Source organism: Epinephelus lanceolatus, chromosome 17 (assembly GCF_041903045.1).
Source record: "Epinephelus lanceolatus isolate andai-2023 chromosome 17, ASM4190304v1, whole genome shotgun sequence".
Taxonomy (NCBI): domain Eukaryota; kingdom Metazoa; phylum Chordata; class Actinopteri; order Perciformes; family Serranidae; genus Epinephelus; species Epinephelus lanceolatus.
Window position 1 is genome coordinate 80372 of NC_135750.1, and position 114629 is coordinate 195000.

At 44.5% G+C, this 114629-nt stretch overlaps 6 protein-coding genes across 11 annotated transcripts in view; all 6 read right to left on the minus strand.

Annotated features, from left to right (window-relative positions):
- Positions 1-3329: 3329 nt before the first annotated feature.
- On the minus strand, positions 3330-16675 carry tspan14 (tetraspanin 14). The gene is made up of 10 exons (XM_033612378.2): positions 16585-16675; positions 16422-16508; positions 15812-15892; positions 15000-15050; positions 14647-14793; positions 12956-13126; positions 8974-9099; positions 8799-8849; positions 8275-8388; positions 3330-4249 (listed from the first exon to the last, which is right to left on the minus strand). The coding sequence occupies exons 3-10, from the start codon at positions 15890-15892 to the stop codon at positions 4184-4186; spliced, it is 807 nt and encodes a 268-aa protein (XP_033468269.1). The 5' UTR covers positions 16422-16508; positions 16585-16675; the 3' UTR covers positions 3330-4183.
- Positions 16676-22379: 5704 nt separating this feature from the next.
- On the minus strand, positions 22380-31334 carry LOC117248755 (cytochrome c oxidase subunit 7A2-like, mitochondrial). The gene is made up of 3 exons (XM_033614004.2): positions 31146-31334; positions 24203-24337; positions 22380-22706 (listed from the first exon to the last, which is right to left on the minus strand). The coding sequence occupies exons 1-3, from the start codon at positions 31212-31214 to the stop codon at positions 22566-22568; spliced, it is 345 nt and encodes a 114-aa protein (XP_033469895.1). The 5' UTR covers positions 31215-31334; the 3' UTR covers positions 22380-22565.
- Positions 31335-31564: 230 nt separating this feature from the next.
- LOC144458369 (uncharacterized) lies at positions 31565-35876 on the minus strand. The gene has a single exon (XM_078160695.1). It carries the CDS (start codon positions 34565-34567, stop codon positions 32924-32926), a length of 1644 nt encoding a protein of 547 aa, XP_078016821.1. The 5' UTR covers positions 34568-35876; the 3' UTR covers positions 31565-32923.
- A 2302-nt stretch (positions 35877-38178) lies between these two features.
- Positions 38179-43722, minus strand: LOC117248707 (voltage-gated potassium channel regulatory subunit KCNG3-like). Of its 3 annotated transcripts, none has more exons than XM_033613927.2 (3): positions 43468-43722; positions 42477-43245; positions 38179-40680 (listed from the first exon to the last, which is right to left on the minus strand). In XM_033613927.2, the coding sequence occupies exons 2-3, from the start codon at positions 43049-43051 to the stop codon at positions 40035-40037; spliced, it is 1221 nt and encodes a 406-aa protein (XP_033469818.1). In that variant the 5' UTR covers positions 43052-43245; positions 43468-43722; the 3' UTR covers positions 38179-40034. The 3 variants fall into 3 exon arrangements, with proteins under 3 accessions (XP_033469818.1, XP_033469817.1, XP_078016822.1); XM_033613926.2 differs by having other exon boundaries at positions 43347-43722; XM_078160696.1 differs by having other exon boundaries at positions 42477-43722.
- A 9370-nt stretch (positions 43723-53092) lies between these two features.
- Positions 53093-93980, minus strand: qkib (QKI, KH domain containing, RNA binding b). Of its 3 annotated transcripts, none has more exons than XM_033612567.2 (6): positions 93566-93980; positions 71134-71270; positions 70903-71019; positions 70158-70301; positions 64143-64230; positions 53093-58915 (listed from the first exon to the last, which is right to left on the minus strand). In XM_033612567.2, exons 1-6 carry the CDS (start codon positions 93693-93695, stop codon positions 58533-58535), a joined length of 999 nt encoding a protein of 332 aa, XP_033468458.1. In that variant the 5' UTR covers positions 93696-93980; the 3' UTR covers positions 53093-58532. The 3 variants fall into 3 exon arrangements, with proteins under 3 accessions (XP_033468458.1, XP_078032391.1, XP_078032390.1); XM_078176265.1 differs by lacking the exon at positions 93566-93980 and adding an exon at positions 91859-92026; XM_078176264.1 differs by lacking the exon at positions 93566-93980 and adding an exon at positions 78663-78775.
- A 16953-nt stretch (positions 93981-110933) lies between these two features.
- Positions 110934-114629, minus strand: part of LOC117248695 (uncharacterized) — a 7117-nt gene continuing 3421 nt past the window's right edge. For both annotated transcript variants that reach the window (XM_033613915.2, XM_078176267.1), the window contains exons 2-5: positions 114069-114234; positions 113601-113962; positions 113220-113448; positions 110934-113145 (exon numbers count right to left, since the gene is read on the minus strand). In XM_033613915.2, the coding sequence (XP_033469806.2) occupies positions 113024-113145; positions 113220-113448; positions 113601-113962; positions 114069-114234 (879 nt within the window). In that variant the 3' untranslated portion in view covers positions 110934-113023. The remainder of the gene's footprint in view (positions 113146-113219; positions 113449-113600; positions 113963-114068; positions 114235-114629) is intronic.

A 114629-nucleotide genomic window follows, 5' to 3' on the forward strand; every position in this document is an offset into this window, starting at 1 on the left:
AGATTCGATCACCGGCGTTCGGCGCACAATGCATGCCGGTTAGTTTTGTGTTCATCCCGACTTGCTCTGCCTTGCTTGGCCACAGTTTTTAGAGCCAGGCGCTGCAGCTGCTCTCCACCGACTGCACCGCCTGGCTCTCACCTGATCTAACAGCTGATTGGTTCAGATATCAACTCAACAAGATGCTCGTTTTAGATACAGAGTCTACTGTATATTAACACTGGACTGTTTTAATTATTGAAGTATTTAGCAACACAGAGACTGGTGGTCAGTGGGATGTGAGGATTCTTAAACTAACATCAGATGTGAAGCCCTGACTGTATCTGACTGAGCCTTAATGAAAGCTGTTTTCTTGTTTTTTTTTCCTCTGAAAATAGTATGAACCTTATAGCTAAGCACAGTGTATTCAGCCTGTGTAGTTGAGGGGACAAACTGATATGCTGATTTACAGGAGAGTTCATGTCAAATGGAGGATAAACTATGAACATAAACTACAGATCACCTGTAAAGCATTTTAATAAATTAATCTATCATAATTAAAACAACTGGAGACTGAGAACAAACTGATATATGGGTCTGATCACTTTTTTTTAATGAATTGACATCATTCCAGACAGCATGTTAGTGTGTCTGTGACTTCCTGTACGGACTGAAGGCTGCTGGAAACTGTCAGGAAACTGTCCGACTTCACTGCTTCTTTTTGTCACCGCCCCCGCTGTGGCCGCCTGCTCTCCTCTACTTTTCAGGCGAGGCGCAGTTCATCTCAAACAAGCTTTGTATCTGTGCGTCATCAGCCAGGGTGGAGATGATGATCAGGGACGGTTTCCAGAAGCCTTTAGTCTGAACAGGAAGTGACAGAAACACTGACTTCCTGTCAGATCTGAGCCTGTTATCACTCATAAATTAGTTTGTATTAATTAGGCCTATGGCAAATGCCGTCAGATACAGTCAGCGACAATCAGATACAGCCAGGTACAGTCAGATACAGTCAGCGGCAATCAGATACAGTCAGGGACAATCAGATACAGTCAGGTACAGTCAGATACAGTCAGCTACAATCAGATACAGCCAGGTACAGTCAGATACAGTCAGCGGCAATCAGATACAGTCAGGGACAATCAGATACAGCCAGGTACAGTCAGATACAGTCAGCGGCAATCAGATACAGTCAGGGACAATCAGATACAGTTAGGTACAGTCAGATACAGTCAGCGGCAATCAGATACAGTCAGGGACAATCAGATACAGTCAGGTACAGTCAGATACAGTCAGCGACAATCAGATACAGCCAGGTACAGTCAGATACAGTCAGCGGCAATCAGATACAGTCAGGGACAATCAGATACAGCCAGGTACAGGCAGATACAGTCAGCGGCAATCAGATACAGTCAGGGACAATCAGATACAGTCAGGTACAGTCAGATACAGTCAGCTACATTCAGACAGTCAGATACAGTCAGCGACAATCAGATACAGTCAGGTACAGTCAGATACAATCAGATACAGCCAGGTACAGTCAGATACAGTCAGCGGCAATCATATACAGTCAGGTACAGTCAGATACAATCAGATACAGCCAGGTACAGTCAGCTACAAGCAGATACAATCAGGTACAGTCAGACACAGTCAGATACAGTCAGCGACAATCAGATACAGTCAGGTACTGTTGGGTACAGTCAGATACAGTCATACAGTCAGGTACAGTCAGACACAGTCATACAGTCAGGTACAATCTGGTAAAGTCAGATACAGTCAGGTACCGTCAGGTACAGTCATACAGTCAGATCCAGTCAGACACAGTCAGATCCAGTCAGGTACAGTCAGTTACAGTCATACAGTCAGGTACAATCTGGTAAAGTCAGATACAGTCAGATACAGTCAGGTACAATCAATTACAGTCAGATACAGTCAGATACAGTCAGGTACAGTCAGATACAGTCAGGTACAATCAATTACAGTCAGATACAGTTCGATACAGTCAGGTACAGTCATACAGTTAGGTACCGTTGGGTACAGTCAGGTACAATCTGGTAAAGTCAGATACAGTCAGGTATGGTCAGTCAGTCAGTCAGGTACAGTCAGACACAGTCAGACATAGACAGGTACAGTCAGATACAGTCAGATACAGTCAGGTACAGTCAGACACAGTCATACAGTCAGGTACAGTGAGGTACAGTCAGATGCAGTCAGATGCAGTCAGGCACAGTCAGACACAGTCATACAGTCAGGTACAGTCGGGTACAATCAGTTACAGTCAGATACTGGCGGGTACAGTCATACAGTCAGATACTGTCGGGTACAGTCAGGTACAATCTGGTAAAGTCAGATACAGTCAGGTATGGTCAGACACAGACAGGTACAGTCAGATACAGTCAGACACAGTCAGACACATACAGGTACAGTCAGATTCAGACAGGTACAGTCAGATACAGTCAGATACAGTCAGTCGCGTACAGTCAGACACAGTAAGATACAGTCAGCTACAATCAGATAGTCAGGTACAGTCAGATGTAATCAGGTACAGTCAGATATAATCAGGTACAGTCAGATATAATCAGGTACAGTCACGTAAAGTCAGACACAGTAAGATACAGTCAGCTACAATCAGATAGTCAGGTACAGTCAGATATAATCAGGTATAGTCAGACACAGTCAGGGCTTCACATCTGTACAGATGTTAGTTTAAGATTGATATTTAATATTTAAATAATGAGCACACGAATGTCCATCAGACTGTTTAGTTTATGATGAATAGATTCAGTCTGTGATCAGTGACGTTTCAACAGAATAAAACTTAAATCAAATTTAAATCTCTGAAATTCAATTAAAATAAAAAATAAATATAAAACAACATCTGAACCAATCACTTGTCAGATCAGGTGACAGCCAGGCATTTCCCATCATGCTCTGGGTCCAAAAACTGCGGGATGAAGTCGGACACAAGAGTACCCAGCATGCATTGTGAGGTAATTGAATCTGTGCAGGTCTGTGTCGTATCCAACGAGCCTATTGACTGGTGATGACATCACTCACTCAGCTGTCGTCATGGTGACCAGTTGACGATAAAGAACAATGATGATGATGCTGTTAAATGATGAAGCTCTTCTGACACGTCAACATCATCAAATCATTTATGTCACTGATGATTGTTAAGTCAAATAAAAATAATAAAATCCAAAGATGTGACATGACAGCGTTCTTTTATATTTCACACTGACAGGAAGTCAAATCTAAACTTAAACTCAGAGAAGAAACTCGATGTCATTACTGTTTATAGACTGTAATCAATCAGACTAATCAGATCAATGATCAAACATTTACATACAAACTGTTTCAGACCAAACTTTATTTAGACCAATATAAAAAAACAAATATTCACTTTATAAAACAACAATCAGTTCCTTCAAAATAAAACTGATCAATAATCAGGGATCAAGGATCAATAACCAATAATCAATGATGGATAACTGATGAACAGAGAAGAAGAAACACTGACAGTTTGTTCTGATTGGCTCAAACATCCTGAAAACTTTATTCATACAAAACATTTTAACAAAAGAAACATTATTCATTCAGAGCTCGTTAACATGAATCCAGTGTCAATAAAATTTAAACGTGATCATATGACCTGAAGCAGAAAGTGTTCAAAGGAACAGTCCACCATTTTATTTCATAAACGCTGATTCTGACTGTCGTTGGCCCTGCCCCCTTCCACTGATTCATCTGAAACTACGTCAACGATTGGACGATCAGTTATTGATCACATTTTAATGATCAACTGATCAGTTCAGTCATTGATTAACTCCTCCTGTAAACGGAGCAGAAACCTGAGCATGATGATGATGATGATGACGATGATTTTAATGACAATGATGGTGATGATGAAGGAGGCACTGGACATTGAGCAGGTCAAAGGTCACTCTGGTCTGATGAACAGTAGAAAAGGCAATTTGGTGTAGAAGCTCGTTGGTCTCATGACCTGTGACATAATCAACAGAACGTTCTCAAAGGTCCAACACAACGTCACAAGGTTAGCCAAAGGCGGCTGAAGGCAGACACAGAGAAAGAAGAAGAAGAAGAAGAAGAAGAGGAAGGCACGTCTGATGGACGGAACTTGGTCCAGTAACACCTTGCAGAGGCCACGCCCCCGGTTTCAGGGGACTGCACCCCCGTAATCGTCGTTTCAGTAGCTGAATTTGACCTTCTCGATGTCGGAGATCAGCGTCCGGGCCAGGTAGATCCCCACCATCTGTTCACAAGTAAACACATGGGTCAGGTTCACAACAAACCACCACAGACCAGAACAGACCACTACAGGCCTGTACAGAGCACTACAGACCGGACCAGTACAGACTAGTACACTCCACCACAGACCAGTACAGACCACTACAGGCCTGTACAGAGCACTACAGACCAGACCAGACCAGACCACTACAGACCAGCACAGAGTGGTACAGACCACTACAGACTAGTACACACCACCACAGACCAGTACAGACCAGTACAGAGTGGTACAGACCAGTGCAGACCACTACAGACCACTAGAGATTGGTACAGACTAGGGCTGGACAATTATGGCAAAAATAATAATCACGATTATTTTGATATTGAAGTCACGATTAATAAACACGATTATTTATTGATTTCAAAACTTGAGTATTTATGGAACCACCAAAACTCAACTTTAAATATAACTTAAAGCCATAGTTGGTAATCCTGTTCAAACACTTCTTGTTATACTGGGTGAAATGGTCCTTCATCCTGAGAGGAGTCAATACATAATGTGTTCAGAAAAAGGAATGAAAAAAATCAGACCTCTGTGGCAGCTGCAGGCCTGTAAAAACTTCATGTCTCATCCTGCCCAAGCCCCCCTCTGTCCCTCCCTCCCTCCTTCCTGCATGCACTCATCACGTGTCACCATTGCCGGAAATATTCAGCACACTCCTCAGCAGAAATACTGAGTTAGCAGGAGTTTGCTGCACAATGGCAGAGAAAATGCAGCCAAAAGTACCACTTCCAGCGTTACTTTTAACGGCTCGCCCCGCTAAACAGGCTGAGAAAAGAAAGTCGGAGGCAGAAAAGGCTGCGACGAAAAAGGCTTTGGATAAAGTGAGAGGACAAACCAGACATCAACATCGGTGCAGCTTTTGAACGGTGGAGACAACTGAGAGAGCTGAAGGGCCTGAAAAGTGATGCAGAGGTTGCTGTCTTTCTGGTGGACAGGTAATTATTTGTTTGCTTCGGGGGGATTTGTTATTTTACTCGGCTCTCCTCTGCTCTGCTGACTCATGATGCGCGTTCAGGCATGTCTGGGCTCGTGGCTTTGGACGGAGCACTGACGGGAGGGGGAGGAGGGGGTGGAGCTTAGAGGAGGTGCCGCTTTCAAATCTTGCTAGCTCTCCAACATTACCAACTATGGCTTTAAAAGAACAGCCAGAAATAAATTAGTAACAAGTAAAAGAAAAAGAAAAATAATAATAGTAAATTAAAATAATAATAGCAATAAAAACAATAAATAAAAATAAATACCTAATCTACTTGCACTCCTGCACAACTTGCAAAATTTACAACATGCAAAAAACACTAATAACACGGCCAAACAAACAAGTGTCTTGAATCCTGGGTTGCTTACGGTACTGATGGGGCACATGTACTTCGCTAACATAAATGTCACAGCCTCCGTTATCTCTTGATGTCTGCGGGAGGTGGTGGGATATGGGACGGCATTGTAAAGAGTGTTGTTAATGGTGGACTGTGTTGCAGTGGCGCTGGCTGACAAGCTTAAACTTTTTTGCTCCTTTATCACCTGGTCATAGCCCACTTTATGGTGGAACTTTAAATGATTGAATAAGTTGGTCGTGTTGCCTTGGGGGGTAGACACGACGGCGTGACAAACTTTGCAAACAATTCACTTTTGCTCGACGTCTGTCAACTTGAAGCAAAAATGTTTCCAGATGACTGAAGTTGTCCTACCTTTCTTCTCAACCAAAGGCTACCTTTCTGCCATGTTCTCAATCACTCGCTCCACATGTTATTGATCCATACACGTCACACGCTTGCTGCTGCTGCACATAACACAGGTGCATTCACGGTGCTTTTCCAGCACAGGAACTTACATACACGCCGTGCCATGCGGCGCATTAATCGTTTTTTAGAGATGCACCGAAATGAAAATTTGTGGCCGAAGCCAAATAATATTAAACGCTTGGCCGGAAACTGAGTACCGAATACCGAATATCGTTGTTTAGTTTTTCATTAGTTTTTGCAGATGAACCCCCTCCAGATTAGTGTTGTCACGGTACCAAAATTGGGACCCACTGTACGATACCAGTGAAAATATCATGGTTCTGAGTAATATCACGATACCACAGCGAAAATGAGGCAGATGTGCATTTTGTCATTTATAAAAAGATAAATCACTTTTCTATAATACATCAATGATATTTCAATGGAATAAATTACTTATTGAGTTATTCATACTTCAAAAACAGCATCAATAAATGATTAACAAAATAAAATAAATAAATAAAATAAATAAATATATAAATATATAAAAATAAATAAATAAAATAAAAATCAACCAGCCACCCTCCTCCCCTGACAAGTAAAGAACAGTCCCTAAAGTGCGGTGAGGATTGTGGACCGTTACCTGCCACAAAGAGAGAAATGTGAACGGCTCATTTCTCCTCTGACACGTCACATACCTGTGTTTGGCTGGCTCGGTTGTTCAGGTACTTTTGGGCAGTCATGACGCCAAGAAGAGGATATTATTGGAGCCGACTTCTCCGTCACCGGTAAGCCGATGGCTGCCGTATTTGACAGGAATACATTACTGTCTGTGTCTGTGACCCCCGTTCAACCCACAACCAGTGGGATTCGCCTTTCGTTTCTGCTGCTGGTTGAAATCTGTAGGCTGCCCGCACAGCGTGCTGAATGATTTAAGCCTATTTTGCTCGCTCAAAACTATTTTTAGTCGCAAATGCGAGTGCCGTGACGGGCGGAATGCCACACTGCCAACATTTTACTCTGCCCGTCACGGCACGCTGTTTGATTGCGTTATCAAAACACGCCGCTATTATTTGGCCTTGCTTTTAACTTATTCCACCGAATACCGAATGTGTGTTTTTTTGCAATATTCAGCCGAATATATTCGGTTACCGAATTTTTGGTGCATCCCTATTGTTTTTCTTCGATTATAATGTTTTTATGATCGTGAGAAGCCAAAATCAAAATCATGATTAAAATTCGATTAATCGTCCAGCCCTAGTACAGACCAGTACAGACAACTACAGACCAACAATAACTGAAACAGTCCTCAGTACTTTTACAGAGACAGTACTGTTGCAGTACCTATTCTGAGTACTGAGGGAGCTGAGTACTGAGGGAGCTGAGTACTGAGGGAGCTGTGTATTGAGGGAGCTGTGTACTGAGGGAGCTGAGTACTGAGGGAGCTGAGTACTGAGGGAGCTGTGTACTGAGGGAGCTGAGTACTGAGGGAGCTGAGTACTGAGGGAGCTGTGTATTGAGGGAGCTGTGTACTGAGGGAGCTGTGTATTGAGGGAGCTGTGTATGGAGGGAGCTGAGTACTGAGGGAGCTGTGTATTGAGGGAGCTGTGTATTGAGGGAGCTGAGTACTGAGGGAGCTGAGTACTGAGGGAGCTGTGTATTGAGGGAGCTGAGTACTGAGAGAGCTGTGTACTGAGGGAGCTGTGTACTGAGGGAGCTGAGTACTGAGGGAGCTGTGTATTGAGGGAGCTGTGTATTGAGGGAGCTGTGTATTGAGGGAGCTGAGTACTGAGGGAGCTGAGTACTGAGGGAGCTGTGTATTGAGGGAGCTGTGTACTGAGGGAGCTGTGTATTGAGGGAGCTGTGTACTGAGGGAGCTGAGTACTGAGGGAGCTGAGTACTGAGGGAGCTGTGTACTGAGGGAGCTGTGTACTGAGGGAGCTGTGTACTGAGGGAGCTGAGTACTGAGGGAGCTGAGTACTGAGGGAGCTGTGTACTGAGGGAGCTGTGTACTGAGGGAGCTGTGTACTGAGGGAGCTGTGTATTGAGGGAGCTGTGTATTGAGGGAGCTGAGTACTGAGGGAGCTGAGTACTGAGGGAGCTGTGTACTGAGGGAGCTGAGTACTGAGGGAGCTGAGTACTGAGGGAGCTGTGTATTGAGGGAGCTGAGTACTGAGGGAGCTGAGTACTGAGGGAGCTGTGTACTGAGGGAGCTGTGTACTGAGGGAGCTGTGTACTGAGGGAGCTGTGTATTGAGGGTTATTGTACCTGCAGCAGAGAGATGACGATGAACACGATGGCCACGGTGTAAAGGTTCCCTGGTAACCAGTCCTCCAACGCAATGATGCAACCTTTAGTGTAGATATGATCGCTCCACTCTCTCTGTACAAGAACCAGGAGAACTTCAAGTTAAAATGTTGACAACATTCATGTTCTCATAAACAGTTTAATGACATGTTTTCATTAGAACATTAAAAAACATTGATCATGTACTTGTTAAAAGGCTGGTGACATATTTCTGTTACCAACACTCATCAGATATGTTAAAGAACAGTCAGGCTACATCAGGTCATCTTCACTCTAACTCCTCCTTGTCTCTGTGATGTCATCATGATGTCACTGTGTTGTCACATTGAGAACACGTGTTCCATACCTCTGCAGTGTTTAATGATGAACCTTTAAAAACTACACTTCCTGGAATAGAACTCACTGTCTTACCTGTACCTGTAGAAACACACCCATACCAACATGCTGACAGGAAGTTACATTTAAAGAACAGGAAGTGACCTCACCTTCGGTCTGTTTCTGACATCGTAGCCACACTGAGTGTTCACCACCGAGTCCTGGAACAAACACAAACCGTTCTTTAGTGGAACACAAATAATGTCAATAAAACTTACTATGTTGTTATGTTGGTGCAGTAACCAATGATGTTTATTGATGAATATTGATCAGTGATAAACTCACAGCAGGATCAGTATTGCAGCAGGAGAATGGAACGCCACACTTCTCTCTGCTGCGATGGGTTCCATTACAGCTGAAGTAATTATTTAGATCCCAGTCATCCGGATCCTGAGCTCCACAGCAGTGGTTCTGTTAAAGAACAGGACACTAAAGGGTTAAGTAAGGGTTCTTCTGTTCTACAGCAGTGGTTCTGTTAAAGAACAGGATACTAAAGGGTTAACTAAAGGTTCTTCTGTTCTACAACAGTGATTCTGTTAAAGAACAGAGTACTTAAGGCTTAACTAAGGGTTCTGGTAAAGAACAAGATAGTTAAGGGATAAAGAAGGTTTCTTTGTTCCACATCAGTGGTTCTGTTAATGAACAAGACACTAAAGGGTTAACTAAGGGTTCTGTTAAAGAACAAGATACTAAAGGGTTAACTAAGGGTTCTTCTGTTCCACAGAAGTGATTCTGTTAAATAACAGGATACTTAAGGGTTAACTAAGTGTTCTTCTGTTCCACAACAGTGGTTCTGTTAAATAACAGGATACTAAAGGGTTAACTAAGCGTTGTGTTAAAGAACAAGATACTAAAGTGGTAACTAAGGGTTCTTCTTTTCCACAGCAGTGGTTCTGTTAAAGAACAGGATACTAAAGGGTTAACTAAGGGTTCTGGTAAAGAACAAGATAGTTAAGGGATAACTAAGGGTTCTTTGTTCCACATCAATGGTTCTGTTAAAGAACAAGACACTAAAGGGTTAACTAAGGGTTCTGTTAAAGAACAAGATACTTAAGGGTTAACTAAGGGTTGTTCTGTTCCACAGCAGTGGTTCTGTTAAAGAACAGGATACTAAAGAGTTAACTAAGGGTTCTGGTAAAGAACAAGATAGTTAAGGGAAAACTAAGGGTTCTTTGTTCCACATCAATGGTTCTGTTAAAGAACAGGATACTAAAGTGTTAACTAAGGGTTCTGTTAAAGAACAAGATACTTAAGGGTTAACTAAGGGTTATTTGTTCCACATCAGTGGTTCTGTTAATGAACAAGACACTAAAGGGTTAACTGTTCCACAGAAGTGGTTCTGTTAAATAACAGGATACTTAAGGGTTAACTAAGTGTTCTTCTGTTCAACAGCAGTGGTTCTGTTAAAGAACAGGATACTAAAGCGGTTACTAAAGGGTTAACTAAGGGTTCTGTGAAAGAACAAGATACCTAAGGGTTAACTAAGGGTTATTTGTTCCACATCAGTGGTTCTGTTAATGAACAAGACACTAAAGGGTTAACTGTTCCACAGAAGTGGTTCTGTTAAATAACAGGATACTTAAGGGTTAACTAAGTGTTCTTCTGTTCAACAGCAGTGGTTCTGTTAAAGAACAGGATACTAAAGCGGTTACTAAAGGGTTAACTAAGGGTTCTGTGAAAGAACAAGATACCTAAGGGTTAACTAAGGGTTCATCTGTTCCACTGCAGTGGTTCTGTTAAAGAACGGGATACTAAAGGGTTAACTAAGGGTTCTGGTAAAGAACAAGATAGTTATGGGATAACTAAGGGTTCTTTGTTCCACATCAGTGGTTCTGTTAATGAACAAGACACTAAGGCCCAATCCCAATTCCTATCTTAACCCTCAATCTTAACCCTCAGTCTCAAAAATCTGCGCTCCCGCAAAGTGCTAGTGCTGTCCCGATTCTCAGAGTGTTGAGTTGAGGGTCAAGAATATGGGCTGTATGGCCCTCACTTTTAAGATTTTCCAGGACCACCCTTGGCAATAAGTACTATCCCAGACTCCTTTGCGTATCATCCGCCGAGCTCAGCCGAACCCAGCCAAGTACAGACGATTCAGTCAATGCAAGATGGTGGCGACAAGCGTAAGGAAGCGGAGTTATCAATGTGAGTATTTTCCTCGTTAATAGTTGTTTTAAAAGTATGATAACCATTGCATTATCTTAGTTTAACGTCATTTTATGGACTATAGACCTCTTTGTAGCGTAACGCACATATTTTTGGTCGCGGGCGACGGCTTGCCTGCCCCACCGCACGTAACCCCGGTTCTCTGATAACCGAGTATGCTGTCATTCAGTTACAAGAAGTCATTTTTCTCAGTCACAATGTAGCTGTTAAGTTGTTTTAATATATGTGAAATGTTTGCATCAACATTTTTGTAAAATGACCGGACGGTGTCATCTCCTGTAGCCGTAGAGTCTGCAGCTGGTAACGTTACAGCTGCACGTTAGTGATCATATTATGTGGTGACTTTCCGCTGAATAAGTTACGTCGGTTGTTGTGGTACAGGTTATTTGGTTGAATATCAACTTATAACCCAAAGAGTGAAACGTTAACGTAGATGAAAGTCACAAGGTAACACTTGTGTGACTGTGTAAACAGCCTCACCAGTTCTGCTGGATGTTGACTACAGTATTCATTGTGATAATACTTGCAATACTACATGAAACTAAACTAATAACTTAACGAATATCTGACAGGTAGCCCAAAAAAGTAAAAAATAAAAGAAAGTAATTTTGTTATCTCCGTTTCATTTCAGGGCCACCAGACAAAACACAAGCCCTGATTCATTTCAGGGCCACCAATGAAGACAAGTTTACAAAAAGCAAACAGGCTCCAAAAAACCTATGGGAGTGAGTAATGTGTAACTTGTGAACTGTTCATATTCATAACATAATTCTCAGTCACAACGGCAGCTGTTCCCCTTGTGATCAAGCATTCTGTTTCAATATGAAATCAGCACAGTTGCAGACGGCATTGTTGAAGATTGTTGTTTGGTAACTGTACATTTGTTTTGCTGCCTCTATACTGTCACTTTTTGGGAAGATTTTGTCGAGTATATTCGTTGCAACATGTATGTTCTATTTTCACTACTGTACAAAGATGTGCTGTTTGGATTTTATGATGTCAGCATTTCAAAACAAAAACAATTCTATATCATTAATCTATCTATTATCTTAGCGAAATTCCATATTCATAAGAGAAAATTTTGTAACAGAAAACCCTTGTAAACAATTTAATTGTTTGAGCTGCTGAACTTTTTTATTTATTTGTTTGTTTATTTTATTTCTTTTTCTTTTCTCTTAACCCTGGCATATTTGTTCTGTTCATGTCTGTCACTGCTTGTTTTGTACAAGAATTGAAATAAAGTGTTGGGGAAAAAAAAACTCATCACGTCTTTTTATCGACGACTACTGATGACATATATTTCTTCTTCTTTGAACTGACAGACTGGACGGAGTTTTGGCATATTGCTGCCCCCGACAGTCTTAAGACGTATTTGCCTTTGAGGGGTGTCCCATTTTAAAGTCACAAGATAGCCCTTAACACTTGGTTTTGAGGACTAGTGAGATTGAGGGTTGAGCTTGAGAATTAAGACTGAGGGTTAAGATAGGAATTGTGATTGGGCCCAAAGGGTTAACTAAGAGTTCTGTTAAAGAACAAGATACTTAAGGATTAACTAAGGGTTGTTCTGTTCCACAGCAGTGGTTCTGTTAAAGAACAGGATACTAAAGGGTTAACTAAGAGTTCTGTTAAAGAACAAGCTACTTAATGGTTAACTAAGGGTTGTTCTGTTCCACAGCAGTGGTTCTGTTAAAGAACAGGATACTAAAGGGTTAACTAAGAATTCTGTTAAAGAACAAGATACTTAAGGGTTAACTAAGGGTTGTTCTGTTCCACAGAAGTGGTTCTGTTAAATAACAAGATACTGAAGCGTTAACCAAGGGTTCTGTTGAAGAACAAGACACTTAAGGGTTAACTAAGAATTCTGTCAAAGAACAAGATACTTCAGGGTTAACTAAAAGTTCTTTGTTCCACAGCAGTGGTTCTGTTAAAGAACCCGTAGTTAAAAACCTGTAGTTGAAGAACCTATAGTTAAAGAACTAATAGTTGAAGAACCCGTAATTGAAGAACCTGTAGTTAAAGAACCCGGAGATAAAGAACCCGTAGTTGAAGAACCCGTAATTGAAGAACCTGTAGTTAGCACACACAGACAGTGATGACGTACCATCCTCTGCAGAGAGTCGATGAGGTTCTGCAGGTCGATGTCGTCTCGGTAAGCTCTGACGTTTGCCAGGAAGAACTCGTTGATCCACTCTCTGACCTGACTCTGAAAAACCACCGCCAGAACTGCTGCCGTCAGCTCCAGGAAGAAGATGAATCCAATCACTCCGGAGAACTGAAGAGAAACCACAAGAACCAATTTAATGTGGAACAAAACAGAACAAGATTTGTTTTAAACGTACAAACTCCAGCAGACATATTGGTAACATAAAAACTTCAGCAGAGCGATGTTTTAACGTACAAACGTTGGTGTTTTTAACGTACAAACACCAGCAAATGTGTTTTTAATGCATAAACGTTGGTGTTTTTAATGTACATACTTCAGCAGATAGATATTTTTAACATGCAAACTTTTGTGTTTTTAACGTACAAACTTTAGCAGACATGTTCTTAACGTACAAAATTTAGCAGACATGTTTTTATCATACAAACTACAGTAGACATATTTTTAACATACAAACTACAGCAGACATGTTTTTAACATGCAAACTTTTGTGTTTTTAACATACAAACGTCAGCAGACACGTTTTTTTAACGAACAAACTACAGCAGACATGTTTTAAACATGCAAACTTTTGTGTTTTTAACGTACAAACTACAGCAGACATGTTTTTAACATACAAACTACAGCAGACATGTTTTTAACATACAAACTTCAGCAGACATGTTCTCAACGTACAAACTTTAGCAAACATGTTCTTAAAGGCGCTGTATATAAGAATGTGGCTAAAACAGTTACTGCACTCAAATTCAAATTACTGCTGTGAGTCGTGTCCGCCCCCCCTCCCCTACAGATTCGAAGTTGCTGGGCAGCAGCACGCTGGAGACTGATTTGTTTGCCCACGGGCATCGCCGCGTCCTTGATCTTCGGTTTTCCAGCGGACCATTCGAGCAAGTCCAGCTTCTCTGCTGCTAACGCTGCTGCCGGGATACAGCTGAGGAGGAGCCGGCTGCTAATGCTATGTACTGGGACACTGCTAATGCTGCTTGCCGTGCTGCTGTAGCTCAGTCGTAACTGTAACTGATGCTGAGACTCTACTGACTGTGTGACTGGTAGACGGCGGTGGGTGGCGCAACAGGCCAAAACACAAATTCAAAACATAAACATGATTTGCAGACTGCAAAAATGTTTTTCAAATGTGAATATTCTGGCTGTACTATTGTTGTCGGTGAAATCAGTATGTTATATGAACATTATTCCTTAAGGCCAAAACACACCGGCGGCATCATATGATGGCGGCGTCATTGACGCGCGTCAAGTGCCACCCCAACACACACAAAAAGCGTCGCGCTGCAGGGCGTCAACCGGATTTCTATTGCACACTCCACTCCGCGAGAGCTGGGAAGTACAAAATAGTGCTTTTTCAAGGGCGCCGACGCTGGAAAAATAGGACAATAGCGTAAAGTGCTGTCGAGCCGCCGCCGGTGTGGGTTTGTAAATAGAAAATAATGGAGGCGGCTGTTTTGACGCGCGTCATACGGCGCCGGTGTGTTTTGGCCTTTAGTCTCTGTGACATATTAGGATGATTTTACGGCTATTTGCTTTAGATTTCTTACATATAGCTCCACGGATGTTTTTAACATACAAACTTCTGTTTTTATGTACAAACTTCAGCAGACATGTTTTTAACTTACAAACTTCAGCAGGCAGATGTTTTCTCTCAGAGCTCCCACACAGCCAGCGAAGCCCAGGATGAAGGTGACTCCACCCACCACCAGGACCAACCAGACCGGGTCGAAGCCATGCAGCCGAGTCACCTGGGTCAGATCCAACAGGACTCCCTGTAAACCACATCAGACCAGTTCAAACCAGTTCAGGAGGTGGAACTTCTACATATGAACATCATGTGATAATAAATATCATGTATAACATTTAAACAGTTCAGACTCTAATTATTTCTTATTATATATTATTATAGTTATTAAATATAAATATTAGTTTCATTGACGTGATGGTCACATGACTTTGTCTGAGTGTGTTCAGTCACCTTTTCGCTCCATGCCCAGAAACCAACGGCAATAAAGGCAACTCCAGCCAGCTGAACAGGAAGACACACACACCAGCGATTAGACTGATCCAGAGACCAGCATTCACTTCAATTCATGAACACAAAGACACACACCAGCGATCGGACCAATCCAACAGAGACCAGCATTCACACACATTCATGAACACAAGGCTGTGTTTCATTGGTGCTCAAACACACCCTTATTGACTTCCCTTTGGGGAAATCCCCGCCGCCGCCATCAGAGTCGTTGTGTGAAATATTAAATTAACTTTGTGAGATGGACCATTGGAGATCTGTATTTACCACAATGCACTGCAGTTATGTATTCCATACATCAACAGCGGGGACGGTGACATTAAACTCCAGTGAAGAATGAGAAGATCTAAATTATAAAATAAAGTTTGTAAACATGCCGTTTGTGTGACATCATCACAATGAGTCCGTTCTGAAACAGACGACATCACAAATTGGAGTAGGTAATGGCCATGTTGTAGTTCTGATGATTTATAAAGAGCAGTAACTGAAAGGTCCATCATGACAAGTACGGCCGCTCCCCAGCCCGCTGTCCCCAGCCCGCTGTCCCAGTGTGACTCATACTGTTACAAAACATCGAGGGTAGAAAGGGAGTGGAACTACTGATGAAACACAGCAGAAGACGGACTGTTGAGAAAGACTTTATATTTCCTGCTCATCCACCACACAGGATGCCACTGACATCACTTCCTGTTAACTGACAGGCAGACAGGAAACAGCTGCGAGGCTCAGTGAACATGTGAACAGGTGTGACTCACCCAGAAGATGATGTTGTAGCTGAACATCAGGTATTTGTAGCAGCAGCTGACCTCACCGCTGTCATAGCGATAGTAGTACATCTGTCAGGGAGCAGTTATACACCGTAAATATACATACATTGTCAAATATTTCATATAACACACTCTAGTTATACAGTTCATATTTATGCTGTCAAATATTTTATACAACACACTGTAGTTATACTGTCATATATTTTATATAACACACTGTAGTTATATACTGTTAATATATATATACTGTCATATATTTTATATAACGTACTGTTGTCATATAAAACTATAAACAGAAACAAGTAAACAATAATACATGAAGATTTAACCAGATATTTGAAGCTCAGATCAGGCGAACGTTAGCTTAGCTGATGCTAATCAGTCTGCAACTCCGGAAGTAAGTTTGTTCGGGAATTTTCGGTTTCCTTCAGAAGTCCCGGATGAGTTCTCCTGACCCACTGGACCGGACGGTCCCGTTAATACCGGCCATTACCGGACCGTTTATGAAGAGTTTCGGTTTGTTCAGAGCTATCAGAAAACGGCTAATGCTAACTGTAAACTGAGCGGAGGAGATAACGGTAAAGGGAGTCAGCCTTACCTCGGGGCTCAGAGCAGACGGTAACGTTACCGTTAATGAAACCGGTAATGAAGAGTGTCCTCAGATGTCAGGTCTCAGATCAGTTACCTTGGGATCAGATGGTTTTTATTTAATGTTTTTATTAAGTTTATTAAAGTTTAATCAAACAAATAAACAAACACACCCTGCTGCTACGACACTTCTTCTTCTTCTTCTTCTTCTTCTTCTTCTTCTACTACTACTACTACTTCCGCCTTTACTGCTGCCTCTGTTTCCACCAGAAAAAAACAAACAAAACACAGCTGCTTCTTCTTCTGTCTCAGTTACTGCTGGTGCACAGCTTTATTACCGCCACCTGCTGGAGAGTAGAGGAACTGCAGGGACAACACTACAGACTTAAATCTACAGACAGACACACCTGTGGTTCTACCTGTTCTCATTTAAATAGACACACCTGTGGTTCTACTATCTAACTATCATCATGTAATTTAATGCTGCAGAACATAAATAATTAAAGCCACAGTGTGCAGGAATTTCTCCCATCTAACGTTGAAATCATATATTGTATTCAAACAGATGGCGCACTCTAGCGTCTCACTGTTTCAAACACGTATTGCAACAACTGTAGCCGCTGTGTACCAAAAAGCTATGATAACACTGATGAAACCATGTCATCCGATACTACATGGAGTATTCATTCAGGCTCCTACACAGACACACACAACGCGAGTTGACAAACCCCCTCCTCACCATGCTGGCTGTGTTTACAACATAGGACTGTTGGGGCGGATGTAAATTGAAACAAACCGATCACGTCTTGTCCTTTGACAACTGACAAGTGGCTCAACCTCACACACCTCATCCCTCTCCTCGCATTACTGCGCCGCTAACAGCTGTTAGTGGCCAGCGGCACTACTGCCGCATAACAAAGTCCCACTCTTTGAGCATAATGTAGGATCATGTATTATGCAGCATCACGGGAGACGGAATCCTCTTCACCAAGAAAGCGCAAAAGGGAATCAAAAAGGCAGCGTGACCGGCGAATTAAAAAAACAAGGGTCAGTATTGGGGTTGCCTTTCCCAGGTGGAGAGAGCTACTGAAGGAGAAGGGTAATACAATCACAGGCCAGCACTAACAGCGGCTAACAGTGGCTAACAGCGGCGCAGTGGTGCGAGGAGAGGGATGAGGCTGTTAGCAACCGGCGAATTAAAAAAATGAAGGCCCACATCAGGGTAGCCTTTCCCAGGTAGAGAGAGCTGCTGAGGGAGAATGGTAATGCAATCACAGGCCAGCGCCGCTGTTGGCTGTTAGCCGCTGTTAGCGGCCAGTCGCTAACAGCCTCATCCCTCTCCTCGCATCACTGCGCCGCTGTTAGCCGCTGTTAGCGCTGGCCTGTGATTGCATTACCATTCTCCCTCAGCAGCTCTCTCTACCTGGGAAAGGCTACCCCGATGTGGGCCTTCGTTTTTTTAATTCGCCGGTCACGCTGCCTTTTCTATTCCCTTTTGCGCTTTCTTGGTGACAAGGATTCCGTCTCCCATGATGCTGCATATGCATGATCCTGCATTATGCTCAAAGAGTGGGACTTTGTTTCAAATTTGCCAGGGTAGTAGCGAAGCGCCTCTTGCTCCTCTCCTTCGGCTCCTCAGTCACGCAGTGCTGGCCTGGCTCTCAACGAAAATGCCGAAGGCGGTGCTGTATGTCCCTTGCTGGCGGGTGTATTCTCAAGATGGCGAAACGTAATGGAAGCCCACAGACGACTTACCTGCACAATGTACAAACAAATCCGAAATTCTTCTTTTACGAGAATAAGTCAGATTATTGGTGGAGGTAATAGTACACCAGTGATGACATATTTATGAATGCAGACATCAATTTTTGCCAATAAACAACTGAAAATGTTACACAATGTCCCTTTAAGCCATTTGGAGAGTTTATTTTGTGTTTGGAGTCTGTAAAGATTCTGTTTCTTGTTTCACACTGTAAACATGGAGCAGTTTGATGAGAGCGAGGAAATGTTCTCGTTTGTCGAGGAGGGTATGTTTTCTCAAATTTTTTTATCTCTGTGCTCAGACTTGTTTACTCTGTTTACCTTTTTGTTTGTTTGTTTGAGAGGTTTAGGGTGAAACTTTGTTTTGTTGTCTTTGATAAAATCTTTGAACCTTGCCTGAATGACGGTGTTCCCCTGAGCAGATAAAGTATTTTTACACTGTGGTACCTCAGTGACAGACGTGGTCCACCTGTAGTCCATCTGTTGTCCACCTGTAGTCCACCTGTGGCCCACCTGTAGTCCACCTGTGGCCCACCTGTGGTGCACCTGTGGTCCACCTATAGTCCACCTATAGTCCACCTGTTGTCCACCTGTGGTCCACCTATAGTCCACCTGTTGTCCACCTGTGGTCCACCTGCACACCTGCAGCACACCTGTATAGGTGAGCGTCATTAGTTCCTGTTTGTCAGTGTTGACGAACACTGACATAATAATCCACCAGCTGACTGATGATGTCACTGACAGTCATTATGTTGATGAGCGGATTGACTCATGATCAATGGTTATTAATGATCGTCTCCTGATATAAACAGAAAGTCTGACGACCAATCAGAACGGCTGTAGCTCATTAATATGCAGACTAATGTGAGGAGACGACGGCAGTTCGTCCTTCAGTGAAGTATCCGTGACGACCGGCTGCCTGCATGTTAACGATGTGAGGAGCTTGTGAAGGTAACACTGCCACTCTTAACGAGGACGCTCTGGCCGAACACACTTCCTGTGAGACTGCTGAGGTCACAGGGTCACATGGTCCCGTTAAGAGAGACACGTGTGACTCAGACTGATGATTATCACCTCGACACAGGCGCTTGGTAACAGAGAAAATAAATGAGTTCTGATTAGAAGCGTTGACACAAACGGGATCAAACTTGTCATCAGTCTGTATGTGGCCAGAAGTATGTGGACGCCTGTTGGTTCTGATGATGAGTAAACGTGTCGCAGCAAAGAGTCAGAAACTGAATCACATCACACTCTGCAGCCTGAATCCTGCTGTTACCATGGAGACTGTGACCTGATTCTCTGTCACCATGGTGACGGAACAGACAAATTTCTGGGTCACTCTGATGTTTAGCTGCAGTTTGTCAAAGCAACGCAAAACTAACAAACAGGATGTTTACGGATCATTTCACACTTCTCTACCACCACACACACACACACACACACACACACTACGAGCATGTCTGTTGGACCCTGATCACCGTCACATCTGATCCTCCATTCATTCATCGTCTTCACTTCCTGTCATGAACTGACCTTAAGGAGGTCTTTCCTTTAGTTAACACTCATATATTAGATATGATCAATATATCCTTATTAACAGGCTATGTACCACAGTCTTTTAAGGTAGCTGTAATTAAACCTCTCCTAAAAAAGCCCACCCTGGATCCAGAGGTGTTAGCCAACTATAGACCAATATCTAATCTTCCCTTTATGTCAAAGATCCTTGAGAAAGTAGTCGCAGACCAGCTGTGTGATTTTCTCCATGATAATAATTTATTTGAGGAATTTCAGTCAGGATTTAAAGTGCATCATAGCACTGAGACAGCACTAGTTAAAATTACAAATGACCTTCTGATTGCTTCAGACAAAGGACTTGTCTCTGTACTTGTTTTATTAGATCTTAGTGTGGCGTTTGACACTATTGACCATCAAATTCTACTGCAGAGACTGGATCACTTAATTGGCCTAAAAGGTTCTGCACTAAGCTGGTTTAAATTTTATTTATCTGATCGTTTTCAGTTTGTTGATGTTCATAATGAATCATCCTTACGTACCAAAGTTTGTTTTGCAGTTCCACAAGGTTCTGTGCTCAGACCAATCCTATTTACTCTATATATGCTTCCTTTAGGTAACACCATTAGAAATCACTCTGTAAATTTCCATTGTTATGCGGATCATACACAGTTGTATTTATCTATGAAGCCAGAAGAAACTAATCAATTAACTAAACTTCGTAACTTTGCCTTAAAGACATAAAAACTTGGATGAGCACCAATTTCCTGATGTTAAATTCAGACAAAACTTAAGTTATTGTTCTTGGCCCCAAACAACTCAGAGACTCTATCTGATGACATAGTTTCTCTAGATGGCATTGCTCTGGCCTAATATTGCGAAACTTAGGCCCATCCTGACCCAAAAACATGCAGAAAATTTGGTCCATGCTTTTGTTACCTCTAAGACTAAGACTAGACTTAAGACTTTCCCCTTTGATAAAGCTTATAGTTAGGGCTGGCTCAGGCTTGCTGTACCAGCCCCTAGTTAGGCTGACTTAGGCCTAGTCTGCCGAAGGACCCCCCTATAATACACAGGGCATCTTCTCTCCTTCTTTCTCTCTCTCGTGTCCTGTTACTGCATCTTGCTAACTCGGCCATACCGCATGTCACTAACTCGGCTTCTTCTCTGGAGCCTTTGTGCTCCACTGTCTCTCAGATTAACTCATATCACAGCGGTGCCTGGACAGCATGACGTGTGTGGTTGTGCTGCTGCCGTGGTCCTGCCAGATGCCTCCTGCTGCTGCTGCCATCATTAGTCATTAGTCATACTTCTACTGTTATTATACACATATGATTATTGTCACATATGTACACTATCAGATATTAATACATACTTTCAACATATTGTACCACAACAGCCAGAATTATAAATATTATTACTTTCATTAATGTTGTTGTAAGCTACTGTCATTACCGTCTGTCCTGCATCTCTCTCTCTCTCTGTCTCATTGTGTCATACGGATTACTGTTAATTTATCATGTTGATCTGTTCTGTATGACATCTATTGCACGTCTGTCCGTCCTGGAAGAGGGATCCCTCCTCAGTTGCTCTTCCTGAGGTTTCTACCGTTGTTTTCCCCCATTAAAGGATTTTTTTGGAGGGAGTTTTTCCTTACCCGCTATGAGGGTCCCAAGGACAGAGGGATGTCATATGCTGTGAAGCCCTGTGAGGCAAACTGTGAATTGTGATATTGGGCTTTATAAATAAAATTGATTGATTGATGTCCAGGTTCAGTCTGAACTTTAACCTGTGACAGGCTCTGTAATGTTCAGCCAATCAGAGACGGCAGAGGTGCAAGGCAAAGGTCAGGTGACCAACGGACGCAGACAGAGTCAGAACGCTGGTTTACTTATTTGGACTGAAGAAAGTTACTCAGCAAAGAAAAACTGTGAGGCTGATAATTCAGAGGAAGTGTCAGACCCTCTGTGTTCCTTCATCATTTCCTGATCAATACAAACATTTAACTGATGGATCAGCCGACGAAAGAAAACAAGATAACGACCTTCACGTGACAAATAAAACTGAGCTGTCAGCCGTCAGTGGCACTTAACGTTCAGAACTTTATAAATATTAAAGGACTGTCACAGCCTGAGGTGTTCCTAATAAACTGAACATTGTTGACTGAGTGTCAGTGTGAACGTGTCTGTAAAACTGTGTGTGATGTGATCTGTTACTGTGACGCCCCCCCCCTCAAGCATACCATCACCGTCTCCATGGCAACAGGGCTGGCAGTATGACAGGTTACATAATGTTTGGAGTGTTTTGAGTCAGAGCTGAGACACTTTTCCTTTTTGTCCTCAGACAGATGAAACATGTTTACTTCAAACAAAACAAACAGACAAACAAACAAACAGAGAAGATGATCTGAGGTCTGCTGCCTAACAGATAATCCTCTTTAATCCCATTAAGACCAGATGATGAGAGGAGGATCAACAAACCAACGACAGATTCACATTAAAGAAACATTCATAGATCTTTTCTGATGTGACGTGCTCTGGTTCCTCTGCAGAACCTGATTGTTCTCTGATTCCTCTGCAGAACCTGAACGTTCTCTGGTTCCTCTGCAGAACAGAGACCCTAACCTGCAGCAGACAGCTGCTGACCTCACCTGTCCGCAGGTACATCAGTGAAAACAGACAGATGGACAGACAGATTCTTTTACAACAAAATAGATTTTATTTTTAAAATTTTCTGTACAAAGTGTTCGTGTTCTGCAGAAACTGTCCGTCAACACTTCGACAAAACCCCCAACTGTCCCTGAACGCCTCGTCATCTGTCTGTCACACTGAAGGTCACACAGAAACCTCTTGTCCAATCACTGCACAGCAGCTCTGCGGCATCAGTCTTTGCTGGGCTGGGCCGCGAAGTAGAGCGCCATCAAGCAGTAGAGCGCCCCGCCCACCGTCAGCCCCATGGTGGACCGGTACAGCAGCCGGTCCATCAGCCCCTTCTTCAGGTGGATCGGCACGCCGTCTGACCTCTGACCACGAGAGAGACAGAGAGACACAGGTTAACCTATGACATCATCACACAGGTCACCTTATGACCTCATCACATGGGTCACCTTATGACATCATCACACAGGTCACATGACACTGAATAACACACCTGACTAGAGCTCAGTCCACAGCTGAACCAGCATTCTAAATATGAAACTACAGGGAACCAAAGAAACTCACTCAAGATACTCTAGAACATCTTCAAGGACACCTAGAACATGTTTGAATACCCCCAGAACATCTTGAAGGAGTTCTAGAAAATCTTCCAGGACATCTAGAACATCTTAAAGTACCCCTAAAACATCTTGAGGGAGTTCTAGAACATCTTTAAGTACCCCTAGAACATCTTGAAGGAGTTCCAGGAAATATTCAAGGACATCTAGAACATCTTAGTACCCCTAGAACATCTTGAAGGAGTTCCAGGAAATCTTCAAGGACATCTAGAACATCTTTGAGTACCCCTAGAACATCTTCAAGGAGTTCTAGACAATCTTCAAGGACATCTATAATATCTTTAGGGGAATTCTAGGACATCTCAAAAAATTTCTAGAACATCTTTGATTACCCCAAAACATCTTCAGGGAATTCTAGAATATACTAAAAGAACAAAAAAACATCTTCAAGAAACAATGGAACATCTTTAAGGACCCGTTTTTCCTGCACAGAGCAATTTTCGTCACTCTTCACCAGTGTCAGAATGACGAGAACCGAAAATATATACAGTTCAGATCCCGTCTGAATGTTTTTTTATAGTGACTGATCAGATAAAGCAGAATGTAAAGATCCAGTGGTCGGTTCTCTTCTCATCCACAGCCGTTATATTTCACGCATGGCGCTGGATGAGTCAGCTGAGCAGCGTTGTTTTGATGGGGCCTGCACGTTCCGCTGTGAAGTTGGCATCAGTAAACCGTCTCATTAAATAAACACTGAATAACTGAACCGTGGAACATTACATTCTGCCTCCTGTTCCTCTCGTCTGAACCAGAATAACAGAGTTCTACAGGAATTATGCTTATTCTGAGGTCAGCGTTGCTCTGGTTCCCTCGTCACAAAGGACCAATCAGATTGTTCCGTTGGATTTTTGATTTTTTACAGAAAATCAACAAACGTTTCTGATTCTTCAGGTTCAGCCAGATCATCTTCACTAATGACGGTCACATGACTGAACATCACGACAGCGAGGCTTTAAAGTCGTGCTCTGATGACATTCTGATGACATTCTGTCGTCTCAAATGTTAGAAAGGTTCAAAGGTCACTGATGGAGAATAGAAGGTCAGAGTCTCTTCAACTCGTGTTAACACAGACCTCATTTCAGACAGGAAGTGCTAACATGCTAACTCGCTAACATGCTAACTCATTCCTGCAGAAATCAGGTGAGAACTCATCTATGTTCTGATCCCCCTTCACAGGTGACATCACCCTGAAGGTGTACTGCAGCTTCCTGTCACCTGAGAGCTGCTGATGACATCACAGTTACCTGGAAGAGTTTCTGCAGGTCAGGGACTTTGTTGGCTCCCAGGTACTCCACCTGACTTCCTGTTTCAGATGCCAGTTTGGTCGGAGAGGCAAAGATGACTGGAGGACTGACAGATGGGACACCTGGACGCAGACCCTGAGGGGACGGACAGAGACATCATGGTGTTAATTGTGTTTGCTCGGGTTCGGCCCACTTGACATGCTGCTGGGGCCTATTCAAGTGCTGGAATTTCTTATTTACATGACAACGCCTAAACGCAACACAGGCTCCACTCCATTAGCGCCGTGCTCGGTTATAATTGTCTCAGACTTGGGTCGACTTCGGTCAGGGAGCCCGAGCCATGCTCTAGTGTGTTCACGTGTGTGTGTGTGTGGGTTTTATAAATAAAATTGATTGATTCATTGATTGATTATCATAATAATAATAATAATACATTTTATTTGTTAGGGCGCCTTTCAAGCCACTCAAGGTCGATTTATAGCAAAGATAAAAAAGCATACATCAAACAAGAAACACAGCATACAAAACATCATACAAATACATTAAAATAGAGGGGAAGACAGTAAGACAGCCTAAGAACATAGTGCATTTGATCAGGTGGAACGGGCAAGTCTGAACAGATGAGTTTTGAGTTTGGATTTGAACAGATTGACAGATGTGATATTGCGGAGGTCAGGGGGGAGTGAATTCCAGGGCTGGGGAGCAGAGTGGCTGAATGCTGTGCTCCCCATGGTAGCCAGGTGGGCGGGGGGAACGGAGAGGTGGATGGAGGAAGAGGATCTGAGTGTGCGAGCAGGTGTGGCAATGTGGAGGAGGTCAGACAGGTATGGAGGGGCGAGGTTGTGAATGGCCTTGAAGGTGAGCAGTAAAATCTTGTATTGGATACGGTGTGTGATGGGGAGCCAGTGGAGCTGCTGCAGGACGGGTGTGATGTGGTGAGTGGATGGGGTCCTTGTGATGATACGAGCTGCTGAATTCTATAGCAGTTGTAGTTTATGGAGAGTTTTTTGTGGAAGACCGAACAGGAGGGAGTTGCAGTAGTCAAGCCAGGAGGTGACGAGACTGTGGACCAGAATAGCAGCTGTGTGAGGTGTGAGAGAGGGGTGGAGGCGGTTGATGTTGCGGAGATGGAAGTAAGCTGACCGGGTTATGTGGTTGATATGAGAAGTGTAGGAAAGTGTGCTGTCGAGGATGACACCCAGACTCTTGACCTGTGGGGAAGGAGAAATGGAAGAGTTGTCAATAGATAATGTGAAACTGGGGGATTTGGATAGAGTGGTTTTAGTGCCAATGAGTATAATTTCTGTTTTGTCGCTGTTTAATTTGAGGATTTTATTTCAAGGAGGCAGTCAGTGAGGGAGGAAGGTGGGAGGGTGGAGTCGGGTTTGGTGGAAATATGGAGCTGGGTGTCATCAGCATAGCAGTGAAAGTGGATGTGATGTTTCCGGAAGATGTAGCCAAGGGGGAGTAAGTAAATGATGAATAGCAGGAGCCCCAGGACAGAGCCCTGGGGCACACCTGCGGTGACTGGGAGTGGTTGTGATGTAAATGATTTGAGTTGGATGAACTGAGAGCGGCCGGAGAGGTAGGATTTGAACCAGTTGAGGGTGTGTGTGTGATGCCAATAGGGAGGAGTCCGTCCAGGAGGGTGGTGTGTGAGATGGTGCTGAAGGCCGCACTCAGGTCAACAAGGATGAGGATGTATAGGAGACCGGAATCGGCTGCCAGGAGGAGATCGTTGGTGATTTTGAGTAGTGCCGTTTCAATACTGTGGAGTGGGCGGAAACCTGACTGGAATTGATCAAAAAGATTATTGCGGGAAAGGTAGGAATGGAGCTGAGAGGCAACAGTTTTTTCAAGTATCTTTGAGAGAAATGGAAGATTGGAGATGGGACGGAAGTTATTGTGGTTATTGGGATCTGCGCCAGGTTTCTTGAGTATTGGGGTGACAGCAGCTGTTTTGAGGGGTGAGGGAACAATTCAAGTGGTGAGAGAAGAATGGATTATGTGCGTGATGAGAGGGGCCATAGAGGCAACGGTGGCTTTAACAAGAACAGCTGAAAGGGGATCTAACTGGCAGGTTGATGATTTGGATTTTTTGATAAGACCAGTGGTTTCGAAAACGGAAGGTAGAGCAAATGCTGAGAGTGACTGGGAAGGGGACACAGGAAGATGAATTGTGAGAGGAGCTGGGAGCATGTTGCTGATGGATGTTATGAATTTTAGCAGTAAAAAAGGATAGAAGGGTATTACAAAAGGCAGTAGAGTACATCTGTGGAGGAAGTGAGACCGGAGGTTGAGTAATGTTGCTGAGAAGTTAAAACAGGGCCCTTGAGTTACCGTCCTTTGAGTTGATGAAACCGGAGTAATAGGAGGATTTAGCCTGTGAGATGCAGTCCTTATAGTGGAGAATGTGGTTGTGATATATTTCCTTGTGCACAGTGAGACCAGTCTTATTGTAGAGGCGTTCCAGTCGGCGTCCTTTGGATTTAAGTTGTCTGACAGCGGGAGCGAACCACGGTGAGGAGCGGGTATAAGTGACAGATCTGGTTTTGAGTGGGACAACATTGTCCAGGAGATTATGAAGACTATTGTTGTAATGGAGTAGCAGTTCATCAGGGGGTGGAAAAGCTGTCTGTGTTGGGGAGGGAGTTAATGCCAGAGGAAAGAATGTCCAAATTAATGTCCTTAACGGAAAGAAATAGTGCGTGGGATATTGATTTTGGAAAGTGCAAGGTTGGCGTTGAAGGAAACTAACGTGATCAGAAAAGGGGAGGGGAATTGCCTTACAGTCGACAGGAGAGAGACCAGAGCAGCATATTAAATCGAGAGTATGTCCTTTTGAGTGTGTTGGGAAATTGATGAGTTCCTGGAGTCCAAAACTGTCAATGCAAGATGTAAAATTTCTGGTGAGAGCATTGCTGATATTGTCCATGTGGATATTAAAGTCACCCAGGAGTAATATGTTTGGAGAGAGTGTGGAAAGATGTGTCAGGAATTGAGCAAAGTCATTTAAAAACTCCTTATTTGGTTTAGGGGGACGGTACACGGTGGCAACGATGGTGGGGATAGGGCCAGATAACTGTGAGGTGATGGATTCAAATGTGTGGTAGGCATGGGTAGAAACCAGCAGGACTTTCCACTTCTCACAGTAGAACATCGTGAGACCTCCTCCCCTGCCAGAGTCACGCGGTAGACAGCTATAAATAAATCCGGGGGGAGTGGATTCATTAAGTGGAGTAAAATCATTAGGCAGTTGCCACGTGTCTGTTAAACAGAGAAAATCAAGCTTATGGTCCGTATTAAGATCCTGTATGAGCTGACCCTTGCTGCAGCAGAGGGGTGTACTGACAGCAGGGGCCTGTAGGGGGAGTAAACGGAGACAGTGGTGCACTGAGAAGGCACAGTAGAAGAAGAGGGAGGGAGCTGTGTGTGTGAGTTGGTGAGGTGAGTAAACAGTCAGTCACGTGGGTATGACTGGACAGCGTGCTGCAGGTTGGCTTTTAACATGTAGCTGCCGAGTCTGTTTGGATGGATACCGTCGGGTTTTAACAAGGATTGGTGATTCCAGAAGTTGAAATTATCTATGAAGCCTACACTGAGTGCCCTGCAGACAGACTGGAGACAGATGTGGAGCTGGAGGACTCTGCTGAACTTTTCTATCCCATGATAATGATCATTATCATTATTACTATTATTATTATTATACTATTATTATCACTATCGTTATTATTATCACTATCATTATTATTATTATCACTATTATTATTATAATCATCATTATCATCATCATCACCATTATTATATAATCATTATCATTTTTATTATTATTATTATTATCATCATAATTATTATATCATCATCATCATCATCATTATTATTATATAATTATTATCATTATTACATTATCATTATTATTATCATGATTTTTAGTCAGAATTAAGAGAATGAAAACAGAAGAGTGTTGGTTGAGCAAATGTTTAATTAATATATTTAAAAGTATTTTATTAATGAAGTTTGTGTAAAAAGTTTCCTCTTAGAAAATAACTCAGATAATAAAGACGAGAATTGTATTTGTATTATTATTTGTCCACTGGTTATGTTTAATTTTTTAATATCATAGATTATTAAATGAATGAATGATACCATCACAGTAAACATTAAAACCAAAACTTCACTGCAGCCTGAGGTCCATTTACTATCTCAACACAAACAGACTTTAGACATGAATATAAATATTACCCATAATTCATCACTGTATATGTGACAGATCTGTCACAGAGAGTCACACATGAATCTTTTTTGTATTTATAGATTTTATACCTTATATAAAAACCAGCAGGTCATGTAGTTTAAAATAGAAACTGACTGCAGCCTGCAGTAAAACGCTACACTCTCACATTAATATTATTAGTTTATTTTTATCATGTATCTACGTCTGAATCACCTGTCGGGCCCAGCCCTCTCTGGGGGCCCCTCCCACACCAGGGGCCCCGGTATTTTCAGTCTGTCTGTATTTACGTCCCTGCTACAACAGGGGACACACGATGACAGCAGCACATCACCTGTATCAACTGATCCATCAGAATCAGACAACATGATTTTTATTATCAAATACAGTGACTGAACATTATTATATTATTATATTATAAATATTATTATATCAGCGTGACCTCACTCTGACACCACGTGACTCATTAACAATAATAAAGGTCTCTGATTATAAAAACTTTGTTTCTGTCACAGCTCAAATTTTATATTTTCATCTTCATTAAATTCAGAGTTGAAACTTCAGGACGACTGACGGTTTTTACTTCCTGTTGCCCTGAACGTCAGCCATGACTCGGCTCGACTTGACTGGTCAGAGTTCAGTAGCGTGAACTCATCTGCGTGTGTGTGTGTGTGTGTGTGTGTGCCAGCGTTCAGAGGAGTATTCCAGAAGGCGGGCTTAGTGAAAACTCTGAGTGTGTTAACCCTGAGATGAGGGAAACTCTGGGTTTTCAGCTCCAGACAGAGAGATAAGTCAAACTCTGAGTCAATCACCATGGCAGCTGACTCTGTGAACCTAACCTGCTCGCTGGCAGGTTTTCTATAAGAAACCCTGAGTTCACCCTGTCTCCTCCCTACTGCTGAGCCTGAAGCAAGCTGGCAGACACACATGGGCTGTTCGTATGTAGGCAGAATTAACTCACAATGCTTTACGCTGGGAGAGGATCTTCAGATCTTCTTCTTCGGCCACACATATCAAATCTGACACACCACAGATGTGCGCTCTCATCAGAGCAAATGTTTTTTGCCAATGGTAGCTTTTTATATGATATTGGTGGCCTACAGTACATAATGACATAGCCACTGAATGACAGGTTATTGAAGCTACTTTGTTTAATAAATCAAATATGAATCAAACTAAAGGAAGGTACAGTCATGGCCAAGTCAAATATGTCTTACCTGTTTGAATGATGTTTTTATCTTTCATTTTTCATTTCATTTTAAGCTGCTACCACTTTCTCACCTGTAATCTACGATTTTAATTAAGTGTGGTTAAATGTAAATTAATGGCAGGGCTCTCAGGTTTTGATCTCAGTTCAGAGTGAGATTATTGCTGGGTTGTGAAAGGGGGGGGTTCTTGGTTATGATAGTTTTTAAAGGATTCAAATTTCAAGTAAGTCATCAACCATCTATATGTGCTTAAAATAGCTGCTGAAATGAGCAAGGATTCTTTTTAAAAAAAAATTTGGGGGGGTATTTTGCCTTAAACTGACAGGACAGCTAAGCGTGAAAGGGGAGAGAGACAGAGGGAGTGACATGCAGCAAGGTGCCACAGGCCGGAGTCAAACCTGGGCCGCTGCGGCAAAAGCCATATGGCACGCCTGCTCTATCCACTGAGCCACCAACATCCCATCAAAGCTGATCCTGCTTGCTAAATTTCCCATGATGCCTCTCTCTCCTTGGCAGCTTTAGTGCTGTTACTTTGTTATGAAATATATGCTCATATTCACTGTAGGCATTCATGAGCACCTCCAATTCCACAGTGTAAAATAAGTTGATCACTTTTTCTCTCCAGTTGCCATGGTGACTCGAGGTATCGGGGCTCCACTGATGATGGGTTTTTATTGTGGTTGTGCACGTGCTTAACTCAAGGTGTACCTACTCAGAGTTGACTGAACAAATTCATATCAGCTGTTCTGGAACCAGATACTCAGAGTTTCCCAGCTCAGAGTAAGTCAAGTCAGAGTTTGTTGAGCCTCCAACCTGGAATAGCCCTCAGGTCGTCAGTTGGAAACTCATCCTGACGATCAATAAACACAGTCGACTGACAGTTTGGCGCCTCAGGCAAAGCTTCAGGTCAGAGTAAACGTTTGAGTGAAGAACAAACACAACGTCTGACTGGTCTGACTCAAACAGGTACTCACTAATCAGAAGAATCATTGATAGATGTTCTGTTGTAGAGTTATTGATTATCGGTCTGTGTGAACTGATCTCAGTAAAATAAACATTTGATCTGTTTGTTTACTCTCAGTGTTTACACAGTTTGTTTACTCTGAGTAAACATTTTAAAACAAACAACAACATTTTCACAAACTGTCAGAAAAAATAAAAATGATCATTTACAGATAATCACTAAGCGCATTGGTCCTCATCAGACAGAGACATGTTCTCTGTTTTTAGACTCATTGTCAAGGTTTTGATCAGCTTTAAATTATCGATTACTTACATGAGACGATGATCAGCTGATTGATCAGTAACAATAATGATTTCAGACCTGACTTCACCAAAAAATGAATTACCTCAGCTGACAGAGGTGATCGATCACTGATCATCAATAACACAGACAGCTGACAGAGGTGATAGATCACTGATCTCACTTATTGATTAACCGCAGGTTGTGTCTGTTAGCATTAGCATCAGGTGCTAACAAGGTCACGCGCAGTTCCGGACTCACCTGCGGGCTGTAGGCGGCGGCGGGAGCTCCGGTAAGGCGCTGCGTCACTCCGTTCAGTTTGTAGTACATGTCTGACTGCGGTCACACACCTGGACTCACCTGAGCACGAGACGGTCTGACCTGTTCACACCGGAGACACGAACTCACCTGCTGCTGCGCTGCTGACGGCACTGTACTGCGTGGTGACGTCAGAGAGGCACAGAAGGACCCGACGCAGAAGGAAGTACGTCATCTGCCTGATCGAAAAAAAGAAACCATACACCTTATCGATACACAGAGTGATCGATCATTTCATGTGTTCATACTGGTGTTATTGATCATTTCATGTGTTCATTTCAGAGTTATTGATCATTCTATGTGTTCATATCAGAGTTATTGAGAATTTAATGTGTTCATATTGCAGTTATTGATCATTTAATAAGATAAGATACACCTTTATTGATCCCATAATTGAGAAATTCCAGTGATACAGCAGTCAAGGAGAAAGAGTCAGATTAAAGATTTCAAAAATTCAAAAATGAATGTGTTCATATTGAAGTTATTGATCATTTAATGTGTTCATACTGGTGTTATTGATCATTTTATGCATTCATATTCGTGTTTTTGATTATTTAATGTGTTCATATTGCTTTTATTGATCATTTAAAGTGATCATATTGGAGTATTGATAATTTCATGTGTTCATACTGGTGCTATTGATCATTTTATGTGTTCATATTGGTGTCATTGATCATTCCATGTGTTCATAGCTGTGTGTGTGTGTGTGTGTGTGTGTGTCTGTGTCTGTGAATTAATGCATGAATGAATGAATGTATGAATGGTGTGACCGGTTAAAGGCTCAGATCAGATTTTTTTTTTCCATCTCTGCCTCACAAACAGGAAGGAAGTATTTTTTTTTGTGGTTGAAAACAAAAGAATGAACACTTGAACCAAACAACTGGATACAAAAACAGTTCAGGCGTCGATCAATAATAAAAAGTACGAGTCGTCTGATCGATACTCGTCAGGTTAAAGGGTCTGTGGAGCTTTGGTTTGAGCTCTGCAGTGTTTCACACCATAGAAAAAGAAAAAGTGTCATCAGTGAGATAATTTACACTTCAAATGTCTCCAACACTTCCAGTTCCTGTCTCAGAGTCTGCTGTTGCCATGGAAACTGTGGACAGTGTCCAGCCTGTCCCAGCAGACCCAGTAACATCACAGCCTGCTGGTTTAACCCCTGACAGTCCAGTTCATGTCAGACGCTGGTCCTGAAGGGGGCGCTACAGGAAACAGCAACATGTGAGGAACAGGAAGTCGATCAGCTGATGTCCAAAGGGAAGCGTCCTGAAGGAGACGAGGCGTTGACGTGTTCACAGAGAACATCTGACAACCACTTGTCTGTTTCACAGATCAGTTCTTTAAAGGAACCGTGATGTTCCCGCAGAACTCAAAGTTAAATAAATAAATAATCATAACATTAAATAAGTAATAATATCACATGAATAATAATTAAACAATTAATAATTACATAAACAATAATCAAAGGAGTAATAAGTCATAATTTAATAATTAAAGGAAAGTTCGATTGAAGATTTGAATCTTAAAATGAACTGAATCTTTTTTCTGAGAAGAAAACAAAGACTGTCTGTGTGTGTATGTGTGTGTGTGTTATGACACACACACACACACACACATATATATATATATATATATATATATGTGTGTGTATGTGTGTGTGTGTGTACAGAGTCGTGCAGAAGTTTGGGCCGCGCTGGTCACAGTGTCGTTTACTGTGAGTCTCACATGAGCTGATCTCCAGCAAACATGAAGTTAAACATGTTAAACATGTGTCTGAAGATTTTAATCAAGATATTAATTACAGCTGAGCAGTGAGACAGCTGAGCAGTGAGACAGCTAAGCAGTGGGACAGCTGAGCAGTGAGACCTCTGAGCTGTGAGACCTCTGAGCAGTGAGACAGCTGAGCAGGGAGACCTCTGAGCTGTGAGACAGCTGAGCAGTGAGACCTCTGAGCAGTGAGACAGCTGAACAGTGAGACCTCTGAGCAGTGAGACAGCTGAGGTGTGAGACAGCTGAGCAGTGAGACCTCTGAGCTGTGAGACAGCTGAGCTGTGAGACCTCTGAGGTGTGAGACAGCTGAGCAGTGAGACCTCTGAGCTGTGAGACAGCTGAGCTGTGAGACCTCTGAGCTGTGAGACAGCTGAGCAGTGAGACAGCTGAGCAGTGAGACCTCTAAGCGGTGAGACCTCTGAGCTGTGAGACAGCTGAGCTGTGAGACCTCTGAGCTGCGAGACAGCTGAGCTGTGAGACCTCTGAGCTGTGAGACAGCTGAGCTGTGAGATAGCTGAGCTGTGAGACCTCTGAGCAGTGAGAACTCTGAGCAGTGAGACAGCTGAGCAGTGACCACCTCTGAGCAGCGAGACAGCTGAGCAGTGAGACAGCTGAGCAGTGAGATCTCTAAGCAGTGAGACCTCTGAGCTGTGAGACAGCTGAGCTGTGAGACCTCTGAGCAGTGAGACAGCTGAGCAGTGAGACCTCTGAGCTGTGAGACAGCTGAGCAGTGAGACCTCTGAGCTGTGAGACAGCTGAGCAGTGAGACAGCTGAGCAGTGAGACCTCTGAGCTGTGAGACAGCTGAGCTGTGAGACCTCTGAGCAGTGAGAACTCTGAGTAGTGAGACAGCTGAGCAGTGAGACAGCTGAGCAGTGAGACCTCTGAGCTGCGAGACAGCTGAGCAGTGAGACAGCTGAGCAGTGAGACCTCTAAGCGGTGAGACCTCTGAGCTGTGAGACAGCTGAGCTGTGAGACCTCTGAGCAGTGAGACAGCTGAGCAGTGAGACCTCTGAGCTGTGAGACAGCTGAGCAGTGAGACCTCTGAGCTGTGAGACAGCTGAGCAGTGAGACCTCTGAGCTGTGAGACAGCTGAGCAGTGAGACCTCTGAGCAGTGAGACCTCTAAGCGGTGAGACCTCTGAGCTGTGAGACAGCTGAGCAGTGAGACCTCTGAGCAGTGAGACAGCTGAGCTGTGAGACCTCTGAGCTGTGAGACAGCTGAGCAGTGAGACCTCTGAGCAGTGAGACCTCTGAGCTGTGAGACCTCTGAGCAGTGAGACAGCTGAGCAGTGAGACCTCTGAGCAGTGAGACAGCTGAGCAGTGAGACAGCTGAGCTGTGAGACCTCTGAGCTGTGAGACCTCTGAGCAGTGAGACAGCTGAGCAGTGAGACCTCTGAGCAGTGAGACCTCTGAGCAGTGAGACAGCTGAGCAGTGAGACCTCTGAGCTGTGAGACAGCTGAGCAGTGAGACCTCTGAGCAGTGACACAGCTGAGCAGTGACACAGCTGAGCAGTGACACAGTTGTCCCCAGTGTCTCTTGTTGACAGTGACGGTGAGGACTCCTGACAGCTTGTCCCAACACTCAGCAGCCATGGGCTCCTCTAAACAGCCGCAGCACTCTGAACACTCAAAGACCTGATGAAGACTAGAGGAAGATAAACAGCCACAGCACTCTGAACACTCAGAGACCTGATGAAGACTAGAGGAAGATAAACAGCTGCAGCACTCTGAACACTCAGAGACCTGATGAAGACTAGAGGAAGATAAACATCTGCCTGCACTCTGAACACTCAGAGACCTGATGAAGACTAGAGGAAGATAAACAGCTGCAGCACTCTAAACACTCAGAGACCTGATGAAGACTAGAGGAAGATAAACAGCCGCAGCACTCTGAACACTCAGAGACCTGATGAAGACTAGAGGAAGATAAACAGCTGCAGCACTCTGAACACTCAGAGACCTGATGAAGACTAGAGGAAGATAAACAGCTGCAGCACTCTGAACACTCAGAGACCTGATGAAGACTAGAGGAAGATAAACAGCCGCAGCACTCTGAACACTCAGAGACCTGATGAAGACTAGAGGAAGATAAACAGCCACAGCACTCTGAACACTCAGAGACCTGATGAAGACTAGAGCAAGATAAACAGCCACAGCACTGTGAACACTCAGAAACCTGATGAAGACTAGAGGAAGATAAATATCTGCCTGCACTCTGAACACTCAGAGACCTGATGAAGACTAGAGGAAGATAAACATCTGCCTGCACTCTGAACACTCAGAGACCTGATGAAGACTAGAGCAAGATAAACAGCCACAGCACTGTGAACACTCAGAGACCTGATGAAGACTAGAGGAAGATAAACAGGTGCCTGCACTCTGAACACTCAAAGACCTGATGAAGACTAGAGGAAGATAGCAAAGTGTTTTCAGGTCACTTGGTCATGTCACTAAGAAATGGACATTAACAGGAAGTGTGGAGGTCAAGCTGAAAACTGTGAGAGAGGAAGAGTGGTGGTGCACTGTTGTACTAAGCAGACACACCTGGACAGGTATGACCTTCATAGAAGAGTCATCACAAGAAAACCTGTCCTGTGTCCTCACCACTACATTCACACTCACAGGTTTGTGAAGGGACATCAAGACAAGACTGATGCTTTATGGAAACACGTCCTGTGGACACTTTCTGGACACAATGAGCAAAGGGACACCTGTCCACCTGTTACAGATGGGGGTGGACGGATGAGACAGAGGGACACCCGTCCACCTGTTAGAGATGGGGGTGGACGGATGAGACAAAGGGACACCTGTCCACCTGCTACAGACGAGGATGGACGGATGAGACAAAGGGACACCCGTCCACCTGCTACAGATAGGGGTGGACGGATGAGACAGAGGGTCACCTGTCCACCTGCTACAGATAGGGGTGGACGGATGAGACAGAGGGACACCTGTCCACCTGTTAGAGATGGGGGTGGACGGATGAGACAGAGGGACACCCGTCCACCTGCTACAGATAGGGGTGGACAGATGAGACAGAGGGACACCCGTCCACCTGTTAGAGATGGGGGTGGACGGATGAGACAAAGGGACACCTGTCCACCTGTTAGAGATGGGATAGACGGATGAGACAAAGGGACACCTGTCCATCTGTTACAGATGGGGGTGGACGGATGAGACAAAGGGACATCTGTCCACCTGTTAGAGATGGGGTGGACGGATGAGACAAAGGGACACCTGTCCATCTGTTACAGACGAGGTGGACGGATGAGACAGAGGGACACCTGTCCACTTGCTACAGATGGGGGTGGACGGATGAGAGGAAGGGACACCTGTCCACCTGTTACAGACGGGGTGGACGGATGAGACAGAGGGACACCTGTCCACTTGCTACAGACGGGGGTGGACGGATGAGACGAAGGGACACCTGTCCACCTGTTACAGATGGGGTGGGCGGATGAGACAAAGGGACACCTGTCCACCTGTTACAGATGGGGGTGGACGGATGACACAGAGGGACACCTGTCCACCTGTTACAGATGGGGGTGGACGGATGAGACAAAGGGACACCTGTCCATCTGTTACAGACGAGGGTGGATGGATGAGACGAAGGGACACCTGTCCACCTGTTACAGACGGGGTGGACGGATGACACAGAGGGACACCTGTCCACCTGTTAGAGATGGGGGTGGACGGATGAGACAAAGGGACACCTGTCCACTTGCTACAGATGGGGGTGGACGGATGAGACGAAGGGACACCTGTCCACCTGTTACAGACGGGGTGGACGGATGACACAGAGGGACACCTGTCCACCTGTTAGAGATGGGGGTGGACGGATGAGACAAAGGGACACCTGTCCACTTGCTACAGATGGGGGTGGACGGATGAGACGAAGGAACACCTGTCCACCTGTTACAGATGGGGTGGACGGATGAGACAAAGGGACACCTGTCCACCTGTTACAGATGGGGGTGGACGGATGAGACAGAGGGACACCTGTCCACCTGTTACAGATGGGGGTGGACGGATGAGACAAAGGGACACCTGTCCACCTGTTACAGACGGGGTGGACGGATGAGAAATCCACAATGGACGCCCTGAAGAGGAGCCAGCTGAAGGTTAGGCCACGCCCCTCACAGTCCCCCGACCTAAACATCATTTAACATGTGTGGATAGAGCTCAAAGAGCAGAGCATGAAGAAATCCTCCAAACAAGAACTGAGAGACTCTGAAGAAGAAGAAGAAGAAGAAGAAGAAGGGGGCGCTACTGAGCACTGACCCTGCAGGGGGCCCAAACTTTGGCTTCAGGACCTTTTTTTTGTTATTTTGAAACTGTAAAAGATGAAATTAAAAGTTTAATCTTTATTAAAATATTAAAGAAATGTTTCATCTTTAACTTCATGACTTTTATAGATCAGTTCTTCTACTCACAGTAAACAAAAGTTTGACCAGGGGAGCCCAAACTTCTACATGACTCTGTAGGTTTGTGTCCTCCTCATATCTCGAGAAGCATTCATCAGATCTACTTCACACTCAGCAGGTGTATTTCTGGGGACCCAAACAGAACAGTCCCTACAGCATTCAACAACAGATGATCAAAGACGGACCGGAGATATTATATTGTGGTAAACTCAAATATTTTAAGCGTCAGTGACATAACTTCTGCAATTAAAGATTTTGTTCTTGGACTGAAGGAAGTGCAGAACTCTACAGAGTCAAACATGAGGTCACAGCGAGCCATCGGCGGATCACTGACTGCAGGTCGTGTTGGATATACTTATGTTACAGCCGAACTCTTCTTCACTTTCCCGGAGTCAACGGGACAGGGTCTTACAGGATCAGAGACACTGCTGATTGCTGCAGCAACTCAAAGTGTGAACATTCTCCATACTAACCTTTAAAACTAACGTTACCGTCGGTAAAATACCTCTGCTAACAAAACCCATCCTCAACTTTATAAACACAGTGGTTCAAGAAAGTAACTAATTAAAACTTCCACTGACTGTATTTATTTTATTCTGACTGTAAGTAGCTGCGACTCATGTGAGTGATGTGACTATGTCACGGCAGGTGACAAGTGTGTTCCTCAGGACCTAAAGAAGAGAACAGTTAACTATGAAGTTGTTTGTATGAGCAGTTCTCGAGAGTTCAGATCAGACACTGAACTGGTTTAATTCATGCTGAATAATAAAAACCACCAAATTCACAGCACTGAAATATTTTACTTTGAAAATCGTCACCTTTGTTGCTGCCGTCCTCATCAGATACATGACGGACTGAACGCAAACATAAATCTGTGATAAGAACCAGATATTAGACCAATCACATCTGTTAAAACATCTACTGATCAATTCATCCATTCATTTTCATCCTCTTATCAGGGACTGGGTCTTGTCCTCCAGACATCCCTCTCCCCAGCTCTGTCCTCCAGCTCCTCCTGGAGGATCCCGAAGCATTCCCAGACCAGATGAGATCTATAATCCCTCCAGTGTGTTCTGGGTCTGCCCCGGGGCCTCCTACCAGCTGGACCAGGAGGATCCTGATCAGATGTTGAACCACCTCAACATGAAGGAGCAGCGGCTCTACTCCGAGCTCCCTCCAGATGTCTGACTCCTCCCCCTATCTCTAAGGCTGAGCCCAGACACCCTACAGAGGAAACTCATTTCAGACGCTTGTACCTGTGACCTCATTCTTTCAGTCACTACCCAGAGCTCATGACCATAGGTGAGGGTTGGGATGGAGATGGAACCACATCATCTGCAAATAACAGAGATGCAATTCTGAGGTCCCCAAACCGTACCCCTTCCTCCCCCTGGCTGCACCTCAAGATCCTCTCCATGAAAATCACAAACAGGATGGAACAACACCCACTGAGTTTGATGACACAGCTCTCGGCGACTCACACAGGGACCGGATGGATAGCAGTAACCCTGGTCCCTTGTATTCCTGCAGGAATACAAGGGACATGTCCTCTGAAATATGTCTGCTAACATGTCGTACGGCGACAGTCCTCTGAAATATGTCTAACATGTCGTATGGCGACAGTCCTTTGAAATATATCTGTTAACATGTCATACGGCGAAAGTCCTCTGAAATATGTCTGCTAACATGTCGTACGGCGACAGTTCTCTGAAATATGTCTAACATATCGTATGGCAACAGTCCTCTGAAATACATCTGCTAACATGTCATACAGCGACAGTCCTCTGAAATATGTCTAACATGTCATACGGCGACAGTCCTCTGAAATACGTCTAACATATCGTATTGCGACAGTCCTCTGAAATACATCTGCTAACATGTCATACGGCGACAGTCCTCTGAAATATGTCTAACATGTCGTATGGTGACAGTCCTCTGAAATACGTCTAACACATCGTATTGCGACAGTCCTCTGAAATACATCTGCTAACATGTCATACGATGACAGTCCTCTGAAATACGTCTAACATATCGTATTGCGACAGTCCTCTGAAATACATCTGCTAACATGTCATACGGCGACAGTCCTCTGAAATATGTCTAACATGTCGTATGGTGACAGTCCTCTGAAATACGTCTAACATGTCATACGGCGACAGTCCTCTGAAATACGTCTAACACATCGTATTGCGACAGTCCTCTGAAATACATCTGCTAACATGTCATACGGCGACAGTCCTCTGACATACGTCTAACATATCGTATGGCGACAGTCCTCTGAAATACATCTGCTAACATGTCATACAGCGACAGTCCTCTGAAATATGTCTACCATGGCGTACAGCGACAGTCCTCTGAAATATGTCCAACATGTCGTACGGCGACAGTCCTCTGAAATACATCTGCTTACATGTCGTATGTTGATCGTTCACAGTGTTCAGTTTATCAGTTCCTTTTCTTTTTGTCAGGTAAATAAAAATTCAAGTTCCAACAGTTAGATGAACATTAATGTGACTCTTAAAAAGCTGATGGAACGTCGCTGCCACTGGCATTTAAATTCTCCACAGAGTGACAGTCAGCTGATCAAGGTCATGTTGTATCGATGTCAGCAGCAATGTTGCTCAGTTGCTCGTTGGTCAGTTGATGAACTCGGCAGACAGGCTATGGGTGCAGCGGGCGGAGCGCACCTTGAGCTCGTGGTAGCACTGGATAAAGCTGTGGTAGATGAAGGTGATCGGCAGCGCCAGCAACACGATGCCGCTCACCACGCAGAGGCCACCCAGCACACGGCCCGCCACCGTCACTGGGTACATGTCCCCGTATCCCACTGTCGTCATGGAGATGATCACCCACCAGCAGGCAGCGGGGATGCTGGCATAGTCCTGGTTTCCGGTCTCCAGGTCCAGGCCATGCTCCAGCAGCTGGGCCAGTGCACTGAAGATCGCCATGGCAACACAGATGAAGATCAGCAGCATCATCATCTCGCGATAGCAGCGTCGCAGCGTCAGTCCAAGCGTCTGCAGGCCTAGGAAGTGACGAGCCAGTTTGATCACCCAGAAGATTCGCATGATGCGCAGGACGCGCAGTGTGACGCCGGCCCGCTGCAGCTGGGAGTTCTCCCCCGTCAGGATCGTCATGGTAACAGAGACATAGTACGGCGTGATAGCCAGCAGGTCGATGATGTTCAGAGGACAACGGACAAACTCACATTTGTCCCGAGACACAAGGAAACGGATGATACACTCCGCTGTGAACCAACCAATACACACCGCCTCAATGATCCTGCAGTGAAAGACAGACAGAGGACCAATGAAAGAAAGGGGACAGAGACAGAGGACCAATCAGAGACAGGAGACAGACAGAGGACCAATCAGAGATGTGGAACAGAGACAGAGGACCAATCAGAGAGAGGACAGACGGAGGACCAGTCAGAGACAGGAGACAGACAGAGGACCAATCAGAGATGTGGAACAGAGATAGAGGACCAATTGGAGACAGGGGACAGACAGAGGACCAATCAGGGAGAAGACAGAGACAGAAGACCAATCAGAGAGAAGATAGACAGAGGATCAATCAGAGAGAAGATAGACAGAGGATCAATCAGAGAGAAGACAGAGACAGAGGACCAATCAGAGAGAGGATAGACAGAGGATCAATCAGAGAGAAGACAGAGACAGAGAACCAATCAGAGAGAAGACAGACAGACAGAGGACCAATCAGAGACATGGAACAGAGACAGAGGACCAATCAGAGAGAAGACAGAGACAGAAGACCAATCAGAGACAGGAGACAGACAGAGGACCAATCAGAGAGAAGACAGAGACAGAGGACCAATTAGAGAGAGGATAGACAGAGGACCAATCAGAGAGAAGACAGACAGACAGAGGACCAATCAGAGACGTGGAACAGAGACAGAGGACCAATCAGAGAGAAGACAGACAGACAGAGGACCAATCAGAGACATGGAACAGAGACAGAGACCAATCAAAGAGAGGGGACAGAGACAGAGGACCAATCAGAGACATGGAACAGAGACAGAGGACAAATCAGAGATGTGGAACAGAGACAGAGGACCGATCAGAGACATGGAACAGAGACAGAGGACCAGTCAGAGACATGGAACAGAGACAGAGGACCAATCAGAGAGAAGACAGACAGACAGAGGACCAATCAGAGACATGGAACAGAGACAGAGGACCAATCAGAGAGAAGACAGACAGACAGAGGACCAATCAGAGACATGGAACAGAAACAGAGGACCAATCAGAGACGTGGAACAGAGACAGAGAACCAATCAGAGATGTGGAACAGAGACAGAGGACCAATCAGAGACATGGAACAGAGACAGAGACCAATCAAAGAGAGGGGACAGAGACAGAGGACCAATCAGAGACATGGAACAGAGACAGAAGACCAATCAGAGACATCGAACAGAGACAGAGGACCAATCAGAGACATGGAACAGAGACAGAAGACCAATCAGAGACATGGAACAGAGACAGAGGACCAATCAGAGACATGGAACAGAGACAGAAGACCAATCAGAGACATGGAACAGAGACGGAGGACCAATCAGAGACATGGAACAGAGACAGAGGACCAATCAAAGACATGGAACAGAGACAGAGGACCAATCAGAGACGTCGAACAGAGACAGAGGACCAATCAGAGACGTGGAACAGAGACAGAGGACCAATCAGAGACGTCGAACAGAGACAGAAGACCAATCAGAGACATGGAACAGAGACAGAGGACCAATCAGAGACGTTGAACAGAGACAGAGGACCAATCAGAGACGTCGAACAGAGACAGAAGACCAATCAGAGACATGGAACAGAGACAGAGGACCAATCAAAGACATGGAACAGAGACAGAGGACCAATCAGAGACATGGAACAGAGACAGAGACCAAGCAGAGACATATAACAGAGACAGAGGACCAATCAGAGACATGGAACAGAGACAGAGGACCAATCAGAGAGAGGGGACAGACAGGGTGACCAATCACACAGAGGACAGAATATAAACAGAGAACATACTGACTCTCAGTCTGCACCCTCAGGTGTCCCCAGTCCTACCTGTGCTGGTCCAGGGTCTCAGCGGTCTTCCAGTCTGGTAAGGTGCTGGCACACAGCATCACCATGGAAATGATGACAAACAGCATGGACACTGAGGCGAGGACCTGTGCCACCAGGGAGGACGTGGGCTCCTCGAATGTCCTCCGTATCATCTCCAGCCAGTGGCTCTGCGGCTCCTCAGGACATCGGAACTCCTCCTCAGGGAAGAAGTGGACGAAACAGTCAGACATGCGGTCGTCGAGGCGCCGCTGGCAGCAGGGCTGCAGGTCGGAGCTCTCCAGGCCCCAGTACAGCATCTCATTGTAGAAGGACAGCTCACACATGTGCGGGACGAAGCGCAGTTTCCCATGCTGCACATACAGCATGATGAAACTGAAGGCCTCCGAGTGGCGGTCGAAGAAGAACTCGTTTCTGTCGCGGTCATAGTCGTCACAGAGCTCCAGCAGTTCGCTCTCCGACACACAGCGGTGCAGCCGGCTGAGCCTGCTCAGGGGGAGGCGCTTCATCAGCTCCGCAGAGAAGGAAAACCGCCGCCCGCCGACATTCAGGGTGCAAAGACTGTTGCCGAACTTCATCCTTGTTTTCTTACAAACTCAGACGGTGTCTGGACTCCGTCTTCTGTTAGAAACTCCGCCTGAATCTGGACTCCATCCTTTGTTATAAACTCAAGACCTCCAGCTGCGTCCGGACTCTGTCTTCCGTCTGAAGCAGTTTCGTCTCACCAACTTCCTGTTTTCAATTGTGTACAGTAACTCTTTGCCTTTGGAGCCTGAAAGACATAAAAATGTTTCAGTGACCAAGAACAACAACAACAACAACAATGGGAGGAGTCTTATTTCGGACCTACATAGACTTTAAATGATCTCTTACATGTTTTAATGTTCCTGAAGACGTCATCCTGTGACATCAGCGACAGACAGACAGATCTAGGATAAGACACCCGGAAAGATCCAGGATCAACTGTGACCACACACTGTGTGTTTAAATTCACCTGATGAAGCAGCAGCTCATTGTTTCTAAAGTCTCGTTGGAGGATCCTGTCGGACTTCTGCTGTGTTTCCCTCTCTGTTGAATCTGAGACTGAAAAGCAGAAGCAGCTCCTCCTCCTCCTCCTCCTCTTCCTAAGGTTGGAGAGGAGGAGGATCAGAGTCGATGATTCAGGCAGCAGTCGGTCAGAGCTGCAGAGCATCTGAATCTCCACAAACCTGCCCAGTGTCTGACAGACTGAAGACAGTTGCTCGTTTTCACCGTTGTCCTCCTCCTCTTCCTCAGATCTGACACCCCCCCCCCCCCCCCCCCCAATCAGAATCAGAATTAAACATGTTGCTGTGATGTTTCTGTGAGGATGAGGAGCAGATATGAATAATGGTTCAGATGTTACTGATGAAGAGGCAGCAGCAGGTTTCCGTGAGGAAACGTCTCCCTCTGCTGGATGACTCAGTGAACTGAAGATCATCAAAACAGGAAGTAGATACTCACAACGTATAAAAGTCAGGAGGAGATTTAAATCACCTTCACACTGTCAGCAGATAAAGGGCACTAACACACCTCATGTTAAAACACAAGGAGGGAAACGTGTTTTAACTCTTTATGATGCAGCCTGACACTTAATAATCAGAGGTGATGTGCGAGCAGAACTTCATACAGACAAGTTCTGGACCATAGAAATAGTTTATTATTGACGTGCATCAGACAGGCTCCGCCCCCTTCATGGATTCATCATGTTTTATCTGCTCTGTGAGAATGTGGAACGATGATGAGCTGAGAAACATATCTGAAGTTGAAAAGTAGCTCAGAGAGTTCAGGAGTAGAAAACAAACGTTCCTCACTGAACAGCTGAGACTCGTATTATCATCTGAGGGTGAAGAACACAACAGAGTGATGTCATCATGATGTCATGATGTTCAAATAAAGTACTGTCACATTATCCATACATGATGCCTGAGGACAGTCAGGTGGTAAGATCATTCTGCACAGTGAGAACTTTTACTGCTGGGACTTAAAGTTCATTGTGATGATACTTCACTGATTTAAAACACACAATATTTATAGAGTTTGTCAAAGATCTGAGAACACTGACAAATTTCAGCTCAGCGTCAGAGTTTAAACGTCATTTATAACTGTGGAGTTTACATGTTATAGTGGTCCAGTAGAATTTACCTGAAACACATCTTGGAGTCACTCAGAGGAAACTGACACATTAGCTTCTAATCTGCAGTTAGGAACAACAGAAACATTTAACAAAGGGAATGTTACTAAATTCAGCTTCGTTATAACTCACAAGTATCAACGATAAAACATCTGTCTCATACGAGGAATATTTCCCCACAAGAACAACATGTTAACGTTATTAGCACAAGCCTATGGTATTATACATTGTATAATTTAGCCCAGCAGCGAGCAGAGTTTTGTGGAGAACAGCTGTAGAAAAGCTGGAGAACATGTGGAGAACATGAGTAGGACAGCTGGAGAACAAGTGTAAAACAGCTGGAGAACATGTGGAGAACTTGTGTAGGACAGCTGGAGAACATGTGGAGAACAGCTGGAGAACATGTGGAGAACATCAATCAATCAATCAATCAATTTTATTTATAAAGCCCAATATCAAAAATCACAGTTTACCTCACAGGGCTTTACAGCATACAACATCTCTCTGTCCTTAGGACCCTCACAGCTGATCAGGAAAAACTCCCCAAAAAAACCCTTTAACGGGGGAAAAAAACGGTAGAAACCTCAGGAAGAGCAACTGAGGAGGGATCCCTCTTCCAGGACGGACAGACGTGCAATAGATGTCGTACAGAACAGATCAGCATAATAAATTAACAGTAATCTGTATGACACAATGAGACAGAGACAGAGAGACAGAGACAGAGACAGAGAGAGAGAGAGAGATGCAGGACAGGCGGTAATGACAGTATCTTACAACATTAATGAAAGTAATGATTTTATAATTATAGTTCTGGCTGCTGTGGTACAATATCTTGAAAGTATGTATTAATATCTGACAGTATAGTTGTGTGACAATAGTCATATGTGTATAATAACAGTAGAAGTATGACTAATGACTAATGATGGCAGCAGCAGCAGGAGGCATCTGGCAGGACCACGGCAGCAGCACAACCACACACGTCACGCTGTCCAGGCACCGCTGTGATATGAGTTAATCTGAGAGACAGTGGAGCACAAAGGCTCCGGAGAAGAAGCCGAGTTAGTGACATGCAGTAATAGAATACGAGAGAGAGAAGGAGAGAAGGTGCCCGGTGTATTATAGGGGGGTCCTCCGGCAGACTAGGCCTAAGTCAGCCTAACTAGGGGCTGGTACAGGGCAAGCCTGAGCCAGCCCTAACTATAAGCTTTATCAAAGAGGAAAGTCTTAAGTCTAGTCTTAAATGTGGAGACGGTGTCTGCCTCCCGGACCGTAACAGGAAGATGATTCCACAGGAGAGGAGCCTGATAGCTGAAGGCTCTGGCTCCTGATCTACTTTTGGAGACTTTAGGGACCACGAGTAACCCTGCGTTCTCAGAGCGCAGTGTTCTGGTGGGATAATATGGCACTATGAGCTCTCTAAGATATGACGGAGCTTGACCATTTAGAGCTTTATAAGTTAACAGTAGGATTTTAAATTCAATTCTGGATTTTACAGGGAGCCAGTGCAGAGAAGCTAAAACAGGAGAAATATGATCTCATTTCTTAGTTCCTGTTAGTACACGTGCTGCAGCATTCTGAATTAGCTGGAGAGTTTTTAAGGACTTACTAGAGCTACCTGATAATAGAGAGTTACAGTAATCCAGCCTAGAGGTAACAAAAGCGTGGACCAATTTTTCTGCATCTTTTCGGGTCAGGATAGGCCTAATTTTCACAATATTACGCAGATGAAAAAATGCAGTCCGTGAGGTTTGTTTTAAATGAGAATTAAAAGACAAATCTTGATCAAATATTACTCCGAGGTTTCTTACGGTAGTGCTAGAGGCCAGAGCAATGCCATCTAGAGAAACTATGCCATCAGATAACAAGTCTCTGAGTTGTTTGGGGCCAAGAACAATAATTTCAGTTTTGTCTGAATTTAACATCAGGAAATTGGTGCTCATCCAGGTTTTTATGTCTTTAAGGCAGTTATGGAGTTTAGTTAATTGATTACTTTCTTCTGGCTTCATCGATAAATACAACTGTGTATCATCCACATAACAATGGAAATTTATAGAGTGATTTCTAATGATGTTACCTAAAGGAAGCATATATAGAATAAATAGGATTGGTCTGAGCACAGAACCTTGCGGAACTCCAAAACAAACTTTAGTACGTAAGGATGATTCATTATGAATGTCAACAAACTGAAAACAATCAGATAAATAAGATTTAAACCAGCTTAGTGCAGAACGTTTTAGGTCAATTAAGTGATCCAGTCTCTGTAGCAGAATTTGATGGTCAATAGTGTCAAACGCCACACTAAGATCTAATAAAACAAGTACAAAGACAAGTCCTTTGTCTGAAGCAATCAGAAGGTCATTTGTAATTTTAACTAGTGCTGTCTCAGTGCTATGATGCACTCTAAATCCTGACTGAAATTCCTCAAATAAATTATTATCATGGAGAAAATCACACAGCTGGTCTGCGACTACTTTCTCAAGGATCTTTGACATAAAGGGAAGATTAGATATTGGTCTATAGTTGGCTAACACCTCTGGATCCAGGGTGGGCTTTTTTAGGAGAGGTTTAATTACAACTACCTTAAAAGACTGTGGTACATAGCCTGTTAATAAGGATATATTGATCCTATCTAATATATGAGTGTTAACTAAAGGTAAGATCTCCTTAAGTAGCCTAGTTGGGATGGGGTCTAAGAGACACGTTGATGATTTAGATGAAGAAATCACTGCGGTCGGGCGGCACGGTGGTGTGGTGGTTAGCACTCTCGCCTCACAGCAAGAGGGTTGCCGGTTCGATCCCAGGCGTGGGAGCCTTTCTGTGCGGAGTTTGCATGTTCTCCCCGTGTCAGCGTGGGTTCTCTCTGGGCACTCTGGCTTCCTCCCACAGTCCAAAGACATGCAGACTGGGGACTAGGTTAACTGATAACTCTGTTTGTCTCTATGTGTCAGCCCTGCGATAGTCTGGCGACCTGTCCAGGGTGTACCCTGCCTCTCGCCCGATGTCAGCTGGGATAGGCTCCAGCCCCCCCTCGACCCTCAAGAGGATGAAGCGGTTAGAATGAATGAATTACTGTGGTCAGTTCTTGAAGAGAAATTGGGGAGAAGCAATCTAAATATATATTAGGTCTTACAGCTGTGTTTGAGGTTAGATAGGTACTATCTGAGGACAGGAGGTCATGAATTTTGCCTCTAATAGTTAGAATTTTGTCATTAAAAAAGCTCATAAAATCATTACTGCTAAGGGCTAAAGGAATACAAGGCTCAATAGAGCTTTGACTCTCAGTCAGCCTGGCTACAGTGCTGAAAAGAAACCTGGGGTTGTTCTTATTGTCTTCTATTAATGCTGAGAAATAGTTTGCTCTGGCATTGCGGAGGCCCCTCTTATAAGTTTTGAGACTGTCTGTCCAGATTAAACGAGATTCTTCCAGTTTGGTTAATCGCCAATTCCTTTCAAATTTTCACGATATTTGTTTTAACTTACAAGTTTGAGAGTTATACCAAGGAGCGAACTTTGTTAACTTCTTTTTAAGAGGAGCTACAGAGTCAAGTGTTGTTCGCAGCGAGCCTACGGCACTATTGACAAAATGATCAATTCGGGAGAGGTTAAAGTCGATACGGGAAACCTCTATTACTGAAGGACATGGTATTGAATTTAACGACGGAGTAATCTTTTCCTTAAATTTTGCGACAGCACTATCTGATAAACATCTAGTATAGTAACTGTTGCTGAGTGGCGTGTAATTGAGTAAAAAGAAATCAAAAGTAATCAAATAATGATCCGATAGCGAGGGATTCTGTGGAAAGACTGTTAGGTTATCAATTTCAATTCCATACGTCAGAACTAGATCAAGGGTATGGTTAAAACAATTAGTGGGTTCATGTACACCCTGACTGAAGCCAATGGAGTCTAATAATGAGATAAACGCGGTAGCCAGGGAGTCATTATCAACGTCGACATGAATGTTAAAATCGCCTACAATAATAACTAAACTGGATAAAAACTCTGAGAATTCAGATACAAATTCAGAATATGGGCCAGGAGCACGGTACACTATAACAAATAAAAGTGGCTGCGAGGTTTTCCAGGTCGGATGTAAAAGACTAAGAACAAGGCTTTCAAATGAATTATAATCTAGTTTAGGTTTAGGGCTGATTAACAGACTAGAGTTAAAAATTGGCTGCAAGTCCCCCTCCTCGGCCGCTGCCTCGAGGAATGTGGGTATTATTATGACTGGGAGGAGTGGATTCATTGAGACTGACATATTCATCTTGACACAGCCAGGTTTCAGTGAGACTGAGTAAATCAATATGATTATCTGATATTAATTCGTTTACTAACACTGCTTTAGACGATAGAGACCTGATATTTAACAGTCCGCATTTAATTCTCCTGTTTTGTCTTTCTGTCACAGAAGAGGTTTTAATTTTTATGAGGTTGTTATGCACAACTCCTCTTTGTTTAATTTTAGATTTAAATAATTTAGGTGGTCGGGGGACAGACACCGTTTGTATAAAACTATGAAAACTATGGCTGGGTAACTGAACTAGAAGCTCAGAGAAGCGTATAGGACTGCAACTGAGTCAATCAATTTATTTATTTATAAAGCCCAATATCATCAATTCCGAGTCCTGATCTCAACTCTGGGTTGTCAGGGTTTTGAATTACTAATAAAATTTTCCAGGTTCCTAGAAATGAGAGCAGCTCCATCCAAAGTGGGATGAATGCCGTCTCTCCTAATAAGACCAGGTTTTCCCCAGAAAGTTTGCCAATTATTAACGTAACCCACATCGTCTGCTGGACACCACCTGGACAGCCAGCGATTAAATGATGACATGTGGCTAAACATGTCATCAGTGGTCAGATTCCGACATCGTTTTTGCGTATTCACACACCGAGGCAATATTAATTTTAGTGACCTCCGACTGGCGTAACCGGGTGTCATTGCCGCCGACGTGAATAACAATCTTACTGAATCTACGTTTAGCTTTAGCCAGCAGTTTTAAATTTGATTCAGTGTTGCCCGCTCTGGCCCCAGGGATACATTTGACTATGGCCGCTGGTGTTGCTAACGTCACGTTCCTCAGAATAGAGCTGCCAATAACCAGAGTTTTATCCTCAGCGGGTGTGTCGCTGAGTGAGGAAAAGCGGTTGGAAACGTGAACAGGCTGGTGGTGAGCCGTGGGCTTCGGCTTGGAGCTGTGCTTCTGGCGAACTGTAACCCAACCTCCCGGCTGAACGGGAGTTACCGGAGGACAGCTAGCAGAGGCTAATGGTATGCTATGTGGCTCCGCACCGGCTACAGGGGGCTGGCTAACTACCGCAGCTACTGAATGGTTTTCCATGGTGCGGAGCCACACTTCTAATTCACTAAGCCTCGCCTCCAACACAGCAAATAAGCTACACTTGTTACAATTACCACTGTCACTACAGGAGACAGAGGCATAGCTAAACATTTGGCACACCGAGCAAGAAAGAGCAGAGGGAGAAGCCATCACTAACTGTAAAGCTAATGTAGCTACCAAGGCTAGTAACGTGCAAACAACAGCTAAGAGATTAGCGAGAAAGTCATAAAAAGGAGGAGAGCTAAAACAGAACCAGTGTGGGTTAAGACTTGGAGTAGACGTTAAAGCAACTGAAGTGAGAAAGCAGGCAGGTAGAGTTCACCAGAGCAGTACAGAGACACTGTCACAGAAACACTGGAAATGACACAACTCGCTTACCGCAATACTTCAGCACGTCAGCATGAACATGTGTAGGACAGCTGGAGAACAACTGGAGAACATATTTAATAAACAACAATGTGTAAAACAGCCGGAGAACATGTGGAGAACATGTGTGGGACAGCTGGAGAACATGTTGAGAACAGCTGGAGAACAGCTGGAGAACATGTGTAAAAACAGCTGAAGAATAGCTGGAGAACATATTGAGAAGAGCTGAAGAACAGCTGGTGAATAGCTGGAAAACGTGTGGAACAGATAGAGAAAATATGGCAAACAGCTGGAGAAGAGCTGGAGAACATGTGGAGAAATGTGGAGAACAGGTGGAAAAAAAGCTGCAGAAAAGCTAGAGAACGTGGAGAACAGCTGGAGAACATGTGGAGAACAGCTGCAGAACATGTAGAGAGCAGCTGGAGAACATGTGGAGAGCAGCTGGAGAACATGTGAAGAGCAGCTGGGGAACATGTGGAGAACATATGGAGAACATGTGGAGGACAGCTGGAGAACATGTGAAGAGTAGCTGGAGAATATCTGGAGAACATGTGTGGAACAGCTGGAGAACATGTGGAGGACATGTGTAGAGCAGCTGGAGAACATGTGTAGAACAGCTAGAGAACAGCTGGAGAACATGTGAAAAGTAGCTGGAGAACATGTGGAGAAAAACTGGAGAACAGCTGGGTATCAGCTGGAGAATATGCGGAGAACAGCTGGAGAACAGCTGGAAAACGTGGAGAACAGCTGGGGAACATGTAGAGAGCAGCTGGAGAACATGTGAAGAGCAGCTGGAGAACATGTGAAGAGCAGCTGGGGAACATGTGGAGAACAGCTGGAGAACAGCTGGAGAACATGTGGAGCCCATGTATAGAACAGCTGGAGACCATGTGGAGACCATGTGGAGACCATGTGGAGAACAGTTGGAGAACATGTGGAGACCATGTGTAGAACAGCTGGAGACCATGTGGAGACCATGTGTAGAACAGTTGGAGAACATGTGGAGACCATGTGGAGACCATGTGGAGAACAGCTGGAGAACATGTGAAGAGCAATTGGAGAACATGTGGAGAAACGCTGGAGAACAGCTGGAGAACATGTGGAGACCATGTGTAGAACAGCTGGAGAACATGTGGAGAGTAGCTGGAGAATATCTGGAGAACATGTGTGGAACAGCTGGAGAACATGTGGAGGACATGTGTAGAACAGCTGGAGAGCAGCTGGAGAACATGTGTAGAACAGCTAGAGGACAGCTGGAGGACATGTGAAAAGTAGCTGGAGAATATGTGGAGAAAAACTGGAGAACAGCTGGGTATCGGCTGGAGAATATGTGGAGAACAGCTGGAGAACAGCTGGAAAACGTGGAGAACAGCTGGGGAACATGTAGAGAGCAGCTGGAGAACATGTGAAGAGCAGCTGAGGAACATGTGGAGAACAGCTGGAGAACATGTGAAGAGCAGCTGGAGAACATGTGGAGAAACGCTGGAGAACATGTGGAGACCATGTACAGAACAGCTGGAGACCATGTGGAGACCATGTGTAGAACAGCTGGAGACCATGTGGAGACCATGTGTAGAACAGCTGGAGACCATGTGGAGACCATGTGGAGACCATGTGTAGAACAGTTGGAGAACATGTGGAGACCATGTGGAGAACAGCTGGAGAACATGTGAAGAGCAATTGGAGAACATGTGGAGAAACGCTGGAGAACATGTGAAGAGCAGCTGGAGAACATGTGGAGAACATGTGGAGAACAGCTGGAGAACATGTGGAGAAACGCTGGAGAACAGCTGGAGAACATGTGGAGACCATGTGTAGAACAGCTGGAGAACATGTGGAGACCATGTATAGAACAGCTGGAGACCATGTGTAGAACAGCTGGAGACCATGTGGAGACCATGTGTAGAACAGCTGGAGAACATGTGGAGACCATGTGTAGAACAGCTGGAGACCATGTGGAGACCATGTGTAGAACAGCTGGAGACCATGTGGAGAACAGCTGGAGAACATGTGAAGAGCAATTGGAGAACATGTGGAGAACCGCTGGAGAACAGCTGGAGAACATGTGGAGACCATGTGTAGAACAGCTGGAGAACAGCTGGAGAACATGTGGAGAACAGCTGGAGAACATGTGGAGAAACGCTGGAGAACAGCTGGAGAACATGTGGAGACCATGTGTAGAACAGCTGGAGAACATGTGGAGACCATGTATAGAACAGCTGGAGACCATGTGTAGAACAGCTGGAGACCATGTGGAGACCATGTGTAGAACAGCTGGAGAACATGTGGAGACCATGTGTAGAACAGCTGGAGACCATGTGGAGAACAGCTGGAGACCATGTGGAGAACAGCTGGAGAACATGTGAAGAGCAATTGGAGAACATGTGGAGAACCGCTGGAGAACAGCTGGAGAACATGTGGAGACCATGTGAAGAACAGCTGGAGAACATGTGTAGAACAGCTGGAGAACATGTGGGGACTGTTTGGAGGACATGTCAAATCAAATCAAATCAAATGCCTTTATTGTCATTGCACAGCTGTACAACAAAAGTCAAGTGCAACTACCTTGTGGTAAAAAAAGACAACACAACAACTTGACATAACAACAGCAAGAGCTAAATAAATAAATAAGCAGTAATAAATAAAAGCTGTAAAAACAAAATCAATGTATTGTACACACGCCCGTCCACATCCCCCCCACAAGATTATGAGTTGAAATTGAAAACAAATGTTTAATAAAGAAGACAATGATTCAGCAGTTTTACTCAACAACACTTTTATTTCAAACAGAATCTTTTCTCTTTAACAGGAAACAGGAAACAGAAGCTCCGTCAGACAAAGTTTCATATTAACAGAAAACTGTCAGATGTGTCTTCTTCCTACAAACAGCCTTCGACCTCACACTTACCCTGTTTTTTTTCCCTTTAACACATATTTAATATATATTTCATCATAAACACTGACAATCTGAGCAACAAACAAAAACAACAACACAATAAAAACACATTCGAAAACTCTTCATCGTCTCGTCCGTCAGCACCTGAAGGTCAAAACATTATGTTTGAGGTTCATTTGAGGTTTGAAATGTCTGCTCTGATGGAGGAGGAGCAGTAGCAAGAGGAGGAGGAGGAGGAGCAGGAGCAGGAGCAGGAAGAGCAGGAGGAGGAGGAGGAGGAGGAGGAGTTTATGAGCTGAAGATCACATGCTGTATAACTCTGATCAGTTCGGGTCGATGTGACGTTCAGGTGATTAAATAAAAACTGAAACGTGAAGTTTTTCAGCTGAAGAAAAGTGAAGTTTGTTTTTTCCATCAGTTTGACAGTTTCATAAATATTAAATCTGATTTATTGTCGTCGTGTTTCATCAGTCTGAATTCAGATCATTCTTTTATTTGATTTTATAATTAATATTTATATTCTGCTGATTAACCCTTTAAACTCTGCAGTTGAAACGGTCCACTAGTGCCTGCGTCTGTATTTTTGCTTCCTGTGATGTCACTTCCTGGAGAATCTTCACACGCTTCTTATCAATAAATCTGAACGACCTGAGCTCAAAGATTATTTTAGACAATGAACCAGAATAACTGATCAAAGTTTTGAAACTGTGTATTTAAAATTAAAAAAATAATAATTTTTACACAAAAAAAACCCAAAAAAATTCTATGTAAAATATTTTTAATAAACATAAACAAAAAATTAATGAATACAAACAAAATATTTCTTATTTAAACTGCAGATTTTTTAGTTTTTAAGACTCAAACATATTAATAGAGCAGAGCAAGAGGACGCTGTAACGGATTCATCTTCATTCCTCTGACGCCACTGTGTGGTTTCACGTGGTTTAACCTCGTACATGAAAAACACAGTGACATCATTACGGTGACAACAGGAGCTCTGCTGCACAAAGAATAAACATTCTATGGTTCTTATTTTAGATCCATATAAATACAGGAAATACCATGTCTGCACGTTACGGTAACATTCGGTGATGATGTGATGAAGATGATGATGTGATGAAGATGTGATGAAGATGACAATGTGATGAAGATGTGATGAAGATGACGATGTGATGAAGATGTGATGAAGATGACAATGTGATGATGATGTGATGAAGATGTCATGAAGATGACAATGTGATGACGATGTGATGAAGACGAGATGAAGATGACGATGTGATGAAGATGTGATGAAGATGACAATGTGATGACGATGTGATGAAGATGAGATGAAGATGACGATGTGATGAAGATGTGATGAAGATGACAACGTGATGAAGATGACGATGTGATGAACGCCCCTCATCCGCCTGCAGGAGATGTTTAAAGGGTTAAATGCTGAGCTGTGATTGGTTGAACTGGTACCTGGTTAAATCTAACTGAACCTGACTGATGGAAACCTCATATGACAAACACAGACTTTTGTAATAGCTTAGTAAAAAAAACCTTGTATCTCCACAGCATCGGTGTTATTGAACAGTTTCTGGTTCAGAGGTTCATCATTTTTTCTGAAATAACGGAGTTCATCATCAGCATTTGGTGACATCACACTTTCTGGATTTTAATAGTTTCATCTCCGATGAACTTCTCGATGTACAAAAATAAACAATATGACCATTTCCCCTCAGAGCTGTTAAATGTAAAACACAAACATGGAGACGTTTCGAGGTTCGACCGTGTTTGTCTATAAACCTTGTAAAACATTTACAATGACTCTGTCTTCATGTGACATCATGTTAATCATGTTCAGTGTCCCTGAACGCCACACCGAGCTGATGAAGCTGCCCATCGTCCACCTGTTCACCTCCATCACAGCCAGTAACACCTGAATGCAGCCCGCCGCAGACAGCCGGGGTCCGACCCGACACAGTCACCGATGAGACGTAAATAAATCTGGTTTATACGAGTTTTTATTGGTGGAGGGTTTGAGTGTGTCGAGTTGTTGTGTTAATGTGACGGCTGAGTCGGATGAGTCGGTGGCGGGTTGACATCAGGACTTTGTGCAACGTCATCAGATTTATGTCATTCATTTAGTCAGTGTTACTGTTACTGTGTTTGTGATCAATAAAGTTTCCAGTTTGATCCTTTTAGTAACAAATGTCTCATCGTCCAGGTCGTCATGATGATCTGGACAATAAGAATCGTCATGACGATGAGACATCGTCATGACGATTCTCGGTCATCCAGGTCGTGGTGACCTTCAGTCCTACGACATCACACTTGAGGGTTCTTCTGGTTCTTCACAGGACGTCAGAGAGGAAATAAATGTTTCTGTTGATGGTCAGTGACATCACACTGACGCTGGGATTCTATTGGATGATACATGTCATAATCTGATTGGTGCAGATCATTCTCAGAAGACGTTATGATGTTTTTCTCATCGTGTTTTTACATTAACCTCAAAATGTTCCGACTTTTTAAACAAAACATGAAACTTTTACATCAAATATTCTGATTGGTCAGGCAATGTGACATCATCAGAGACACACAGTTTAGCTGCGTTCAAAACGTTTGTACGAGGTTATTTGAGATGTAAATGTTGGACTCTGATCATCAGCAGAAACATGAACGTCCTCATTCAACCTCGACTGATCTCAGTCGTCCTGTTTTTCCTGGTCTCCAGTCCGTCAGTCCGACTCACAGGGAACCGACCGGAACCGACCGGAACCGACCACTTTGAAAATCTGATTCAAAATGAAAAAATAAGTTCATTCATGGTAGGAAGTCCGACAGATTTTCTGTATGTGAATCATTTCTTCAGGACGAATGATGTTAGCTAACGTCACGTTAACATCTGAGAACTTTAAAACATCTGATAAAATCTTCGTGTACTCATCTCCGAAAGAGTCCTACGTTTCATCTCATGAATCAGGGAAACTGTTAGCTAAGCTCCACCCTCCGACATGTTGTTTGGTGTTTCTGGGTCGGCGTGAGCATTGTTGTTTATTATTATTTATTGAAGGTGAAGAAATTTTTCAGCATTTAGCATTGAAGCTAACAGTTTCCCCCTGCTTCCAGTCTTTGTGCTAAGCTAGGCTAACCATGTCCTGGTTGCACTGAAGACACAGAGATGAGGCTGATTTGAAATGTGTAACTCTGGAGGAGGTGGAGCCTAAACAGGATTTATTAAAATGAATTTCTAATACTTGAATTGTAAATAAAGTGTCGTCTTCTTACAGCTCAACGTACATTTATTTAACTTTTCTAGTCCGTTAGTCAGAATCAACAAAACAACAGTCCTCAAAATAACGGAGCAGGAAGTCCAGGTTCAAATATCCTCACTGTCCTGAAGGGTTCACAGTTAGCTACCGTTAGCATGACCTCAGCTCAATTAGAGATCGGTACGCCCATGTTTTAAGTAGGTGGCAATTCAAATAGCTGGCTCACATCAGATAGTGAGTGGTCTTCGTATGGTCTTAAAAACGCTACACATTAGATAACGGTAAATTTACATTTTGATGTGAAAGCTGGAGTCTGGTGGACTATCTTGGTTGTTGGTGTGAAAACACCCTGAACAGACAGCAGCTGAGGCAGAGCGGTGGGTTGTGGGAAAGGCAGGTGTGGAGAGAAGGGAACGGAGTTTGTGCAGACTAACGTTGGTCTGCGGTAACCGTCCTTTGATGAGGACTTTAGAGACCACCACACCTGCCCCAGACTGTCATGGAGGACGTGGAGTCCCTGTCCACAGTGTCCATCACAGGTGGGGTAAGTGAGCGAACCATCACAGGTGTGGGTCAGTAAACGCACCATCACAGGTATGGGTTAGTGAACGCACCATCACAGGTACAGATTACTGAATACATCATCACAGGTACAAGTCAGTGAACGCACCATCACAGGTACGGGTCAGTGAACGCACCATCACAGATACGGGTCAGTGAACGCACCATCACAGGTACAGGTCAGTGAACGCATCATCACAGGTACAGGTCAGTGAACGCATCATCACAGGTACGGGTCAGTGAACGCACCATCACAGGTGCAGGTCAGTGAACACACCATCACAGGTACGGGTTAGTGAACGCACCATCACAGGTACTGGTCAGTAAATGCATCATCACAGGTACAGATCACTGAACACATCATCACAGGTACAGGTCAGTGAACGCACCATCACAGGTACGGGTCAGTGAACGCACCATCACAGGTACAGGTCAGTGAACGCATCATCACAGAGGATTAGTAGAAACACGTTAAGGCACGTTTAGTTAAACATTATGTTACAGGTGAGACCTGAGAGGTTGACAGGTGACCAGTCTGTACTGTGACATCATCATGAGGACACACCCCTTTCAGGTGCATCAGTTTGATTGGTTATCACTGTCTACCACAGGCCACAGATACATTTAAATAATAAAGTCGTAACACTGAAATAAATGAGGTGTAATGACGTGAGAATAAACTCGTCTCGTTACGTTAAAACATTTTTTTCTTAAGTTGTTCGACTTTCTGTGAAAATACGAAGACAATATTTTTTTAAGATATTAAAACATTTTCACCAAATATTCAGACTTTCATCTGAACTGTGTCTCTGAACGCACCGACCAATCAGACAATTATTAGTTCTGTTTGATTTAAATTCAAAAGCTTTAATGATCTAAAATTAAACTCAGTTTTTACTACGAGAAAAGTTTGTTTGTTTGTTTGTTAATTAATTTGTTTTATTGTTAATTAAAATTAATCTCAGTTAAAAACTCGACTAAACGTTCTCATATCGTCTCGTGTTTCTCACACTGAGTCGTTACACCGATCTGAAAACCTCCGTCACAACACCAACACTACCAGCTGTGGTCACATGACATGGAGAACGTTGTTTCTGACATCACTTCCTGTGAGGGTCTCTGAGGAACAGGAAGTTCTGAGGCACATCACTAAAAGCAGAGTGAACACAGTGGTAACTGAACGCCTCGCCCACAGCTGACATCACCTGACAGGTGAATACAGAAGGTTGTGATGGAGGAACAGCGCACATGTTCAGCGACGTCCTGATTGGTCAACAGTCAGACCTCTTCAGCGCTTCAGGTTCTGTCGGAGCGTCTGGTGAGTGTTAACTATGTTAGATAGAAAACATGTTATACAAACGTTTAAATGTTCTCCCTACTGATCATCACTTCCTGTTTGAACAATGTGCGTCCAGCAGGGGATGCTGCCGCAGGCGTCAACTGTGAACGAGGTGTGGCGTGTGTGGCGCCTGTTCTCCATCTTTAGGAGGTGTGTCTGAGGAGCAGCGTGGGGGCTGGGCACCACTGGCTGTGGGGGTGGTGGTGAGGCGTGGGGGAGCAGTCACAGGAGCAGGGGGGGGCGGGCTTACCCAACACCCCTCCAGAGTCCAGGGGGTATTCCAAGATGGAGGCCGGCGCCGCCAGAGCATACGGGTAGTCGTACGGCGCCGCATAGATCAGACTGGACTCAGGCCCCGTCCCCTGCATCAGAGCTGCTGGGTGAGGCGTCCCATTGGGCAGCACCGTCTGGATCTGACGAATCAGAGGCATCAGGGCGGGGCCTGCGGGGGCAGGTGTACGCAGGACAGTGGGCGGAGCCAGTACAGGGGCGGGGCCAGAGAGGACACGAGGAGTCTGAGTAGAGGCTGAAAGAGAGAAGGAAAGGAGGCTGAGGAGGAGGAGAGGAAAGGAGAAGGAGAGGAGGAGGAGGAGGAGAGGAGAGATGGATGAGGAGGAAGAGGAGAGGCAGGGGAGGAGAGGAGAGGAGGAAGAGCAGGAGGAGGAGGAGAGGAAAAGAGGAGGAGAAGTGGAAAGGAGGAGGAGAGGAGGAGAAGAGGAAAGGATGAGGAGAGGAGGAGGAGGAGAGGAAAGGAGGAGGAGGAGGAGAATAGGAAAGGATGAAGAGAGGAGGAGGAGAGGAAGAGAAGAGGAAAGGAGGAGGAGATGAGGAAGAGAAGAGGAAAGGAGGAGGAGATGAGGAAGAGGAGAGGAAAGGAGGAGAGGAGGAGAAGAGGAAAGGAGAAGGAGATGAGGAGGAAGAGGAGGAGGGGAGGAGGAGAGGGAAGGAGGAGGAGGTTTGAAACGTCCCTTTATTAACCCACTTCAGGGAACAACAAAAAACCTATTGCGTTTGCTTCATAGAAACAACAAACAAAAAACAACATCATCAACACCAAGAGTGATTCAGACAGTAATATTTAACTCCCCATACTCCCCCACAGAGTATAAGACCCCCCCAACAGCCCATGTACGGGTGAAGGTCTGCACATCGTCCATCATTCGGTAGTATACGTACTCCACCCTCAGTCGGGCCTTCAGCAGTCCCTTCAGAACCAGTACCGGCTCAACACTGCCCACACTCTGAGCCTGGTTTCTGCGTGTCAGCCAGATGGCTAACTTTGCAGAGCCAGACAAAAAGTTCAACAGTGTGTGGACAGGCTTTTTCTTGGCACAGTATTTTGGGCCAAGATGTTGAGGCAGTGCAGCACAGACTTGCTTCACTACTCTGTTGATCAGCCTGATAGAGGTGATGTTGCTGTTGTCTCTCAAAGCATCAACAGATGTTGCCGTCATCTTCTTCAGATGTCCCAGTTTGGTACAACCAGCTCGTCTGAGGTCGTCTCGCAGGCTGGCAGACTGCAGCGTTTGGGTTTGTATGAAACTGTTGAAGAACAAAGGTTCCTCAAACAACCACAGGCCAGGAGTCTCACTGGTATCATGTGTGACTGTGAACATCTGCCAAGCCTGCAGTACAGAGCTGTAGAATGGTGTTAATCCACTGAGGTCAATTTCTTCAGGTTGAAGAAGAAAAAGCTGTTTATCATAGCCCAACCGCCCAGCTCTCCTCAGCAGCAGTTGAGCCATGTCATACCAGCTTGGGACGCAGTCATTTAACAGTTTCTGTGCAGTAGTGAGTCTGAAGGAGGCAATCTTCGACTGGATGTTGATGATCCCTGTCCCCCTTCAGCCACAGGTAGGTAGAGGGCAGATGCCCAGTCCAGTGTTTACCGGACCAGAAAAAGTCAACTATGGCTCTCTGAATGTCCTCTATCAGGCCTCTTGGTGGTGTCAGAGCGATGAGTCTGTGCCAGAGGGTCGAGGCAACCAAGTTATTGGCAACCAGAACTCTTCCCCTATATGACAACTGGGGTAGCAACCATTTCCATTTAGACAACTGAGCACACACTTTCTCCTTCACTCCCTCCCAGTTTTTTTCTGGAAGCCCTCAGTGCCCAAAACAACCCCCAACACCTTCAGTCCCTCTGTCCGCCACTCAAGTCCTCCAGGCAGACTTGGCATCACCTGATCCCTTCGCTGTCCTACCCACAAGGCTTCACTTTTGGCCCAATTCACCCGTGCAGATGACGCCTTTTCATATAGGGAAAGGGTGTCTTTCAAGCTTTGGAGGTCCCTCTGGCTAGAAACAAAAATATTTACATCATCTGCGTAAGCCGAAACAGTAGGAAAAACTCGACCAAGCTTACAAGACCCAGCCAGTGGGAGACCACTGAGTCGACCCCTCAGTCTGCACAGCAAGGATTCAATGGCTAAGCTGTACAGCTATCCAGAAATGGGACAACCCTGCCTTATCCCTTGCTTTACAGGGATTGGCCGACTCAGCCCTGCCCCCATCTTCACCAAACAGTGAGCATCTTTATACAGTAAGCTAACCCAAGCCAGAAACCCATCACCAATGCCAAATGCTTTGAGTGCAGAAAACAAATAAGAGTGATCCATCCTATCAAAAGCTTTCTCTTGATCCAAAGAAACAATACCAAAACTGACATTATAATATTTACACACATCAATTACATCACGAATGAGAAAAATGTTGTCCATGATTGACCTATCAGGAACACAATAAGTTTGATCGTGATATATGATCATACCCAGAGTGTCATAAGGCTCTGGACAGCACTTTATAGTCTGTACAGAGGAGGGCCATTGGCCTCCAGTTCTTAAGTAGGGCCAAATCTGCCTTCTTTGGCAGCAGAGAAAACACCGCACGCTGACAGGATACAGGAAGAGATCCTGTTCTGGTGCCCGACTTGATATCATCTGTTTGATAGCAACTGTCAACTCCTCCAGTGTCAGTTCACAATCTAGCGCAGCTTTCTCTTCCTGACTGAGCTGTGGGAGCACCTCCAGGAGCTCCTCACGGCACTCCATGATACATGGTTCTGCCCCAAAAAGGTCCACATAGAAGTTCATTGCATGGGTCCTCATTTCACCTGGATTAGTGGTGACTCTGCCTCCTGGCAGCTCAAGGCAGGTCATCTGCTTCCTTTGTGCCACCGACCTCTCCAAGTTGAAAAAGAAGGAGGTTGGGGCATCCATATCCTTTAACTGAAGGAAGCGAGACCTTACATGAGCTCCTTTTACCCTCTCCTGCAAGAAGGCACCCAAAGCCAACTTCTTCTCCTGAAGCTGGTGACCCATAGTAAGGTCCAAGTCTTCATGTAATCTCTCCTCAATGCTATTTATGCTTGTTTCAAGCTCCTGAAGTGCCACCCTGATCCTAGCAGTAAAATTAGAGGTGTACTGTTGGCAAAAGACACAGATCTGTGCTTTACCCACCTCCTACCATAGATGCAAAGAACTAAAGTTGGCTTTCTGGATTTTCCAATATTGCCAAAAACACTTGAAACTCTTGCAAAAAGTACTGTCTAGCAGGAGTTTGTTATTGAAGGACCAGTAAGACTTAACCCTGTCACTTGGCGAGACATTCAAGTCAGCACTAACAAAATGGCGGTCAGTAAAACCAACTGGGTATATGTTACTGTGAATGAGTCTGGAGCTGAGGCTTTGAGAAATGTAAATCCTGTCTAACCTGGCAGCACTAACCCTGTTGTTGCTGACCCTCACCCATGTGTACTGTCTGGACTGTGGATGTTTGACCCTCCAAGTGTTAGGATCTAACAGATCAAGGTGTGTGATGATGTTATGAAGGCTCTGAGCTGACTGAGGGTGGGGTTCCTCACTTGTGCTGTCTACTGTGAAATCTGTGGTACAGTTAAAATCTTCACCAATAATGAGCTGATCCTGCTGGTAATTTCTCAGCTCATTTTTTAACAGAGTGAAAAACGACTCTATCTGTACCTTGATTTGGGGCATATACATTAACAAAACAAAACACTGTACTATCTATTCTGCCCTTACAATAAGCAGGCACCCATTCACCACTTCTACAGAGGATAAAATATTGGCATTTGCTGTTGTTTTGAAAAGGACAGCTACTCCTGCACTAAAGTTAGTGCCATGGCTAAGGATGCATGGACCCTCCCACCATAAGCCCCAGTCTGTTTCGTCTGCTGGATTGGAGTGTCTCTTGCAAAAAAAAACACATGAGTATTTTTTAATGTAGAGATTTCTGAGACTAAAGCCCTCTTGTGCCTGTCTCTCCCCCCAATAATGTTGAGAGACCCTATTTTAAGACTACGCATAAAGAGGTCAGAAGAGAGGAAAAGAACAGAAAAAACAAGTAGAGAACAATGAGAAGAGGAGAGCACCGTGTGATACATGATCATTTTTACTTTCTGGTCCTTCTAACAGTTTTACCTTTTGTTGCTTTCCTCAAAGTTGTAATGTGCCCTGTGAGGCGAAAGCGCTTCTTTTCGTCCAAAAGGTCGAAACCAACCAACCTTTTCAGGACACCAACAGATCTGATGAATCTATCAGTGTCATTGAAATAGTCACTAACTTTTTCAGTTTCATCCAAAAAGCGATTAATGTCCTCTAAGGAATAGAGATCTGTGCTCTTTGAGGGTGTTTCACCAATAGATACTGTGTCTGACTCAGTCACAATACATGTCATCTTCTTCCACTGATACCTGGCTACTGAACACACTCTGTCCTTCAGTAGTCATCTTGTTGCGTTTTCTATCTGCAGCACTTACAGAGGCTGCTTCCTCCACATATTTTACTGGTGCCTCAGAGCCCGCACACAGAGAGTTGCTGAGGCTGTCTGCAGCCACAGAGACCTGTGGCCTGTCGGGCTGGCTCTCCCCCGGTGCCATAGCTCAGCACCGAAGGGGCTCCGGCAACCACAGTTTAGCATTCCTACATCCCAAACTCACAGTTTTAAACCCGCTGGCAAATTTACCAGACCTCTGGAGTTCAATCTCCAACAGCTTATTAGAAATAAATGGCGAAACACCGGACACGGTGAGCCGCGTGGATGGAGCTGACAGCGGGGAGACCTGCACAAACAAATCTCTGACAAATACTCCACTCTGTATCAGCTGATGAGCAAGAGGCTCGTCTTTAAGGAACACAACCACTGCTTTATTCATCCTCGATGCAAAACATAGTTTGTCGTGACCTACCTGCTCACCTGCAGCCAACAAAACTTCCTCCACAGTAACGCTACTATCCGGCAGGACTATCCTCACTCCCTGCTGTCTCGGTGGACGCCATTCCTCCCGAAAAACCACCGGACAAAACCACTAAACACTCGTCAGAACACTCAGCAAAAGAACTGAAAAAAGCTTACCTGATGAGAGGAGAGGAGAGGACAGATGAAGGAGGAGAGGCAGGAAAGGAGGGGGAAAGGAAAGGAGGAGATGAAAGGAAGAGGGGGAGAGGAAAGGAGGAGGAGAGAAGGAGGAGGAGAGGAAAGGGGGAGGATGAGGAGAGGAGGAGGAGGAGAGGAAAAGAGAAGGAAGAGAGGAGGAGGAAGAAGAGGAGGAGGAGAGAAAAGGAGGAGAGGCGCAGGAGAGGAAAGGAGGAGGAGGAGGAGAGGTGGAGAGAAAGGAGGAGGAGGTGGAGAGGAAAGGAGGAGGAAGAGGAGAGGAGGACGAGGAGGAAGAGCAGGAGCAGGAGAGGAGGGGAGGAAAAGAGGAGGAGGAGGCATCTGATTGGTTGGTATCTTACAAGGTTTGATGTTGGCATCTCTGTACGTCCCGTTCAGGATGGCTAACTCCATCAGCTGCATCTTCTTCAGACTGTCCTCACCCTCCACCTGAAACACAGAGACAACGTCACGTGGTGCTGTAGGGGGCGGGGCCTACTCAGACCACTTGGGGTGGAAACAGGAAGCATACACCATAAACACATAAAAATATAACACCATCACCATAAACACAACACAGTGGAGTTTCAACTGACGGAGTCTGGGTGTTCCGACATGTTCTCCCTGTCTCAGCGTGGGTTTCCTCCAGGTGCTCCCACATGTTCTCCCTGTGTCAGCATGGGTTTCCTCCAGGTGTTCCCACATGTTCTCTCTGTGTCAGCGTGGGTTTTCTCCAGGTACTATGACATGTTCTCCCCATGTCAGCGTGGGTTTCCTCCGGGTGCTCTGACATGTTCTCCCTGTGTCAGCGTGGGTTTCCTCCAGGTGCTCCCACATGTTCTCCCTGTGTCAGTGTGGGTTTCCTCCAGGTGCTCCCACATGTTCTCCCCATGTCAGCGTGGGTTTCCTCCAGGTGCTCCCACATGTTCTTCCTGTGTCAGCGTGGGTTTCCTCCAGGAACTCTGACATGTTTTCCCTGTGTCAACGTGGGTTTCCTCCAGGTGCTCCCACATGTTCTCCCTGTGTCAACGTGGTTTTCCTCAAAGTGCTCCCACATGTTCTCCCTGTGTCAGCGTGGGTTTCCTCCGGGTGCTCCGACATGTTCTCCCTGTGTCAGCGTGGGTTTCCTCCAGGTGCTCCAACATGTTCTCCCTGTGTCAGCGTGGGTTTCCTCCAGGTGCTCCCACATGTTCTTCCTGTGTCAGCGTGGGTTTCCTCCAGGGACTCCGACATGTTCTCCCAGTGTCAACATGGGTTTCCTCCAGGTGCTCCGACATGTTCTCCCTGTGTCAGCAAGGGTTTCCTCCAGGTGCTCTGACATGTTCTCCACGTGTCAGCGTGGGATTCCTCCAGGTGTTCCCACATGTTCTCCCTGTGTCAGCGTGGGTTTCCTCCAGGTGCTCCCACATGTTCTCCCTGTGTCAGCGTGGGTTTCCTCCAGGAACTCTGACATGTTTTCCCTGTGTCAACGTGGGTTTCCTCCAGGTGCTCCCACATGTTCTCTCTGTGTCAGCATGGGTTTTCTCCAGGTGCTCCCACATGTTCTCTCTGTGTCAGCGTGGGTTTCCTCCAGGTACTATGACATGTTCTCTCCATGTCAGCGTGGGTTTCCTCCAGGTGCTCTGACATGTTCTCCCTGTGTCAACAGGGGTTTCCTCAAAGTGCTCCCACATGTTCTCCCTGCGTCAGCGTGGGTTTCCTCCAGGTGCACTAACATGTTCTCCCTGTGTCAGCGTGGGTTTCCTCCTGGTGCACTAACATGTTCTCCCAGTGTCAGCGTGGGTTTCCTCCAGGTGCTCTGACATGTTCTCCCTGTGTCAGCGTGGGTTTCCTCCAGGTGCTCCGACATGTTCTCTCTGTGTCAGTGTGGGTTTCCTCCGGGTGCTCCGACATGTTCTCCCTGTGTCAGCGTGGGTTTCCTCCTGGTGCACTGACATGTTCTCCCTGTGTCAGCGTGGGTTTCCTCCAGGTGCTCCAACATGTTCTCCCTGTGTCAGCGTGGGTTTCCTCCAGGTGCTCCAACATGTTCTCCCCGTGTCAGCGTGGGTTTCCTCCAGGTGCTCCCACATGTTCTCTCTGTGTCAGCGTGGGTTTCCTCCAGGTGCTCTGACATGTTCTCTCTGTGTCAGCGTGGGTTTTCTCCAGGTACTATGACATGTTCTCTCTGTGTCAGTGTGGGATTCCTCCAGGTGCTCCCACATGTTCTCCCTGTGTCAGCAAGGGTTTCCTCCAGGTGCTCTGACATGTTCTCCACGTGTCAGCGTGGGATTCCTCCAGGTGTTCCCACATGTTCTCCCTGTGTCAGCGTGGGTTTCCTCCAGGTGCTCCCACATGTTCTCTCTGTGTTAGCGTGGGTTTCCTCCAGGTGCTCTGACATGTTCTCTCTGTGTCAGCGTGGGTTTTCTCCAGGTACTATGACATGTTCTCTCTGTGTCAGTGTGGGATTCCTCCAGGTGCTCCCACATGTTCTCCCTGTGTCAGCAAGGGTTTCCTCCAGGTGCTCTGACATGTTCTCCACGTGTCAGCGTGGGATTCCTCCAGGTGTTCCCACATGTTCTCCCTGTGTCAGCGTGGGTTTCCTCCAGGTGCTCCCACATGTTCTCCCTGTGTCAGCGTGGGTTTCCTTCAGGAACTCTGACATGTTTTCCCTGTGTCAACGTGGGTTTCCTCCAGGTGCTCCCACATGTTCTCTCTGTGTCAGCATGGGTTTCCTCCAGGTGCTCCCACATGTTCTCTCTGTGTCAGCGTGGATTTCCTCCAGGTACTATGACATGTTCTCCCCATGTCAGCGTGGGTTTCCTCCAGGTGCTCTGACATGTTCTCCCTGTGTCAACAGGGGTTTCCTCAAAGTGCTCCCACATGTTCTCCCTGCGTCAGCGTGGGTTTCCTCCAGGTGCACTAACATGTTCTCCCTGTGTCAGCGTGGGTTTCCTCCTGGTGCACTAACATGTTCTCCCAGTGTCAGCGTGGGTTTCCTCCAGGTGCTCTGACATGTTCTCCCTGTGTCAGCGTGGGTTTCCTCCAGGTGCTCCAACATGTTCTCCCTGTGTCAGTGTGGGTTTCCTCCAGGTGCTCCCACATGTTCTTCCTGTGTCAGCGTGGGTTTCCTCCAGGGACTCCGACATTTTCTCCCCGTGTCAACGTGGGTTTCCTCCAGGTGCTCCAACATGTTCTCCCCGTGTCAGCGTGGGTTTCCTCCAGGTGCTCCCACATGTTCTCTCTGTGTCAGCGTGGGTTTCCTCCAGGTGCTCTGACATGTTCTCTCTGTGTCAGCATGGGTTTTCTCCAGGTACTATGACGTGTTCTCTCTGTGTCAGTGTGGGATTCCTCCAGGTGCTCCCACATGTTCTCCCTGTGTCAGCGTGGGTTTCCTCCAGGTGCTCTGACATGTTCTTCCTGTGTCAGCGTGGGTTTCCTCCAGGAGCTCCAACATGTTCTCCCTGTGTCAGTGTGGGTTTCCTCCAGGTGCTCTGACATGTTCTCCCTGTGTCAGTGTGGGTTTCCTCCGGGTGCTCCGACATGTTCTCCCTGTGTCAGCGTGGGTTTCCTCCAGGTGCTCTGACATGTTCTCCCTGTGTCAGCGTGGGTTTCCTCCAGGTGCTCCGACATGTTCTCTCTGTGTCAGCGTGGGTTTCCTCCAGGTGCTCCCACATGTTCTCCCTGTGTCAGCGTGGGTTTCCTCCAGGAACTCTGACATGTTTTCCCTGTGTCAACGTGGGTTTCCTCCAGGTGCTCCCACATGTTCTCCCTGTGTCAGCGTGGGTTTCCTCCAGGTGCTCCCACATGTTCTCTCTGTGTCAGCATGGGTTTCCTCCAGGTACTATGACATGTTCTCCCCATGTCAGCAAGGGTTTCCTCCAGGTTCTCTGACATGTTCTCCCTGTGTCAACATGGGTTTCCTCAAAGTGCTCCCACATGTTCTCCCTGTGTCAGCGTGGGTTTCCTCCGGGTGCTCCGACATGTTCTCCCTGTGTCAGCGTGGGTTTCCTCCAGGTGCTCTGACATGTTCTCCCTGTGTCAGCGTGGGTTTCCTCCTGGTGCACTAACATGTTCTCCCAGTGTCAGCAAGGGTTTCCTCTAGGTGCTCTGACATGTTCTCCCTGTGTCAGCATGGGTTTCCTCTAGATGCTCTGAAATGTTCTCCCTGTGTCAGCATGGGTTTCCTCCAGGTGCTCTGACATGTTCTCCCTGCGTCAGCGTGGATTTTCTCCTGGTGCACTGACATGTTCTCCCTGTGTCAGCGTGGGTTTCCTCCAGGTGCTCCCACATGTTCTCTCCGTGTCAGCGGGGGTTTCCTCCAAGTGCTCTGACATGTTCTCCCCGTGTCAACATGGGTTTCCTCCAGGTGCTCCGACATGTTCTCCCTGTGTCAGCGTGGGTTTCCTCCAGGTGCTCCAACATGTTCTCTCTGTGTCAGCGTGGGTTTCCTCCAGGTACTATGACATGTTCTCTCTGTGTCAGCGTGGGTTTCCTCCAGGTGCTCCGACATGTTCTCCCCGTGTCAACATGGGTTTCCTCTAGGTGCTTTGACATGTTCTCCCCGTGTCAACGTGGGTTTCCTCCAGGTGCTCCAACATGTTCTCCCCGTGTCAGCGTGGGTTTCCTCCAGGTGCTCCGACATGTTCTCTCTGTGTCAGCGTGGGTTTCCTCCAGGTGCTCTGACATGTTCTCTCTGTGTCAGCGTGGGTTTCCTCCAGGTACTATGACATGTTCTCTCTGTGTCAGTGTGGGATTCCTCTAGGCTCTCCCACATGTTCTCCCCATGTCAGCGTGGGTTTCCTTCAGGTGCTCTGACATGTTCTTCCTGTGTCAGCGTGGGTTTCCTCCAGGAGCTCCAACATGTTCTCCCTGTGTCAGCGTGGGTTTCCTCCAGGTGCTCCGACATGTTCTCCCTGTGTCAGCGTGGGTTTCCTCCTGGTGCACTGACATGTTCTCCCTGTGTCAGCGTGGGTTTCCTCCAGGTGCTCCGAAACGTTCTCCCAGTGTCAACATGGGTTTCCTCCAGGTGCTCCAACATGTTCTCCCTGTGTCAGCGTGGGTTTCCTCCAGGTGATCCGACATGTTCTCCCTGTGTCAGTGTGGGTTTCCTCCAGGTGCTCCCACATGTTTTCTCTGTGTCAGCGTGGGTTTCCTCCAGGTACTATTACATGTTCTCTCTGTGTCAGCGTGGGATTCCTCCAGGTGCTCTGACATGTTCTCCCTGTGTCAGCGTGGGTTTCCTCCAGGTGCTCTGACATGTTCTCCCTGTGTCAGCGTGGGTTTCCTCCAGGTGCTCTGACATGTTCTCCCTGTGTCAGTGTGGGTTTCCTCCAGGTGCTCCCACATGTTCTCCCCGTGTCAACATGGGTTTCCTCCAGGTGCTCCGACATGTTCTCCCTGTGTCAGCGTGGGTTTCCTCCAGGTGCTCCAACATGTTCTCTCTGTGTCAGCGTGGGTTTCCTCCAGGTACTATGACATGTTCTCTCTGTGTCAGCGTGGGTTTCCTCCAGGTGCTCCGACATGTTCTCCCCGTGTCAACATGGGTTTCCTCTAGGTGCTTCGACATGTTCTCCCCGTGTCAACGTGGGTTTCCTCCAGGTGCTCCAACATGTTCTCCCCGTGTCAGCGTGGGTTTCCTCCAGGTGCTCCGACATGTTCTCTCTGTGTCAGCGTGGGTTTCCTCCAGGTGCTCTGACATGTTCTCTCTGTGTCAGCGTGGGTTTCCTCCAGGTACTATGACATGTTCTCTCTGTGTCAGTGTGGGATTTCTCTAGGCTCTCCCACATGTTCTCCCTGTGTCAGCGTGGGTTTCCTTCAGGTGCTCTGACATGTTCTTCCTGTGTCAGCGTGGGTTTCCTCCAGGAGCTCCAACATGTTCTCCCTGTGTCAGCGTGGGTTTCCTCCAGGTGCTCCGACATGTTCTCTCTGTGTCAGCGTGGGTTTCCTCCAGGTGCTCCAGCTTCCTCCCACAGTCCAAAGACATGCAGGTTAATTGGTGACTCTAAATTGTCCGTAGGTGTGAATGTGAGTGTGAATGGTTGTCTGTCTCTATGTGACAGTCCTGTGATAGTCTGGTGACCTGTCCAGGGTGAACCCTGCCTCTCACCCAGTCCAAAATCCAAAGAACCAACTTCCTGTCACATGTCACACACGCACACACACACACACACACACACACACACACACACAGCAGGTGATCAGGTTCTCTTCTCCTTTCGTTGCCCAGCGACAGAGTTCTCCTGGCTGGTGGAGGAAGTGCGGATCCTGACACACACACACACACACACACACACACACACACAGTGCTCAGTCCCCTTCAGACAGTGTTAACATCACAGCAGGATGTGGGGGACTAACTGTTCCTCTGCTCCTCTGAGGTTAGAGTTCAGGTGACTCACGGCAGGCACCAGCAGCTTGTTGACTTCCTCCACGGCTCGTTTGAGTTTGATCTCAGCTCGATTCTGAGCGTCTTCCACCGTGATGAGGACGTGAAGGTCTTCGTTCAGGTGCTCCCAGTTAGGCTTCCCTCGGTTCTGCTCCTCCTGCTCAGGGACAGAGGGAAAGATGGACAGACAAAGACACAGGGACAGAGGGTCAGAGACACAGGGACAGAGGGACAGATGGACAGACAGAGATACAGGGACAGAGAGGATCTGCTGTAGTAACAAACCTGCACCATGAAGTTCATTAAGAACTAAACACCTGTATGACCTCACAGTAAACACCTGTGTGACCTCACTGTAAACACCTGTATGACCTCACTGTAAACACCTGTGTGACCTCACTGTAAACACCTGTATGACCTCACTGTAAACACCTGTGTGACCTCACTGTAAACACCTGTGTGACCTCACTGTAAACACCTGTGTGACCTCACTGTAAACACCTGTATGACCTCACTGTAAACACCTGTGTGACCTCACTGTAAACACCTGTGTGACCTCACTGTAAACACCTGTATGACCTCACTGTAAACACCTGTGTGACCTCACTGTAAACACCTGTATGACCTCACATTAACTTATTGGTTCAGATATGATGTCATGTGAAATCTGACGGTCAGAGCCTCCATGACCTTCAGGATATGTGGTTTATGCTAATGAGGGTCGTCACAGGTGTGTACGTATGCAGAGTGGGCGTTACCTTCTTCCTGTCTCTCATGGAGCCCCGCCCTCTCACCATGATCTTACATCCTGTCTCCGTCTCCAGCTGCTTAGCCGTCAGACCTCGAGGTCCCAGAATCCTCCCGACAAAATTAAACTGAAACAGAGAGGAGTCACACACTGGTAGCCATGACAACCGGCCAATCAATCAGACAATACCCAAGCCACCAATAACCTGCTGATCAATAACCGATCAATCAGACACACTCACGTCAGGGAACTCCTTTGTGGGAACATAGAGTTTCTCCTGCAGCTGGACAGTCGGACCAACGGCGTCGGGCAGCTCGCTGCTTCTGTCTGAACCGTTCAGAGTGTTGGTGTACATGTCCTTCCTGACACGACTGATCTCTGAAACACACAACATGTTTACATGTTAAGATGACAACACAACATGTGACATTTTAACATGTCAACACAGCATGCAACATGTTGCCATGTTAACACAATATGTATGCAACTTGTTAACATGTCAACACAACATGCAGCATGTTGCCATGTTAACACAATATGTGGCATAGTAATATGTCAACAAAACATGTAACATCTCACCAGAACATGCTACATGTTCATATGTCAACAGAACAAGCAACATGTTAATGTCAACACAACACGTGACATCAATCAATCAATCAATCAATTTTATTTATAAAGCCCAATATCACAAATCACAATTTGCCTCACAGGGCTTTACAGCATACGACATCCCTCTGTCCTTTGGACCCTCACAGCTGATCAGGAAAAACTCCCCAAAAAAACCCCTTTAACAGGGAAAAAACGGTAGAAACCTCAGGAAGAGCAACTGAGGAGGGATCCCTCTTCCAGGACGGACAGACGTGTGTTGACATGCAACTAGGCCTGGGACGATCAGCGATCAAATCGTATAATGGCGATTGGAGGGTTGCCAGGTGATTTGCTGGATTTCAAGGCGACTTTGGAAAAAAAAAAAAAATAAATAAATAAGGGCGGCCATCAAACTCTGCAAAATCAAACTCCTCCTCCACAAAGTCAAAGTCTGGCAAATAGTCAGCCATTATTCTATAAATCTTTCATAAAATAAATGAATGAACCTTTCAGGCTACTGTCCGGTTCTGCCTTCCAGCTGTTGCTGCTTGTTCTCGCAATATTTCGGCTGCACTTTGGGAAGCAGAGGTAAATGGTAAACACACCGTAAGGTAAGACAACAACTCTGAAGACCATCTAAATGTGGAATGTTAGTATATAGGCTTTCCACATCGAGAGGCGATGGCTGCCCTTATTTATTTGAGCCAGAATACACTGACGAAGAGCTTCGTGAAACTGAAGAACGGAGGAGAGAGAGAGAGGCGCAACAGGTAACGTTAGAGAACGACAGAGGAGGAATAGCTGCTGGAAGGATTTAGCTCTGGAGATTGGTGGTGTACCTGTGAATGCTGTACCCCAATGCCCACAGAAGAGGAATGCCTCTGTTGCAAGGAATGGGACCGGTTGTAGCCTTAGCTAAATGGTAAACAAACATGGCAGCACACCGGTAAGGTAAGACAACACGTTTACATGTCATTTTCTATATGTTCTCTGACATTTATCCTAACGATATGAGGCGGTCTTTGTGGAAAAAAAGCTTGTTTAGTGGACTAACTTTGCACTTGAAAGGATGCCCGTTCAATTAAGTTTTAAGAGGTCTGACGCTACGGCTGTATCTAGGCTAACGGCTAACATGCTTACTATTATTTCTATGTCACTAGTCACTTGAAACAAATTTAGGACAATAGGAGACGGGTTGAAATAAACCGAAATTTCCCTATAAGAGATGTTTTTTGGGGAAATACATGACTGTCAGAGAAGCCCCGTTTACAAACAGACCTACAATCCATCTCCTCTCCTCTCCTCTCCTCTCTCTCTTCTCAGCGGAGGGTGACCTCTCAGCCCTGCACTGACAGTGACAGGGCGCATCTCTTTGATCCGAAGTAACACAGCCCATTTGTTCATGCTTCGGGTCGTTCAATAGAGTAATTGCAAATAAATATTGTTTTAATGTGTAACTACTGAAATGTTCACAAGAGCTTTCATAAATTCCTACAATGTTGCGGCAGTGCCGCTTTTGCAGGTTAAAAGTTAATGACAGCGACTTGAAGTGAGGAGGAGCAACACGTCTCCGACTTGTCAGCAGCCCCCCCCCCCCCTTGGCGATTTAATCGTGTATTGGCAATCTAGAGCAATGACAATCCACAATATGACATTTAGAGACAATCGCACAGCCCTACATGCAACATGTTAATCTGTCAACAGAACACGGAACATGTTAACATGTCAACACAACACGCGACATGTTAATATGTCAACAGAAAAAGCAACATGTTAATGTCAACACAACACATGACATGTTTCCACAGAATCCCTCGCTATCGGATCATTATTTGATTTCTTTTTACTCGATTACACGCCACTCAGCAACAGTTACTATACTAGATGTTTATCAGATAGTGCTGTCACAAAATTTAAGGAAATGATTACTCTGTCGTTAAATTTAATACCAAGTCCTTGAGTAACAGAGGTTTCCTGTACCGACTTTAACCTCTCTCGAATTGATCATCTTGTCGATAGCGCTGTAGGCTCGCTGCGAACAACACTTGACTCTGTAGCTCCTCTTAAAAAGAAGTTAACAAAGTTCGCTCCTTGGTATAACTCTCAAACTCGTAAGTTAAAACAAATATCGTGAAAATTTGAAAGGAATTGGCGATTAACCAAACTGGAAGAATCTCGTTTAATCTGGATAGACAGTCTCAAAACTTATAAGAGGGGCCTCCGCAATGCCAGAGCAAACTATTACTCAGCATTAATAGAAGAAAACAAGAATAACCCCAGGTTTCTTTTCAGCACTGTAGCCAGGCTGACTGAGAGTCAAAGCTCTATTGAGCCTTGTATTCCTTTAGCCCTTAGCAGTAATGATTTTATGAGCTTTTTTAATGACAAAATTCTAACTATTAGAGGCAAAATTCATGACCTCCTGTCCTCAGATAGTACCTATCTAACCTCAAACACAGCTGTAAGACCTAATATATATTTAGATTGCTTCTCCCCAATTTCACTTCAAGAATTGACCGCAGTGATTTCTTCATCTAAATCATCAACGTGTCTCTTAGACCCCATCCCAACTAGGCTACTTAAGGAGGTCTTTCCTTCAGTTAACACTCTTATATTAGATATGATCAATATATCCTTATTAACAGGCTATGTACCACAGTCTTTTAAGGTAGCTGTAATTAAACCTCTACTAAAAAGCCCACCCTGGATCCAGAGGTGTTAGCCAACTATAGACCAATATCTAATCTTCCCTTTATGTCAAAGATCCTTGAGAAAGTAGTCGCAGACCAGCTGTGTGATTTTCTCCATGATAATAATTTATTTGAGGAAATTCAGTCAGGATTTAAAGTGCATCATAGCACTGAGACAGCACTAGTTAAAATTACAAATGACCTTCTGATTGCTTCAGACAAAGGACTCGTCTCTGTTCTTGTTTTATTAGATCTTAGTGCGGTGTTTGACACTATTGACCATCAAATTCTACTGCAGAGACTGGATCACTTAATTGGCCTAAAAGGTTTTGCACTAAGCTGGTTTAAATCTTATTTATCTGATCGTTTTCAGTTTGTTGACGTTCATAATGAATCATCCATACGTACTACCAAAAAGATGCAGAAAAATTGGTCCACGCTTTTGTTACCTCAAGGCTGGATTACTGTAACTCTCTATTATCAGGTAGCTCTAGTAAGTCCTTAAAAACTCTCCAGCTAATTCAGAATGCAGCAGCACGTGTACTAACAGGAACTAAGAAACGAGATCATATTTCTCCTGTTTTAGCTTCTCTGCACTGGCTCCCTGTAAAATCCAGAATTGAATTTAAAATCCTACTGTTAACTTATAAAGCTCTAAATGGTCAAGCTCCGTCATATCTTAGAGAGCTCATAGTGCCATATTATCCCACCAGAACACTGCGCTCTGAGAACGCAGGGTTACTCGTGGTCCCTAAAGTCTCCAAAAGTAGATCAGGAGCCAGAGCCTTCAGCTATCAGGCTCCTCTCCTGTGGAATCATCTTCCTGTTACGGTCCGGGAGGCAGACACCGTCTCCACATTTAAGACTAGACTTAAGACTTTCCTCTTTGATAAAGCTTATAGTTAGGGCTGGCTCAGGCTTGCCCTGTACCAGCCCCTAGTTAGGCTGACTTAGGCCTAGTCTGCTGGAGGACCCCCCTATAATACACCGGGCACCTTCTCTCTCTCTCTCTCTCTCTCGTATTCTATTACTGCATCTTGCTAACTCGGCCATTCTGGATGTCACTAACTCGGCTTCTTCTCCGGAGCCTTTGTGCTCCACTGTCTCTCAGATTAACTCATATCACAGCGGTGCCTGGACAGCATGACGTGTGTGGTTGTGCTGCTGCCGTGGTCCTGCCAGATGCCTCCTGCTGCTGCTGCCATCATTAGTCATTAGTCATACTTCTACTGTTATTATACACATATGACTATTGTCACACATGTATACTGCCAAATATTAATATATTACTATTAATTATAATATTATTACTTTCATTAATGTTGTTGTAAGCTGTTGTTGTTGCCATTGCTGTCCGTCCTGCATCTCTCTCTGTCTCTCTCTCTCTGTCTCTGTCTCTGTCTCTCTCTCTCTCTCTGTCTCTCTCTCTCTCTCTCTCTCTCTGTCTCTCTCTCTGTCTCATTGTGTCATATGGATTACTGTTAATTTATTATGCTGATCTGTTCTGTACGACATCTATTGCACGTCTGTCCGTCCTGGAAGAGGGATCCCTCCTCAGTTGCTCTTCCTGAGGTTTCTACCATTTTTTCCCCGTTAAAGGGTTTTTTGGGGAGTTTTTCCTGATCAGCTGTGAGGGTCATAAGGACAGAGGGATGTCGTATGCTGTAAAGCCCTGTGAGGCAAACTGTGATTTGTGATATTGGGCTTTATAAATAAGATTGATTGATTGATTGAAATTGATTGATGTTAATATGTCAACACAATATGCAATATGTTAACATGTCAACACAACACACGACATATTAACATGTCAACACAACACATGACATGTTAATTGAACATGCGACCTGTTCACATGTCAACAAAACATGCAACATGTTAATATGTCAACACAACACACAACATGTTAACATGTCAACAGAACAAGCAACATGCTAATATGTCAACAGAACACGCAACATGTTAACATGTCAACACAACACATGACATGTTAATTGAACACGCAACATGTTAATATGTCAACACAACACACAACATGTTAACATGTCAACAGAACAAGCAACGTGCTAATATGTAGGGATACCGATATTAGCAAAAAATGTGCATCTGCATCGGATCGGACTGCATGGAAAAATGCCGATCCAAGAATTCAGATCCAGTTTTTCATGGACTCCGATCCAGGTTTTCCAGCCAGCCCAGGACTCCCAAGCAGTCCATTCTAGTGATCCGCTCCAGCACTTACTATCAATCCATCAGGCCAGCATGCAGACACCCAGGAAACAGCAGCACCAAGCTGGCACTGACACTACTAAAATAACTGAAAAGGAAAGGCTGCATTGTTTGTTAAATGTCAGCAATGTCTTGTGGTGTTAATCTATGTTTTATTGATTAGGGGGCCAAAGCACATTTTAAAGATTTCTTGTGTCGATTTATTTTCTATTTATTAAAGGGTCAGTGTGTAATATTTGCCATGGTTTATTGTCAATCTGAATCTGAATCTGAATCTTCTACCCATTAATATGTTTATACAGGTGTATGATCGCTATAAAATAAAATTCGTTTGGTTTTCGTAGCCTTATAATTATGCTTTTATATATATATATATATATATATATACAGTACAGGCCAAAAGTTTGGACACACCTTCTCATTCAATGTGTTTTCTTTATTTTCATGACTATTTACATTGTAGAATCTCACTGAAGGCATCAAAACTATGAATGAACACATGTGGAGTTATGTACTTAACAAAAAAAGGTGAAATAACTGAAAACATGTTTTATATTCTAGTTTCTTCAAAATAGCCACCCTTTGCTCTGATTACTGCTTTGCACACTCTTGGCATTCTCTCCATGAGCTTCAAGAGGTAGTCACCTGAAATGGTTTCCACTTCACAGGTGTGCCTTATCAGGGTTAATTAGTGGAATTTCTTGCTTTATCAATGGGGTTGGGACCATCAGTTGTGTTGTGCAGTAGTCAGGTTAATACACAGCCGACAGCCCTATTGGACAACTGTTAAAATTCATATTATGGCAAGAACCAATCAGCTAACTAAAGAAAAATGAGTGGCCATCATTACTTTAAGAAATGAAGGTCAGTCAGTCCGGAAAATTGCGAAAACTTTAAATGTGTCCCCAAGTGGAGTCGCAAAAACCATCAAGCGCTACAACGAAACTGGCACACATGAGGACCGACCCAGGAAAGGAAGACCAAGAGTCACCTCTGCTTCTGAGGATAAGTTCATCCGAGTCACCAGCCTCAGAAATGGCAAGTTAACAGCAGCTCAGATCAGAGACCAGATGAATGCCACACAGAGTTCTAGCAGCAGACCCATCTCTAGAACAACTGTTAAGAGGAGACTGCGCCAATCAGGCCTTCATGGTCAAATAGCTGCTAGGAAACCACTGCTAAGGACAGGCAACAAGCAGAAGAGATTTGTTTGGGCCAAGAAACACAAGGAATGGACATTAGACCAGTGGAAATCTGTGCTTTGGTCTGATGAGTCCAAATTTGAGATCTTTGGTTCCAACCGCCGTGTCTTTGTGAGACGCAGAAAAGGTGAACGGATGGATTCCACATGCCTGGTTCCCACTGTGAAGCATGGAGGAGGAGGTGTGATGGTGTGGGGGTGTTTTGCTGGTGACACTGTTGGGGATTTATTCAAAATTGAAGGCACACTGAACCAGCATGGCTACCACAGCATCCTGCAGCGACATGCCATCCCATCCGGTTTGCGTTTAGTTGGACGATCATTTATTTTTCAACAGGACAATGACCCCAAACACACCTCCAGGCTGTGTAAGGGCTATTTGACCAAGAAGGAGAGTGATGGAGTGCTGCGGCAGATGACCTGGCCTCCACAGTCACCGGACCTGAACCCAATCCAGATGGTTTGGGGTGAGCTGGAACGCAGAGTGAAGGCAAAGGGGCCAACAAGTGCTAAACACCTCTGGGAACTCCTTCAAGACTGTTGGAAAACCATTTCAGGTGACTACCTCTTGAAGCTCATGGAGAGAATGCCAAGAGTGTGCAAAGCAGTAATCAGAGCAAAGGGTGGCTATTTTGAAGAAACTAGAATATAAAACATGTTTTCAGTTATTTCACCTTTTTTTGTTAAGTACATAACTCCACATGTGTTCATTCATAGTTTTGATGCCTTCAGTAAGAATCTACAATGTAAATAGTCATGAAAATAAAGAAAACGCATTGAATGAGAAGGTGTGTCCAAACTTTTGGCCTGTACTGTATATATATATATAGCAAGGGCCTTGCTTTAGAGAGGTCGCCATCTTGCGCCGCCATGTATGTACGGCAGACCAAGCGGACAATCCAGCCAGCCAGAGAACGCGTTTCACGTGTATAAATGAACCAACGAAGACAGCGGAAGGAAGGAAGAAGGAGGAGGAAACAGCAGAGTGTTAGTAGTTCGTCGATAGAGAGTAGTGAAAAGTTTTTTTAGTTATAAAGTTTGCGAATGGACCACACTTACCACGCAACAGGAGAGAATGAACCCGAACCGTCATCTGCGAGGAAAAGAAGACGCAACTTCACTCCTTGTGATGCACTCTCTGCGGCGCTTTTCCTCCTGATGATATATCTCCCCAACGATGGTAGCAGTAGCACCAAATCCCATTCTGTGCATTCAGCCTCTCTTCTCGCCCACTCAGCGTCAAACACATGGAGTTCCTCATATGTGTGCTCCGGCTCAAATAGGTATGGCTCTGGGTCTGTGTCTGCTACAAGAAACTCTTCAAAATCACATTCAAAGTCGTCCATTGCAGCTACTATAGTCCGGAGATATTGCTAGGCTAAATAAACAGCTGAGCTCTGTTTACAGGCTACGCTGTCAGTCAGTGTGCGGGCTGGAGATTGGTGGAGCAGAGAGGGGAGGGGGGTCTCCACTCAGTATGGTAAACCAGTATGTGTGTATGAAGTGTGTGTGTTACGCTAGAAGAGTCAGAGTTTGGGACGGAGTGGAGTGTTACCGGAGTTTCTGGAGTGGTCAAATAAATGGGCCTTTTTCCCGAACGCTCCTCTGGTCTCCTGCTCATGAGGGATTCATTACAATATCGTAACATGGTTTAGATTTCTAAATAAACATTCACCTCGTCGCTAGATAGACCTACTCCTGAAAAACTCGTGCGCAAGACTTTTTGTCCCTACAAGGCCACCGTCATTTACCCGACGGGAGGGGTGAGCGAGTGAGCCCTGCAATCTAGAATTTGGCCACTGATGTCACTGTTTTCAACCCATTTTACACACTGGCCCTTTAAGGGGCCAAAGCAGCCAAAGCAAACCAGCTATATTTTTTATTTAATGTTAATGTTCAAGTTTAAAGTTTGTTTATTTAACCCTGTTAACAATAAACAGGTCAGTTTCTCATACCAACTGTTGTGGATCATTCTAACTAACCTGATTAAGTAGTTGTTCTTGTTAGAGTAATATTGCTTGATCAAACCTTTTCTAACATGACTGACAACAAAATAAGTGAATATGTATAATACGCGCTTGGATGGGATCGGTATCGGTATCGGCCAAAACTCAAGGCTGTAATATCGGTATCAGATCGGAAGTGAAAAAGCTTGATCGGGACATCCCTACTAATATGTCAACAGAACACGCAACATGTTAACATGTCAACACAACACATGACATGTTAAGTGAACACGCAACATGTTAATATGTCAACAGAACACATGTTTTTGTCAAGAGAACATGCAACATGCTAATATGTCAACAGAATATGCACCATTTTTATATGTCAACAAAACATGCAACATGTTAATATGTCAACACAACATGCGACATGTTAATGTCAACAGAACAAGCAACATGCTAATATGTAAACAGAACACACAACATGTTACTATGTCAACAGAACATCCAACATGTTAACATCTCAACAGAACATGCAACATGTTTATGTCAACACAACATGCAACATGTTTATGTCAACACAACATGTTAATATGTCAACAGAACACGTTTTGTCAACAGAACATGCAACATGTTTATGTCAACAGAACACATTTTGTCAAGAGAACATGTAACATGTTTATGTCAACAGAACATGTTAATATGTCAACAGAACACATTTTGTCAAGAGAACATGCAACATGTTTATGTCAACAGAACATGTTCATATGTCAACACAATACGCAACAGACATATTTTATGTTTCATTATTTCATGTTTCATTCTTTCCAAACTGTTTCCTCAGAAGAGGAGAAATAAATGATTCACATCTCTGTGTGGTTTCATTCAGATAAACACTATCTCTCTCAGTTTAATGAACCCCAGTCATCACAGACTAAACTCAAACACACACCTTCCTCCAGGTGTAAAAACTAAACGCACCAATCAGAACCACTGTATCAAACACAGCCTCAAGACCACAGATGACCCATGTGACCACATGACACACAGAATGAGAAAAGTGACAAAAGACAACAGGAGGGAAGACGACAAAGACAAGTCATCATAACTTCCTGCCTCTTCAGTTCATCATGTGCTTGAACATGCCCGCCCTGTGGACCCCAGACAAGACGCCCAGTTTGGGCCCATACACAGGTCGCCCTGACATCATAAGTTAAAAATAGATTAACCAGTAACACTGAGGACGAGAGACGGGTGGTGTCACCGTCAGAACATGTGGTGTAGATCTGTTGCAGTTTGCAGCTGCGCCACCAAGTGGAGCCTCTTGGTTTTCAATGAGTCAGAGCTACAGGTGTGTTTGGTGACAAACTGTAAAACAAACGCACCTCCCACCATCTGAGGAGGAGAACAGTTTCTGTCTGAGGATCGAGCTGACATCAGCTGCTGTTTGGTTAACGCAGACTGAGAGTGTCAGACAGCAGCAACATAATCATACGTTTCCTACAAACTAACAGGACAGTGAACCGCTTCATTATATCGACCAGCTCTGTCAGTCAGACTGAAGTCTGCGTGGAGATCAGAGGAACCCGTTTCAGATTAATGCAGTAATGTTATACTTGTTCTGACTGTTAAACAGCAGTTTGGATAAAATGTTAACTAGTCTGATCGTATGAATGTCATCACATGAAGTTCTGCAGCTGTTTGAACTTTTTGGGGTCAATCAATCAATCAATCAATCAATTTTATTTATAAAGCCCAATATCACTAATCACAATTTGCCTCACAGGGCTTTACAGCATACGACATCCCTCTGTCCTTAAGACCCTCACAGCGGATAAGGAAAAACTCCCCCAAAAAAAAAACCCTTTAACGGGGAAAAAAAACCGGTAGAAACCTCAGGAAGAGCAACTGAGGAGGGATCCCTCTTCCAGGACGGACAGACGTGCAATAGATGTCGTACAGAACAGATCAGCATAATAAATTAACAGTAATCCATATGACACAATGAGACAGAGAGAGAGAGAGAGAGAGAGAGAGAGAGAGATGCAGGTAATGACAGTAGCTTACAACAACATTAATGAAAGTAATAATATTATAGTTATAGTTCTGGCTGCTGTGGTACAATATGTTGAAAGTATGTATTAATATCTGACAGTATACATGTGTGACAATAGTCATATGTGTATAATAACAGTAAAAGTATGACTAATGACTAATGATGGCAGCAGCAGCAGGAGGCATCTGGCAGGACCACGGCAGCAGCACAACCACACACGTCACGCTGTCCAGGCACCGCTGTGATATGAGTTAATCTGAGAGACAGTGGAGCACAAAGGCTCCGGAGAAGAAGCCGAGTTAGTGACATCCAGAATGGCCGAGTTAGCAAGATACAGTAATAGAATACGAGAGAGAGAGAGAGAGAGAGAGAGAGAGAGAAGGAGAGAAGGTGCCCGGTGTATTATAGGGGGGTCCTCCGGCAGACTAGGCCTAAGTCAGCCTAACTAGGGGCTGGTACAAAGAGGAAAGTCTTAAGTCTAGTCTTAAATGTGGAGACGGTGTCTGCCTCCCGGACCGTAACAGGAAGATGATTCCACAGGAGAGGAGCCTGATAGCTGAAGGCTCTGGCTCCTGATCTGCTTTTGGAGACTTTAGGGACCACGAGTAACCCTGCGTTCTCAGAGCGCAGTGTTCTGGTGGGATAATATGGCACTATGAGCTCTCTAAGATATGACGGAGCTTGACCATTTAGAGCTTTATAAGTTAACAGTAGGATTTTAAATTCAATTCTGGATTTTACAGGGAGCCAGTGCAGAGAAGCTAAAACAGGAGAAATATGATCTCGTTTCTTAGTTCCTGTTAGTACACGTGCTGCTGCATTCTGAATTAGCTGGAGAGTTTTTAAGGACTTACTAGAGCTACCTGATAATAGAGAGTTACAGTAATCCAGCCTTGAGGTAACAAAAGCGTGGACCAATTCTTCTGCATCTTTTCGGGTCAGGATAGGCCTAATTTTCGCAACATTATGCAGATGAAAAAATGCAGTCCGTGAGGTTTGTTTTAAATGAGAATTAAAAGACAAATCTTGATCAAATATTACTCCGAGGTTTCTTACGGTAGTGCTAGAGGCCAGAGCAATGCCATCTAGAGAAACTATGTCATCAGATAAAGAGTCTCTGAGTTGTTTGGGGCCAAGAACAATAACTTCAGTTTTGTCTGAATTTAACATCAGGAAATTGGTGCTCATCCAATTTTTTATGTCTTTAAGGCAGTTATGGAGTTTAGTTAATTGATTACTTTCTTCTGGCTTCATCAATAAATACAACTGTGTATCATCTGCATAACAATGGAAATTTATAGAGTGATTTCTAATGATGTTACCTAAAGGAAGCATATATAGAGTAAATAGGATTGGTCCGAGCACAGAACCTTGCGGAACTCCAAAACAAACTTTGGTACGTAAGGATGATTCATTATGAACGTCAACAAACTGAAAACGATCAGATAAATAAGATTTAAACCAGCTTAGTGCAGAACCTTTTAAGCCAATTAAGTGATCCAGTCTCTGCAGTAGAATTTGATGGTCAATTGTGTCAAACGCCACACTAAGATCTAATAAAACAAGAACAGAGACGAGTCCTTTGTCTGAAGCAATCAGAAGGTCATTTGTAATTTTAACTAGAGCTGTCTCAGTGCTATGATGCACTTTAAATCCTGACTGAAATTCCTCAAATAAATTATTATCATGGAGAAAATCACACAGCTGGTCTGCGACTACTTTCTCAAGGATCTTTGACATAAAGGGAAGATTAGATATTGGTCTATAGTTGGCTAACACCTCTGGATCCAGGGTGGGCTTTTTTAGGAGAGGTTTAATTACAGCTACCTTAAAAGACTGTGGTACATAGCCTGTTAATAAGGATATATTGATCATATCTAATATATGAGTGTTAACTAAAGGAAAGACCTCCTTAAGTAGCCTAGTTGGGATGGGGTCTAAGAGAAACGTTGATGATTTAGATGAAGAAATCACTGCGGTCAATTCTTGAAGAAAAATTGGGGAGAAGCAATCTAAATATATATTAGGTCTTACAGCTGTGTTTGAGGTTAGATAGGTACCATCTGAGGGCAGGAGGTCATGAATTTTGCCTCTAATAGAATTTTGTCATTAAAAAAGCTCATAAAATCATTACTGCTAAGGGCTAAAGGAATACAAGGCTCAATAGAGCTTTGACTCTCAGTCAGCCTGGCTACAGTGCTGAAAAGAAACCTGGGGTTGTTCTTGTTTTCTTCTATTAATGCTGAGTAATAGTTTGCTCTGGCATTGCGGAGGCCCCTCTTATACGTTTTGAGACTGTCTGTCCAGATTAAACGAGATTCTTCCAGTTTGGTTAATCGCCAATTCCTTTCAAATTTTCGCGATATTTGTTTTAACCTACGGGTTTGAGAGTTATACCAAGGAGCAAACTTTCTTTGCTTTGTTAACTTCTTTTTAAGAGGAGCTACAGAGTCGAGCATTGTTCGCAGTGAGCCTACGGCGCTATCAACAAAATGATCAATTTGGGAGAGGTTAAAGTCGGTACAGGAAATCTCTGTTACTGAGGGACTTGGTATTGAATTTAACGACGAAGTAATCTTTTCCTTAAATTTTGCGACAGCACTATCTGATAAACATCTAGTATAGTAACTGTTGCTGAGTGGCGTGTAATCAAGTAAAAAGAAATCAAAAGTAATCAGATAATGATCCGATAGCAAGGGATTCTGTGGAAAGACTTTTAGGTTATCAATTTCAATTCCATACGTCAGAACTAGATCGAGGGTATGGTTAAAACAATGAGTGGGTTCATGTACACCCTGACTGAAGCCAATGGAGTCTAATAATGAGATAAACGCGGTAGCCAGGGAGTCATTATCAACGTCGACATGAATGTTAAAATCGCCTACAATAATAACTTTATCTGATTTAAGAACTAAACTGGATAAAAACTCTGAGAATTCAGATACAAATTCAGAATATGGGCCAGGAGCACAGTACACTATAACAAATAAAAGTGGCTGCGAGGTTTTCCAGGTCGGATGTAAAAGACTAAGAACGAGGCTTTCAAATGAATTATAATCTAGTTTAGGTTTAGGGCTGATTAACAGACTAGAGTTAAAAATGGCTGCAAGTCCCCCTCCTCGGCCGCTGCCTCGAGGAATGTGGGTATTATTATGACTGGGAGGAGTGGATTCATTGAGACTGACATATTCATCTTGACACAGCCAGGTTTCAGTGAGACTGAGTAAATCAATATGATTATCTGATATTAATTCGTTTACTAACACTGCTTTAGACGATAGAGACCTGATATTTAACAGTCCGCATTTAATTCTCCCTTTTTTGTCTTTCTGTCACAGAAGAGGTTTTAATTTTTATGAGGTTGTTATGCACAACTCCTCTTTGTTTAATTTTAGATTTAAATAATTTAGGTGGTCAGGGGACAGACACCGTTTGTATAAAACTATGAAAACTATGGCTGGGTAACTAAACTAGAAGCTCAGAGAGGCGTTTAGGACTGCAACTCTCTGTCCTGGTCTCAACTCTGGGTGGTCAGGAATTTAAATTACTAATAAAATTTGCCAGGTTCCTAGAAATGAGAGCAGCTCCATCCAAAGTGGGATGAATGCCGTCTCTCCTAATAAGACCAGGTTTTCCCCAGAAAGTTTGCCAATTATTAACAAAACCCACATCGTTTGCTGGACACCACCTGGACAGCCAGCGGTTAAATGATGACATGCGGCTAAACATGTCATCACTGGTCAGATTTGGGAGGGGTCCAGAGAAAACTACGGAGTCCGACATCGTTTTTGCATATTCACACACCGGCGCAATATTAATTTTAGTGACCTCCGATTGGCGTAACCGGGTGTCATTGCCGCCGACGTGAATAACAATCTTACTGAATCTACGTTTAGCTTTAGCCAGCAGTTTTAAATTTGACTCAATGTCGCCCGCTCTGGCCCCAGGGATACATTTGACTATGGCCGCTGGTGTTGCTAACTTCACGTTCCTGAGAATAGAGCTGCCAATAACCAGAGTTTTATCCTCAGCGGGTGTGTCGCTGAGTGGGGAAAAGTGGTTGGAAACATGAACAGGCTGGTGGTGAGCCGTGGGCTTCGGCTTGGAGCTGCGCCTCTCACGAACAGTTACCCAGCCTCCCGGCTGAACGGGAGTTACCGGAGGACAGTTAGCAGAGGCTAAGGCTATGCTATGTGGCTCCACACCGGCTACAGGGGGCTGGCTAACTACCGCAGCTACTGAATGGTTTTCCATGGTGCGGAGCCGCGCTTCTAATTCACTAAGCCTCGCCTCCAATGCAGCAAATAAGCTACACTTATTACAATTACCACTGTCGCTAAAGGAGGCAGAGGCATAACTGAACATCTGGCACACCGAGCAAGAAAGAGCAGAAGGAGAAGCCATCGCTAGCTGTAAAGCTAATGTAGCTAACAAGGCTAAGAGCGTGCAAACAACAGCTAAGAGATTAGTGAGAAAGTCGTAGAAAGGAGGAGAGCTATAAGTGCTTAAACAGAACCAGTGTGGGTTATGACTTGAAGTAGACGTTAAAGCAGCGTTAAAGCAACTGAGGTGAGAAAGCAGGCTAGCAGAATTCACCAGAGCAGTACAGGGACGCTGTCACAGAAACACCAGAAATGACACAACTCGCTTACCGCAATACGTCAGCACGTCCACGTCTGAAGACCAGAGAATGTCAGTTGTGATTTTATCGTTCAGGGAGGTTGGGGTTCCCCAGATGGGCTCCTTTAACTCTGACGCAGCCTCATCTGATTCTGCATCACACTGGTCACATCAGTGGGTTCATTTCTTTATTTTTGTTTTAACACATTAATGATTAACTGATAATTGATTGTTAAGGTGACTGTTGGTCAAGGAAACTGGCTTTAATTTGCATCCCTGAATCAAATCGGCATGATGATGTCACATGTCACATGATCGAAGGTCTGATGACTCGTAGCTCAAATTATTCATCATTATTTCAAATTCATTAATTTATTAAATGTTTAATGATTTAATTACAATCAGATCCTGTAAACTGTGAGTCCAGTGACATTCATGGACACTGAGATTCACACAAGGCAAGGCAAGGCAATTTTATTTATATAGCACCATTCATACACAAGGCAATTCAATGTGCTTTACAAGAGAAATACGTTAAGATAAAACATTAAAGGAACAATAAATCATTAAAAACAAAAGCTAAAAGCAAGAAAAACAGTGTAGAAAATGCATTTAAAAAGCAAACATAAAGCAAAAGCAACAGCAGACAAATACAAAAACAATAGCTACAGATTATCCTAACAATAAGTTACATATCTAGTTCACTGGTAAGCTGCAGTAAATACTAATGTTTTAAGCCCTGATTTAAATGAGTTGACAGTTTCAGCCGACCTCAGATATTCTGGAAGTTTGCTCCACAGGCGGGGAGCATAGAAACTAAAGGCTGCTTCACCTTGTTTGGTTTTGATCCTGGGAACACTGAGTAAACCTGTTCCAGATGATCTGAGGGGTCTGGATGCTTCATAACGTACAAGTAAATCAGAGATGTATTTAAGCCCGAGACCATTTAGTGCTTTATAGACAAGTAACAAGATTTTAAAGTCTATCCTTTGACACACAGGAAGCCAGTGCAGTGACTTAAGCACTGGTGTAATGTGCTCCACTCTCTTGGTGTTGGTGAGGACTCTGGCAGCAGCGTTTTGGACAAGCTGCAGTTGTCTGATTGATTTTTTACTCAGGCCTGTAAAGACACCGTTACAATAGTCCAGCCTGCTGAAAATGAAAGCATGAACAAGTTTTTCTGTATCTTGTTTAGACAGAAATTCTTTTATTCTTGCTATGTTTTTAAGGTGGTAGTAGGCTGATTTAGTCATTGTCTTAATGTGACTATTGAAATTTAGGTCTGAGTCCAGAACTACACCAAGATTTCTGGCTTGATTTGTAGGTTTTAGTGTCATGGCGTCAAGGTGAGCACTGACTATTGATCTTTGTTCTTTGGGGCCAAAAACAACTATCTCAGTTTTTTCTGTGTTTAGTTGTAGAAAATTCTGACACATCCACGTATTGATTTCGTCAATGCACTTATTTAGTAGATATAGGGGACTGTAGTCATCTGGTGACGGTGGACGTGCTGACGTATTGCGGTAAGCGAGTTGTGTCATTTCCGGTGTTTCTGTGACAGTGTCTCTGTACTGCTCCGGTGAATTCTACTAGCCTGCTTTCTCACTTCAGTTGCTTTAACATTGCTTTAACGTCTACTTCAAGTCTTAACCCACACTGGTTCTGTTTAAGCACTTATAGCTCTCCTCCTTTCTACGACTTTCTCACTAATCTCTTAGCTGTTGTTTGCACGTTACTAGCCTTGGTAGCTACATTAGCTTTACAGCTAGCGATGGCTTCTCCCTCTGCTCTCTCTTGCTCGGTGTGCCAATTGTTCAGTTATGCCTCTGCCTCCTTTAGCGACAGTGGTAATTGTAATAAGTGTAGCTTATTTGCTGCGTTGGAGGCGAGGCTTAGTGAATTAGAAGCGTGGCTCTGCACCATGGAAAACCATTCAGTAGCTGCGGTAGTTAGCCAGCCCCCTGTAGCCGGTGCGGAGCCACATAGCATAGCCTTAGCCTCTGCTAACTGTCCTCCGGTAACTCCCGTTCAGCCGGGAGGCTGGGTTACAGTTCGCCAGAAGCACAGCTCCAAGCCGAAGCCCACGGCTCACCACCAGCCTGTTCACGTTTCCAACCGCTTTTCCCCACTCAGTGACACACCCGCTGAGGATAAAACTCTGGTTATTGGCAGCTCTATTCTGAGGAACGTGAAGTTAGCAACACCAGTGGCCATAGTCAAATGTATCCCTGGGGCCAGAGTGGGCGACATTGAGTCAAATTTAAAACTGCTGGCTAAAGCTAAACGTAGATTCAGTAAGATTGTTATTCACGTCAGCGGCAATGACACCCGATTACGCCAATCGGAGGTCACTAAAATTAATATTGCGCCGGTGTGTGAATATGCAAAAACGATGTCGGAATCTCGTTTAATCTGGACAGACAGTCTCAAAACTTATAAGAGGGGCCTCCACAATGCCAGAGCAAACTATTACTCAGCATTAATAGAAGAAAACAAGAACAACCCCAGGTTTCTTTTCAGCACTGTAGCCAGGCTGACTGAGAGTCAAAGCTCTATTGAGCCTTGTATTCCTTTAGCCCTTAGCAGTAATGATTTTATGAGCTTTTTTAATGACAAAATTCTAACTATTAGAGGCAAAATTCATAACCTCCTGTCCTCAGATAGTACCTATCTAACCTCAAACACAGCTGTAAGACCTAATATATATTTAGATTGCTTCTCCCCAATTTCTCTTCAAGAATTGACTGCAGTGATTTCTTCATCTAAATCATCGTGTCTCTTAGACCCCATCCCAACTAGGCTACTTAAGGAGATCTTTCCTTCAGTTAACACTCATATATTAGATATGATCAATATATCCTTATTAACAGGCTATGTACCACAGTCTTTTAAGGTAGCTGTAATTAAATCTCTACTAAAAAATGCCCACCCTGGATCCAGAGGTGTTAGCCAACTATAGACCAATATCTAATCTTCCCTTTATGTCAAAGATCCTTGAGAAAGTAGTCGCAGACCAGCTGTGTGATTTTCTCCAGGATAATAATTTATTTGAGGAATTTCAGTCAGGATTTAGAGTGCATCATAGCACTGAGACAGCTCTAGTTAAAATTACAAATGACCTTCTGATTGCTTCAGACAAAGGACTCGTCTCTGTACTTGTTTTATTAGATCTTAGTGCGGCGTTTGACACAATTGACCATCAAATTCTACTGCAGAGACTGGATCACTTAATTGGCCTAAAAGGTTCAGCACTAAGCTGGTTTAAATCTTATTTATCTGATCGTTTTCAGTTTGTTGGCGTTCATAATGAATCGTCCTTACGTACCAAAGTTTGTTTTGGAGTTCCGCAAGGTTCTGTGCTCGGACCAATCCTATTTACTCTATATATGCTTCCTTTAGGTAACATCATTAGAAATCACTCTATAAATTTCCATTGTTATGCGGATGATACTCAGTTGTATTTATCGATGAAGCCAGAAGAAAGTAATCAATTAACTAAACTCCATAACTGCCTTAAAGACATAAAAAATTGGATGAGCACCAATTTCCTGATGTTAAATTCAGACAAAACTGAAGTTATTGTTCTTGGCCCCAAACAACTCAGAGACTCTTTATCTGATGACATAGTTTCTCTAGATGGCATTGCTCTGGCCTCTACCACTACCGTAAGAAACCTCGGAGTAATATTTGATCAAGATTTGTCTTTTAATTATCATTTAAAACAAACCTCACAGACTGCATTTTTTCATCTGCGTAATATTGTGAAAATTAGGACTATCCTGACCAGAAAAGATGCAGAAAAATTGGTCCACGCTTTTGTTACCTCTAGGCTGGATTACTGTAACTCTCTATTATCAAGTAGCTCTAGTAAGTCCTTAAAAACTCTCCAGCTAATTCAGAATGCAGCAGCACGTGTACTAACAGGAACTAAGAAACGAGATCATATTTCTCCTGTTTTAGCTTCTCTGCACTGGCTCCCTGTAAAATCCAGAATTGAATTTAAAATCCTACTGTTAACTTATAAAGCTCTAAATGGTCAAGCTCCGTCATATCTTAGAGAGCTCATAGTGCCATATTATCCCACCAGAACACTGCGCTCTGAGAACGCAGGGTTACTCGTGGTCCCTAAAGTCTCCAAAAGTAGATCAGGAGCCAGAGCCTTCAGCTATCAGGCTCCTCTCCTGTGGAATCATCTTCCTGTTACGGTCCGGGAGGCAGACACCGTCTCCACATTTAAGACTAGACTTAAGACTTTCCTCTTTGATAAAGCTTATAGTTAGGGCTGGCTCAGGCTTGCCCTGTACCAGCCCCTAGTTAGGTTGACTTAGGCCTAGTCTGCCGGAGGACCCCCCTATAATACACCGGGCACCTTCTCTTCTTCTCTCTCTCTCTCTCTCTCGTATTCTATTACTGCATCTTGCTAACTCGGCCATTCTGGATGTCACTAACTCGGCTTCTTCTCCGGAGCCTTTGTGCTCCACTGTCTCTCAGAATAACTCATACCGCAGCGGTGCCTGGATGCCTCCTGCTGCTGCTGCCATCATTAGTCATTAGTCATACTTCTACTGTTATTATACACATATGACTATTGTCACACATGTATACTGCCAGATATTAATATATACTTTCAACATATTGTACCACAGTAGCCAGAACTATAACTCTAATATTATTACTTTCAATAATGTTGTTGTAAGCTACTGTCATTACCTGCATCTCTCTCTCTCTCTCTGTCTCTCTCTGTCTCTCTCTCTCTCTGTCTCATTGTGTCATACGGATTACTGTTAATTTATTATGCTGATCTGTTCTGTACGACATCTATTGCACGTCTGTCCGTCCTGGAAGAGGGATCCCTCCTCAGTTGCTCTTCCTGAGGTTTCTACCGTTTTTTTTCCCCGTTGAAGGGTTTTTTGGGGAGTTTTTCCTGATCAGCTGTGAGGGTCATAAGGACAGAGGGATGTCATATACTGTAAAGCCCTGTGAGGCAAATTGTAATTTGTGATATTGGGCTTTATAAATAAAATTGAACTGAATTGAATTGCAGTGCAACATATTCAAAAAACTCAAACTTCCCATATGACAGCTGTTTGCACTGGTAAACATCCTTAAATAAAGTGGCTACTCCACCTCCTTTCCTAAGTTCTCTAACTGAGCTGATAAAATGGAATTTTGGGGGGGCTGATTCAATAAGTACTGCTGCATTGTTTTTTTCATTTAACCAAGTTTCAGTTAAAAACATAAAACCAAGGTTTCTCTTGATAATAAAATCATTAATTAATAGTGACTTGCCAGCCAGAGATCTGACATTTAATAAAGCTAAGTTTAGTGTACTAACATTGTCTGACACAGTCTGTGGCTGACGCATAACTGGAGTCAGATTAGATAGAGTAGCTGTGCACTTCGAGTACACATTGTTTTTCCTGATGCTAGTCAAAACAGGAATGACAGACCTTGGAGATGATGGCTGATGCTTTTCAATTTCAAGACAGACACACACACACACACACACACACACACATTTTAGCCTCTGAATGAATTGACTGGATGAATGCAATGATGAAAAGCTGCACTCAGTGTAACTGAGACAGATGGAGAAATAAGAGGTGAAAAAGATGAAGATGAAGGAAACAGACCGACAGAACTTCATTAAGCAAACTGAGGACTTTCTTCTTCATCTTCCTCCTCTACTCCTACTTCTTCTTCTCCGTCTCTATGAGCCGCAGGTGTTTCTGACTCCACCCTCTTCCTGTTTCCTGTGGGTCAGGTGACCTCAGAGTTTAATGATTTTTGGTTTTAATTATTTTGTGAATTAAGAAAGAACTAATCAAATAAAACATCAGATGGAGTCGTGTCTGGTTTTAACGAGGTTTCACAGATTAATTTGTATTTGTATTAAATGTTTCACAGATAAAATAAAAGTTTGGGTTTTCAGTGACGTTACAGACGAGTTCTGTAAATATAAATATATTATTTATAAAGACATTGAATTTAAACTTTAAACTTTTTCACTTCAGAGAAACTGATCACAAACGTTCCTCTGAAAAATAAAAGTATTAACTTCGAGATATAAATGTTTTATAAAATTAAAGTTTTTACAGATGAAATCTTTATTGATTTAAAATTAGTGAATGAATAAACCTGCTGCTCACTATCATTCCCTCCAGGAATTAGACGACACCATTGGGTTTCAGATACTGATGGATTTATTCTCATTTCTCCGCCCTTCATCACCGTCATCAAATCCACCGTCAAACTGTTCAAATATATGACAATTTAAAGAATGACAACATATTAATATTACTTACACGCTGTAGAAACATGACAGTAAAAATGCACAATGAACACAGTAAATCCCAAAATGAAACATACCTCGCTGGCTGCACACAACCGAGAGGGAATGAGTCCACTTCAGCAAAATATAAAAATAAAAACTTCAAAAAATGGCAATAAAATTACTGCTTCTTCTTTTGTCCGATGATGAAATGTTACCTTAAACTCTTAACTTTCTCCGCTCTCAACTCCTTCTTGGAGGAGAACAACCGCAGCATCTCTGTACCTGCTCTGCACCTTATGTAAACATCATGTGCAACACCCAAAAGCGTCCCTGCGCCACACAATACACAACCAGTACCTCTGCAGCCCTGATACAAACCAAAATCGAAATTCAGGAAAATAAATCATTTAAATAATATATGCAAACAAAACCTATCAAATAATGACATAAATAATATTTATGGCAGTTAAAGCTCACACTGATCAGAAATCATCAGACTGAGATCAGAGATAAACTGATTCATCGACTGACAGAAAATAATCAAATATTCTGTCAAAGAAAAAGTTGTTGTTTTTTTTATTCTTTGACATTTAAGAAATGAAAGATTAATCAGTTATTGAATAAAATAATAAAGTTAATCAACACTGAAAATATTCGTACTTTAAACATTCTGCAGAATAAATGTTTTTAATACAGTGATCTATTATCATCAGTTATTCCACTGATTATTTTCTCTGTTAATTATTGATTTAATAAAATGTCAGAAACACTGAAACAATGTGACGTCACTAATATTCATATTAATATCATTGATTTATGTAAATTTACTGTGAAGAAAGGATAATATTTTACCAGATTGTTTTTATTGTTTGAATAATTCAAATCAAATAAATCCATATTTTTTTCATCATTATTATTATTGCTCGATTAATCAACTGATCGATTTGGTCGATCGTCAAAGTGTTTTTACTGCTGATTTGCCTTCTACCATGAGAGATCAGACAGACAGGGGGACAGTGAGACAGACAGACAGATAGACAGGGGGACAGACAGACAGGTCTCTCACCCTGGTCCAGCAGTCTCTCCAGGTGCTGGAAGATCCCGGTGAAGTTCGGTAAACTGTTCATCAGCTTCTTGTCGTTCATCAGTTGCATCAGATAATCCGGACTCGGTCTCGGCTTGTCCTTTCCCTCCATGGGATCACGGCACACGGAGCACGGACATTAATCCAGACTCGGTCCTGGTCCCGATCCTGGTTCCTGCTCCCTGTCTCCTCCTTTAATTCCACAAGTTGACAGAACTCAAACACGGACTGTGAAGTGTCCTCTGGTCCAGGGGACTGATCCGGATCACAGGAGAACCCGGTCCTGCAGCACCTCCGGCTCTCTGCTCCGGAGCTCCGCGGCGCTCAGCAGCTGTCTGTCGGCCAGCAGCGGCTCCGTGCTCCGGTCTGCTCCGTCCGGTCCGCCTCACTCACACTGAGACTGAGAGACAGTCAAATCCAACACCAGGAGACACTCTGTTTCCGGTCCGGCCTTCACAATAAGAGCACGAGTTCAAACTGAAGAGCTCTGATTAGATTTTGATGTTAATGAGCACTTGCTGTTTCCCTCCACCTGACAGGTGTGACGTATCAGCAGCGTCATCACTGCACAGGTGTGTTTGATCACAGTGAAAGGTCTCTGTAGGACAGGTGAGCTCTGTGAGGACGGCTCGTACTGGTCCCAGTCCCTCTGGACCTGAACCAGTCCCCCTGTACCTGGACCAGTCCCTCTGAACCTGAACCAGTCCCCCTGGACCTGAACCAGTCCCTCTGAACCTGAACCAGTCCCCCTGGACCTGAACCAGTCCCTCTGTACCTGGACCGGGACTGAACAGGACTGGTTCAGGTGGATCAGGATCCTCCTGACCTGCTGACACAGGTGAGACTCCTCCCACTCTGACCCCGCCCCCTATCTGACAGCAGGTTATTAATGAAGATGAAATCAGACTCAGACAAACTGAACAGGAAGTGTGGAGGTTGGACTTCCTGTTGTGTCAGAGACACGGCATCGTTTAGTCTGGTGGGTTTGATTCATGTCAGAGAGGCGTCGGTGGCACCATGGGAAACACATGTTTACACATGATGAAGAAAAAGCAGCATAAACAACAGAAACTGAACAAGTAAACAGAAACTATAAACTCACTGCTGATTGGCTGACAGCTCAGACACACCCACCAACAGACGCTCCTCAAAACCTGTCTCGCATCATTGAAGGTGTTTAAGGTAAGATTAATCTGTTTCCTGGTTCTTCATGTTGTGTGTTATAACATCAGGTGAACGCCATGTTGTGTGTTATAACGTCAGATGGACGCCATGTTGTGTGTTATAACGTCAGATGGACGCCATGTTGTGTGTTATAACGTCAGATGGACGCCATGTTGTGTGTTATAACGTCAGATGGACGCCATGTTGTGTGTTATAACGTCAGATGGACGCCATGTTGTCAATCAATCAATCAATTTTATTTATAAAGCCCAATATCACAAATCACAGTTTGCCTCACAGGGCTTTACAGCATACGACATCCCTCTGTCCTTATGACCCTCACAGCTGATCAGGAAAAACTCCCCAAAAAACCCTTTAACAGGGAAAAAATGGTAGAAACCTCAGGAAGAGCAATTGAGGAGGGATCCCTCTTCCAGGACGGACAGACGTGCAATAGATGTCGTACAGAACAGATCAGCATAATAAATTAACAGTAATCCGTATGACACAATGAGACAGAGAGAGAGAGAGAGAGAGAGACAGAGAGAGACAGAGAGAGAGAGAGAGAGAGAGAGAGAGAGAGAGAGACAGAGAGAGAGACAGAGAGAGACAGAGAGAGAGAGAGAGAGAGAGAGAGAGAGAGAGAGATGCAGGTAATGACAGTAGCTTACAACAACATTATTGAAAGTAATAATATTATAGTTATAGTTCTGGCTACTGTGGTACAATATGTTGAAAGTATGTATTAATATCTGGCAGTATACATGTGTGACAATAGTCATATGTGTATAATAACAGTAGAAGTATGACTAATGACTAATGATGGCAGCAGCAGCAGGAGGCATCTGGCAGGACCACGGCAGCAGCACAACCACACACGTCACGCTGTCCAGGCACCGCTGTGATATGAGTTAATCTGAGAGACAGTGGAGCACAAAGGCTCCGGAGAAGAAGCCGAGTTAGTGACATCCAGAATGGTCGAGTTATAATGTATATGTTATAACCTCAGGTGGACGCCATGTTGTGTGTTATAACCTCAGGTGGACGCCATGTTGTGTGTTATAACCTCAGGTGGACGCCATGTTGTGTGTTATAACCTCAGGTGGACGCCATGTTGTGTGTTATAACCTCAGATGGACGCCATGTTGTGTGTTATAACCTCAGATGAACACCATGTTGTGTGTTATAACCTCAAATGGACGCCATGTTGTGTGTTATAACCTCAGATGGACACCATGTTGTGTGTTATAACCTCAGATGGACACCATGTTGTGTGTTATAACCTCAGATGGACACCATGTTGTGTGTTATAACGTGTGTCTGTGGTTCCTCTGATCTGTCTCATGTTGAAGTCTTGTCCTGCTGTGACAACTGAATCTATGAGATGACGTCAGAGCTGCTGATGGTGTCTCATACGTCCAGGGGGGATAAAACACTTCTTCTGGTGTTTGTCACTCTGAAGAATGTGGGAGAGGGAGACACACACCCATACACACACACACACACACACACACACACTGTGACAAAGACTCGTCACACTGAGTACGGGCAGCACATGGTAAAGATGGCACTCAGGAAATGCTCACACATGGTTAGCCACACACATTATTAACCCCTGTCAATGTGGTGAGCGCGCGCACCACAATAAAGCCCCAGCCGCATTTCTATATACACTGCAATACAATACAATGCTGAGGAAATCAGAATCATGTTATTCTACGTCTCATTTAATATTCATTCAAAGAAAATGTAACAAGACATTAAAGGACGGGTCATCAGGGAGCCACGCCCCCCTCACAAAGTGTTCAGGAAAATTCGTGTCTTTCCTAATAACAAGCCATGGATGACCAGAGAGGTCAGACTCCTGCTGAAGGCTTGCAACGTGGCCTACAGGTCTGGGGACACGCAACAGTACAGCGCTGCCAGGGCAGAACTGAGTAGGGGTATCAGAACTGCCAAGGCAGCCGACAGGAGAAAAATTGAGAGCTTGGCAAGACATACGCCATATCATAAATCAGAACACAGACACAAACACAACCACCGGTCACAGTGCCGCACTGGCAGAGCAGCTCAACCGGTTCTTCGGCCGTCAAGACAGGGAGGGAGCAGGGACTGTTATCACCTCAGCAACAGCTTCAGGTAACCAGACACTCTCTTTGCAGACCACTGAGGTAGCACGCACACTTCGTAACATCAGCGTGCACAAAGCAGCTGGCCCAGATGGGATCGTAGGATGGGTTCTCAGAGACTGCTATAGAGCTTGCTGGAGTATTCACAGACATCTTCAACACATCGCTGGTACAGTGCTCTGTTCCCACCTGTCTGAAAACATCTGAAATAGTGCCAATACCAAAGCAGAGTGTAATAACTGGGCTCAATGATTACAGGCCAGTGGCACTAACACCGATTATTATGATGTGTTTGGAGAGACTAGTACTGAAGAACATTAAGGCTGCTCTCCCTCCTACTCTGGACCCCCACCAATATGCAGACACAGCAAATAGATCAACAGATGTACTGACCCACCTTGAACAGCATGAAACATATGCACGGCTGTTATTTGTGGATTACAGTTCTACATTTAACACTATTCTTCCTTGCAGACTGTTCCACAAGATGACCAGCTTGGGCCTCCCTTATAACATCTGCCTGTGGATATGGGACTTTCTAACCAACCGGCCATAAACAGTCAGGAATGGGAATGTGGACATGGAGGTGCTCATGAATGCCTACAGCGAATATGAGCATATATTTTATAAACAAAGTAATGGCACTAAAGCTGCCAAGGAGAGAGAGACAGCATGGGAAATTTAGCAAGCAGGATCAGCTTTGATGGGATGTTGGTGGCTCAGTGGATAGAGCAGGCGTGCCATATGGCTTTTGCTGCAGCGGCCCAGGTTTGACTCCGGCCTGTGGCACCTTGCTGCATGTCACTCCCTCTGTCTCTCTCCCCTTTCACGCTTAGCTGTCCTGTCAGTTTAAGGCAAAATACCCCCCCATTTTTTTTTAAAAAAAGAATCCTTGCTCATTTCAGCAGCTATTTTAAGCACATATAGATGGTTGATGACTTGTTTGAAATTTGAATCCTTTAAAAACCATCATATCCAATAAGTCCCTGCTCTCTCTCTCTCTCTCTGTCTCCCCATTTCACACACTGTCCTATCCATTAAAGACAAAAGCCCACTAAAATAATCTCAACAAAAAAACAGGTAAGGCATATTTGACTTGGCCATGACTGTACCTTCCTTTAGTTTGATTCATATTTGATTTATTAAACAAAGTAGCTTCAATAACCTGTCATTCAGTGGCTATGTCATTATGTACTGTAGGCCACCAATATCATATAAAAAGCTACCATTGGCAAAAAACATTTGCTCTGATGAGAGCGCACATCTGTGGTGTGTCAGATTTGATATGTGTGGCCGAAGAAGAAGATCTGAAGATCCTCTCCCAGCGTAAAGCATTGTGAGTTAATTCTGCCTACATACGAACAGCCCATGTGTGTCTGCCAGCTTGCTTCAGGCTCAGCAGTAGGGAGGAGACAGGGTGAACTCAGGGTTTCTTATAGAAAACCTGCCAGCGAGCAGGTTAGGTTCACAGAGTCAGTTGCCATGGTGATTGACTCAGAGTTTGACTTACCTCTCTGTCTGGAGCTGAAAACCCAGAGTTTCCCTCATCTCAGGGTTAACACACTCAGAGTTTTCACTAAACCTGCTTTCTGGAACACCCCCCAGGATTAGTGAAAACTCTGAATTTGTTCAGCCTGAGATGAAACCAGTTCAGTGTAACCCTGAGTCAGTTACTATGGCAACATACTCCATGAAGCTAACCTGCTGAGTCACAGGTTTGTTTCATGTCAGCCTGAGGCTGAGCGTGTAGCAGGAAGTAGAAACATGGCGTGTCCTTTAGTGAATGAAGTGGTGGAGGTTGAGGCCCAGTGTATTCAGAGGCTGTTGTGTAAGGAGAAGGTGATTAGAGCCTGTTTGGATGTCTCCCTGGAGGAGTGTCTATATGAAAGATACTGTTTGACCTCACACTCTGTCATTTATCTAACAATCTGTTCCACCCACATATATCACATATTACACATCCTGGATTTACATTATCATCACAGCACATTTTATGCATTGTCCTTTGATTCTTTTCTTTATAACATCAGAGACACTGAACACATCAGAGAGACAGCGGTTTGTCGGCCCGTAAGAAAAGTGTCTCTGGCTCTGAAAAGACTTTGGACCCTTGTTGTGGTTTTCCCTGGACATAAATCACAATCCATTATTAAAGTAATTACCACGGAGCATCGGTGGCTCAGTGGATGGAGCGGACGCCCTGTGATCAGACGCCACGGCCGCGGGTTCAAACCCAGCCTGCTGTCCTGTGCTACATGTCGTTCCCTCTCTCTCCATAACGTTATGCTGTCCTGACATTAAAGGCAACAAAAGCCCCGAAAAAACTCTTAAAAAAGAGGAATTCCACAGAACTGCAGGTTTGTCAGTGTTGATGAGAAATGAATCTACGTGGACACATGATGCAGTGATTCATGAATACTTTTCATATATTCAAAGACTCCGCGGTGTAACTGGCTCATTGATGGGACTCAACATCCCATAATAGCTCCATGTGAGAATAAAGGAGATTACATGAAGTCGTTTCACAGCAGTTAAATGAACCTCAGCCTAATATTGACAGAATGAATTCAGTAGAAACAAAACTTTTACCAGTCTGTTTAATATCTGCGTGTTTGATGTTGAGTTTGTGCCCAGTGTGTTTGGGCTCCATCACATGACAGCTGAATAAGATGATACAGCAAATTATATTAACATATATGAACTCTGTGTAATGTTGCTGTATTTTCTGTATATTAAACACATTAACACATCACATCACCTCACATTACCTACTAACACACTCTGCAGTCTGTTCCCATCACACCTCACGCTGTTTAGCTGCAGCTGACGTGTTAGTTTTTGTTTTGTTTTCATTTTGCGGTCATTAAAATCTCAGACTCAGCTGGGATGAAACAAGCAGCTTTCTGCTTTCTGCCACTGAATATCATGTTATCTGCACTCTACTGATGATGTCTGTTGGTGCTCACCGTGAACGCACCTCTCTCAGGCTGAACATACTCAGAGTTGATTGAACTAATGCTGATCAGCTGTTCTGTTTCTCAACTCAGGCTCAGTCAGCCCAGAGATTGGGATTAAGCTCAGAATTTGTTGAGCCTGCTTCCTGAAATAGGGCCCAGTTAACATAAACATCATCAGTAAACATAAACAGCGTCACAGGTCTGATTCCTGTCTCAGCCTGCTGCTGGTCTGGACCTGGATCAGTTAAAGGAACAAAGAGCCTCAGAGCTTTTGGATGAACGAAGATTGTTTGTGTCTGACATCAGCTGACTGTGTGTTGGTCCTTTGTTCTCTGTCACACAAAGGACCAACACAAACAAACAAACATCTGTCTGTCTGCAGTGAGCTCTCCGACTTAGAGTTATATAATAAATATACAGATCTCCATGACTGTTCTCCTCTTCTTAGAGTTAGATATTATATATATATATATATATATATATATATATATATGTATATGTCTGTTCTCTGTTTAAATGTTCCAGGTTTTATGAGGTGTTCTTTTCTTGCTCCTGTCTCAACTTTAATGGAACATGTTATATCAAAATCAGAATACATTTATATATATAATATATATTAGTTACAAGTAAACAATAAAGTTTATGAGTTTGAACATTGAATATATTTGGACTGCGTTCATTTGAACATTGAATATATTTGGACTGCGTTCATTTGAACATTGAATATATTTGGACTGAGTTCATTTGAACATTAAATATATTTGGACTGGGTTCAGTTGAACATTGAATATATTTAGACTGAGTTCATTTTTAGCATTGAATATATTTGGACTGGGTTCATTTGAACATTGAATATATTTGGACTGCGTTCATTTGAACATTGAATATATTTGGACTGGGTTCATTTGAACATTAAATATATTTGGACTGGGTTCAGTTGAACATTGAATATATTTAGACTGAGTTCATTTTTAGCATTGAATATATTTGGACTGGGTTCATTTGAACATTGAATGTATTTGGACTGGGTTCATTTGAACATTAAATATATTTGGACTGGGTTCAGTTGAACATTGAATATATTTAGACTGAGTTCATTTTTAGCATTGAATATATTTGGACTGAGTTCATTTGAACATTGAATATATTTGGACTGGGATCATTTGAACATTAAATATATTTGGACTAAGTTCATTTGAACATTGAAAATATTTGGACTGCGTTCATTTGAACATTAAATATATTTGGACTGCGTTCATTTGAACATTAAATATATTTGGACTGCGTTCATTTGAACATTGAATATATTTGTACTGGGTTCATTTGAACATTGAATGTATTTGTATTGGGTTAATTTCAACATTGAATATATGTTTTCATCTTTATTATTGAAAGTAATAATATTATAATTATAGTTCTGGCTACTGTGGTACAATATGTTCAAAGTATATATTAATATCTGATAGTATACATATGTGACAATAATCATATGTGTATAATAACAGTAGAAGTATGACTAATGACTAATGATGGCAGCAGCAGCTGTCTATCATGCAGATAGAAAACATGATTATGCACGTGTACAAGTTTAGGACATAGAAAAGCAACCAACAAAAGGGAAACAAATGTATAATTTCACTTCCAACAGACATTTCAATTTTGTCACACAGAAAGATTTGGTAAGAGAGGGGAAGGCGTGATCCCCGAGGGTGACAGGAAGGGACAGGATGTGGTGGAGAAAAGAAGCATTGTCTTAAGATCATAGCAGGGCTGTTAATCAAGGTGCGTTGCATCAGGGTGGAGGAGGGGACCCTTTTATGTGTTAATGACTTAAAAAGCATTTGAAGTACCTCAAATGAACCCTTTATTTCCCCTTTTTGGGGCCCGGATGTCTGAAGGACGCATCCCTCCTGACCGGAGTAAGCTCAGGGGCAGGGTAATAAACATTTGACCCTCACTTGAAGGCTGTATGCTCCTACATTTGCAAGCCCTCACCTGGGCAAGTTTCAGGCCACGGGGAGGAAAGCAGTCTACCAAATCTGAGGGAAGACTTCAAACTTGCAGTCTCTGGCAGGGACGGAGGAGTCGATGTGGACTGAGTTTTTTGGCCCAGACATTTCTCCAAAAGGCAGCTGGTGGTCCCTGTAAAAGCTGCCCATTGAAAGGCGGACAGCAGACCTCCAGTGGAGGATTGTGCACGGGGTTATAGCTACAAACAGATACAGAGCACACCTTGATCCGGAGCTAGGGGAGGGGTGTATTTTCTGTTTGGAGACTGAGACCTTATGCTCTGTGGGGGAGGGTGGGTAGTTAAATATTAACTTCTGAATCACCCTTGGTGTTGATGTTGTTGTTTGTTGTTGGTTTTTGTTTGTTGTTGCCATTTTTTTTTTGATCAATTATTTATTGTTAAGTTGAAACAAATAAGACTTATAGAGCAAACAATCACATGTGAACGACGGCTCAGGGAAACAGAAATACATCAGAAAGAACACAAAAAATAAAATTCATTAAAAAAGAAAGAATTTAGACAAAATAATGATGTTAACGAGTTGACATAGAAACAAAATAGAAACATAGAAGCATGGGACACTAACAAAAAGGAAGGAAAGAAAAAATATATTTTACAGCAATGTCGAAGACAATCAAACTGATTACAGTAGAGCTGCAACAATTAATCAACCGATTGATTTATAATTGACTACTAAATCAATTGGCAACCAATCTAATAAACGATTAATTGGTTTGAGAAATTGATAGGGGGGTAAAAAAAAAGAACGTTTTTTATCCTTCTCCTCAACAACAGCAAACCAAAAATCCTTGGATTATATGAGAAACAAGACTTCCAAGGATGTCGTTTTAGACTTGGAAACACTGAACAACATTTTTCACCATTTTCCAACATCCTGTAGATGTTGGAAGTCAAGAAAGCGATAGACAGATCAAATGACAATGAGATCAACTGTTAACTGCAGCCCTAGATTACAGACCATCTCACATATAAACAAAACACATACACGTGCATGGCAAATAGTGTTGGACAAATAAAATTACATAACAAGAAATTAGAAATTAGAAAGAGGTGAGGCTATAGGGTTAATGAAGCCCCTGGATGATATCTATAGTTTTCGACCAGTTACTTAAAGTTACAGCTTTAGCCCCATTGATACTAGCAGTGGACCTTTCTAGTAGACAGATATCTGAAAAAGTGGATAACCAGGCACTGTTCTTGTTAATTATAGGTTCAAATCAGTTCTTAATTATTATTATTAGCAGCAGTAGAGGCAGCCAGAATAATCCCTCTTTCTTGAATTGTTAACACTATGTTGGGATTGTATGCGATCAGAAAAAGAGCAGGGCAGGTGGGAATAGATTTGTCAATGATGGTCCCAACAATCTTATTTACATATTCCCAGAGAGAATTAATAATGGGACAGTACCAGAACATGTGTAAATAATCTCCTCTGACAGAATCAGAACAGTTAGTACACAGATCAATATCAACCAAGTTTAAACAACAGCTGCGCTCCGGTGAAAAGTAAGACCTGTCTACAAACTTGTAGTGAATTATCTGATGTGCCATTTTCTTAGAGGAGGCAGAAATGATGTTCCAGATTGAAGGCCAATTCCAGTCCAGGTTGAGGGGTTGAAAATCATTTTCCCATCTCTTAGTCACTAGGAGTGGCTTAGCATCACAAGAAGAGAGCCTGTCATACAGTGAGGCTACCAGTCTAGTCTTACTAGTCAACTGAGCTACTAAAGGGTGTCGAGGGAGATGTACATCCCAAGGTACTCCATATGTTTTAAGATTAAAAAAAAAACATGAAGAGCCTGGAAGAGAGAAGTCCTCCTTCAAGTCCTGAAAGCAGCGCAGACCATGATAATCAAAAATATCACCTAATACATTAATGCCTCGTGTGGACCACTGAGGGAAAATAAGAAGTGCATACCCAGAGAGAAGTGCGTTACTATGCCTTATGGGTGATAATTCATAATATTTATGGTCAATAGATAAATGTTTTTCTATACAGCACCAAATGGACTTACCTGTCCTGTCCATTAAAGGCAAAATGGCCCAAAAAATATCTTTAAAAAAAAAAAAGAAATGGCCCATATGAGATTCTGCGTTTTTTTGTTTGATGGCGGAAAAGGGCAAATCCTGAATCCTAACCGGAAAGCACAAGGCACTTTCTATGGTACGCCATGGTGTAACTGAAGATGTGCCCAACCAGGTGTTCAAGGCTTTTAACTGGAAAGACCAATAATAGTATTTAAAGTTAGGAAGGGAGAGACCACCAGAAATTTTGGGGCGACAAAGGGTAGAGAAGTTGATCCTGGGACGTTTCCCGTTCCAGATAAAATTTCTACACATAGAATCAAGATCCCTAAAAAAATTTGCCGGGGGAGGAGCAGGGAGCATCGAGAATAAGCAATTGATTCGTGGTAGTACATTCATTTAATGACCGAAATATGACCGTGGAGACCAGCTTCTAGGACAGACCAACTAGTAAGATCTTTTTTTACTTTAGTGAGAACTGCGTGAAAGTTATCTTTGACAGTAAATGCAAGTGTAGGTCTAATTTGATTACCCAAGTAAGTAAAGCCATGGTTATGTAAAGAGATTGGAAGGTGGGTGAGCTCAGTATTTATAGTTGTCTGTTATAGTTGTTTGTTGTTGCCATGAAGCAAATGCAGTAGGTTTTTGTTGTTGTTCGTTGAAGTGGTTTAATAAAGGGACTTTTAAAACCAAAAACCTGTCTCTCATCTGTGTAACCTCCTCTCCTCCTGTCTCTCATCTGTCTCTCCTCTGTCTCTCATCCGGTGTTCCGCCTTTCATCCCAAATGAGCTGTTAGAGCACGAGCTCCGCAGGTTTGCTTGGGCTGTAAAGATGCTAAACTGAAGCATGTGAAGTCTCTGAGAAGACAGGTGTTCATGTTTTTGGACTCACCTGCACAGACACCGGAGGTGTTGAAGTTTCTTACATGGTTTAAGCCAGCTCCGGCCGAATGAAATGTTTTGAGTGTGGTGATGTGGGGCACAAACAGTTTGCGTGTCCACATAAACAGCGGCTTGATGCGGTCGCTGGCACCGCTGTCAGGGCCGGCTCCATGGCTGCGCCGGTGCCCGGCTCCACTGCCGACTGCCGCATCTGTGGTCGGCTCTGTGACTGGGTCTGATGTGGCTCCCGGGGGGCCGTCGGCTGGCCCGATGGCTGAGTCGGTGTGTGATTCTTTGGATGGTTCCGTGTCAGGTGAGGCTGCAGTCAGCCTGAGCAGCGCTGACAAACCACAGCCTGAGGAGACTGTGGAGGAGGCCCCTTCAACAGTTTCTGCAGGTGGAGGTGAGGCTGGGGGGGGCTGTGACAGTGAACAGATGATGGAGGCTGTTTTCAGCAGCCAGGCATCAGGTAGAGGAGTGGATGCAGAATGGGACTCAGAGTCAGATACTGTGTCAATCAGTGAGGTGTCCAACAGGAACACAGATCTATATTCCCTAGAGGAAATAAACACTTTTCTAGACCAAACTTTTCACAGATCTGTAAAAGTTAATGATTATTTTAGTGACACTGAAAAGTTCATCAGATCAGTGGGAATGCTGAAGAGATCTGTTGGTGTGGACTTATTGGATGAAAGGAAACGTTTTCGCCTCAAGAAACACATCACAACACTGGTAAAAGGTTAAACTGTTAAAAAGATTAAAGTTAGGTAAGATGATCATGTATCACCTGGTGTTCTTTTTCATATACTATTCTTAACTGCTTTCCTCTTTTCTGTCTCTCTTCTTTAACCTTCATATGCAGAGCAGCACTATAGGGTCTATTAACATTAATGGTGGGAGAGATAAACATAAAAGAGCCCTAGTCAGTGAGATTGTTTCACAAAAAAAGATAGATGTGCTGTTCTTACAGGAAACTCATAGTGACCAGGCGGATGAGGTAGACTGGGGTTTATGGTGGGAGGGTCCACACGTTCTGAGTCATGGCACAAGTGTCAGTGCAGGGGTAGCCATCCTCTGCAGAGCAACTGCCAATGCAGTCATGCTCTCTGTTAGCGAGGTGGTTAAGGGTCGGCGGCTGATTGTCAGGGCAGAGATGAACGGCTCAGTATTGTGTATTGTTAATATTTATGCTCCCAACCAGGGCTCTGACAGAGTGGGGCTTTTTACAAAAATACAGTCTGAACTCAGGAACTACAGTCAGGACCATATCATTCTTGGCGGTGATTTCAACTGTACAGCTGACTTCACTCAGGACAGAACCAATGAAGAGCCACACCCACAATCCTCCCAGTGTTTAAAACAAACTATTACTGACTTAGATCTGTTTGATACCTGGAGACTCAGACACCCACACACCCGTCAGTACACATGGATACGGATCAGAAACAACAGGGTCAGTGCAGCCAGACTAGATTTAGGTTTTACATCTCACAAAATCTCAACACCAGATTAGTCAGCAGTACCATAACCCCGGTTGGTTTCACTGACCACCACCTAGTCAGTATAAACTTGACAATTTCACCAGGTGAGAGGGCCAAATCTTACTGGCACTTCAACAATAAACTCTTACAAGACAGCACTTTTTGTCAGAGCTTTGGGAATTTCTGGAGACACTGGCAGACAAAGAAAAGCAGCTTTAGTTCTTTAAAGCAATGGTGGGAGGTTGGCAAAGCTCAAACTCGTGTGTTCAGTCAGCAGTACACGTCACACTCTACTGCTGAAATCAAGGCAGCAGTACAAAACCTTGAAGCCAGCATCAGTACCATCGAGAAGGGGATCGGGAGAGACTCCGATTCCACTGCTGGCGACCTGCTGCAGCAGAAGAAGAAGAAGGAACTGAGCGCTTTTCTGCAAGAGAGGGTGAAGGGAGCTTTGGTCTGATCACGTTTCCTCCAGTTGAAGGACATGGATGCCCCGAGCTCCTTCTTCTTCAACTTGGAGCGGAACGCGGTGCAGAGGAAGCAGATGGCCTGTCTGAAGCTCCCTGGAGGGAGACTGACCGCGGATCAGAATGAAACGAGGGCTCACACAATTGACTTTTACACCAGCCTATTTAAAGATGAACTGTGTAGCGCTGAGAACCGCAAAGAGCTTGTGGAGGATCTTCCTCAGCTCAGTTCAGAGGAGAGAGCTGCCCTGGACTGTGGGCTAACTCTCGAAGAGTGACAATGGCCATTAACCAGATGCCTTCTGGACGGGCACCAAGGACTGACGGTCTCTCCACTGACTTCTATAAGCGGTTCTGGAACATTATTGGCACCGACCTACACGAGGTAGTGCAGGAATGTTTCAGAACTGGATCTCTTCCGGTTTCAGGCAGTCCTTCCCCTGCTGCCTAAGAAGGGGGACCTGACATTTCTTAAGAACTGGAGGCCAGTGGCCCTCCTCTGTACGGACTATAAGGTGCTTTTCAGAGCCTTATCTAATAGACTAAAAGACTTTCTGGGAAAAATTGTAAGTACAGACCAATCATACTGTGTGCCAGAGAGATCAATCATGGACAATATTTTTCTTATCAGGGATGTACTTGATTTATGTAAAATTTATAATGTCAATGTTGGGATTGTGTCAGTGGATCAAGAGAAGGCTTTTGATAGGGTGGATCACTCATATCTCTTTGCTGCACTTAGAGGTTTTGGGTTCGGTGATGGGTTTGTGTCTTGGGTTAGTTTACTGTCAGAAGCGGTCCTGGCTAGTTTTATGCCCTGGGCGAACCATCCCTCGGATTCGACTTTTCTTTCTGCTGCTGGTTGAAACGTGATAATAGGGGCGCCCCAGCACTCACTCCACTAACTTGATGTGGAAATGAGTGGTAGTCTAGAAAACTGGCGAGTTTTGTTTTTGTTTTTTTGGAGGGCGCTCGTGCGCCCTCACATATATTGCGCCCTGGGCGGTCGCCCACATTGCCCATAGCAAAAACCGTCCCTGTTTACTGTATAGTGGTACACAGTGTATGGTGAAGGTAGGGGCGGGGCTGAGTCGGCCAATTCCTGTACAGCTGCTTTCCTTACAAACCCCTCACCTAAACAGCTTTGAGGTGGTGGAAAAAAAGGCAGTCTATGAAGTCTGCATTAAGGTTCTGTACCTGCACTCTCTGGCAGGGCGGAAGGAGTCAAGGTGGGCTGAGTTCTTTGGCCCAGACATTTCCCCAAAAGGCAGCTGGCGGTCCCTGTACAAGATCCCCTTGGAGAAGCGTACAGCTGACCTCCAGTGGAGGGTCGTACATGGGGCAATAGCTACGAACAGATACAGAGCACACCTTGATCCGGAGCTAGGGGAGGGGTGTAGTTTCTGTTTGCACACAGAGACTCTTTTTCATTTGTTTGTTGAGTGTCCTTGGATGTCACAGCTCTTTGACCTTTTAAGGAGTTGGTTGCATGGTCTGGGGGAGGCCTTTTCCTTTCCGCTGTTCATTTTTGGCCCAAAATACAGTGCTAAAAACAAAAAAGTATACACTTTGATAAACTTTCTGCTGGGCTCTGCCAAGTTGGCTATCTGGCTGACTCGCAGGAACCGGACTCAGGGTGCCGTCAGTGTGGAGCCAGTGCCGGTCTTAGAAGGACTCTTGAAATCCCGGCTCAGAGTGGAATATTGTTACTGTCAATCTGTGGACAATTTACAGGACTTTAAAGACAGATGGACTGTTGGGGGTGTCCTGTGCTCTGTGAGAGTGGATGGAGAGCTGGGGTATAATTTAACATTTACTGTGTCTGGCAGACTGTTTGTTCAGGAGCAGCTTTTGTCTGTTTTGTTTGTTTGTTTGTTTGTTTGTCCTGTCTCTCATCTGTCTAACCTCCTCTCCTCTTGTTTCTCCTGTCTCTCCTCCTGTCTCTCATCTGTCTAACCTCCTCTCCTCGTTTCTCCTGTCTCTCCTCCTGTCTCTCCTCTGTCTCTCCTCCTGTCTCTCATCTGTCTAACCTCCTCTCCTCCTGTCTCTCCTCTGTCTAACCTCCTCTCCTCCTGTCTCTCCTCCTGTCTCTCATCTGTCTAACCTCCTCTCCTCTTGTTTCTCCTGTCTCTCTCCTGTCTCTCCACTGTCTAACCTCCTCTCCTCCTGTCTCTCCTCTTGTCTCTCATCTGTCTCTTCTCCTGTCTCTCATCAGTCTAACCTCTCACCTCCTGTCTCTCCTCCTTGTCTCCTGTATTAAATCTTTCTCCCACAGTAGAGTCCAGACCTCCTCTCTGAATGAAAGGAGAGCTTTGACCCCCCCCCCCCCCCACCCCCCGCTCCTCCTCCTCCCTCCTCCTGGTGTCTTTGTCTCTGTCCTTGGCAGTCTGCGAGCGTCTTTCAGGAGGACAGAATGGCAGATTGTCTCATGAAGGAGGACGCCTTGTTTCAGGAAGTCCAGTCTGGGAGGAGGAACAGAGGAGGAGGTGAAGCAGAATGTCCAGGCCAGGGGGGGAGGGGGGGGGTCTTTGTGTCAGCTGTTTTCCGCCCAGCGACAAGTGATTCATATTCAAATACACATTCTCAATGGACACACACACACACACACACACACTAAAACACACAATACAACACACACATCCTTCATGGACACACACACACACACATACACACACACACACACACACACACACACACACTCAGAAACACACACGATAACACACACATTTAGACACACATCCTGAATGGACACACACACTTAATTTACAAAAAGGTAGAAGATGAAAGAGTGATGTAATTCCTGAAGGACGTGTGAAGAGGAGAGGAGGAGATAGAGAAGGAGAGGAGGAGACAGAGAAGGAGAGGAGGAGACAGAGAAGGAGAGGAGGAGATAGAGAAGGAGAGGAGGAGACAGAGAAGGAGAGGAGGAGACAGAGAAGGAGAGGAGGAGATAGAGAAGGAGAGGAGGAGACAGAGAAGGAGAGGAGGAGATAGAGAAGGAGAGGAGGAGACAGAGAAGGAGAGGAGGAGACAGAGAAGGAGAGGAGGAGATAGAGAAGGAGAGGAGGAGATAGAGAAGGAGAGGAGGAGACAGCGAAGGAGAGGAGGAGATAGAGAAGGAGAGGAGGAGACAGAGAAGGAGAGGAGGAGACAGCGAAGGAGAGGAGGAGAAAGAGAAGGAGAGGAGGAGACAGCATAGGAGAGGAGGAGATAGAGAAGGAGAGGAGGTGACAGAGAAGGAGAGGAGGAGACAGAGAAGGAGAGGAGGAGAAAGAGAAGGAGAGGAGGAGACAGAGTAGGAGAGGAGGAAACAGCGTAGGAGAGGAGGAGACAGAGAAGGAGAGGAGGAGACAGAGAAGGAGAGGAGGAGACAGCGTAGGAGAGGTGGAGAAAGAGAAGGAGAGGAGGAGACAGAGAAGGAGAGGAGGAGACAGAGAAGGAGAGGAGGAAACAGCGTAGGAGAGGAGGAGACAGAGAAGGAGAGGAGGAGACAGAGTAGGAGAGGAGGAGACAGAGAAGGAGAGGAGGAGAAAGAGAAGGAGAGGAGGAGACAGAGTAGGAGAGGAGGAAACAGCGTAGGAGAGGAGGAGACAGAGAAGGAGAGGAGGAGACAGAGAAGGAGAGGAGGAGACAGCGTAGGAGAGGTGGAGAAAGAGAAGGAGAGGAGGAGACAGAGAAGGAGAGGAGGAGACAGAGAAGGAGAGGAGGAAACAGCGTAGGAGAGGAGGAGACAGAGAAGGAGAGGAGGAGACAGAGTAGGAGAGGAGAAGAAAGAGAAGGAGAGGAGGAGACAGAGGAGAGGAGGAGAAAGAGAAGGAGAGGAGGAGACAGAGTAGGAGAGGAGGAGACAGAGGAGAGGAGGAGAAAGAGAAGGAGAGGAGGAGACAGAGTAGGAGAGGAGGAAACAGCATAGGAGAGGAGGAGACAGAGTAGGAGAGGAGGAGAAAGAGAAGGAGAGGAGGAGACAGAGGAGAGGAGGAGACAGAGGAGAGGAGGAGAAAGAGAAGGAGAGGAAGAGACAGAGTAGGAGAGGAGGAAACAGCGTAGGAGAGGAGGAGACAGAGTAGGAGAGGAGGAGATAGAGAAGGAGAGGAGGAGACAGCGAAGGAGAGGAGGAGATAGAGAAGGAGAGGAGGAGACAGAGAAGGAGAGGAGGAGATAGAGGAGAGGAGGAGATAGAGAAGGAGAGGAGGAGACAGAGAAGGAGACAGAGAAAGAGACACCACATGTCTTTATTGGCAAATGTTCAACATGACTTCAGCTGTTTAAAAAATCAAACTCAGTAAAACTCAGTCATGAACAGAGACAGAGACAAGAGACAGACCTCAAACTTCTGCTACAGAGGAAACAGACACATCTCATTGTAGTTGCTTTTTTTGTGGTTGTTTTACGTCTCTGTGGTTGTTTTGTGTCTCTGAGGTCGTTTTGTGTCTCTGTGGTCGTGTTGTGTCTCTTTGAGGTCATGTTGCATCTCTTTGAGGTTGTTTTGTCTCTGTGGTTGTTTTGTTTCTCTTTGAGGTCGTTTTGTGTCTCTGTGGTCGTGTTGTGTCTCTTTGAGGTTGTGTTGTGTCTCTTTGAGGTCATGTTGCATCTCTTTGAGGTTGTTTTGTCTCTGTGGTTGTTTTGTTTCTCTTTGAGGTCGTGTTGCATCTCTTTGAGGTTGTTTTGTGTCTCTGTGGTCGTGTTGTGTCTCTTTGAGGTCATGTTGCATCTCTTTGAGGTTGTTTTGTGTCTCTGTGGTCGTGTTGTGTCTCTTTGAGGTCGTGTTGTGTCTCTTTGAGGTCATGTTGCATCTCTTTGAGGTTGTTTTGTCTCTGTGGTTGTTTTGTTTCTCTTTGAGGTCGTTTTGTGTCTCTGTGGTCGTGTTGCATCTCTCTGAGGTTGTTTTGTCTCTGTGGTTGTTATGTTTCTCTTTGAGGCCGTGTTGCATCTCTTTGAGGTTGTTTTGTGTCTCTGTGGTCGTGTTGTGTCTCTTTGAGGTCGTGTTGTGTCTCTTTGAGGTCATGTTGCATCTCTTTGAGGTTGTTTTGTCTCCGTGGTTGTTTTGTTTCTCTTTGAGGTCGTTTTGTGTCTCTGTGGTCGTGTTGCATCTCTTTGAGGTTGTTTTGTGTCTCTGTGGTCGTGTTGCATCTCTTTGAGGTTGTTTTGTCTCTCTGTGGTTGTTTTGTTTCTCTTTAAGGTCGTGTTGCATCTCTTTGAGGTTGTTTTGTCTCTCTGTGGTTGTTTTGTTTCTCTTTAAGGTCGTGTTGCATCTCTTTGAAGTCATTTTGTCTCTGTGGTCATTTTGTTTCTCTTTGAGGTCGTTTTGTGTCTCTGTGGTCGTGCTGCAACTCTTTGAGGTTGTTTTGTCTCTGTGGTTGTTTTGTTTCTCTTTGAGGTTGTGTTACATCTCTTTGAGGTTGTTTTGTCTCTCTGTGGTCATTTTGTTTCTCTTTAAGGTAGTGTTGCATCTCTTTGAGGTTGTTTTGTGTCTCTGTGGTCGTGTTGCATCTCTTTGAGGTTGTTTTGTCTCTCTGTGGTCATTTTGTTTCTCTTTAAGGTCGTGTTGCATCTCTTTGAGGTCGTTTTGTCTCTGTGGTCGTTTTGTTTCTCTTTAAAGTCCTGTTGCATCTCTTTGAGGTTGTTTTGTCTCTGTGGTTGTTTTGTGTCTCTGTGGTCGTGTTGCATCTCTTTGAGGTCGTTTTGTCTCTGTGGTCATTTTGTTTCTCTTTAAGGTTGTGTTGCATCTCTTTGAGATTGTTTTGTGTCTCTGTGGTCGTGTTGCATCTCTTTGAGGTCGTTTTGTCTCTGTGGTCGTTTTGTTTCTCTTTAAGGTCCTGTTGCATCTCTTTGAGGTCGTTTTGTCTCTCTGTGGTCGTGTTGCATCTATTTGAGGTCGTGTTGTTTCTCTTTGTTGTGTTGTTGTGTCTCTGAGGTTGTGCTGCGTCCCTTTGAGGTTGTGTTGCGTCTCTTTGTTGTCTTTTTGTGTCTCTTCAAGGGTTGTCATGCATCTCTTTGAGGTCGTGCTGTGTCTCTTTGAGGTCATGCTACGTCTCTTTGAGGTTGTGTTGCGTCTCTTTGCGGTCGTGTTGTGTCCTTTTGTGGTTCTAATGTAGTCGGTCATGGGATCGTCATGCCAACGTACAGCTTTCCCAGAGGTCGTCATGGCGACAAAGCGGCTAACTCAGCGGGGTGAGAACCAGACCTGACCTGAAACTAAACCGTCGGTCAGAGCGACAGCTGCTCATTGTTCGAGCAGCTCCACACTGCTGCCTTTTCATTGGACATTCTTCAGTGACGTGGGAGAAGCCGTCTAGCTGTCTGTCAGAGGAATCGGGGGTCTCGATTGGCTCTCCGGGAGCGGAAACGGATCTCTGACAGTTTGGAATTGATGCCAGAGCCAATGACTCCTCGCTTGGCGAGAGGAAACCGAGCCAAGATGGCGTCTGAGGGACAGAGAGGAGGACAGTGAGAGGACAGACGGATTAAAGGGACATTCTGCTGGACTGTCTCAACTCACTGAAGATGGCATTGATCTTGTGCGGGTCCAGAGCGCTGCGCTGTGGGTGGAAGGCAGGTCGGCGGCTCCGCCCGCCTCGCAGGTTGCTGTTCATCAGGGTGTTCATATCAAACACTCCCAGCAGCAGCAACCGCGCCATTGCCGTGGGAGACGGCGCCTGATTGGCTGCCTGCCATGAGCGGACATCACAGAGAACACCAGAGCCCGGATACACCTCCACCTGGCTCACCTGGATGTACAGGGATAGGTAAGACACAATGACCAGGTGTTGACAAGGCATTAACAAGCTCTCACCTGGACACAGGAAACCAGTACAGACAGTTTCAAACCAGATCAGATCCAGATCAGTTCTGGTGTAAACCTGTTCCCAGGTGGTCTTACCTGTCCGTTGATGTGTCCAGCGGTACACTGGCTCTCGGAGCAGCTCCTCCTCAGCTCCTCCATGTCGGTCTGGCTGCAGAGCGGCGCCTCCTCCCCCATGTGGCTCCCCAGGCCCAGGTCCGGCACCTCCTCGTCCTCGGAGCCCAGCGGGCCCCAGGAATCCAACAGGTCCCCGCCCACCTCCTCCTGGACCTGCTGGACGTGGACCTGGGGACTGAAGTCTCTGTCCTGATTGGTCGCTGTGTGGTGGTAATGCGAGTACGAAGTGTAACTGTCGGTCCTGCCTGTTGCCATGGAGACTGAGTGATGACTGTTGACCTGGCCCAGCGTCTGCCACATGGTGGACAGAAGCCCAGGGATCTCTGGGAAATGGAGTCATATCAAATGTCAACTTCCTGTCTGAACCTGAGAGTGCTCTGATTGGTCAGCTGTGGACAGGTAGAACAGGTGCCATGGATCTGGACTCACCATGAACCAGCATGGTGTTCAGCCTCTGGTTCTCCGCCGACAGCTCCGCCTTCTCGCGCTCTAGCTCTCGAACCCGTGAACGCAGGAAGTGAAGCTCAGCGGTCTGTGAAGGCGTCAGGGCTGACATGCCTGAGTCACCTGACACACCTGACTCCACTTTCACCACCTGCAGGGGGGGCAGGGCGAGGGGGGACGTTGTTTGTTAATAAAAAGACTAAAAAACTAAAAGTCTGTTCACTGATTGGTTCGTGTCACAGCCAATCCAGTCCTGATCAAAGTTCTCTTGTTTCCATCTTATTTATTCTCACATGTTGTTGTTTATGTTGATAGTTATTGATCATTCTATTTGTTCCCCTTCTTTTATGACCGTATTAACATTTTATTTATTTAAAAGCCGCTACAAGGAACTTTTAACTGGATATGCAAAAGTCTCTGGTTTCTGCTGATGTCTGTGCGTGACCTACAACAGCATATGAGACCATCTGTGTGAAGATAAGCTATTTCTATATAGTGTATATCCATACCTTTAGGAAACTGTCTCCGGGTCCGCCCCAGGTCACT

Coding starts and splice junctions, on each gene's coding strand:
- LOC117248707 (XM_033613927.2), bottom strand. CDS start 43,051: ATGAAGTTCGGCAACAGTCTTTGCACCCTGAATGTCGGCGGGCGGCGG. Junction 40,681..42,476: donor GAGACCCTGGACCAGCACAG/GTAGGACTGGGG, acceptor CTTTCACTGCAG/GATCATTGAGGCGGTGTGTA.
- LOC117248755 (XM_033614004.2), bottom strand. CDS start 31,214: ATGTACTACAAACTGAACGGAGTGACGCAGCGCCTTACCGGAGCTCCC. Junction 24,338..31,145: donor CCGCCGCCTACAGCCCGCAG/GTGAGTCCGGAA, acceptor CCGTCCCCTCAG/GGTCTGCGTCCAGGTGTCCC. Junction 22,707..24,202: donor ACCTGCAGAAACTCTTCCAG/GTAACTGTGATG, acceptor TCTCGTGGTCAG/AGGTCAGACGGCGTGCCGAT.
- LOC144458369 (XM_078160695.1), bottom strand. CDS start 34,567: ATGGCTGCTGAGTGTTGGGACAAGCTGTCAGGAGTCCTCACCGTCACT.
- tspan14 (XM_033612378.2), bottom strand. CDS start 15,892: ATGTACTACTATCGCTATGACAGCGGTGAGGTCAGCTGCTGCTACAAA. Junction 15,051..15,811: donor GCTACAACATCATCTTCTGG/GTGAGTCACACC, acceptor CTTCCTGTTCAG/CTGGCTGGAGTTGCCTTTAT. Junction 9,100..12,955: donor TCGACTCTCTGCAGAGGATG/GTACGTCATCAC, acceptor GTTCTTTAACAG/AACCACTGCTGTGGAGCTCA.
- qkib (XM_033612567.2), bottom strand. CDS start 93,695: ATGGAGGGAAAGGACAAGCCGAGACCGAGTCCGGATTATCTGATGCAA. Junction 71,271..93,565: donor GGAGAGACTGCTGGACCAGG/GTGAGAGACCTG, acceptor TGTGTGTTTCAG/AGATCAGTCGTGTCAGGAAG. Junction 58,916..64,142: donor AGATGCCAACATCAAACCTT/GTAAGATACCAA, acceptor TCTCTCTTTCAG/CCTCTACTCAGACTCCTCGT.